Source organism: Hakea prostrata, chromosome 5 (assembly GCF_041222555.1).
Source record: "Hakea prostrata isolate BN-2017 chromosome 5, UWA_Hpros_2, whole genome shotgun sequence".
In the NCBI taxonomy this organism is placed as follows: domain Eukaryota; kingdom Viridiplantae; phylum Streptophyta; class Magnoliopsida; order Proteales; family Proteaceae; genus Hakea; species Hakea prostrata.
In genome coordinates this window covers 47,098,725-47,242,903 of record NC_142604.1, presented here as the reverse complement: position 1 = coordinate 47,242,903, position 144,179 = coordinate 47,098,725, and the positions used below count along the sequence as shown (strand labels likewise).

The window sequence follows — 144,179 nt, the reverse complement described above, 5'->3', positions numbered from 1 at the left end:
ACACTCCAACAATGGTTTAATCACATTGCATACATATCCTCCGTAGAATATCAACAGACTACTCCTGTTGTACACATTATTTAACTATGTAATTTCTACCCTAAGTAATATAAATTTTCTTCAACAGAAAAAAAAAAAAAAAAAAAAAAAAAAAAAAAAAAAAAAAAAAAAAGCATAGAACATCTTTAATTAGATATTGAGTGGTGATTGGGCTGATTTTATTTTTTATTTATTTTTATGTTTTATTTTCTTTTTATGTCAAGAGTTGGTGACTTGAATTGTTATTGGTCGATTGCATTATTATCGACCACATTCAATCCTGATTTCTAATGTGATATCATTAGCTCACACATGAAGTAATGCAAAGTGCTAAATATGTGCATTTGATGGTATACTATTCTCGCATGTATACTATATACTCGTTGTAATCTAATAGATAATACCTATTAATAAGGGATGTTTGGGCTAAAAACTAGAGTAGATTTGTGGAGGTTTATTGCCTGACCGCCTCTCTACAATAAACATCTAAAGCTTCCTTCATATTATTATTGCTTCAAGTTTTGACTCAGAAAATAGCAAAGTATCATTTGCAACTAATAGGTGGGAAATGACTAGCACCCAATTTCTCACACTTGTCCATTTGATTTGCTATAACTCAAAATTTGTTTTTCTCTCAAATGGTTTCATCATAAATATATATAAACACTCATTATCTCCAAAATAAATGCACAAAACTTATGATTTGATGCCAATTGAAGCAACCAAGACTTAATCCAAAGAATCAGATAATTTAACAAATCACTCAACAATAAGATAAACCAAGGATCTTGTGCAAATAAGTTGAAAACAATCACAAAGCAAATAATAACAAACACGAGAATGAAAGAGAAAGGAAGCAACACATGATTTTGACTTGGTTCACTAGCCGAAATGTTCGAGATTAGATACATCAATAGGAAGGGATTCTACTATCTCAATCTCCAAAATAATAGCATAATGTTACATCAAATGGGTCACACTACCTCTAAAACGTCTAAAAATAAACCTTTCTACTTTCAAGCTCTTGAAGAAAATCTTTCAATCCAACCTTAAGCTTCAATGAAACAACAATGGATAAAAGAACACAAGAGAGAAATCCCTTTTCTTGCAAATCTCAAGAACAAGAAGACCCAAAAACCTCAATCCCATTTTGTTCAAAATCTCTTTTGGAATTCATTAGAAACTCTATTTTTTTCTCACCCCTTTGACCTTTTCCAAGGCTCTCTTAATGGTACCAAACACCTAACCCATGTTTAATACTAAGTGGGATCCACCAAGTTTAGAAAAAGGAAAAAAGAGGAGACTATTTACATCACCAGCTCAACATGCATGAGCACTTATAAGTTAAGGAAATGAAAAAGTTTGCTCAACACTCATACTCCAAAGAGTCAAGTCTTTCTCTTCCTAGGATAGGGTGCTCCACACTTTCTGTGTCTGGGGTTGTGGGTTTTTTTTTTCATTTATCTCTTTTTCGCCGGCCCCGTTCCCCCCCTTCGGGTGGGGGGGGGGTATGTTTGCCCCGCGCCCTGACCCCGGGAGATTTTGCGGGCCCCCGGGAGGCCCGCGCAGGTGCTCCACACTTTCTAACTTCCTTAAAGCTTCCTAGCTCAAAATCGCATCAAGGAGATCCCAATGCCATCACCAACACTATGAACAAAATGATCCACCCTTTTAGAAGCCATAGAGCTAGGAATGGGAAAAATCATTGAATCAACTAGGGAGAGGTTAGGTTCCACCTAATGTCCCTACCAAAAATGAATCCATTCACCACTACGAAGCACGGAAATGTAGTTCTCCAAAACCTTCAAAGTAGCTCCACACAACCATTTCCACAACTTTGAATCCGCTCCACTTACCATTAAAAGCACACCTCTCTTAATGAAGATATATTTGAGCATAAGGACTTCAACTCACAAGATGTCTTGATGAAAAAAAATATTCCAAACTAGCTTCATGATGAAATCCTCATTCATGGGGGCCAACTTGTGCATACCCAACCCCCCATCATCTTTGCTAAGGCACAAGGTCTCCCAACTCTCACCAAATGGATCTTCTTTGAAGAAGAGGAATCCCCCAAATGAAAGATCAAGCAAACTTTTCTACTTCACTTAATATACCCCTTAGGATAATATTAATTTGCATTGTATAATATGTCATACTTATAAGGACTAACTTTGTGAGTGTAACCCTTTCTGCAAGAACGAGGGAGTTTGTCTTCCACCCAACAAGCTGATTTTTGATAGAAGCTACCACCTGATTAAACTTCCCTTTTTTAAATCTTCCACCCCAAATAGGAATTCTCAAATACTTGCCAAAATCATAGTTTCAACAAATCCATTGAGATCAAGAACCTCCCTTGCATGAGACAACTTGTTATATAATATATTATATCTTGTGATAACCAATGATTATTGTTTATTATAAATAACCTATTACCATAATTGATTGTTCAGAAATATGTCATAAATATAAATCTAGATTATACAAAAGAGAGCTTAAAATAAAGCTAAACAAGATACCATAGTAGTTGGTTTTGTAAACCTAGGTTGTATATTGGTTTTTTTTGTTAAGTAAAAGAACCAGTGGTTAGTTTAGTAAAATAAAACTCAAATGTGGCTAATTTTGTAGTTTTCCTTCCACCGGATCAGGTTGGAGACATTTCACCACCTTTATCTTTCATATCTTGCGCATTGTAGGCCTGCAAGTATGATCCAACTCAATTCATCATCCAAGAACAGATCAAAAGTAGATACAATATAAAGTTTAAACTGAGAGAAAAAATATATAGATGTTTTTACATTATAGATCCAAAAAAAAAAAAAAAAGAAGAAGGATATCACTTTTCCTGCAAACAAGGATTAGGTTAAAAAAAAGTTTAATGTTTGTACATTCTTTAAATTGATCGAACAAAAGAAATCCACGACTTCTTGTTGCAGGAAGTACAATAATCATTAGTTTCACAATCATGTTCATGAATCAAGTAGGGCAAAAGAAATTCAAAATCAATATCTAACGAATTGGATTCTAGAATTTAGATTTGCCAAACATTACCTTCAATTCCAACAATCAATTGAACAAAATTTGTATAGCCATTTTTGCTGATTATCTAACCAATCAAATACTAGAGAAGTAAAAAGAGAGTTTCTTGGATGGTGATCAAAAGGAAAACAAGAATTGATTGATAGGAAACTTGGGTTTCGAAGTATGAGAAATCAACAAGAGCTTTGTATTTTCAGAAGAGTTACAAAATAGATCAAATAGAGAAAGTAGAAACACGGATAGCAAGTTTATAATGAAATTGAATGTCTTTGTTCTCTTTTTCAAATCAGTGAATTGGTGGAGATGGAAGGGCTTCTTGAATCGAGTTTTATAGTCCATCTTGGGATATTATTATCTTTTTTTTATTATTTTTTTTATACAAAGGGGCTTATTAAGCCGGGGGATGGGGACATTAATATACCTTAGCAAGAGTCGAACCCACGACCTCTTCACTTGAATTGAGTTTTATTATCTTTTACAGGATAAAACTTGACGGGATGGCTCGAATGGTTACCACGAGTCTTTTTTAATTCTTTTTTGGAGGCAAAAAAAAAAGGCCTACAATGCTAGGACTAACCAATTATTTCATTAATCGTCCCAAACATGTCAATATTAGCACTAATGATGCATAAATGTAACTCGTTGTTCAAACAACCATTCAAAATTCCTAGAGCTCTTGGTAAGGCTGGTTGGAAAACTCATTGTGAGACTTGATTAATAGAACGTCTAATTGTGGATTTTGGAATTTGTTGAAATTGAGGAACGGATAATTTTTTGCACCAAGCCGGAATCTTGATTTTTGCACCAAGCGAGAATCTAGAGTTTCACCCCACTTAAAAGAGGTCTAAAAAAATCCTTATTTTGTTATAAAATAAAGAGAAAATATTGAATACAAAGAAAAAAGACAAGATGAATTCAACACTTCTATTAAGTTAGTCATTACATATTTATAATGGAACTGGCATATTCTCTGATATGGTAATATCAGAGTCTACAAAGAAATACAATATATGATTCTCATACACAATAAGATAATCTTGATATGGAAGGATATATTGCCACCCAAGATAGAAGGTGCATAGAATGGAAATATTGACTGCCAACATTGTGTAATGAGATGGTTGTGATCTTTACCAATATTACATCCTGAGGTACTTGAGATCTTCAATAGGAAGTACAATCTCTTTGAGGTAATAGACATCCATAAATAAATATTATTTATAACACTCCCCCTTGGATGTCCATTAATAGATAATGTACCTAGTTAAAACCTTACTAAAAAAAAACCCTGTGGGAAAAAAATCTTAGTGAAGGAAAAAGAGTATACATATCTAATACGTATTGGTAGCTGCCTCATTAAAAACCTTACCAAGAAAACCCAGTGGAGACAAAACCATGGTGAAGGGAAAAAGAGTGCAGCACGTGTTTTACTCCCCCTGATGAAAACATCATTGAGTATCTTTGAAGACACACACTTCAATATCATATACCAATTTCTCAAAATTTGAAGTAGGCAACGCCTCAGTAAATAAACCTGTCAAGTTATCACTTGAACGAATTCAATTAACATAGATTTCACCATTTCATTGAAAATCATGAATATAGAAGAATTTCGGTGAAATATGTTTCATTCTATCTTCTTTGATGTATCATCCCTTCAATTGCGCTTTGAATGCAGTATAATTTTTATATAATATTGTTGAAATTCCTTCTTCTAGTAGAAGACTACATGCTTCATGAATGTGTTGTATCATTGATCTTAACAAAATGTATTGTCAACTTACTTCATGAATCATTTGCATGATTTGAAGAAGTGACAGCTATAGTTTTTAATGTCATAAAATAACTAACATTCACTTATGAATAAATAGCATGTTTGAGATCAAGTTTTGTATAGATCAGATAAATATCCTGCATCTGCATAACAAGTAAGTTGATGTCCACATTCATAAAATAATATAATGTCAATAATTCCTTAAATGTACTAAATATATGTTTTATAACATTTCAGTGTCTTCATATTGGAGAAGAGATAAATTTTGCTAATACACTTATAGAAAATGCTACATCCGATTGTGTATTATCAGTAAGATACATTAATGCCCCAAAATGAATTTTTTTTTTTATTTTGAGCGATCTCACAACCATTGGGGTACTTAATGGATTTACTTTATTTATGAAAAATCGTTTCAAAATATTCTATATATAAGATGATTGATGAACGAATATTTCATTCGTCAAAAGCTCAATTTATAAGTCAAGACAAAACATTGTCTTTTCAAGATTTTCATTTCAACTTTCTTCAAATAATCTACTACTTTTGGAAATTCTTTAGGAATTCCAATGATATTTAAGTCATATTCATATACACTTATTAAAATCAGATCCATATCCTTTAATAAAAGCACAATAATAAATTGGATCATTTTTGTACTCTTCATTTAGTAAATATCCACTAAAGAGGTTATACCATATATGCTACGATCATCTCTGAAGCCTTATTGAACAAACTTCTTAGGAATTTTTTTTTATATGCTTCAGTCATTTTGAATTCTTCAGGGATTTTCATATAAATTTCATACTTGAGTTAACCATATAAATAAGCTGTAATAATATCCAATAGATGCATGTCAAAATTTTCATAAACGGCCAGATTAATAAGATATCTGAAGGTGATTGCATCCACCACAAGAGAACATATTTCCATGTAATCAATGCCAGACTTCTGCGAAAATTCTTGTAATTCATGATTTGTATATCACAATTTCATTCTTTTTTTCATTTCATTTTTCGCACGAAAACTCTTTTGTACCCCATTGGCTTTATACCTTCAGATGTTGGACTACAGATCCAAAAACTTTAATTTTTCAAGCGAATTCAATACTACTTGAATTGCGTCTTTACGTTTTGGCCAATCATTTTTTCATTTATATTCATCAACAAATTTGTGTTCAATATCTTCGTCTTATTGCATTATTTCAACAATAATATAATCTGCAAAAACGTTGTCGACAACTTTATATTTTCGGTTCCATCATTTTTCTGCAATGACATAACAAATCGAGATCTCTTTATTATTTTCAGGTACCTGAACTCTTCTGGGGTTTTATAATAAGTTATGTCTTCAGGATTTTCATAATCAATTGTATCTATATTATGACCATCTTGATCATTTGCTCATTTCCTTTTCTAGGATTTTATCCTTTGAACCAATTGATCTTCCACGTTTTAAACATGGTTTAATTTCATTTGCACTGATAGATTGTCCTGCTGGGACATTAATTCTAATTGGAGCATTTATAGCTGGAATATGAGATTTAGTAACTTTTAGCAAGTCAGCAAATCTGGCAGTTGATTCATAATATTTATTGCATTATCTTTTTAACTTCTAGTTCACAGTGCTCAGTGCAAGGATCTAATGAGATAATGATAATGCATACAATCAATCTTTTATTCCAACTGTTTATTCTCTCCCCTTCATGTTGGAAAAACTAATATATCAAAATAATACTCAGCAAGTAATGCTTTAAATAAATCTCCTATCATTGGCTAGATATTGAATTATATAAGGAGATTCATATCCAACATGTATTCCCAACTTTATTTGGGAACTCATCTTTATGCGTTGTGGTGGAGCTATTAGAACATAAGGCGCACTAAAAATTTTAAGATGAGAAATATTTTGCTTATGACCATAAGCCAATTGTAATAAGGAGGATTTATGACAACCTTTTGGCTTGATGCGTACAAATGATATTTTGTTCTCATAAACAATGGTTTAGCTCTTAATTGGAGACATTTAATAAATAATTTTACCAAACCATTTTGGTTTTAAACATGAGCAACAGGTTATTCAATTGTGATTTCAGTTGTTATACAATAATCATAAAGCCTGAGATGTAAATTCACCAGCATAATCAAGACAAACTGTCTCTATCTTATAATCCATAAATTGTGTTCTTAATCTAATTATTTGAGCAAACAATTTCGCAAATACCAAATGCGAGTTCATAATGAACATACATGTGACAATTTTATAGATACATCTACTAAAATCATATATTACCTGAATGGTCCACATGATGGGTGAATTGACCCATAGATTTCACCCTCTCTACGTTTAAAAAACGTAGAATGTTCAATCTCAACTTTAGTTGGTAAATATTTAATAATAAATTTTCCTTGAGAACAAACAATACAAGAAAATTCACTTAATTGAAGAATTTTCTGGTTCTTCAATAGATGACAAATGAATTTTCAATAAAAAAAAAATTTCCGCATCATACTTGATCCGGGATGGTCCAACCGATCATGCCAAATAATAAAACTATGGAATCAATGTTCACTTGATTTATCCAAGCATGTGTTTCAACCATGCGAATATTCATGTAATACTAATTATGAGAAAATATCTAACACTTCTGCAGTGATGTATAGATATTACTTTTACCATTATTTGTAGTCTCAATCTGATAATCGTTTTAGCAAATAGCTTCGAAACTTAATAAGTTTCTTTGAAACTTACTACGAAATAATGAATTATTTATAGCCAATTTCATCTCCCATATAATAATAGATTAGCTCTTCTGAAACTTCCAATCAATGTTGTACTATCGATTATTATATGAACCTTGGTTTCCGCATCATCAAATAAGGTATATATATATATATATATATATATATATTATCTAAGAATAAATCAAAAGATGTATAGAAAGTCAATAAAAAAATTAAAGAAGAAAAATATTAAATTTAAGATAAATTAACATATGAGATGAGATTTGAAGAGAAAAGAATTACAAATTAATATAATATTAATTTTATTTTTATTTGAACTCGACTAACATAATCAAATCTTCAACTATTATCTTCAAAGGAGTTTGCAACATCTAGATGTGTAGTATCTGTGAGGCCATCAAAATCATCCTTTTTATAGGCAAAAATTATTCAAGTATCATGATTTTGGAAAATCCAATTTATCTCCACATTATTTTTATTCTTTAATTAAGGCTTGACAAAGCTTAATTGAATATTGTGGAGTATGAAAGATACATGTCTAATGGCTTTTATATCACATCGATAACAAATATTATCTTCACTCCTTGAAGAGTTACATTGAGGATCCTTATTATTCTCTTATTTATTTCCATCATAATAATGATAATTATTCTGACTTTTGCCTCGTTGTTTTCCACAATCATGACCATAATTATAATTTTGCCTTCTTTCAAGCATATCATGAATTGCTACATTTACTTCAAAGAATGGAGCAGTACTAATAAGACGAGATTCATGACTTTTCATTAATAGTCCATTATTTTTTACTTAACCACAAATAAACATAATATTATTTAGAGTATTTCTTAAAACTTCTTTTACAATATTGCTATTGTAACAACAAATCTGAAGTTTGAAAAATTTGTTGGCATATTTTCATCAATAATATTTTCTCCACATAATTTCAATAGAAAAATTAATTTAATTAAAAAACTGCAAAACTATATTCATTTATAGTTTCAAATCTTGCAACTTCATGTGCATCTGCAGAACTGTATTCATTTACAGTTTCAAATCTTACAATTTCAAGTACATTTGCAGAACTATACTCATTTACAGTTTCAGATCTTGCAATTCCAAGTGTATCTGCAGAATTGTACTCATTTATAGTTTTAAATCTTGCAACTTCAAGTACATCTGCAAAATTGTATTCATTTACAGTTTCAAATCTTGCAACTTCAGGTGCATTTAACAATATTTGTAGTGCAAAGCTAGCAACCACTATATACAACAAATAAAACCAGTTGTTAATGACAAACTAACATCTTATTATTTGTTTGATTATTAAATTCAATAAAATACATACCTTTTTATCAAGATGCACTTACATTACGAGATGGACAATGTAAACTCCATTGTTTACAAAAACGAATGAGGAGATCATCATCCTTTTTACTTTGGAATAGAAAACATAATGATCCATAATCTACTATCTTTCTTCTCAAAATGCAATACTTTGAGCGGAGTCGTTTACAATTACTTCGAGCGGAATCATGCTGATAACGTGTTATAAAATAAAAAGAAAATATTGAATACAAAGAAGAAAGACAAGATGAATTCATCACTTCTATTGAGTTAGTCATTACATATTTATAATGGAACTAGCATCTTCTCTGATATGGTAATATCAAAGTCTACAGAAATACAATATATGATTCCATACACAATAAGATAATCTTGATATGGAAGGATAGATTGCCACCCAAGATAGAAGGTGCATAGAATGGAAATATTGACTGCCAACATTGTGTAATGAGATGGTTGTGATCTTCACCAATATTGCATCTTGAGGTAGTTGAGATCTTCAATAGAAAGTACAATCTCTTTGGGGTAATGCACATCTATAAATAAATATTATTTATAATTTATTTTATACTATCCAATCATGCTGATCTTAGAACATGGATTTGTAATTTAAGTCTTGAATTTTGAATTTGCGAATTATCCTTATCGTCAGTTTCCTAGTCTGTATTGTACTCAATGTCTTGGTATTTCTAATTTACGCCTCCTTATTCTCATCCCCTATATAAGCTCTTCTCAACCGTAAAATCAGAGATACATGGTAACTTCCGAATCGTCAAAAACCTCCAACCTGATTCAATCTCCATCGAAGAAAGATTAATCTTCCTGCAGGGTGTTGGCGGCCGGCTATCATATCCAAGTAGCGATCTTCGGCAAGAATTAAATACATATATGGAATTGGCAATGGCAGCAGTAGCAGCAGCCGGTTGCACCAAAAAGAGAAAAACGGCAGCAGCATCAGCTGGAAATTGGGCTGATCTTCGGGAAGAGTTGTTAGACGAGATTGCAAAGCGCCTCACCCTCTATGCCGATCGTATTCGGTTACGAGCCGTCTGCGTTTCATGGCGATCAGCATTACCAGAGACTCCCAACCAACTCCCTCGCCAGTTCCCTCTTTTAATGATGTTTCCTAGGGATCCAAAAGAAAGAGAAACAGCAACAACCTTTGAATTCTTCAGCATTGTAGAAAAGAAATCCTATTTCCTGGACTTCCCCTGGAAGATGGGTAATAAGAATTTTCTTCCTACATCCTGCTATGGTTGGCTGATTTTCCAAGAGAAGTCGTCCCTCGGCCTCTTCAATCCTTTCACCAAAGCCTGCATAGAACTTCCATCCTTGAATGAATATTATCCTAGAGGACGTAACGCTCGTGTTACTAAGGTAGTAGTATCAGCAAGCCCGTCTTCCTCTGATTTCATGACAATTGTCTGGCTCGATTTTCCTTGTCTTTTGTTAATCTCCAAATTTGGAGATAAGAGATGGACTTTAATTGGAGATGTAATTTCGTGGAAGGAGGTAATTTCGTGTGAGGAGATGCGCGATGTCATATTCTACAAGCAACAAATCATTACACTAAAATTTAGGGGAGAAGTTGTGATAAGAGAAATAGTACTAGTGGATGATGGTCATGGAAATCCTACCATTATTAAGACTAATATTAAGCAGATACTGCAGCCTGCACATCTTTGTTTCATTGAGATCAAGGTCTATTGTCAGGTTCTGGTTGAATATGACGATGACTTGTTTGTTATTACTCAGCAGTGCGACTATGTTACAAGAAGAACAGTGTGTTCAGTTTACAAGTTAGATTGGCAGGAGAACAGCAGAGGAAATATAGATCATGCGGAGTGGTCTGAAGTGAAGAGCTTAGGTGACCGTGTGTATTTTCCATATTTGAATCCACCTTCATGTTTCTCAGCCCGTGACTTCCCCGAATGTAAAGGTAACTGTATATATTTCCACGGTGTTCATACTGATATTGAAATTGGGGGTGTATTTAAAATTTCTGGTGACCACGCTCTTCCTCTGTTCGATTTGGCAGACGAGCTGTTTAAGCCATGGCCAGCCTATCCTCAAGGAGGACTCGCTCATAAGAAATGCATCTGGATTACACCAAGCCCAGTTTAATCTGTATATATCGACAGAAGGCTAGCTAGCTACAACTTTTTCTTCTTATATTCTATTCTATTCTATTAACACTGACATCTTGCTAGGTAGTGAACAAGATTTGTTTGATTTTTGTTGTCTTCGACCGATTACTTTTCAATGTCTTTGATTGTTTAAATTTATCTGTTTCATGGTTGTATAATCAGATTATTCAGGCTGGCCCATTTACTTAGGCTGTGTTTGGCATGATTTTCATAAATCAAACAAGCAAGAAGTTTGATGGTTCTTTGAATGAATTAGAGGTTCTAAATCTCTACCATTTTATTTGGTGAATTGAATCTGGATCGTCCAACATATCTCCTAATTTTTCTCCCATACTTATTTATTAGTTATTTTAACCTTCTATCATCGGTTGTCATTTAAAAGGCATTAAGTTCTAGAAAAAGTTAAAGGGAAACCTCCACTCAAGATTCTCAGTGGTTAGAGAAAGGGACTAACATCTCTTTGAAAACTGTATTTTTAACCTAGAGTTTTATGGGGCTTACCAACTACTGCTTTTCCATATCTGATGTTTTTTGTTGCTAATAGAGGCAATAGAAACTAATCCAATAGATACTCAAAAATGATATTGGGCTTGCTTTGTTTCTTCTTTTTTGTGCATTTGATTGTTAAACTGTTTACGAAGGGAGGAGGAACGCAATTGAGTATTTTTCTATTAAGAGTGTTGATTAGTGATAGAAGAGCAAGGTTCTACAAGAAGTAAGCATTATTGTCCTCTTTCAGTGCATTGCTGCTAATTACTATTGTTTTGAGTGAGAAAAAGTTTCTAATTTAGTTATTTTTCCATTCTTTCTAAGCATCTAGACGAATATCTCTCTGTATCAAAATTTAGTAGCTCATCTTCTCTTCATCCTTTGCATTTCATGTATAACAAAGGAATCAGTTCCAAGCTTTTCATTGGAGGTAAGGATTTTCCTTTATTACTTCTTTCGATTTCGTCGAGTTTCTTGCTACTATGATTCTTTGCTTCCGAATTTTCCTTTATGAATTCTGCTTTAAGTAAATTTTTCTATTTCTTTGCCTAGGGTTTTTGAGATTTATGAGAACAAGTACTCTGTATACCAAAAGGGAGCTGTTAGATAGATGGAGATATCATTATGTGATGTCAAAGAGAGGTTTTATTAATGGAATTACTGATCAGATAGTTGTTTTCCATTATTATTGTTAGTCTATGCTAGCCTGACTAACTGCACAAGGATCCTGAGGGAGAAAAAGGATTTTCTTACTCTTGTTCAAACATAAAGCTCAAAGAAGAGAGAAGAAACCATTGACTCCAGACATAAAACAGGAGAGTAACTTATAATGCTTGTACTCATTGATACTAATTACTAAGTAATGTTTAAAATGCTGTAGGTTTGAGTTGCAGTATTTTACCCAAAAAAAAAAAAAAAAAAAAATTTGGAACGTAGGACCAATCACCAAAGAATCAAAGTAGTGGTGCATGGGGTAAACTCTGTTCATAGTTTTAAGTGGAGAGTTTCCTTTAGTATTATGGAGTATAAAAATAAGGAGTAGGGTTACAAACCCATGACATGTGATATTCACCCCAAAATTCATGTCACATCCATCCAGCCGGTATCCATCCCCCAAATACCCAAAGGAGTGATCCACAGTCACAAGATTTAGGTCTCAAACAATCATAAATCATTCCACATAACAGACTAATCACAAGCAAGAATAAATCAAAGTCATATATATATCAAAGAGAAGTATCAAATAAACAAGGATTTGAGAAGAATCTCTAAACCAAATTAGAGTGCGGAAGTGATGCAAAGATAGGAAGTGATGCAAAGATAATCAAGTCAAACTCCTAAGTTTACATCAAGTAAGTTTCTTTAATTAAATAGTAAATATGAATGTCAAAAGTTTCAGAATTGCAAAAAGTATCAATCAACTCAAAGGTTGCGCTAATTCTGGTATGCACAGTCGTGACACATACACTTGTCATTGTGTATGTCGTAATCCCCATAATCCGACACATCGTACTGATCAATCACCAACATTCGTGATCCTGATACGTGGCATTAGAATTTGCAATAAGGTTTAAAGCAACAAATCCTCAAGGTGTGAGCTCAAAAGAACTTAACCAAAGTAGTTCACATGAATATAACCATAAATCACAACATAAAAAAAAATATCATTTAATGTAATATGGTATGAAATGTATTGCAGTGATGCTACTATAGTCTAACTGGTGCAAGTATCTATCTGGTAGACAAGCATTAAGATGTGACACCATTCTCCTCTGGGTAGGTCTTGTCACTCTGATCTCTCACTTTTTAAGATATTACAATATTTAAAAGCATTCTACAAGGTCTTGGCAATCGAGAAAACAATCATGAAAATGACGTGAATGAACAAAGATGAGTACTAACCCAGTCGATGCACAAAAAGTCTTTGGAAGATTCCACACTATGCTTCACCTTCGCAAAGCACTTTGACGCATATTGATGTCCACTAATGGCTATGGATCATAATGACACGCTTTAGAACAAAAACACATTAAATAGGGCCTCAAAAAAACCAAATTTCCAAATTTTCCCTTTTCTCTCAGAATCGGGTGGGTTGCCTAGGGCAACTAACCCAATTGAACCACCCCTGGAACTTAGTTCCAAAAGCAGATCCATGGCTTAGATAGCCCTTGGCTCTGCCTTAGCTCCTATTCCACACTCAAGAAGGGTCTTACCTGATCTTTGGAACCTTCCACACGTGTCATCAAGGAACACTTGATCCATCTGCCAAGTCCATCATGTCCGAGTTACAATCTCCTTCCAAATTCTGATAGAACTCCCAACTCAGCATCATCACCATCACCATCTACTTCTATTTGTTTAAACTCCAATCAAAGGGTCTCTACTTGGATAGCCCACAGTTGTCTCCCGCCCGCTTGTATTCTGGGATATCGGACCTACAATATGGGTTTTCGGGTTACGATTATGGGGGGATTTTGCAATCAAGGTAGTTCAAGACGTCTTCGGTAGGTTTCTTTTTGATTCTCTTCCAGTGTCTTGCCCCATTTCTTCCTCCTGTGTCTTGCCTCATTTCTTCCTCTCTGTTGTTCCATACCCCGTAAGCCATCTGTGGTTATTTATCACCACTTCCCAGCTCTGTGACATCGGGAGATTGGGAATCAATCTCTGTCGATCTCTTCCAACTCTCCTTTTTGATGTGTTCTCTGAAGTCCCCCATAAACATTTTGAATTATTGTCTGATACTCTCAACGTGGTGATACAATAAATCAAAAATTGAGTCTAAGGTAGAGATTTGCCCATGTAGTTGCTGAATATTTTTTCCACCTCTTTGGCTCTCCCCTTCTTTCTTGTGTTCATCATTGCCTTCAGATCGTACGTCTGATACCAATTTGATAAGCTTCCTTCCCACTCAACAATATAAAATTAGAGATGAAAGAAACAGACAGAAAGTGAAATCTCGATTACCTAGAGCCCAGGGCTCTCCACTAGATGTCTGCTACCAAATATCCCCAGTTCTTCCTTGCCTCTTCTTGCTCTATATCCTTTCCCATATATAAATTGCATAACCGAATTGAGTAGTTTTGCCCAATCATGTCAATGTGTCCTACCCTCACTTCCTTATTTATCATTGGAGATCTGCTCCTTATTTGTGAAAATATTTGTTGGGCGGTTATCCAGCAGCAGGACTGATCCCACAAGTGTAAACTCGTGAAATCAATGGCCTGACCTATCCCTAAAGGCTGATTTTTTTGCTTTTTAGGTTACTAGTGTGTATATCTATCAAGCTTGATATGTGGAGTATTACTTCACCTACTAACTCTTAATCGAGTCCAATGAATGTCATGCTACTTGGAATTCATAGTAAGCATGCCTTAATTCAACAAATATTATAAATTGATTCCAGGAGTTGAGCCTAGTATCTTTGTTATTTTCAATTTTTTTAAGTTATTGTCTTTTGAAAAATTGGCCAGAACAGAAGCAGTGAAAATTTATGGTGATCAAAGTTGTGAAAGATGTTTGTGGTTAGGTTATTCCCTATATGTTGCTTCTTTTTCATTTCTCATTTACTGCTATTTCTTTTGGATTCATCATCTTTTTGTTCCTTATATTTTGTTACCTTTTTGGATGCTTGATTCATTTCTTTTAATATATTAGGTGTTGTAACGTGAGATTTGGAGCTCTTTGGTTATATTTGTTATCCATTATAGTTCTAGGTGTCTATGTTTAACTATCTTGCCTTTTCTTATTAATAGAACATGGCTGCTTACTTTTGCAATTGCCCTTTGTTGGGAAATGTCATGTCAACATTGCCACATCAGCCTCCAGTAGTTTTTATGATAATAAACACGAATTGCTAATGTTTGTATTAAGTTGTGATTGTCTGCTCAATGTGAAAGCAAGTGGACCAAATCCAACTTGTTGGACCAAACTCATTGGATGGTCAAGGTCAAGTTAATTTAGACGAGGAACCTAAGTCAAGATGAGAATCAAGGTCAAAGTACAAGAAGATGGGAAAAATCAAGTCAAGTTCAAGACCTAAATAAATTCAGGACTTAGGACACCTCCACATGTACTTATATGTAATTACACTCAATTATACTCATTTTATGTCATTAGACTAACCTAAGACATATTAGGAGAGTATATAAGGCTTAGGGTTGATTAGAAATACAAAAAGCCCAATTAAGTTTTTGGGGAAAGATGTATGTTACACCCCTTGTTAGGTAATATCGTCAATTTCTTATAGTGTTGTTGTTCAATTCTAGTCTATATTGATTAGAATTAATAAAGGGTGCTCTTGCCCTAGTTAGAACAAAGATTGTAAATGTTGTTCTTGCCCTATTGAACATAAATTACCCGGTGATGTGAATTGAAAACCTCGAATAATAGGTTATGTTTATTAATTTTTTATTTTTTTATAAATAGAAAAGAAAAACAAAATATCGTAAAATTTGAGAAAAATCCATAATAGAAATTTCTATCATTGCATGTTTAATATGTTAGCAATGCCATTCATCAAATATGCAAAGATATAATGAATGTATAAATAATTTTGAAGTAAATAAATTAACAAGTAATTTCAATTAAAACTAAAAAATATTTTTTTATTAAAAGATAATTTAAATCAATTGGATAATAAAAATTAATCAAAGCAAGATTTTTTTTCTTAATTTAAAATATTAATGAATTTCGTTTCTATTATTTTAATCACTAATAGCAAAATCTTGTCGAGACATATAACATAAAACTAATGAACTTTTGCAGCTGCAAGAACTAGATGTTACTTTTAGTTATATTATTGTTGCAAGAATTTTTGGTACATAGGGGCTTTGTTTTTGTTTATATTAATATTGGGGATGGGGATATTAATATGCCTTAGCAAGAGTCGAATCCATGACCTCTTCACTAAGAGGTGTTGGTTCACCACTAGAACAGCTCTGTGTTGGCTATTTTTCTGAACAACTCAAGGCAAAACTACAGGAATATAAAACTAATTTTGTCAATATGAACTATTGTTCAGTAACTTTTAAAATATTTTTTAGATTGTCCTTCATTACACTTTATAAATGACTCAATGTAATTTAATTCCTCTCTTTAGTGCCCACTTGGGCCCTTAGACTTCCTCCTCTATTATGATGAAGCAAGGAACCATTTCAAAACCGTCTCACCAAAACCTAGATTAATTCACCCTAGTAGTTAATTTAAACAGGTTTCGAGTTGGTAAAGACTCATCGGGTTTTACTAACAAAGTAAGAAAAAAGATTCAATGAGCAGAGGCAAATCGTTGTGTAACCAACAATTGTAACTATTAATTATATTTATGAATAGATATTACAATTTTGGACATCATTTATTAGTGGCTTAAAGTTCTCATTAATTAAAATTAAGAGTATTTAAGGAAATCGAAATGTAGCCGTACCCTTTGAATTCATGCTTTTATAATAGTATATATATATATATATATATATAACCCTATAGTTCATAAATTAAGAAACAAATTCTTAAGATTAAAAAAAAAAAAAAAATCAATATTGTATTCATCAAAATAATGATCAATAAGCTCCATCAAACAATGTTATAAAGAATGAAAATGAACTCAAAAAGTTTTTTCTTTGACAAGAGATCAACTTTCACAACTGTGCTTAGAAAAAACTGAGTCAAAAAGTTAGTATGAATTGTTATGATTTCCACAGATCCACTCTGTATATCAACGGAAAAAGAAGGAAAAACTATATAAAAGATGATACAGATAATGGGAATGCACGTAGACGCTTGCATTTCCAATGCAAGAGGTTCCTTCCTTGTTTAATCCGTCCAGTAATCAAGATTTCCAGTCTGCCACTTGTTGAATATATGTGGCTTCATTGACCCTTATTTGGTTGCTCTCTAGATCTAGATGGTCTTAGTCGGTAGCCGTCAAGATTGTCACCTGCCTAAGCAAAGCAACGTGTACGCGTAAGCTAATAAAATAATTCATGGATTATTCGGTTTCAGTTTTATAAATTGCCCGAATACCCAGATGGACATCTTCATGAAATCACACCATTAGTCTTTCAAGAGCAAGTAGAGAAGAATTCCTTCCTTCTGATCCAGTCTCTTATAGAGTACCATATCGATTTCAATCATGGCAAGCAAGGAGGATGAGAGAGCTGGAGCTGAAATCGTTCGTGGAAAGGAAGCCTGTGATCGATTTTCAGAGGAACTGCTTAAGGAGTTGGGGCTCCCCAGTGGTGTTCTTCCCACTGGAGAGCTTGAAGAATGTGGGAGAGTGAGAGCCACTGGTTTCGTGTGGTGGAAATGCAAAGCTGCCTATGAGGATTTCAACAAGGCAACCAACACCAAGGCAAGTTATGCTGCTGAGACAACTGCGTATGTTGAGAAGGGAAGGATGAAGAAGATGACTGGCGTGAAGACCAGGCAGTTGATGATGTGGGTTCCCATAGTAGAGATGTGTTTGGATGGTGACAAGATCACCTTCAAGACGCCCATGGGAGTTGGTAAATCCTTCCCTCTCACCTCCTTTATGAACGAAGAAGAGAAGAAGCAGTATCTCCAGCAAAAGAGTGCAGCAAAGTAATATTAGTAAAAACTCTTATTGGATCAGATCAGATCAGACCTCTATAGTCAGCTTCTCTTATTTATGCAACTTACCCTTGTTCTTTTCTTTTTAATAATTTCATGAATCAATAATATCTGAAATTCATGATGTACTCTTACCAGTTCACTTTTGTTAGATTAATAGGGGATCATTTCATATACCGATTCTTCTCTGATTCAGCTTTAGCAGAAGCTTCGCAGGCTCATGGAATATCTTTTTGATTGTTCATAAGTATGACAAAATATGATCTGGGTAGTACTAAGGCATTGATTTTTCCAACAAATTCATTGCTGGTGAGAAAGAAAATAGCTGCAGTTACTATTATGCTAGGGAATAAGGAATTTTCATGACAAAGTATTCGAAAATGATGTTTTTTGTAGAAAGCTGAGTGGATACTTTGATTTGGACGTTTTGTTATCTTAGTCAAAGGATAAGAGAGCTTATTCCATTTGTTCATGATGATTGATACGGGCAAAATAGAATGAGCCTATTTGGTCCAAACCAATACTGGTCGAACCATGGATAAAGCTACAAACGATTTACATACGAATAAACCTCCTCGAAGTAAGGAACCAGAATTCTAACCAAATAGGGAAGCTCGGATTCACTCATGGTGTCCGAATCAAACTCAACAATGATAATGTGAGTAAAACACTCCCTCAACAAATGAGGATAGAGTTTCGGGTTCACCTATTGCATGGCTTAGGTAACTTCAACTATAAATGGCATTACCCACATCAGGATGAGGGTAAGTTTTTTCAGAAGAGAATCACTCTAGCTGAGTATTGGATTACTAAGATATGTTTTTCCCAACAATCCTACTCCCTAATAAGATAAATTCGGTAGAATAAGAAAGTGGTTAAACTTGCCTCCACTGGATCCAAAAATCAAAGCAAACTCACAAGATAATCTGCAGAAAAAGGTTTTCTTCCACCAATCATGTGCTCTCTGACTCTTCTCATTCCACAGAACTAGGTCATGGAAGGATTTAAATAGGATGTCGGAGGCAAAATAGGGTTTTTTGGCACAATTTTCCAATCAACTGCTAGGGTGGCTAGCTACCTGGTCAATCGACCGCCTTAAGCAACCACCCCTGGTACTTCTGGTTGGTCTCTAACTCAGTTACAATCTTAACCAACATGTGGAGGCTTTTACCTTGTTTACGGACATCTCCCAACTCAACCTTTCTCACGTTGGATATCCATTTTCCCAATTCGTCTAGGTTCCGACTGGATATTCTTTGGGTTCCCAGTAAGGTAGGTTCTTCATCAACAATATCTAGATCCTTGGGCTCTAGGGCCAAAACTTGGGCTTCAATTTGGATGACCCATAGTTTCTTCCGGCTAGAGTTTCTATTACATCCACCCAACCTATATCTATTCATCTGAATACCTGGGGGAGTGGTCCATAGTCCCACAGATCAAGTCTTATACAATCACCAACTATTCTACACAATAGTCCAATCATGAGCAAGAATAAATCAATGTCAAGTAACAAGGATCTTAGAAGGATCTCAAAAACAAAATCAAAGTACGGAAGTGATGACAAAACTAAAGCAAACAACTAGAAAGGATAAAGAAAAAATATAAATTTTCTAAGTGTTCTAATGTTTCACATTCTTCTCTAATCGTTTGTACACTTGCAACTTAGGATCAATTTCCAACTCGTAGTCTCACCAGAAATGACGAGTCTCCTATCATTGTTGATCAAAGCCATAATAGTGCTCCATACAAGTACGGCGATCGTACCATGAGCCACTGTCAATTCTTATTGCTTCCTCAATTGTTTAATAAATGAGAAATATCTCTAAATAGGAGGAGCTTGAGAACTTTTCTTCACCTGCATAGTCATCTAAAGCAACAATTTCCCCAAAGGGTAAGCTCAAAAGAACTCAACGAGAAGTTCACAAACAAATAATCAATATCACAGTCCAAATTAATACATCACATAGTGCATTATGATATGAGGAGGAATGCAACAATGCAACTATACTCTAATGGATGCTAGTCTTTAATGGTAGACACACATTAAGACAGAACACCAGCCTCCCTTAGGTAGGTCTCGTCACTCTGATCTCTCATGGGTTGGTTACTAGTCTTGAATCCCAGGTAAGGGTCATGGCATCCCTCTCAAATATCATCATGGCTAGGGTTTAGGTCACCACCTCTCACCACACCATTGGTATGAGTATTGGCACGTGTTAGGTTATACCTAGCCAATGCAAGTCAACTACTTGATCACATCAACCTAGGTTTGGATACCTCCTCTCATGTATCTCACTCTCTTGGTTTAATATCCTCCCCTATTAGAGTCCGCTTATCTTATGGCACCAACCAACTCAGACTATGCCTTCTTTTAACTCTATTGGTCTTCCACATATAATGGATGGGAAGCTCTCATATCCTCTCACATGTTGTCTACCAGTCTTGAGCACTCATGAGCCCAAGTCTATTATATGCAACACTATCAATGAATGACCACCACATTGTGGTTATATCCTCTCATGGGTTGGTTATCGGTCTTAAGCACCCACCACCCCACACTGTTGCCATGGGTCACTCGACATTAATACCCACGCCGATTGAGTGTGATATGACAGAGTACCTAACCAAACTTCACTATACTTCCTAGATATGACATTCAATAATCGTGAAAAGCACCGAGAGGCATAAGAGGATTGTGTCCCATACCACCTCCACTGATGTCCCAAAACAGAAACACCCAAATAGGTATTCCCCAATTCACAATCATAACACACATTCATGTAGCAAGAAGGTTCAATCACATTCCAAATTCATAAATCAATCTAAGTTCATAAAGTCATATGTTGATCCATATATGAAGAGCATCATTAATCACTTATATTATGTAATTTTAGAATCATACATCTCATTCCTAAACCTAAAACAACAACATGTAAAAATATAAGCAAGTTTCATAACAACCAAAAAAGTAACAATAGTTATGTGCAAATGAATGTCCTCACTTTGCTATTGATTTCCAACTTTGTAAATTAAGTCAAAGAGTAAGTTCACACTTCCCAAAAAGTTCTATTAACATGTTTGTTCAAAGTTAAAATTAACCCTAGAGGCCTGACATTGAAAAGAGAAACAAAATACCAACACTGTAGAGTGTGGTTGCTTGGGACAACTAGAACAATCAACCAGGGCAGGCAACTAGCCCAATCAACCAGCCTACGGGTATGGACTGACTCAGATCGTCAGAAGGCTTTCCGATTGGGTTCTAAACTATTCAAAAAAATACTTAAAAAATTATGAAATAATAATTGAACATGATCTATTGTAGTTTAGACATCAAACAAAGCAAAAAGAATGACAACCTAATGAATCCTATATTAAGTTCTCTCTGAAATCGATTCGAAAGATTCACAAATGAGCCAGAGTGAATGGAGATTCACTCTAGAATGAAGAGAGTAGAAGAAATAGGTTGGTACAATAACTAGAAGCCTTCAACTAGGTCCTAACAGTAGGAGGAATCAATCATAGAAGAGAACTAGAACGGAGAAGATGAATACTAACCTTTAAGAGAGCAAATTGCCGTTTGGAAACCTTGTCAAATGCTTTCCACACTGTCTTTTACCTTCAGGTAGTGTTCTCTAACGAACTCTGACATTATTTGATGGCTTCAGATCATAATGACATTTTTAGAATGAAAACACATTAAATAGGGCATCAAAAATCAAGTCAGGCTGGTCACCTAGGGCGATCAGGGCTTGGAACTTTTGTTCCAGGGGAAAAGCCAAGGCCTTAAAAGCCCAAGTTCTACCCTAGTTCCTATTTTATACTATAGAAGGGTCCTACTTGATTTTTGGAACCTTCTACACGTGTCATCACAATATACTTAATCCATTTACCCAATCCGTCAATGTCCTAGTTAGATCTCCTTCCAAACTACGATAGAATTCCCAACTCAGCATCATCTCCATCTAATTCTATTGGTTCGGAATTCAATCCAATGGTCTCTATCTAGATGGCCCATAGTTGCCTTCTTCTCATACTCCGGGTTTTTGGACTTACAATCAAGATTTATGGGTTAGGATTTTAGAGGAACACAACGCAGTTCAGGTTTTGGATTAGGAAATATGGGGATTATTACAACATCCTTCAAGTCACTCCATATACCGATGCTAACTAGGTTGGATGCCCACAGGATCACTGGTCCATAATGTATGAAAGGATCCTTGGCCAAGCATAGGGTGGTTTGAAAATCATTCTTTTGATGCAATGACGCGTTGATCTAGCTACCACCGGAGCCACAAAGGACTATTTAAATTGACTTGTTTATGTCAATAAGCTCCATGGGGTCCTCGATTGAATCTCAGTACAAAGGAGTTCCCAATTCTTCCACAAATTTGATATGGATTCCCTAGCTTTTGCAAGAATTAGGATTCAAAATCTCATCTTCTACAATCTACTTTGACATCATTGGTGCCACGTACCCAATCCCTTGTTCCATGCTCGCACCAAGTACATAGAAATTATCTATCACTCTATACAGGAACAACTAGTAGCGACCATGCTTCGAACTCAGTGTTCCCAGTCATGGCAATTGATTGACATCTTCACTATAGGCCTATCTTCTTCGCAGTTTTGGAAATCGCTTGACAAGCTCACTGTGTGCAACCAAATTGTTTTGCTTACAGGGAAGTTTAGCCGAATTAGGACCCAATTCATATTCCGGATAAGGTAACAAATCTTATCTGAATTGTACTCAATAAAGGGCAAAAAAAGGGCAAACCCAGTGCCGAAGCTCCCACACTGTGAGGTCTGAATCGTACTCAATCTCCAACAAAATAGGATAGGTCGTTGTACCCCTAAACTCTATCACCTACATGTTGGAAAAGTTTTTGTAATTCGTTCCACAAAAATTCTGAATGTGGTATTTGTTTGATCATTAGTAAAGAGATAAATAGAAAATCCGAACAAATCTCTTTAAGCTACATTGATTATTGAATGTTTATATGTGCACAAACGCTTCCATTGATTGAAACTTTTCACAAAAGAGATTTTAGCCTGAGTTATATCCACTCTGATGAGACGGACGATCAATGTATGTAAGGGCTTAAATTTTTATTAGTAACAGAAATGATGATAAAGGTACAGAAAGCCAAATAAATAATGAACTTGCTTGGAGTACTAGAGGATGAAAAGATCGATCAATATCCTCTGGGATTAACTATATATCTAGTACGGATTGATTACTTTGCTGCCCCCTTCTGCTGGAGATACTTCTTCTTCTCTTCTTCGTTCATGAAGGAAGTGATAGGGAACGACTTGCCAACTCCCATAGGTGTCTTGAAAGTGATCTTGTCACCATCCAAACACATCTCTACAATGGGAACCCACACCATCAACTGCCTGGTTTTCACGCCGGTCATCTTCTTCATCCTTCCCTTCTCAATATACGCGGTTGTCTCGGCAGCATAACTTGCCTTGGTGTTGGTTGCCTTGTTGAAATCCTCGTAGGCAGTCTTGCATTTCCACCACACGAAGCCAGTGGCTCTCACCCTCCCACATTCTTCAAGCTCTCCAGTGGGAAGGACACCACTAGGGAATTCTAACTCCTTGAGCAGTTCCTCTGAAAATCGATCACAGGCTTCCTTTCCACGGACAATTTCAGCTCCTGCTCTCTCATCTTCCTTGCTTGCCATGATTGAGATCGATCGATTGATAGACTCTTTAAGAGACTGCTAGATCAGAAGGAAGGAATTCTTCACTAATTGCTGTAGAAAGAGTATTGCTGTAATGAAGATCTACATCTGTGTATTCAGGCTATTTATAAAACTGAAACCCAATAGCCCTCGAATTATTTTATTTTCTTACACGTTACGCGTTGGTTGCTGAGGTAGGTGAAAGTCAGACGAGACAAGCTTGACGGCTACACTAGCAGATATTCTAGAGAGAGCAAGCAAAGGTCAATGAAGCTACGCTTGACGGATTAAACAAGGGTAAGAAATCTCTAGCATCGGTAATGCAGAAGCTTCCATACGTTCATATCCCTATGTGTCTTCCTTTTTATAATTTTGGCATTCAAACTACTAATAAACTTTAGTTTTTATACGAACTACTCATAAACACCTGGTATTGAAAGTCGAAACTATTAATTAAGTTGATGACAAATTAAGAATTAAGATTAAACAGAAAATTAGATTGATAAAAAAGAGACTATTTCTCAAAAGTGTTTAACAAGGATATCAATATTCAACTGCCATTAGAAGAAGTACATCTGCCATTAAAAGAAGTACAGAACGCATAGGGCTCCAATTAATCCTAAATAGAGTTAAAATGATCTTTTATCTAAAATGCAATAAAAAAAGTATGACAATGCCAGTAAAAATGTGAAATGCCCATCCCCCAATCGAAATGACCCCAAAATGCAATAGAGGGACATTGTCAATATTGTGAGCTGTCCCAATCTGAATTTGTGGCCCTAAGGTACCCTAAGCGCATCAAAACTCATTTTTATGGTATACAAACTACTAAATTGGTGTCTATTGAATGCAGGGTTCATTGTTAAGATAGTTCTTTCAAAATGGACAGCAATTGATCCAGTATACGAACTTTATGGTGCTTCCAATGAATCAGAATGTCATCTCTTTCTTTCTTGTGAATGGACAAAGAGGATCTGGCGGCGGGACAATTAGGACTTCGGAGGAGTTCATTTCCTATAAGTCCCTCATCCAACTTTGCAATTGCCTCTCTTAAACTCAAACTTTGATACACAATCCAAGATAATAGTTTTTTTTTTTTCTATTTTCATAATAACTTGCAAGGTCTGTAACAATAAGGAACCTAACCCTACTAGAGTGCTGAATAATGTAAACAAGTGGATAACTAACCTACATCTATACCATAAGTTTACTACATATAGCACACTCGAACCAAATCACATACATAGCACAAACTCTAAACCAAATTACATACATAGCACAAATCTATGCATATGTGATGTAAAATCATTTTGGTCACCAACTTTATTGTGTTTAGGGCTTTTTAATGAACTACTAAACAAGATAAAGTGGAGGGTGGGACTTTTTTGGAATAGAAAAAATACTTTTTGTAAGCATTGGGGAAATAAAGGCCGGACCAATGAAGGAAGCGATAGCGTGAAGCATCATAAGAGGATTGAGCAAGGCAAAGGAGCTGGGCATAAATGTCAAAGAGATCTGGTGTTACAAATAAGAATTCCAAGCCATGTTCAAAAACAACCATAGCATATGGCCTTTGAATTTGATCCCCCAATGGTCGAACTTTTTGAATCACAAAGAACATCTCAATATGTGATATCCGATCCCGCACCCTAGATAAGTGGTTGTTAGAACTAGTTCCATCTCATTTTGAAGAGAGTGAGATAGATCTCACGAATCTAAATTGTAACTGTAACAACTTCCCCCACTGAATGCATTTCTTTCTTTTTAAATATAATAATAATCAACTCTTATGATTAGACCTTGGAAAAAAAGCAAAATACCTGCATGAATCAAATCTTAAAATGAAATAACAGATCTAATTCTAAATGTTAAATTAAACCTACATATGCAGCAAAAATAAAGCACACTATAGAGTAAAAGTGTTTACTTGGTTCAGACTTTCGTCCTACATCTAAGAATGAATCTAGAGAATCGAAACACCATGCACTAACTAAACCACTGAAAAGAGGAGTCACAAAGTCACACACCATACTCACACACACTCTCAAGAACAAGAACACAAGAGAGCAACACGCAACATAGTCTTTACAACACTAAAAGACCTTGTAATGGAAAGATCTCACCAAGCTTGCATGAACATTCTAATCAACGCATCATCCACGGAAAAATCAAACACAAACCACCTCGAACAAAGAACAAAAAATGATTGAAGAACCCTAAACCCAGAGCAGCAGTAGAGCAACCACCGTAAACCCCAAAAGCCAAAGAGATAAATGAAATGATTGATCAACCCTAAACTTAAAACAAAAGGCTATCCATACAAACCACTGTAAAGACAGAAATACCCTTACTATAAATTGCATAGGTCATTTAAATACAAGACTGAACAATGACCGAACTGCCCATGTCTTGATCACCTAATACCCACAATAAGTATCAAATTTCAGAATTGGTTCATTTCTTGATTTGGCTCCAGACCACACCAACAATCTCTGGAACTAACCTAAATAACTGGTTTAAAACTAACTGGCACAGCGGAAGCTATGTTTTTATAGGAAATGTAGCTTAGGATAAACTGTATAGACTATTAATGGATCTCTGGAAACCCTTAGATGCATCGACCTGGAATTATATATCTAATTAATATATGAGGAACATTATATTTAGAAAATCTCATTCATTAAAATGATCCTGCATATGCTTTTACTCTTTAAAATAAGGTTCACATATCAGTCGGAAAACTGGTTGTCTACATTATTCTAGCATATAACTTTAATTAGAAGGAGAACCAGTGAACCTGATTCTCTAGTCTTTCATTGAAAGGCAAAGGGACACCAATTAAGTCTCTTCTGCTCTCAACCACAGCAGGAATTTATTGTTTCCTCCAGCTGCATCCATAGCCCAGGAAAAAGAATCAACGTTAGAACAAGAAAACTGGCAATTTCTCATCAATTTAACCTAAATAGATCGGTGATTTCATAACTACTACTTTCAGAAACCATTGAAATTAATTTTAAAAATGTTAAGATGTCAATTAATGTATTACCTGAATAATGGTGTGGAGTTTAGGTCGCAAGCGCTGATATTCATTTCTGATTTTGTCCAGAGCCCGGATACACCTGAAAGTGTTTTACACATGAAAAATGTATATTACTGAGAAGATGAGCAACAAAATATTTGAGAATTTACTGCAATGGAGTTTAAACTCATGAATGAAGTTGGCATGTGAGGACTTAATTGATCCACAATATTAATATTCCCATGGTGTTTGGATTTATTATATTCCTCCAGAAATGAGTTGCAAGGAAGGAAGCCTTCTGATCTGCAGCATTAGGCTATTAAACAGAAGGGCCATGAGTTTACTAAAATTATGATAAATTTATATAGAGAGAGAGAGAGAGCAAAGAAGATACTAAAAATTGTACTGAAATGATAGCAGCTTAGCAATGCATTATATGCACTTATAATGCTTGGAGAAATATTGACAACTAAGGGCCTTTTTTTATATTAATTCTCATTCTCATTTTCAGATTTATTTTTAATGTGTTTAGTATTCATTATAAATCTTATTTTTGTTTCAAAGAATTAAAATAAAATAAATAAAAAAAAAAAACCCAAATTCTATAGGACTTTTTGTTTATTATTATGAATTCTGGGTAAAAATCCATCCTATTAATTCTTTTTGCAAGCCATTTACAATCCCATTGTAAACTAAATTCTTTTTATGAAAGTCCTATCCTTTCTTTTTTTCCCCCTCTATTGTATTTTAATATTTAATATTATTTTTTATTATTTTTTCATTTTGATATATCAAACTTATTTTTCATTCCATAATTTATTCTAGACAAAAGTTACCAAATCATTTTTCATTTTTCATTTTTCACCAAAGCTGTTTTTTTTTTTTGTATTGTATTTATGTTTTTTTAAATATGAAAAATAGAAATGAGAGTTGATACCAAAAAGACCCCTTAAGTGATGAGAATAGGAACTTCTTACCCAGTCCCATAATTCGAATCACAAGCTCGAGAAAGTTCATCGCAGGCATCCCTTAGGCGTAGAGCCCCAATACTGTATCACCAAATACAAAATAAATGAATAAAATACAAATTGAGAAATTTTGAGATCAGAATGAGCCAAAGTAGAATGTCATAAATATGATAGAGAATGCTAAATATGCAATTACAAAATGCTCAATATCCTTACCCTAAAAAAATGCTCAATAGCCATGGATCACAAATTGGGGAGGGGATGATATGCAATAGCAATTCTTCAGAAGATATCAGAGGCTAATCAGTAAAATCTCCTTTTCTATTACATTTGTTATTGGCTCGATGGACTTGTGGTTTATTCCTTGGTTCATTTGACTTGAACCGGCACCATTGGTTAACCAGATTGAATCGGGGTATTTAATCTCATTTTAAGGCTTTTGTTTGAGGAATTAGGTTTCCTTTGGGCGGTGCGAGGGCGTGATAGGGTTTCTCTCCTCTCTTCTTCCCTGTGCATGGTGGTGAATTATCTTGATTCAGACGGTAATCTTGAGGGTTTTTCCTTAGCTTTGAAATCTCTAGCATGAGGTTGTGATTGTACGCAGGTTTGATTTGTTTCTTGTAAGATTTGAAATGTTCTATGGTGCATTTGAGCTCAATTGCTACTTGGCTCCGGAGACCCAGGCTTGATGAAACCGAACTCCGTAAACAAATTTTTGGTTTTCTCTCTTTCATGTGATTTCCATTCTAGAACTCACAAGGTGTCTGGTCCAACAAAATCTGATATGGAACTTCTGCTAAAAGGGTCATTTTATAAAGCGAAGAAGAAAAGAAGAAAAAAAAACGACAATTCGAACCTTAAGAGGAACTAACCTCGCTGACCTGCAACAACAGCTGCCCCCAATACACCTTTCCTCACTGGTTCCTACTCACTTTTAATAACTATTAACCATTAGAATTGGGCACTTACTGACATTCAATTTGGTTTAGTGACACACAAAATGTCTGGTTGATGAGTCATTAACAAAAGTTTAAGAGCCCTCCTCCCAAACGCATTACCAATGCCGCGAATATTCCAAAAGAAAAGCTTCATAGTAACAGTTATATAGCAACACTGTCCTCTCCCAATGAGAGGCTCTTATTTAAAAAATTGTTTTAAAAAAATTTGTTAGTCCGAGATATAAAACTTCTAGATATCAAATGTAAGGCAGGAAAAAGAAAAGTTCACACTTACATCTTGAAGAATTTCTCATGCACTTTCTTATTTATCGATCTCGACTAGTAAAAAAAGCCATTCATGATCAAATGCAGAATACTTGGTTTAAAAAAAAAAATTGCATATCACCTTAAGCAGCACCCTTTGAGCCGATGAACAAATGACTCCATCACCTCATGAAAGTTAATCGTCCGTGGAGTCCTTTCCAAAGGATGCAAAACAAACAAAACTAAATTAGTAAACCCATCAGTCAATTAATACAAACACCACTAAAAGATATAAAGAGAGGATTAATTGAAGTACGTACAGAGATGTGTGCAGATCTGAAATTATGTTTCCAACCTCCTCAATGAACAACTTGATCACATCAGATACAAAAGAAGGATTGCTTGCGTTCTGAAATGATTGAAGTTGAGCAAATTGAATGTCCAGTGTTCCCTGCATCACACAAGATGAGATAAGAAACCCAGTACGTAGCAAGGAAAAAACTTTCAAATTTGTAAACTACAAACCCTAAGAATCTCAAACAAAAATGAATGAGAAAGAGATAATTTCCTGACGAAGAGACCAGGTAGGTTTTGGTTGATTATACCTCGTCGTACATGGTCTGGATCAAACTCCTAAGCACTTGTCGGTAACGATCAGCCATGAAAAGAAGATTAAAGAGAAATTCACAGATACCTGATGGAAACAGTGAATGAAGAAATAGGTCCAAGGCTTTAGGACAACAACTGCAGAAACTCTCAAAGGAAAGTTCGTTTTCCGTTTTATCAGAGTATTTAAGAACTAGTAAATGTACAGATTCTGGGCAAGATTTTTAGGGCTTTGGACAGTTTGAACACTCATCACTTCCTCACCATCGAAGCCACAAGGCATCAACCATCCATCAGACCCTTAAAGAGAATCCGCTACTTAAATATTGACGAATCCAAGGGTGGAGTAATTTTTCTAAAATTAAACCAGTAATAAAAGAAAGTGCAATAACTCAGAGTATTAATACCATGTTTTTAGGGAACACACTTCACGGTTGTAGTAGTTGCAGAGAATGTGAATCTATGTGAATCCCTCACGGTCGCACCCTTTTCCAAATTGATATTCGTTGGAGCAGATTTTTAGGTCGAGCCATTTTAGTAAGTAATCCAGTTCGATCAGGAGTTTTATGACAAATTGATTGGAGATGGAAACTAGTAAGATTTGATTATCGTGTCCGTATCAGGTTGTATATATACCCAATTAGTTTTTGGACTGGCTGATCAAGTGGTTCTCCAACCCTGATTTTAATACGAATTCTCCTAAATTAATAAGAAGCTTGCGGATCAACTATGATCTTTCAACAACACCTTATCCTGAACCCCAAAAAAAAGCAACACCTTATCACCTCAAATTCCCTTTCTACTGAGTACTGACTTTTTCTCCCAAATTTCAATCTAAAAAAAACATTACAAAACTATTTACAGTTGTTCTATTACCAAACTTATTTTTCATTTTATAATTTATTTTTCATAAAAGTAATCAAATCATTTTTTATTGTTGACCAAAAATAGATTCTTGTATTCATTTATTATAAATAGACAAAATAGATAATGAAAACTGCTAGGATTAGAGTGATCAATTACACATAATCGAATAGAAAACAAGAAAGAAAGAGACACGGGTTTTACCCTAATTCACCTCAATGTGAGGCTACGTCTAGCATTAGGTTTTTTACTATATTTTTCTCAAACAACTATATCGTGTCTAAGAGAATAATAATATATAATATATAATATATATATATAAATATATAAATATAAAAAATATTATACAACTATATATATATGCGCTTAGAAACCCTAAGCCATTGCTATTCATGGGCCCAAGCCTAAATTGTAAAGAAACTCCGAGGCTTGAAAAACGTGGATCCACTACAGGCTTCGGGGAGCTGCCCCACATCCCAGCCGGGGCAGCCTCCCCGAACAGCGGGATCCTGTATCCATCAGCAACACCATGTGAAGTATGAGCCATAATCAACAAAAACCAATAAAAAAAGGCCCTTAATTCTGAGAGTATTATATATAAGATTGTCTTATAATACCCTGTTAAAAATTAAATTTAAAACCGTCACCTTGCTGTCTGATCATCCTTAATCCACCATGGTCGGCATAACTGAAACCCTATAGAATAATTGTCCTTATGATAGACCTTGGTATTAGTTGGGTTGAAAAGGAAGGTGATCTCTCCATTCCAGGATTCTCCGTTGGAGTGTCAAATATCAGTTTCTAATTAATTGTTTTCGTTTTTGAATGAATAAAATAAATTCATTGTAAAAGGAAAGAAAAGGGAAGGAAAAGAATAGCAAAGCTAATAGGGGCAAAGCAGACCAAAAGCAAGAAGCAAAAAGAAGCCTGATAAGTGTGGCACCCAACCTAACACTAAAGCACCATGTAAGAATGGATCAGAAACAAGGCCAAGCTAGGTTGAGCCAAAACTGAAAAACCACTCAATCTCTTCTTGTTCTTTTCTCTAGAAGATTTGAAATCAACAATAAAATCTTCACAAATTTTGTAATGCTCCTTAGCAAAGTAGTTACTTTTCCTACAACCATCCCAATCAAAGACATTAAAGACAACGAAATTTCGGTCTCAATAACCTCAAGGCCCTCCATGAATAGAAAACCAAAATCCTGTCAATCTTGGGAATTTCTTAAATGAAAAAGGAATGTTCTGTATCTCGGGACAAACCTTTCCATGGAAGGTCCAAATCGAAAAATCTCAAGTTCCTTCTAACCAAGATTAGTGGTCGATTTGCATCCTAGAAAGCATCCACACCCTCTTCCGCTGGGAGGGAAGTACTCATAAAATGAATGTTACAACCTCTCTCTCTCTCTCTCTCTCTCTCTCTCTATATATATATATATATATATATATATATCATATGCAATGCTTTCGATTCCCAAAAGCAATCTACAAACAAATTGACTCGCTCTATCAAAGATTTTGGCTAGGGAAACCCTACCAAAAAGAAGCGTTGAACACTAACCTCTTGGGATAAATGCCGTACACTGAAACACTTAGGGGGTCTGGGCTTTAAAAAAAATTGAGGATATTGACAAAGCCTTGTTACTCAAACAAGGATGGCAACTCCTTAATGAACCAACGTCTCTTTGGGATACCACTCTAAAGGCCAAATACTTCCCCAACTCGAGTTTGTTCAACCCCAAAGTCAAACTCAAAAGTGGTTATTGGCCCTGGCAAAGCCTATGTAGGCATCACCCCCGACTTAAAGAAAATGATTTCCAGACAAGTAGGAAATGGCACCGACACTTTCTTCTGGTATGATCTCTAGCTCCCTAATGCCAATAATGCAAGTGAAAAATACCCCAGAGTTCTGAAGGGTATTTAGAAGGTCGCTTAAACCGACTAACTCGCTTTCCAAATGTCTGGTGATAGGAATCTACTTACCAGGCCTCCAAATTGGGATGTGGATCTCTCAAACTTTAATCTTCCTCAATTCCCACTCTCTCATTGTAGTATCTCGAACCGTTCAACCTCGGGATACCGGGATATCCCATTTTAGTTATTAACACCACCAATGGTGAATTCTCTTCCAAACTAGCAGGAAAGGCATTGATGAAACAAAAATTTGAGATAATGCCCAATGAGTTCACCAATTGGTGGAAAATGTTTTGGAAGTTGCCACTATATCCCAAACTCAAAATCTTCTTTGGCGTCTACTGCATGCAGGATTACCAGTTAGAGCTACACTTTCTCAATGGATGGAAATGCACGATCTTTATGAATTGTCCGACGATAAGACAGAGACTTTTTGGCATGTCTTCATCTCATGTGAATGGACCAAGAGAATCTGGGCATGACCTCTTGGATTGTGAACGGAACATCTAGCCCAAAGATCCATTTTGCACTTATGCAATGATTTCCTAGTTGATTCCCAACTAGACATGCATAAAAAATAGTGATTTTTTTTTTTCTTCTGCCTTTGTGACTACATGTTACTTTTTATGGAAAGAAAGAAATAATGTAACAATGAAAAAAATCAAACCCAATCCCCACAAGATAATAAATAATGTAAATAAATGACTCCTAGAAATGAAAATATCACCTTTCAGGGACAAAACATAGATACCATCTTGCACAACCCACAAAATGAATGTATAATGTTAAATACTAACTCTACTATATTGCTTTGTGCAGGGGTATATAATGAATTTCTAAACATAGGAAGATGGAGTGTGGGACTTATGGAACATGGCAAAATTATGTTTGCAAAGGCAGGGTACCTAAAAAAGAGCAAGTCACTGGAAGCCTTAGTGAGGGCAATGAAGGAAGGTATACAATACACAGATCACATCCAGGAAGTGTGGTTAAATGAGGAGATGCAACTCCTCTCTTCTATGCCCCACCCAAATTGCACTAGCCCATCCATCTAATACCTGATCTGGTAGATATTAAGTCTACACTAGTTAAGCAATATTTTGTAATTATAAGCAAGGTTTAAAGTATCCATGATGCCATATGAAACTAGCCAATACGTATCTATATTTGACCCAACCGATACGATACATCTTGATACGTCTCTCAATTGAATTACATTAAAATACATTAGTCAGAGCAATACAATACTCGATACAGGACGACACGTCTCTTAAAATCACTTGATCGATACGATACTCAATACCGATACTTTAAACCTTGATTATAAGTCCCCAACACTCCTTAATTCCCTTAACAGTTTGGCTAGTAAGACTATTAGTACTCATGCCTCAAACAATAGAGGAAATCTGAGCCTCATACAAACTGAGGACCTATGTTTTATACTTAATCAATAATACAATTGTTTTCTTTCTTGGATAGATAGATAAAAATAAATAAATAAATAAATAAAAAGCCCTTAAGGCCCTCCAACTTGCACTCCAAAAGAGACCCGGGATGAGGGAGTTTGAGGGTTGATGGGCTGGATTAGGATAGCGGGCCAAGGTGAGAGGGCAAGAGAAGGAGGAAGAAGGATGAGTGGAGAGGGAGGGATGGGTTGGTTTGGTGGGCTGAATAGGGGAAGGGTTAAGGGTGGGCCGGGTAAGAGAGCTTCGGAGGGGAGAGGAAGTGAGCCCAATAATCAACTTGTTATTGATGTCTTCATAACTCCATATTTGGCTCATTCCGTTGGAGAGAATCTTATAATGAGTGCCCAAAGATTGATAAGATTCTATCACGTGTGATATTTTAATCTTATCACTCATTCAATACTCATTGTGGGAGTCCCTCTAAAGAGAGGATCCAAACCCATATTCTAGTACTCCTTGTATCTTGTTCTATACATATGAACAAGTAATCATAAAGATATCCCTATCCATAGAAATATGCTTCTCCTAAAGCAGAATCAGAGAAGATTAAGTATATGAAATGATCCATTGATATAGCAAAAGTAAAATCATGAATTTCAAATAATATCGCTGCATGGATTATTATTAAAAAAAAAAAAGAAAGAAAGAAAGAAAGAAGAATCAAGAAGGATAAGTTGCATAAATTCAATAAAGGAGGGATCTAAAGGGTTACTGGAGAAAAATAAATGTTTATTTTCATGGTTACTCCCTAATGATCTGTTGGGGGGATCTCTGCTCCCCCATCTTTGGAGGAATTGAAAAATGTGGTCTTCATGTTAGGTCCGCACAAAGCTTCTATCTTTGATGGCTTTATAGCTTGCTTCTACCAAAACCATTGGGACCTAATAAAAAATTATCTCTATGATTTTATTCTCTCTTTTTTCTTCACATGCACTTTACCCTTTGGAGTCAATCACAACCTTCTTTGTTCCATCCCCAAAAAGATCAACCCAAGGTTGTAACTGACTTTAGGCCTATTAGCCTATGCAATGTCAGCTACAAAATTTTGGCCAAACGCATGGCCTTCAGGCTAAAACCTTTCTTAAAGGATTTCATCTCTCCTTGCCAAGGGGCTATTGTGCCTAATAGACAAATTTCTGACAACATCTTCTTGGCACTAGAGATCTTCCATTTTATGAGAAAAACCAGGGGAAACTGGCTGCATAGCTCTTAAAATTGACATGTCTAAGGCTTTTGATAGGGTTGAATGGGGGGTCTTAATCAAATTATTCCATTTTCTAGGCTTCAACCAAAAGTGGTGTGATCTTATTAACTCCCTAATCTCAACTTCTTCTTTCTCTATTAAGCTCAATGGCAGTCTATACCTTTGTTTCTTTGGTTCTTGAGGTCTGCGACAAGGCTGCCCCCTCATCCCTTATCTTTTCATCCTGATAATGGAGATCCTTTCAAGACTGCTAAATGAGTACAGATCTCTCAACCTTTTTAAAGGGATTAAGGTTGCTAGAACTAGAAGAGCCCTTGAAATTTCCCATCTTTTTTTGTCGACGAAATTCTCCATTTTTATCGTGCAAAAAAGAGGATTCGTTGATCCAAAAGCAATATTAGACTTATTCTCAGATATAACTGGGTAGGAAATAAACTTTGTCAAAAGTGAAGCTTTCTTCAGAAGAACGGCTCACCTGCAAAGTAAACAATCAATCCTCTCTACTCTAGGCATCAAGGAGATAAACAAAGAAGCGACCTACCTAGGAACAAATCTCTTTCCTGGAAGAGCAAAATCTAAAACTTTACAATTCATCCTCCACAAAATGTGGAAGAAGATGGCTTCATGGGGAGTATTAATTCAATCAATTCTCCACTCATAATCCCTCTACTATATGCAATTTTTCAAATTCCCATTACTTTTTGTAGGAAAATTGATTCCTTGTGCCAAGATTTTTTTGGTTCGGGCATCCTGATAAAGAAAAATAGCTTACGCTCATATCATGGAACCAATCTTACCTCCCTAAAGAAGATGGTGAATTGGGATTTTAGAAAATGGAGGATGTCAATATTGCTCTTCTTCTGAAAGAAAGATGGAGAATCCTCACCAACCATGAAGCAATGTGGGCCCAAACTCTCAAGGCAAGATACTTTCTGGAATTACCCTATCCGATCCTAAGATATGGTCAAAAAATGGATCATGGACATGGAACAACATCTGCAACATCAACATCTTACCCATTCTAAAGAAAATGTTGGCAAGGAAAATCGGCAACGGAAGAGAAACATCCTTTTGGTTCAACCCATGGATACAACCTCAAAGCAATCAACAAACTTTCACACAAATCTAGGAACCACATAACTACGATGTCTGGGCGAGAAATGCTATGATTGCAAAAGTAGCAAACTCGAATCGGCTAAGGGAGTATCTTCTTATTCATAATCAACCTTATATTACTTCCCTTACAACTCTACATCTTTCCCCAAGTAATGACTCCTAGCAATCACTTCTTTCTAACAATGGAAGCTTTTCTGTTTGGTAGCAAAGGAGCTATCAAAACAAAGAATTCATGATCGAAATTCCTCTCTTTGTTAATGGTGAAAGTTTTTCTGGAAGTTGCCGCTATACCCTAAATTTAAAAGCTTCTTTTGGAGACTCATACAAGGACTTTCAACCAATTCTATTCTTGCTCAATGGACAACATCACATCCCAAATGTGTCCTCTACGAAAATGATGCAGAATCAACTTGGCACCTCTTCATCTCTTGTGAATGGACCAAATGAATTTGGGTTGTGTATGGACAATTTCACGCAACAACCCTTTTTTACAATTATGCATCACTTTCTTTTCAATCTCTACCCTTTATAAGAATTCAAAAAAGTGGTTAATCTCTGTGATTATAATCACATGGTATTATGTATGGCAAGAGAGAAACCAACAAATCTTTAACAATCATACACCCAACCCTCTAAAAATCATACACTGCATCTCTTTCTGAAGTGATACACTTCACCAAATGTCAAAAAGAACCATAGAATCACCCATTAATAATGTTGGCACAATTGATGTAATAACCACACTCACTTGTTTTTGTCGCAATATGTGTGTCACTAATGAATTTCACTCTCCCATTTATCATGTGCAAGGGTACTTAACCCACAACTAAGCACTGTAGGATGGAGTGTAGGTTTATTTCGGGAAGGACAACTGAGATATATTAGCATGGGAAGTCTAGACTGCGATGACATCATTGAAGCTACTATCATTGGACTTCATACAGGAGTAGATCAAGCCCACTCTTCTCTAGTCAAGCTAGCAAACATCTGGTGCAACTTGCAAGAAATAGTGGACCTTTTTCGACAACCGAAGACGCACAATCAGTGGCTGATTGCTCATGTCCCTATTTTGGCCCATTTAGCTTCTAGTATAAACTAGTAGGGACATGAGCAATCGGCCACTAATAGATGTATCACCTTAGACAACGCACATTAGTGTTTTTTAGAACCCCAACCTTCAATTGTGGTGACTCTAGTGAGAAGGATACCGGAAATGATCACGAGAGGCAATGAATGGAAGTATCTAATTCTAAGTTGATATAACTAAGTAGAAGATTTGCATTGAGATAAATTTAACATTGACATGTGCTAATATTCAGACCAATGGTGATGTGAGAGCTCCGGGTATTCTAGATAGGATGCCGGCTAGAGGGATGTGACAAAAGGTGTAATGAGATTCAATGTTAAATGAAAACTTAGTCCTCATTATATTGGACCTTATGAAATTCTTGAGAAGGGGATCTTCCTTGGCTTCGAAGAGGAGGTTCTAAGCTTCTTCCCACGTTCTCCAAGGCTTATGAACATAATGGGTCTAAAAATCCACTATAGATCCTCAATAGCTCTAAAGAATGATTGGACTCTAATAAATGTATCTCAACTATGTAATTGTCCTTATGAGTAATATAGTCTTTATTTCTATAAAAAAATTGCATAAATTAAAGAAAAGGTCAATAATGGATCAGGACCCTCGAGGACTACTGATTATAAAGGTCTGATCAAACAAGAGTTTTTATAATTACTGATCACTTTGCTGCACCCTTTTGCTGGAGATACTGTTTCTTCTCTTCTTCGTTCATAAAGGAGGTGAGAGGAAAGGATTTGCCAACTCCCATGGGTGTCTTGAAAGGTGATCTTGTCACCATCCAAACACATCTCTACTATGGGAACCCACACCATCAACTGCCTGGTCTTCACGCCGGTCATCTTCTTCATCCTTCCCTTCTCAACATACGCAGTTGTCTCAGCAGCATAACTTGCCTTGGTGTTGGTTGCCTTGTTGAAATCCTCATATGCAGCTTTGCATTTCCACCACACAAAACCAGTGGCTCTCACTCTCCCACATTCTTCAAGTTCTCCAGTGGGAAGAACACCACTAGGGAACCCCAACTCCTTAAGCAGTTCCTCTGAAAATCGATCACAGGCTTCCTTTCCACGAACGATTTCAGCTCCGGCTCTCTCATCTTCCTTGCTTGCCATGATTGAAATCAATAAGGTATTTTTTAAGAGACTGGATCAGAAGGAAGGAATCCTTTTCACTAGCTACTTGCTCTTGAAAGACTAATGCTTTGATGAGGATGTGCATCTGTGTATTCAGGCTATTTATAAAACTGAAACCAAATAGCCCTTGAATTATTTTATTTTCCTACACCTTGCACGTTGGCTGCTGAGGTAGGTGAAAGTCAGAGGAGACAATCTTGACGACTACTAGCTAGTTATGATGTTCTTGAGAGGGAAGCTAGCAAAGGTCAATGAAGCTGCACTGTACGGATTAAACAAAGGCCAAAGGGGAAATAACCTCTTGCCTTGGATGCAGAAGTTTCCATACGTTCACATCCCTATGTGTCATCTTTTTTATCATTTTTTAGACACAACACCCGGCTTTGATGGTGGATCGATCTACTCACAATCTCAGAAATAGGGTTCGAAAAGAAGAAGAAGAAGAAGCATAGCACACAAAATAATAATGGAGTTCGGCTTAATCAATCCTGCGAGTTTAATACGGAGCCCAAATACACTATGACAGATATCAAATAAAATAAGAAACAACAACCAAACCTGTATACAAGGAGATCAAGCCATCAAGACCTAAAGCCTCATGAAAAAACCCATGGAAACACCCAAGATTACAGCACTGAAAATAAGTGCTCCAGTTCTAGCCTGGTTAATACTTGGGGCCAGTTCAAATCAAGTCAACTAAAAATGAAGTATCAAACCAATCGGGTCAGCACTCATAATGAATGAAAATTTACTAATCAACCTTTCACATTTGAAACTACTAAAAAACGGTGTTTTTTTTTTCCTTCTTTCCTTTTTTTTTTTTTTTTGGTTTTTGGTTTTTTATGGTATACAAACTACAAATAAACTAGATTCACCTTCTCATATTAAAATATATGGACATAATTTGGAAAGGAAGAAAGAAGAGTAACAGAACCAAGCAAACAACAACCAAATCTTCAAATTAAATAACGATCCAATTGTATTATCAGTGTCAAAATTTCAGAATTGGTTTGTTTCTTGATTTGATTCCAGATCATACCAGCATTGTTAGTTAGAGAAATCAATCACACACAATCTATGTTTTTATAGGAAATGTAGCTTAGGATAAACGGCATAAAATATTAACGGATCTCCGAAAAACCTTATTAGATGCATCGACCTGAAATTATCTAATATACGAGCAACATTGTATTGAGAAAATCTCATTCAGTAAAATGATCCTGAATATGCTTACTCTTTAAAATAAGGTCCAGTACTGAAACCATTTTGGTTCCTTTGCCACTTACTTTGGAGAACTTATTAGTTGGAAACTGGTCGTTTACATTATACTAGCATATAACTTTAGAAAGAGAACCTGTAACCTGATTCTCTAGTATTTCACTGAAAACACAAGGATTGTAGGCAAAGGACACCAATTCAGTCTCTTCTGCTCTCAACCACAGCATGAATTTATCGTTTCCTCCAGCTGCATCCATAGTTCAGAGGAAAAAAATGATGTTAGAACAAGCAAACTGTCAATTTCTGGTTAATTTAATCTAGGGTAATTTTATTCTGACTGTTCAAATATAGTTCAAGTCATTTTCAGTCCAAAATGAAATTATATTTTACATTTGCCTTTCTATGTATCCAAAGATATAAATTGATGACATATTTTCATTTTTATGTTCGAAGTGCCCTTACATACTTTCCACTTGCACCACATCATCGCTATTCTACTCTGAAAGTGAAAATAAAAGATTTAGATATATATTTAAATACAAATATTTATATTTATATTGAAAAGTTTAATATTTTATAAATTTACAAAATAAAGTCCTGATTCACAAACCACTTTTTTTTTTTTATTGAAGATTAATTTGAATGAATATTAAAAAAAAAAATTTAAAAATAAATAAATAAATGGAAGAAAAGACACTCTTTTGCAAGCAAAGAAATAATAAATGTAATAGATTGCAAATCTATGGAATCTATATATAATTTGCCCTTTTCTTAAACTAAAAGAACAATTGCACTAAGCATGGAAACATGAAAAAAAATAAAAAGCATCAACAAAAATTACATTTGTAGAGCATTGATCCTTGTCTTATATCTCACAACCCTAATAAAAATATCTTCATAAAAAATTTTAAGATAGAAAAAGAGTCAGTAATCTACGATTGATTGTTCATTTTATTGTTATTCTCAACCAAGAGTGATAAAAAAGAAATTTAAATTCACAATCTCTAATTCCAATCAATTTAAAATTATTAAAATATCAGTTAATGTATTACCTGAATAATGGTGTAGAGTTTAGGTAGCAGACGTTGGTATTCATTTCTGATTTTGTCCAGAGCCCGAATACACCTAAAAAGTGTTTACACATGAAAAATGGATACGACTGAGAAGATGAGAAACACAATATTTGAGAATTTTGATCACCACTGCAAGGGAGTTTAAACTCATGAATGAAGTGCGCTTGTGAGGAAGAAACTTTATATTAATGGATCCACAGCATTAATATTTCCATGGTGCTTGGATTTATTAGATTCATCAAAAAATGAGTTGCAAGGAAGAAAGTCTTCTGATCTGCAGATATATATATCATAGTTGGAGTGAACTCATGTCCCTGGTGTGTAATAGCCTAATGCTGCAGATCAGAAGACTTTCTTCCTTGCAACTCATTTTTTATGAATCTAATAAATCCAAGCACTAAGAAAATAATATTCGGCAACAGAAGTTTTCACGAACTGGTTGAGTATTCATTCTCTTGATATACTATTACTAGAGAAAAGGATCCAATAATCACTTAAATATACAGAAAAAATACAAATCTTTTATATTTTTGAAATTATACATAACATGTATAAAGAACAAGAAGATACAAAAATTGTACTGAAATTGAGGGTATAACCCTATTGCTTCTTTTCTCTTTTTCACTTCCAAACTCTTACAATTTATTCTCAGTTTTTATTATTATTATTTTCTTTTCTTATTTTAGAACTGAACTTATTTTCATTTTATAATCTATTATAGATCAAAATTACCAAACTAATTTTCATTTTTTACCAAAGATGGTTTTTTTGTATTTATTTATTTTAAACAACCAAAATAGATAATGAAAATTGATACAAAAAAGGCCCTAAGTTATGAGAGTGGGAACTTCTTACCCAGTTCTATAGTTCGAATTACATGATCCAGAAAGTTCACTGCAGGCGTTCCTTAGGCGCAAAGCCCCAATACTGTATCATCAAATACAGAACAAAAGAATAAAATACCAATCGAGAAACTTTGAGGCCAGAATGAACCAAACAAAGTGTTTTCAGGCATTTGATCAAGAAGATTCTTTTAATTTGATTCAACTATTGCAAAAGGTTCAAAGGATTATTCTTTGAAGGAACTTCTATAAATTGATAGGTATCATAAATATGCTAGAAGCTGCTAAATATGCAATTCCAAAATGGTCAATGACCATGGGTTACAAATTGGGGGGAGGGGATGATATGTCAAGAATTTCTTCATTTCTTCTTTATTTATGTTTATTTTTATTTTATTAGTAACTCAGATAGAAAGCAGGGGTTACACAAGGCATCCTGATTACAAATATCAAAAAGCCAAGATTCAGATAATTGCCAAATTGTCCGGCCTGTTGAGGACAGGGCATTCTGTGTAGTAGGGAGTTCGCAACCTTGTTTGTGTCCCTACTAATATGGGTGAAACTCATAAATAGAATGTCCCTAGATATGAACTGGATATCATCAATGATATCCTGAATTTCCAGAGGAGGAATAAGATTCTGATCATTAAGTAGATTCACCAGCTGTAGACAGTCCACTTCCACTTCGCAATGAAGAAATCCTTGTTGGGCTGCAAATATGATTCCTTTCTTAATTGCTAATGCTTCTCCCATTAGTGTAGATGTGAAGTCACCATGTTGAGAGATGGCAAAAATGGGGATGCCATGATGATCTCTTAAGATCTATCCCAGGCCTCCATTTTGTGAGTTGAGGGGAAAGGCCGCATCTGTGTTGAGTTTGGTATGGGATGCCTTCGGTGGGATCCAGTATTTGGTTAGTTGAATCAAATTGGAATTTGCCCGATGTCTTTAGAGATAGGTTGGACCCGAACCAGACAGAGCAAGAATTCAGACAGTCAAAGAGCAGGTGATCTATGGTTTCATCCGGATGTCCACACCTCTTGCAGCTGGGATCAATGGGGATATTCTTCTTCTTTAAATTTGCCCCCTATGGCGATACCTTGAGCACAACACTTTCAGAGGAAATTGTTGATTTTTGACAGATATTTGATGTTCCAAACCACATGGGATATCAACTCTTTATAACATATCAGCTCTGTGAAGGGGCTAATTAGTTAAATCCGTGTTTATTTTATTTGTTATTGGCTTGATGGACTTGTGGTTCATTCCTTGATTCATCTTGACTTGAACCGGCGCCACTGGTTAACTAGATTGAACCGGGGTATTTAACCTCATTTTAGGACTTTTGCTTGAGGAATTAGGTTTCCTCTAGGCGGCGCGATAGGTTTTCTCTCTCCTCTTCTTCTCCGTGCACGGTGGTGAATTCTCTTGAGTTAGACTGTAATTTTGAGGGTTTTTTATTTGCTTTGGAATCTCTAGCATGAGGTTATTGTGATCATACACATGTTTGATTTGTTTCTTGTAAGATTTGAGATGTCCTATAGTACATTTGAGCTTGGCCATACTGAGTTCCGGAGATGTAGGCTTGATGAAACTGAACTCTTATCAACAATTTTTTTTTATTTTCTCTCTTTATTTGCTATTTTTCTTTGTTGTCATTCCCATTCTAGAACTCGCAAGGTATCTGGTCCTACGAACCCTGATATAGAAATTCTGGTTGTCAAATGCAAGGCATGAAAAAAAAAATCACTACCACACTTGCATCTTTGAAGAATTTCTCACGCATTTTCTTATTTATCGATTTGGACATGTAAAAGAAGCCATTATGCTCAAATGCAGAAAACTTGGTAGATCAAACGAACTGCATATTACCTTGTACAGCATCCTTTAAGCTGGTGAACATATGAATCCATCACCTCATCGAAGTTGATCTCTTCTGGAGTCCTTTCCAATGGATTGAACACAAGCAAAACTAAATTAGTAAACCCATCAGTTAATTAAACCAGACACCACTAAAAGATACGAGGAGAGGAATTGAAGTACGTACAGAGATGTTTGCAGATCTGAAATGATGTTTCCAACCTCCTCGATGAATAACTTGATCACATCAGAAACAAAAGAAGGATTGCTTGCGGTCTGGAATGATTGAAGCTCAGCAAATTGAATGTCCAATGTTCCCTGCAACACACAATATGAGCTAAAGAAACCAAGTACGTAACAAGGAAAAAACTACAAATTGGAAAACTATAGACCCTAAGAACTTCAAACAAAAATGAAGAGAAAGATAATTTTAAACAAGGAGAAGGTTTAGATTGATTATACCTCATCGTACATTGTCTGGATCAAATTCCTAAGCACTTGTCGGTAACGATCAGCCATGAAAACAAGATGAAAGAGAAATTCACAGAAACCTGTAGGAGACCGTGAAACCGGTCCAAAAGTTAACGGAAGTCTGTTTCCGTTTCAGAGTATTTAAGAAATGGCAAATGTATAGATTTTGGGTAGGATTTTTTGGGCTTTGCACACTATGGATCTTCCACTTCCACCCACATTTGAAGGAGGATTTCCAACCAAAGTGGCTGGATTCATGATAAGTGTCAGAATCTAAAATATAAAATTGTTTTATGGGGAGAAAGAAGATTTGAATTCTTATATTTTTAAAACATTTAAAAACAAAAAGAGAATTTATTTTTTCTAACCTTGTAGGCTTGTAGATTGGATCTGGACTTGCTTCGAACAATAACGAAAAAATCAGTCAAAACTTTTAAACAATACTGCAAAAATTATTTTGAAAATTTTTAATGCCACCCCTAAGTTACTTTCTTAATGCCACTCTTAAAATTTTCAATTGATCACTGTAGGGTGAAAATGTCTCAAAGACACCCGTTGCAGCTAGAAAACTATGGTTAAATGCTAATGTAGGCTAGTTAAATATTTCAAAACTATATAAATAATCTTGTGTTAATCGTAGTGTGTGGATCCCACTACAATTTGAGTCGAGGTGACGCCAAAAACTGTTACGTAGTCCAGGATGACTACTCCTCTATGTAGTTGAGTCTAAACAAGACTACACTGCTTTCCCTCACCTAGTTGAGTCTAAGTAAAACTCTAATTAAGGAATTAGGGTTGAAGAAAAATATTATAAATAAAGAGAGAGACTACCAAATAGATGACTGAAAAAAATACTTTCCTTTGCTTTGTGAATTCTCTTTGGATAGAAGATAATTCTAAACCTCCATCACTGTGGTTTGTTGACTTGAAATCATGGAAATTACCTACAGAGTAAGCCAGACAAACTAAGGGAAAGGAAACGCAAAGAAGCTTCTCCTGTGTCTAATTTCCACTGCAATCAAGATCACTAAGGTATATGATCTTCAACCCATCTGCGTACTAATTTTAATTAACTTTGGTATCTAAGCCAGGTTGTGGTTAGGGTCACCGATTTTTGAATGTTGGTTGATTTAGGATGAAAATCATGGGTTTTATTTTTATGTTTTTCCACTAACATGATCGAGTGTCAGATTTTATCCACGACCAATTGCATTACCTCATCCCGATCTATTATACGCAAATTTAATTGTTAATCAATGTGTTGTAATGTTTTTTTTAGGAAGTGAAGTTTTTTTTTTTTTAATCACCCCCTTGAGGATTTGGAGAGCCCTTTGGGAAGAATTCTTTACACCCCCTTGAGGAGTTAGAGAGCCCTTCTCAGGGAGTTGCAAAGCCCTTCGGGAAGAATCCCTTACAACCTCTCGGGGAGTTGGAGAGCCTTTCGGGAAAAATCCCTTGCACCCCTCGGGGAGTTGGAGAGCCCCTCGTGAAGAGCCACACACCCCCTTAGGGCAACCCAAGAGCCCCTCATGAAGAATCTCTTACACCCCCTTGAGGAGTTGTAGAGCCCCTCGTGAAGAGCCACACACACCCATCAGGGAGTTGGAGAGCCCTTCGGGAAGAATCCCTTACACCCTCTCGGAGAATTGGAGAGCCCTTCAGGAAGAATCACTTAAACCCCCATCAGGGTAATGAAGAGCCCTTCAGGAAGAATCCTGTACACTCCCCTCGGGGAGTTGGAGCGAGGTCAGCTGATCGAGAAGGCTCACCTTGGGAAGAATCTCTTATACCCCTCAAGGAGTTGAAGAGCCCCTTGTGAAGAACCCCCTTGGGTAGTTGGAGAACCCTTTGGGATGGATTCCTTACACTCCCTCGGGGAGTTGGAGAACCCCTCCCCTAAAGGATCCCAAGATTCATTCTGAATAGGCTCGGGCAACGAGAGAACGCCCAATGCTAAGTCCGAAGAGGAAAGTTGAAGACGACTAGTCAAAAGGGTCAATTAGAGAACCACCCATCAGTCCCACTTCGAAACATGGGGAAGTGGATGATAGAGTAACGACTCTGTTAGTCCCACTAAGAAAATGAACATGCTTTCTAGGGTAACTCGCCCCACCCATCAGTCCCACCCCAAAACATGGGGAAGTGGATGATGGAGTAACAGCTCCGTTAGTCCCACTAAGAAAATGAACATGCTTCCTAGGGTAACTCACCCCACTCTTCAATCAATGGGCAAAATTGACTGAGGGGCTGCCACTTGTTAACCACTATAAAACCTCCATCCTAAGATGGGCAAGTTACGAGATTTTACTCACTATCATTCTCTACGCTTTGAGAACCCTCTTAGAGCCTTCTATTGTTGCCTAGACTAAATTGGGCGTCGAAAGCAGTCTCCCGACCAACACAAGGTCGTCGTTTAACTACCCGACTATGAAGAAGGTCTAGACGCAACACAACCCAACTAGGATAAGATTATGAATGTTACCCTTTTTTCTCTAAGTTCATATTAAAATAAATAAATAAATAAAATAAGATAAACATTATAAACCGCTGGAAGGAGGGCTCAAACCTCCAACCACATGGTTAATTGCCACAAGCTCTAACCAAATTAGATTTTGAATTAAAAAAATAGAAATAAATTCTGTCCTGGCACTGTGATTTAATTTTTGGTTGTGGGCTTTGGGCAAGTCATTTGTAGTTTCTGGCCCAGGTAACCAGGAATGTTTATATTGTGGCATGGGCTGGAGATGGCTTCAAGAGTTGGAGCCGGTGCATTTTGCATCCCAATCCGAAAAGGACTAAAAAAACAATGATTAAAGAAAATTGATTTTCTTCTTTGTTTTTCTTGACATCAGATCTTGGGAATATCTTGTTGGTTGACTCAGTAACCATTTTTATGAGTTAGGATTTGAAAGTCATTAAAAGGTTCAAAAAATAATAATAAATAAATAAATTGAAACTTGGTTATGGTTGAATCTATTTAGGGCCTGTTTGGTTACATGAATCCAGAGATTTGAAATCTCTGGATTCATGAATCTGAGAATTATATCCGTTTGGTTGTAAAATTTTCTAAATTCATGAAATCTAGAGATTCACCTTTTTACACTAAAAACGTGAATCTGTAGATTTATGGGTAAGGGGTGAAATTCAGAGATTTCAAAAAAGCTATACATTTGCACATTCACAAAAATCATGTCGATCAAATAGTTTTTTAGGATGAATCCACAAATTTCATTCCACAACCAAACATCAAATTTTATAAATTATAACTCCATAGATTTGAAATCTATAAATTTGAAATCTCTAGATATTTGAAATCTCTAGACTCATGTAACCAAACAGACCCTTTATGTCATTCCATAAAATTTGTTTTTGTGCATTTCTTTATTTTATTTAAATTAACTGTCATGTTTTTTATTATTGTTTTAAAATTCTTTGCTACTATGACTATGCAAAAATTTTAATTAGCAAAGGTGGTATGTTAAAGCGGTTAAAGACCCAACTTCCCTAGGGGAGGTCTTGGGTTCGCACCCACTCGGCGGCATTAATATAAAAGCTCACCCCCTGAGGAAGTAAATCGTGGTGCGCACAAGCTGGCCTGGATGAACCTCAGTTCCAAAAAATAATAATAATAATAATAATAATAAAATTAATTAGCAATTGTAGCCACCTATGGCGGTTTAGACATTTGATTTGCTCCATTTAATGAATGCAGAATCAATCTCTTCCAAATAGACCATAGAAGTTTATCTATTTATTTTTGGAAGAGAATCATGTTTGCTGCTACCATGATGACACATTTTATATATGTATGCTAGAGTTAGTATTTGAGAGTGAAGCAAAGTGTTGTACACCTTAATAGTGTTGTAATATAATTTTATGTGATGTAATTAAAAGGGTTTCAATTTTAATTTTTTTTGAAGCCATGTAAAGGGTTGCCACCACACTATGCATCACAATTTTATACCGACTCGATATGTCATTTCAAGTATCAAAGTTTGGGCTCCTTTAGTAGGATCCATGCGCATCCGTATATATGATGCAATCATGTGGAAGTGGAATCTTAAATTTCTCCTTTTGTTCGAAACTAGTTGAAATTATATGTTTTCAATTCACTCATGTGAGATTTGATTATGAGTTTAGTGAGTTGTTGGTCTCACTATGTGGGTGTGAAAACTATTAATTTTAACAAAATCTAAATGTCCTATTGCGCATTGTTGAATATAGTGATGGCCAACCTATATGAAGCAGCTGACTATGAAAGATGTTGTAAGTTGGATGAGACCCCTATGACATATGACATAGTATGATTCTATATGTGCTCAATGAACAAGATTACCTAGACTTCCTGACCTTTGAAATGAAGAAACCCGACGAGGGTAATACGCCCCGACATTGTCAACAGAATGATACCTATGAAACCTAGTTTAGAAATGATCATTGGATACACTATTTCATGCTTAGTAGTATGCATGAAGACTTGATTAGTGTATATGAGAAATACTCTACTATCAAGTCTATGTGAGACCAAGCAAAACTAGAGTATAGAGGTACGTCAACTACTAGGTTAAGGGCCATGACCTTGAAGTTAGATATGTACCGCAAGGACCCCGAGCATACCATAAGCAACTAAGTGTTATGAAAAACATTATTATGAAATTTGATGATGTTGGGAACACCCTTACAGATGAGCAAGAAGTACAAACAGTCATTAAGACACTACTTAATTCTTGGGCCCAAAAAAAATGTTTCTCACATAAAACGATAACATCATAACTTTCAATGATGCCGTCGCTTATGTGGAACTAGAGGCAAAGCGCCAAGAGGCGACCATAAAACCAGTCATTGTCACCAAAAAGGGGCAGCACACTCAGTCTAAGTGCAAGAGATAAGGCAGAGCAGGAAATTAGGTTAAGGATTATAACCTAGTACCAAGTAGAGGCAAATCTACCAAGCAGCAAAGAGGCAAGCATGGTAGAAATAGAAATCCTTGCAAAGTCAAATGCTATAATTGCCAAAAGATGGGACACTTCGCTCATGATTGTACTAAGCCAAAGAAGATACCATTCTAATCAAGAATCATATGACATTTTTTCTTCTTCTTTTGTGACATGTCCATTTTAGTTGGAGTTACGCCATAGCATGCAAGATTGGTTGCATGTGCTGTAGTCGACCGAAGATGAGAGTGACAAAATGGATCCGTGCTTCGTCATTATGTGAGCCTTCAATATCACATTCAAATGATCCTACTTGTACCCTTCACCTTAGACTATGCCAAACGAACCTTATAACATGAAATAGAGCCACCATTGTTTCATTTGATTCTGTAAACCCATTTATTTCCAACCAAATTCATGTGGGGCTGATGAAGGACTAGTTCCAAGTACCATTACGTAAGAGAGCATCAAATCCGTCGCTCATAGCAAGCCTATATTTGGGATCTTTACTGGCAATGGTAGACGAGGTGGATTCGATTTCAAGATTATCCGCAAGAGAGGTGGCTAGGAGGTTTAGTTCAGAGATGGGTTTGAGATGACTTGTTTTGGATCGGGTTTGCACTTGGTAAGGTTGAGGTTGAGTTGGTTGGGATGGTGGAGGTGGGTTATGGGCTAGGGTTTCGGGTGTGGTGAGAGGTTGAGATGGAGTTTGAGAAATTCCAAATTTTGATTTGAATTTGAATTTTGAATGGGAAAAGAGAGTTCAAATTTTGAAGTTGTATTAGAAGTTTGGGTGGGCTGGGAAAATTCAAAATTTGAATTTGAATTGGAATTTTGGGTGAGATGGGAGATTTCAAATTTTGAATTTGAATTCGAAAATAGATTATCAACTGTAACTATGGTGGTATTGGAGTGAGAGAGGGAAGGGTGGTTGGGAGGTTGAGTTACAAAGGGGAACTTGGTTTTATCAAAAACTACATGTCTAGAGATGTAGGATTAGCCAAGAGTTGGATCATAACATACATACCCCTTGTGTGGGTTGTTGTATCCAAGAAAAATACATTGCTTGGAGCAATAATGGGGCTTGTTTTTGTTAAAAAGCCATAACCAAGGAAAACATGTACATTCAAAAATTCTAAGAAATGAAAAGTCTGGATCTTTTTGATATAACACATGAAATGAAGATTTATTCCCAAGCATTGGTGTAGGCATTCTGTTAATTAAGAAGACGGTTGTTCTAAGGTGACTAGCCAAAAAATAAAGGGGACTGAAACACGAGCCATAAGAGTGAGGCCTATTTCTACGATATGTCTATGCTTCAGTTCCACTCTCCCATTTTGTTTAGAAGTGTGTGGGCATGAGTACTAATGAGATATATCAATCTCTTTAAAAAAAAAAAAAATCAAAATATTCATATTCCTTGGCACCATCAGATTAAAACACTTGAATCTTGGAATTAAAGACATTGGCTACAAAATAATAGAATTGGTTGAATACTAAAATTGAATCAGAAGACGTATAAGTGGAAAAATTCATGAAAATCTGTTGTAATCATCCAAGAAAGAAATATAATAACTATGACCCTATGTAGATGGTGACGGAGAGGGCCCCCAAATATTAGAGTCCATTAACTGGAATGGAGATACAACCCTAGATTTATTCAACTTGAAATGTACGAAAGAGATAGTCCAAAGTTCTCTTCGACAGATGCCCTAATCAGTCATGCTACACTTGAGACACATTTGCTGAGATGAACAAAGGGAGATGTGGATGGTGAATGGAAGTGATAGAGGCCAGCTTAATTCAATTAATTCTTGAAGTAGAACAATCCCTGCTTTGAGATCCTTCACAAAGCAAGAACTTGGATGAAATTCCACATAAACATCATTATCACATGTAAATTTACTCAGAGAGAGCAATTTTTAGTAACAGAAGGAACATATAGCAATTTAGATAAAGTAAGAATGTTTGAAGGGGTTGCTAGGAAAGCACTTCCAATATTTTTTATATGCAAACCTAAGACATTACCAATGATCAGTAACATGGTAAGACATTGGTGTATTCATGTGGGTTACATTGGCGTAACATGATGAGTGGCACCTGAGTCAAGGTACCAAAGAGGAATAAATGAAGCTGTGGGAGCTACCAAGAAAGCTTCTGGGGGGAAGAATTCAGCTTGGAGGCATTGACACTTGTTGCATAGCGAAAATAACATTGCATTGATATATAATTAGTTTTGTTGCAAATTTTGACAAACAATCATAGGGGTAGGGAGGAGAGGGGGAAGATGCATTGTATGTCAACCAAGATGGGAGTAACCTCGAGCTCGTCCTCTGCCATAGTTGTGAGAGGGGCCATGATTTCGGTTAGTAGGTGGGGGGGGGGGGTGATCTGGTGAATAGATTTAACCTTTAATGAAGGCAAGTCAAGTTGTTGTCTTGTTTGATCTTTGAAGATTTCTTGATTCAATAAAAGGCCTATGAAATCATCAAGGGGAAGAGGGTCAAAACGAGAGGTAATAGAGATGGCAAATGATTCATATTCATGGTCTAAACCACGAAGCATTGTGTGGACAATATTAGCATCAGAAACTAAGCGAGCAGCCTTGTTATTCCATCTTCTTATTATTAATTTGTTTGTATAATTGATCGATGCCTCTGTAATTCCGTATTTGGCCACATTTCTTGGAAAGAAACTTACCATCAGTACCCAATGGATTATAGATTCTATCACGTGTAATATTCTAATCCAACAATACTCATTGGATTTATATTAATTTTTAGATTAGAATTTTACACACAATTGAATCCTATCATGTACCCTCCTCAGGATAGAATCCAAATCCACCCTTACATTCCCCATATTTCTTTTCTACATGTGAACAATTATATATCAAAAATATTTTCTATGAGCATCCAGCGAAGTTACATATCCATGGAAATGCTTCTCTAAAGCTGAACCAGAGAACAATAGGTATATGAAATGATCCATTGATATAACAAAAGTCAGCTGGTAGGTTATACATCATGAACTTCAAATATTATTGTTTTATGAAATTATAAAAGGAAAAAAATATAGAAGCAGAAGAAGGAGAAGAAGGATAACTTGCATAAATTAAAGCAGAGGATCAATAATTGATCAGACCCTTGAGGACTGACTATAGAGGTCTGATATATATATGATCTAACAAGAGTTTTACTTTGCTGCACCCTTTTCCTGGAGATACTGCTTCTTCTCTGCTTCGTTCATGAAAGAGGTGATGGGGAAAGACTTGCCAACTCCCATGGGCGTCTTGAAGGTGATCTTGTCACCATCCAAGCACATCTCTACTATGGGAACCCACACCATCAATTGCCTGGTCTTCACACCAGTCATCTTCTTCATCCTTCCCTTCTCAACATATGCAGTTGTCTCAGCAGCATAACTTGCTTTGGTGTTGGTTGCCTTGTTGAAATCCTCATAGGCAGCTTTGCATTTCCACCACACAAAACCAGTGGCTCTCACTCTCCCACATTCTTCAAGTTCTCCAGTGGGAAGAACACCACTGGGGAACCCCAACTCCTTAAGCAATTCCTCTGAAAATCGATCACAGGCTTCCTTTCCACGAACGATTTCAGCTCCAGCTCTCTCATCTTCCTTGCTTGCCATGATTGAAATCGATATTGTACTCTTTAAGAGACTGGATCAGAAGGAAGGAATTCTTCTCTACTTGCTCTTGAAAGGGTAATGTTGTGATGATCCTGAGTCTCTGTATATGCAGGCTATTTATAAGAGTAAAGCGATGAACCTTACCACCCTTTAATTGCTTTGCAAGAAGCCTTCCATGTTCAAGTAATAGAAAATTATAGGAGACAATGTTGACGATTACAACTTAGACAGAAGACCTTCTAGAGCTACAGTTGATGAAGCCACCGTTTTCAACAGCGGTTGGCTTAAAAGTCTTCGTTCGAGTAATTCACACGAGACGGCATTTATAAGGGGATCGATGACGTTGACCCTTGTAAACCATATATCTAATGTAAACAAAACTATATACTTTTTGGGAAAACAAACAAAAATATATTTCATATAAGACAGTGTTATGTGCCAAAATATTCTTGGCTACGTTTGAAAGCTAAGAAAAGTATTCTATAACATGCATGGTGGTCCGCGGAAACTGGATCCATATCAATTTACATGAATTATTTATCATGTAAATTAGAATTTCACTGAATATTTCAATAATTAAAGGAAATTGTACCTAAAAATCCCTAAATAGCATTTATTTTATCCTAAACAATGGATTGATGATAATCCACCCAAGAGCATATTCTTGTAGACCTTGACATTTAATGTCATCAACTCGATGTATTTCGAATTTTCTCAATATCTAGACACTGAAATACTAAGCTTATATGTCAAGTTTTTGTTAGACTATTAGAATTCACTAATTGACACTATGACCTTAAAAACCTTAGTCTAGTCTTAATCTTGACCTTCCTTCTACAAGATTAGTATGTGGATTGAGGTGTTACATAATATACCATCAGGCATAATTGAACCCATGACCTCTTCATTAAGATATATTGATTTTACCAGCTGAGCAACTTGTGATGTTAATATGCGCCTTAAGTAGATCTATTAAAATGAAATCATTTAGATTTTTTGCATGTAAGTCTCCTTAATGGACTATAAACTAATATTGGGTCCCCTAAATACAATTTATTACTTGTAGTCCTAACTAGACTAACACCATTTACAACAACAACAACAATAAGCCTTGTCCCAACTAAATAGGGTCGGCTACATGGATTCTTGCCCTCCAATCAGTTCGGTTCGAGGCCATGCTAGATACAAGGCCTAAGCTATACATATCCTTTCTCACCACTTCTCCTAAGGTTATCTTGGTCTACCCCTAGCTCTTCTGTTCCTTCAATATGGATTATATCACTTCTCCGTCGGGAGCATTTATAGGTCTCCATTGAGCGTGGCCGCCACCTCAAGCGACTTTCTCTAAGCTTATCACTTTGGGAGCAACTCCCGCCCAACTCTAATATGATCGTTTCTTATCTTATCCATCCTAGTTTTGCCACTCATCCATCTTAGCATCCTCATTTCTCCTTCAGTTTATCTATATGATTCTTTTACCCTAACCTCGCACCGCTCATAGCTGGTCGAACACGGTCCTATAATTTTCCTTTGCTTTAATGGAATCGCCGATCACATAAGCCCCGGCGCCCTCTCCACTTCATCCATCCTATTTTAATTCTTTGGGAAACCTCATCTTCCAAATCACCTCTTTTACTTATGATTGAACCTAGGTACCTAAAACAATCACTCTGAGAAATCTCTTTATCGTCAAGTATCACCACCTCATCATCTGGCTGATCATGACTAAAGTTACAAACTAAATATTCTGTCTTCGATCTACTAAGTTTAAAGCCTTTTGATTCCAAAGCTAATCTCCATGATTCTAATTTGGTATTAATCCCCACTTGGGTCTCATCAATCGACACAATATCATCCGCAAAAAGCAGACTAACACCGTTTAGCCACAGTTAAATGTTTTCAAATTTTCGAACCTTGAGGGACTACAAGACCCCTCAAGTTATTTAACACAATGTATTATGACTAAATCAGCCTTTAATATATATATATATATATATATATATATATATATATATATAACACAATGTATTATGACCCCTCAAGGTTAGATGTTGTTGGTTGGTCTTCAATGGCATCGCCATTTGCTATCTCATCTAGCCTTCTCCATCTTCCCTCCTTGGCTCCTTCAGCACCAAAGTCCTACATCTTCCAACTTAGTGGGCAGTAGATCATTCTCCTTCAGGATCTTGTTCCACATGTCCCTTATCCAACCATCTTCATATTCAGAACGGCAATCCATCTTGAATTGTTCTGCAAGAACTTTCCAGAGATGTTTCCAATTGAAGACATCGTCTCAATCAAGCTGCTTGATCAATCTTTCGTATGTGATCTTCGTCGATTTTCTTTCCTGTCTCGTCCAGGCCCGTTTTGATCTTCTTTCGCTCCACGAAAATTCTGATTTATTGGCAAAGAGACAAAGAAATAGATTCATTATTCCATTCCAATCTAATCAAGAACGGGAGAATGAACTCTTGTCCGGACAGCCACCTGTCCAGAAGCAAGAAACTTCAGTCCCTCTTGCCCGGGGGGGTTCTCCCGTCTTGAGCACGCTGGCTGGATTCTCTGCCCCGGGCCTTCCTGCTGGCTTTCCCTGGGCTTGTTCTCTTGATGGGTCCTGGTCACTGCTAGTTAGCTCTCGTTAATGTAATTGAAAGCTTCACTACTCTTTTCATAAGAAGCTACTGATTCCAAAATGTGATGCTCAGTGATCATATCCACATTGGAAGCCTTAGCATAATTGTACCAAGCAGCTCGAGAGGGAATCTTAGGGGATTACCTTCGTGTTTGCAAATTGCGGCATAGATGCAAAGAGGGCCCGTGATGTTCATCAAATTGAAAGGTGAGAAGCCAAAGAAGTATGATTCCGTTTTAAGTTTAATTTTAATTATACTAATTTCATTTCATCCATTTCATTCAACAGTTGCAATTAAACTAGTCCACGTGTTGTCCATCTGATTGACGGTCATACAGGGAAGGCACATCAAGATGGACAGAATCTGAATTCCCTCCATCCTAACCCTCCTGCCCACCACTAGCATATATTTTTTTCTTCTTTAACTTTGCATCTGAATCAGTCAAAAAGATATTCTATGAGCATGCAGGAAGGCTCCCTCTCCATGGAGATGCTTATGCCAAAGCTGAATTAGGGGAGAATAGGTATATAAGAGATGACCCCTTCATATATACGAAAGTGAACCGGTAATAATAAATCATGAAATTTAAATATTATCGCTTCATGAAATTATTAAAAAATTAATTAATAAAAAAATCAATAAAAAAGAGGACAACCTGCATAACTCAAAGGAGATGTGATCAATAATGACCCCCGAGGACTGACTGTAGAGGTCTGATCTGAAATCTGATCCAAGCAAGTGTTTTATATACTGAAATTTTATGCAACAAGAGTTTTAACTGATTACTTTGCTGCACCTTTTTTTTGCTGGAGATAGTGCTTCTTCTCTTCTTCATTCATGAAAGAGGTATAGGAAAGGATTTGCTAACTCCCATGGATGTCTTGGGGGGGTTTTTTTGTCCCCCCCCCCCCCCCCCCCCCCCCCCCCCCCCCCCCCTTTTTTGGGGTGGGGGGTGGGTGTTTCCCAACCCCCCCCCGCCCCCCGCGTCTGAAGGTGATCTTGTCACCATCCAAACACATCTCTACTATGGGAACCCACACCATCAACTGCTTGGTCTTCACACCCGTCATCTTCATCATCTTTCCCTTCTCAACATACGCAGTTGTCTCAGCAGCATAACTTGCCTTGGTGTTGGTTGCCTTGTTGAAATCCTCGTAGGCAGCCTTGCATTTCCACCACACGAAACCAGTGGCTCTCACCCTCCCACATTCTTCAAGTTCTTCGGTGGGAAGGACCCCACTGGGGAGTCCCAATTCCTTAAGTAGTTCGTCCAAAAATCGATCACAGGCTTCCTTTCCACGGACGATTTCAGCTCCTGCTCTCTTGTCTTCCTTTCTGCCATGCTTAAGAACAATATACTTGAAAGGTAATGGATCAAAAGGATCAAAGGACCTCTTCACTACTTGCTCTTCAAAGAATAATTGTGTGATGATCCTAAATCTCTATATACAGGTTATTTATAAGAGTATAAAGTGGCCAACTTGATCACCGTTGAATTTTTTTTTTTTTTAGGGAGAATTACATCATTACATGATTAACTACTTTCAAATTTTCTTGACGAAATTAGTCACTCAATATTTTCATTCAAAAAACTAACCGAAACTGACCTTGGGTCTTTAAAATTAATCAAAATGCTGACATCCTTTATTTTCCCTTTTTTTTTTTTAATTTTTTTTTCCCCCTCTTCTTCCCCCCCCTCTTTTGGTTTTTTTTTATCATTCCTTTTAAACATTTTTGCAAATGGCTAATTTTAGGGGTAAAGATGTCTAATGTCTATTTTAATTAATTTCTTAAACTTAAAATTAGTTTTGACTAGTTTTATAAACTGAAATACTGAGTGGCTACTTTTATAAAAGAAAACCTAAAAATAGTTAATCGTGTAGTTATCTTATAAGAAAACTTCTGCTTCAAAGGAGAACATGTTGACGATCACAACTTAAATGGAAGACCTTATAGAGCTACAATCAACAATGGAAGACCTACTGGAGCTACAGTCAACAAGCCACCGTTTTCAACCGTGGCAGGCTTAAAGGTCTTCGTTCGACATCATGTGTAATGTGTTTAAATTTTCTTGGCCTTGTTTGGTAGCCAAGAAAAAGAAAAGAAATGAATTCTAGTACATATATACTTGTACATGGAAACTGAATCCATATGTATTTACTTCACCAAAAAAAAATCCACATCTAGTTACACGAATTATTTATCACGTAATTTAGAATCACTGAATATTTCAATATTTTTGGGAATATGTACCTAGAAATGTCTAAATTGCATTTATTTTATTCTAAAGAATGAATAAATGATGATGTAGTATATATTCATATAGACCCTGACATCTTTTATGTCACAAGTTGGATGAAAATCCAAATTTTGTGATCAATGTTGACATTGAGATACCTTGTTTACATGTGGTACGTACACCTATATGTGCTTCTAACAGTGGTGACAACCTCATATTTAGTGGCAATAAGTTCAAGGAGGTCCATATGTTTTAACAAAAAAAATCTAAAGAGGTCTTGGGTTTGAACCTTCCTACAAAACCCTAATCCTTGTGATGCTTACATGTCAAGTCTTAGTTAAGTAATTCGAGTTACAGCTAGAATCAATATTGTTGTAAACACTATTGGATTGGGCAGGCTTCTTACAATCTAACTATGATCCTAAATATTTTAGTCCAGCACCTTAATCTTGACCTTGATGTTGACTGACTAAAAATACAGGAAAAAGCATATTCTACTAAAAAAATTAAAAATAAAAGTATTATTGTATATTGTTATCCTATATCAACAAAAAGTAACCTACAAGGTCGTAAGGCCGGGCCCGGGCCCGCCTCATGAAGTGTTTTATGTTCTACGACAAAGGTCAATATCAGAATTGAGTGTTTGAATTACTTTTTTCCTATTTTCTACCAAAAAAAAAAAAATACTTTTTTCCTATTTTAATTGGTAGGATTAGAAGAGATAATAGGGGGGAAATTGTAGGAGAAGATAATGTTGCCTTAATATTATTGGGTTTCAATTATAATCGTTGGATAATTAGATATCACGTGTTACAATCCTAGACGCTAATTGCAAGGAATGCCAAGGAAGCAAATTGTAGAGGATGGTTAAATCCTAACTAATTAAGGTGTTAAAAAAAAAGACCATTAAAATTTGACACTAACCATTTAGGAGTAGGGGTGTAAACGGACTGAATTTGGATCGGATAGTGGTAATACTATATCTGCATCCTATTATATTCGGATGGATTTGAATAATATTTTATTGGTTTTCTAACGGATTCAGTCGGATTCGGATGATAATCGGATAATTATTTTCTTAAGTAGATTGTTTTAAATGGGCATGAATACAAATTGAATACATGATTTTGACTATCTGTTTACATCTTGACCCTTTTATTTGTGAGGACTAGGTTTGAAATTTAAGAATTCAACAACTTTGGTAGCTATTTTGATAAAAAAATATAAAAATCTATCAAAAAATTTATAAAAATAAGAATAATAAATCTAAATAACTAACCTAATCGAATAATTTTATAGGACGGATAATAATCGGTAAGAAAATGGTATACCCTATCCACATCCTTTTAGTAATTGGACAAATTCAGATACCCCTAAACGAATGCGAATGCGAATTCAGAAGCGAATTTTGGTTTTCCATTTACACCCTTACTTAGGAGTTGACAGGAAACCAATTGAAGCAAAATGAAGGGATTTAACCATCTTCTAAGGTAGACTATCTAAATTGTGAAATTTCTGGTTAGCACATTCGATTAGCGCCGACATACAAAATTATTGTATATGAAGTAATCCTTTATTATTATCATTTAAAACACTAATAATACATGATTAATTTCATTATTGATATTATCCAGGAAATAAAAGAAGAGCAAAAACTCAGTTATTATAAGAAGGTGACTATAGAAAAGAGTTGCAGATTATTTTGCAGCACCCTTTTGTTGGAGATATTGCTTCTTCTCTTCTTCGTTCATGAAGGAAGTGATAGGGAAGGACTTGCCAACTCCCATAGGCGTCTTGAAGGTGATCTTGTCACCATCCAAACACATCTCTACTATGGGAACCCACATCATCAACTGTCTGGTCTTCACGCCAGTCATCTTCTTCATCCTTCCCTTCTCGACATACGCAGTTGTCTCAGCAGCATAACTTGCCTTGGTGTTGGTTGCCTTGTTGAAATCCTCATAAGCAGCTTTGCATTTCCACCACACAAAACCAGTGGCTCTCACCCTCCCACATTCTTCAAGTTCTCCAGTGGGAAGGACACCACTGGGGAATCCCAACTCCTTAAGCAGTTCTTCTGAAAATCGATCACAGGCTTCCTTTCCACGAACGATTTCAGCTCCTGCTCTCTCATCTTCCTTACTTGCCATGGTTGGGTGAGATAGGTAAACCCAAAAAGAGAATGGATCAAAAGGGAGGAATTCTTCACCACTTGTTCTATATGAAGTGATGTGTTGTGATGAATTCCTGAGCATCAACGACAGCCCATTTATAAGCTTTTCTGTTCACACCTTATTTTACCCAAGTCTTCGGTATGAGGTGGCTTTCCATGATGGTTGCTCAAATTGGACGGCCAGAGCTCGTAGACAATTTTGACGCTCATCAAGACTTTTAGAACAAAGGAGCCACTGCTTTCATGGGCGACGAATTCGAAGTATGTTTGAAGTGACTTTCTGAGTGATCAATACGTTAAAAGCACTGAGAATTTGGAAATTTTAGTTAGGCAATTTCCTAGCAATTATATATTTACACCTAGAGATAGAAAATCGATTTCGTGTGTCCAGTGTTTTTCTTAATCAGAGGAGACACTGGGTAGCTCTAGTTAGGCAAGAATTGTCGAGCCAGAATTGTTTATTTTGAATTCATGGTTATCATGTTAATAAAACCAGTCTTACATGTGTCAAAGTAATGGGGATGCGGCCCTTAATGGTGAAGGCAGTGGTCTGGGCATCGTTTGTAGAGACTCTATGGGTAGGGCCCATAAAAGGAGTTATGATCCCGGCCCAATTTGAATCAGCTCTTGAAGGTGAAATTCTGGCGTTAAGAGAGGACATCTTAATTGCTGTTGAGGAGGGGTTTTGCAATGTCCTGATGGAATCAGATTCGCTTGAAGCCATTAAGTTCGTGATTATGAAGGACTTGATTCCAGTGGACATCCAAAACCTAGTCTGGGATATTGTGTCTTTAGCTTCTCGACTTCAAAATGTGTCTTTTCATCATGTTAAAAGGGAGTGTAATGCAGTAGCTGACTTCCTTGCTAGTAAGGCTGTGTCCGTAGCGTGCCGGACTCTTTGGCCTATTGTTGATCCTTGGTTTCTCGATTTTTGTAATCTTGATGCCTTGCGTGGGTCACGCGTTAATATATAGACCCTTTTCTACCCAAAAAAAAAAAAATAACACTTAAATGCCCATCGCTGGGGTTCTGGATGGCTAAGAAAATGATATATTAATGTGATGGGAGCAGAATGGATCATTGGTAAGAGATCAAATTGATTATTGATTAATGGTTACCAATAGGTGATCTTTACTGGGGGAATCTGCTGGTGGTCGACATACCATTACAGGGTTTTTTCAGTTGATAATGACTAATATCTCTTAGTGAAGAGGTCATAGATTCGACTTTTCTTGATCATATATGTTATAGTCCCCACCCCATTTCCCTCTTTTGTTAGGCAGCACACATGACACAACTGACTGCCTTTTTTTCCTTGCAAGTGTACTTAACTGACCTTTAAAACCATCTTTAATGGGTCAATGTCATCAACCTCATTCTCAATCTATTTCGGTCTTCCCTCAACTAATTGATGGTGGAATTATCAGGCTTCTAGAAACTAAAAATGTGATTTTGCTTGGGTGTTACATAATTAATACGCAGCACCTACAGCGTAAGGTCGAGATTTTGCTCGTAATCATAGCATGCACGAGGTGCTGGACAATTATTGCACAGCAGCACTGAAGCACAACCCAAAAGGGGGGGGGGAGGGTCAGGCTTCCAGAATCCATCTTTTAGGGGCTAAGCAGACGATTCCAAACGATTCCAATCTTCAACACCTATGGACGACTTAAGGTCGTTTGCGTGGTAGCCTTCATGAACCGGGTCATTAGTTTAGTTCATCCAATACTTCTAGATGGAGATATAAATGGGGAATCACATTGTTCACTAAAAAGAATTCTGATCTGATTCCACTTCCATAAGAATTTCTATAACCACAACCTGCAAGAAATACTCAGAACCCAGGATAGACCCTGAGTTGATTAAACATGATAACTCCATAAAACTCACGGATTTCTTGTTAACAATAAAGGTCAACCATGGATATAACTTAAGGATGATTAACTAATATAAATTTGGAACAAGAGCCTGAGAAATACCTGCTGGTCAAGTGATACCAGGATAAGATGCCCCACTCTAAATTGAATGATCACCTGACCCAGTACTGATTTGAGAATCATTGCTGGAAACAAGAAGATATGGAACCTATTCATGCATACAGAGAAATCATTTTTCAAGGACAATGTTAAAGATCCCATTGAACACAAGAGAAACTATTGAAAACAGTTGATTACATTCTAAATGGAATAAAGCAGCTGCTTATTCAACCAAACAACACCCCCCCCCCCCACCCCAAAAAAAAAAGTTACACAGAGAACATGAATGATACTGTGAGCAATATGTGTACATTCAATGGATACTTCATACAAATGGGACAACTGGAATCATACTCATTGGGTTTATGGCAATGAACACTGGGGCTGTAAATATTGCACATAGACGTGGATGTTCGATGCAACCTTCACAATTTATTGATGCTAAGCCAGACACATGCAGTCAGGAGCAGGATAAGTATATATGGATTGTTTCTCTTTCTTCAATCTAATCTGCCCTTGTCTATTTTGGTGACCTTCTAGAACTGCCCCTTCAAACTCTGTCCATCCCATACTCTTGTTCAGGAACAGCTGACCCAACAAAGCCATATTAGGCCGTATTGTCTTCAAATTCTCATATGTTCTGTGACCAACCTGTTCATCAAGCAAAAGCTTTCATTAAGCACCTAGAGAAGCATAGGGTGGCAAAACTGCCTAAAAGTTCAAAAAGTCACGCAATTCACACATGAAAACATACTGCCCACAAGAAAATCAATTTTTTAAAAAAAAAAAAATCTCCCTATAATGCCAGACTGGTGGCCTATTTTATATCAATAAATGGGACATCATGCATATGCATCCACAGTAAAGTCAAGGTTCTCCATGGATGCTATGCTCCCAACCAATCCAGTGCCATCTGCTGGGATAATTGTAGCCATTAAACAAGTATGAGGCTTCCTTTGAGTCAGATCAGTGTCTTAATAGTTAAAACAAGGAAGGGTTCAAGAAATCTGAGTGCTGGATGTGCTTTAAAACAGGATTGAACGGTTGCATCATCCTTGATCCATGAATTAGGTGACTAACCCACATAATTCAGATCCGTATCAGATATGTTTTGTACCTGGGAAAGCTACAAACGGTTAACTTGGACTGATACACTCACAGTTCAGGTTTTCAATTGGGTGGTACTCATTTGACTTACAAATCAAGTAGCAATAATGAAACCAAGGGGTCTCACCATCTGTGCTGATTCTAAAAAACAATACTTCAGAACTATGACAAAACGCAGTTTAAAAGAAAGACAGATGCTAGTAGAAGAAAAGAACATTTACCAAGGCATTGTGCATGTTGCCAGGAGATGCAGAGATAAAAATATCACTTTGCATGCTCACATAGTGATCCAATGCAGCTAATAAAGAAGCTTTCCCTTCAATCTTGGCACGTTCCTCTGCAGAAGCAAGACTCTTCTTATCTTCCATCAACGGAAACAACATACGCAACGTTGCAATCCTAGCTTCCCCACCATACACCTAGAAATATCAAATGTCATTCAGGGTGCAAGCTTTGGACAACAACAAAGAATTTAGCCATTCACAGGCAAGATAAATGACAAACCTTATGGGAGGCAAGGTAGAGGCGTGTATTGTTGTCAAACCCCAAAGCTGCTAGCAGCAATCCAATCTCTTCTGGGGTCAGCGGGCAACGGCCCTGACTTCTCAACTCTTCATCAGTAAACTGAGAGTTTAAGACTCTTCCCTGCCATATCACTTGTCTGTACTTTGCCAGAGCAAGTTTTTCTGCTTTGCCTCCACCAAAATCACAGGCTGAATGAGCAGCCATATCCTGGGAAAGGAATAAGTTAGTGAACAGCACATAGACTATGGCTGCCTAAGATCCTCCCAACTCTAAAAAAGTGCAACAACAAAATTCTCTACAAAATTAAAATGAATCTGAAGTCATTAATGAAATAATTAATCAGAGATGGCCAAAACATTTAGGTGGAAGGCTTAACTGAGCTGGAGGGACAAAGGTTATCCATCAACATTTTTTTGGGCTACCAATTGAATATTGGCTGGTGCAAGTTGGGACATGGTAGCCCAATAATCAAAAAGAATGTGGATCGGATCACCTGAACATCATTTGAAAATGATTCTGAGCAAACTTAGTCATCTACTGATACAGGACCACTAAAACTTCCAGGATTAATATTTGCATTATACGTTTCAGGTGAACCATCGAACAGTATCCCTCTGCTCTAGCATATGTACAATGAATACTAAACACATACAGCAGTCTGTCATTGTCCCATAATTGAACACATTGGTAGCTCAAATTTATTGATACTAGTTAAGGAAATGTAGTCACACGTCCAAGAATAGTGACAGTTTCAAAGTTCTGTAAGTTCTTAAATCTTGTGTTGAACATTATTAGTTGAGGCTCAACAATAAAGCCTGAAAATTTAGTCTAAGGATGTGTAAAGGATTTTCAACTTTTCCTAGTAGCATTAAGATTTTAGCATTTCAATGTTCCCAATTCCCATCCACCATAGGAGTTCAATCATGCTGTTTTTAGTCTATTATTGGCAAAATATGTAGTGGTTTAGATTATAGATAATTAACCAAGTTATTAAATTAGGACACGGATTTTAAGACTTCTAGTGAGCATACACACCCATCTTTGCTCATATAAATTGACTTGAGTAAGTTCCAGTTTTCCTAAAGTGGTGAGGCCACTGTTAATGAACTTTCAGAGCTACCTAAATGTATCTCTCTGATCTTTCTTCTATCGATTATTCCTTGTATCCTTCTGTGGATTCTGGCATTCTTACACTCTCCTCCAACCTCTCACATTATATTTCTCCATCTCTTTCTTCTCTCATTAATGACTAATACAAGTACTACACAGTCCCAGAACAGTTTCTTCTTGCCTCCGCATTCTCCTCCTACAAACCTGTTTAGGTCAACCTTATACCTGACCAACTTGTCATTGACACCAAAGAATATTACCGATACAGTAGCAACAGTAATGATTAGTTGCACAGGATAGCTCAACCATATTCCAATGATTCCAAAATTTCGAAGTCCTGAACATCCACTAATGCAACAGGGATCTGGAACCATACGGATCGCTTATGAATGGCATGGATGAGGAAAAATTATACCTTATCAAACCGAAGATGTAACACCACAAATTTCCCAGCTCCCTGTCTATCTTCACCCCCTGTTATCTGCTGCAGGTATTCGCTTCCAGGTCTTGCAGTTTTAGCGTGTGGATACCGAAGGCGACTGATGATCGCCTCTCCCAAGGCTCTGATGTGTGGAACGAAAACCAGTGCTTGAAAATTGACTTTACAACGTAGTCGCTGAATGTCTGTAGGCAAGTTGTCAAACGCCAAACGATGGGAAAATGGGGCAATGGCAGCAATTCCATAGCTGGTCAACCAGAACAGCAGCCTATTACTCATTGTAATCTGGAAATAAATTTACTGACATTGGAAGCTAAGTATAATATGGCTTATTTCACATAGTAGACGTTCCAAACTAACACCATGCAGGAACAGTATATATAGCGATATACAATATCATTGAAATCAATCAGACAATAGAAACTAAACCAACTCCTGCAGCAAAAACATTTCCAGTTCAGAAACACGGCTGTAACTTCAGTTCCAACTTTTTACTCTAATGACTGTTAACTGGCTCTTTAAATGGGGGGAAAATCTCACAATGTAGCACTTAAATATTTCCTTAGGTTTTAATGCAACCTTCGTTCTTAGATGACACCTGAGGTTTAAACTCCAGTCAGCCATTATATTAGGTTCCCCAGATAAAGAACGTTTTGTAAGTGCATGCAATGTAAAACTTTTTCCAAAGATACGAAGACCCCAGAAGCACTACAGAAATTAAGGAAATTTGCAGTGACATTTCAGATATGATATGTCATGAAATTCAGTAGAATGAAGATTACTCACAGGATAGGAGAAGTCTGTCCACTGAAGGAGGAGAGGTGGCTTGAATAAAAATTTAAAAATCCGATGAAAAGGTCTCTCTCATAAGGACCACAGATAATTTTCTCCTGTTTCCTTTTGCTAATATGACCCAAAATTACTGGAAATGAAGAAAAAAATCAGGGAGAACTAAATGCTTCTCAGAACAAGAGAAGGATCCTATGACTGCATTCAGTCCATGTCAACATGGAAAAGATTGATCAGCATATTGGGCATACTTCAAGTAATTTGTGTATTATCTCAGAGAACAAATACATGCTTAAGATATTCTGTTTTCTTTTATTTGGGGGTGGTTGTAGAGTGTTTATTTATAGCACAAAATTCTCGGGTAACTTTTTTCTTCAAGGTTTACAGGGGATTTTGGGAAGGACAGAGATAGTAATAATCTGGACATTGAATGGGACCAACCTCTGTAATACAGGCAAGACATTCTCCAGATACCAATTAGCTGTAGCACGAACAGGTGCTGTTTTGATTCTAGTAGCTCGAATGGCTGTTGCATAATACTCTCTCGTGCTCCATGAGTATTCTTCAGGTAGCTCCTTAACTATAGAAACCTCATCCTTCAGGACTTCAATAAAGTGATCCACATCAAATATCTCTGTGAATGTACTGCAGAGTAAAAGCAGTATCACAAAGCTTCCATCTTCAACAAATTAAAGACAATGCAATTGGACTAGAAACTAGTACTCAGAAATTGAAGAAACATACCTCGAATCCTTCCAAACAGGATTTACTTCAAGGTGTGGAATCACAAGGGTTGCATTCAAAATTTTGGCAACAGCAACTGCATCACAAATCTAGCGAAGGAAAATGATAAGATAAAAAGATCTAGAAATACTCACATATTCAAAAATAACCTCTTAAAAGATCCACAAGTACATATACTTACCCCCATTCTCTGCTGGTTCAGCCCTCCATCCAGAAATATTTGTATATATCCCTGAGATTTTGTGGGTAAAGCTACCCAAAAAAAAAAAAAAAAAAATAGGAGTTTATCAAGGAACAATATCATTGATTAACCTTATTGCTGAAACTTTTGCCAAATCATTCAACCTTACTACCTTATGCTGCCTACAAATAATAATTTTCTTTGAAAATATTGACAATGTAAATTAGAGTAATTAATAGTGTCTTCCACTCACAAGGGGGCTTTATAGACTCAATGCAAGGTTTCCAGCCTTGATCAGCCAAGGGAGACCAGATATCCGACTGCTGCATATTTGACTGCAAATAAACGGCAACTTTTTTAGCCCAGGGAGTTATATGCAGACGAATTCTTGAATGGAATCCAGCATAATATTCCTAGAGAGACAACTAACCAACAAAAAAGCTATTTACTCACAGTTTTTCGTTGCAAAGCACCTCTTAGAAGTGGCAAGTGCCTAGGCTTAGGAGTATTCCATTCCTACAAAATGGGCAAACAGCACAGAAATCAATTCTTTGCAAAATGGCTTAATCCCATGTCAGTAGATAATGGGAAAATCCCTCTTATCTCAAAAATCTTCAGCAGCAACAAATCCTAGAAAAGCAACCCTTCAAACCATAGTGAACAAGACATTTAAGCTATCCTAGCACTCTACCCATATCCAGAAGCATCAATTTCTAAGCTAACGAAACACCCCCCCCCCCCCCAACAACACCACCCCCAAAAAAAAGCATCAAGAACTACTGGGTCCAGCAAAATTGGATTTTGGTTGATTCCCACAAAATTGAAACCAAAACACACCAATAAAAGCAACCACTTTGCTTCAGCATTAAACAAAAACCTAAGACTTGGGAAGTGTTAGAGAATTACATACCGAAAAAACAGAAGGATAGGCATGACCCAATGGAGTAAAGAGAGAAGGTAAGAAAACCGGGAGAAGTAGCACCAAGAGACCAGCAAAAGCGCTTCTCTGAAACTGAAAGCTGTAATGAGACTTCATCATCACCGAACCCTCCACTGAAAACAACTTAGCTCTGCTAGATGAAGAGCTCATTCAGAAGCAGAATCAGGGAAAGATCAGTTAAGGGATCGACCACATTGATTGCCGACAATAACGGATATCTTTTTAGGTAAACCCACCATTCGATCAACAAACGCTGTCACGCCGTCCAAGTTATAATGCAGTGAAGACCCATATGTCACCAGTTAAACAGGGTTGAGAAATGGGAAAAAGGAGAAAGACAGATTACTGTAGTGCTTTTTCAAGCCTTTGCCATCCAAAGCTTTCTCGTGGCTCCACGAAGTCACCGACACCTCAAAACTCATGGATCCGTGAAATCACATTGTTATTCTACTTGGGCTGCTTTGTAAGGAATCAGATTACCGTTATCAATCATGATATCATATTATCATGTATAAAAATGATCAAAACACGGGAATCTCGGAGTTCTTGAAGTTTGCATTTTTAACCCCGATGGTGAAGGGAGAATCTCTTGACCCTTTTGCTCAAAAAATTGAATAAATTTTCATGATAGGAAAGCATTTCTTTAATTATTCATTATGGAATTTTGGGTTGCTACTTGCCACCCAAAAAATATTAGGATTCTTGGACATCCCATGAATTATGAATAGAATAATTTGGCTAAATTGCTTCAAGTGTTAACAATTAATTTGGAATATAGAAAATGATAGAATCTTTCTATTTCTAGTATGTTCAATTTTTTTAAGTGAGTATTGTAGAGATACTACATTGATAGTAATATATTGTATTATTTGGCAAATCATTTTGATTTTACTTCACTAAGTAATTAAAGTAGATTAAGTAACATTGCATCTATATAGAGATATATAAATCACACTCTTATTGTAAAGAGAATTCACACATTTAAACACAAACCTATGTTATTTACTTTATGATTAACATACCAAAAGTGGGAATGAAAGGATCGTAACAGAATCTAACCAACCACAAGGTGGATGTAGGTCAAACTGTTGATTGGTGATCTAATAAGGCTCTCCTAGCTAAAACATTAGCGAAGTCATAACTCATCTACGAACAAAAGTGAACTATGACACATAGAGAGAATAAATTTGTTAGAGCTTGCATGTTGGAAATAAGGCCTTCATACCATACTACACCTAGACATGCAATGATGCAAATAGTTTCAGTTATGAGTTCCATTATCCCTAATGTTTAGAAATGTCATCATCAAAATAGTCACTAGGACTATTAACCACAAGGTCGAAGGTTCAAGCCCTTCTTCTAGCGCATTTCACCCATATTTTGAGTGCCTTAGCTTGGTGTATATGAAATACTAGGAATACTGCACTTTTTAGAGGGATTGATGCCTCCATAATTCATACAATGACTACTTTCTCTTATCTATGTGCAGATATACAATCTCACATTATGGATCTTCAAAGGGCTCATGGGGATCCTCATCCAAGACTTAGTCATCTCGTTTCTAAAGAACTTGCTCTCTTTCAAATTTTCGTTGATGGATCATGGGATAGTTCTTCACATAAAGGAGGTAGAGGGTGCATCATGTGGGACTATAATGGTGGTTTTGTAGCAGCTCAAAGCAGATGTGGTCATAGTGCTTTAGCAACTTTAGTTGAACTTGAAGCAATTAGAGATGGCATTATTCTGAGTTCCTCTTTAGGAGCGGTTGATTTGCATATTCATTCAGATTGTTTACCTGTTGTTAGTGCTCTCTAGGGTCTTCCCTCATCTTTAGATTGGATGTGTCTCAATTTAGTAGTAGATATTTTGAAGCGTTGTTCTTTCTTTCATAGGGTTTCTTTTAATTATATTCTTAGAATTGGCAATGGTTTTGCTGATTTCCTTGCTAAGGGTGCTTGCAGGTTATCTCTAGACAAATCTTGGTGGGGTATACCACATTTGTTTATTGTGGATTCCTCTCGTTTGTATAGGTCTTTTGACCTAAACTCTTTCATTTAATATATTTGTTGCTTTATTGTTTTGACAAAAAAAAAAAAAAAAAAAAAAAGATAGTGAGAGGAGTATTAAACTCATTAGTCTTATTGCCTCTATATAAAAGGTTATCACCCATATATTGAAAGCATGTGAACATAGAGATGGTATATTTGGAATATTAAAAATAAGAATAAATAATGTTGGCCCCTTCTATTATAACTTAATTACTAAAATGATTTTATTTTTATGAAATTACTATTGCCCCCCCCCCCCTCAATTGTAACAGTGTTAAGAGACTGTTACATTTGAATGTTTAATGTCTATTTTGTCCTTCTAGAATTAAGAAGTCAAAAAACAATACTATTCATTCAAGAAAAAACCATATCAAGTATCAATTTTGCTTTTGTATTTTTATCATTTTGAATTTAAAAAAAGACTATCTAAATAATTATTTTTTCGGTTAAGAAATAGAACTTAAATTTGTTAACGTAAAATTAGATAATAAATAAACAAAAACGTAATAAAGGTAGGAATTTCTTAAAATTGATCACATCAAATTGGAAAGTAAGTAACAAAAACTAAAAAATAATACCAAATTGAAAAGTAAATATAACAAAAACTAAAAAACAAGGAACTACCAAATTAGGATTAATTTTTTTCTTGACTATTAAGATAATAATGTAATTTAATATAAAGTATAAATAAGTAAAATAAAACGTTAGGGTTATTTTGAAATTTTTAAATAAATAAAAACGGTCACATCATCATGTAACTAACAGTTTAACGATAGAGAGACAATAATAATTATAGGTTAAATTTAAGGTTAAATTAATAATTTTAAAAAATATATGAGATAAAATAATAATTAAGCTAAAAGCAAAGGAGCAAGAGCAATCATCCCTTAAAAATAGCTTTGTTTTCAATCTCTCACCCTACATAATATCAAGCATATCTTATCTTCATATATCAGGGGATGAAAGCATATTGGTATCTCCAAGGCCCCAGGGCCAGCATGTCTTGCCCTCAGCACCGCTACTTGGAAACCTCTACTTATCTTATCTTCTGCTAACTCTAGAGGCGCTTCTTGTGTTCTCAACCATTCATAGTGGGTTGAGGTGCCAACCTGGTGTTGGGATTACAGGTTCTTCAATGAGGTCGCTGTCTCGTGAACCTGTGAATCCATCATGTGAGACCCTACCTCTTAAAAGAACAAAGCTAATTTTAGATTTTCAACACCTTCAGCTGGAATAGATACAAATGTGATAAGGTCAGATTTTTTGTAATACAACTGGTCTCAGATAAAACAAAGATGCCATACCATTCAAGTGTTCAGCTTCTCTCCATCCCCCTCCTAAGTTCTGACCAGACATGAGCAGGGGTAGACCCCACCCAAGCAGATTATTTTGACCTTGCTTGGTTCTGATTGGAAGGAGTCGAAACAGTCAACCAGTCAAAGAGGATTCAAATCCCAGAACTCCTTGTGGCTTTGGCTTGTCCACCCTAGATTTTCGTTCAGCAGAGAGATGAAATCTTGCTGATGGATCCTTAAGCCTTGTACTGTCAATCTTCCTCAGTACAAGTTTATGACTTCACCTACATCACTCTATCCGATAGTCTAAGGCAACCATTGGTAAATATACCTTAAAAATAGTATTGAAATTTTATCGTTCTATTTCCATCCAATTCTTTATAGATACTTGACATATGTCTACTACCCAATTGTTTAGCATTGTATTAATTTCAACTATAAGATCTTTAAGTGGATATGTGTGATGCATCCACCAAGAACTGATGGAAATAGATGATACAAAAAATGTACACGAGTTATCAACTAAGTCAAGGCCAACAAACAGAGGAAGGGTGTTACTAGGGAAGATAACAAAGGAAGTATCAACTACATTACTAACCCCCCCCCCCCCTCTCTGCAACAGGGCTGAAATCAATTAACTGAAAGGCAGATAATAAATCCCATGAATCTGGTCCACAACTGAAAGGCTAGATGAACTCATGCTATTGGTCCACAAATTTGATTACCACACCAGAAACTTTTGCTGTAGTCCATGTCATCTAAGTAGATCTGGGTCTTAAGTGTTCACACTTGTGATTCAACCCCCTATCTCTCACTGTTAAATGACTGAAATCCTTGATCTCATTTGAGATCACAATCTTATATTTATAGAATATGACAGCAGTACAATATATGAAAAACAGTACACATGTGCTACACTCTAACCATACACATGTGCTACACTCTAACACCCTCCCGCAAAGTCAAGGGTCCCTCAAGACCTTGAGTTTGGGCGTGTCCAAAATAGCGGAGGGCTTTAGTGAGTTCGCAGTTGATCATTTGTGGTAGCACAAAATCTGTTTAGCACCTTATCCGACAGTGAATCACCTCTGTCTTCGTTGGCTGATGGTTTGCGTCATAGAGTGCACCATATTATCACATAGACCGGAGGGGCTTGGGTCCTCTTCCCGAGGGCGGTCCGTGCTGGTGTGGGGGCTGCCGATTTCCTCTGGTGCTGGCGCAGTGTTTTCTTGGTTGCCGTGTTGGGCCAGTTAAGATAACCACTTGCGTTTTGATCCGGCCCCAATCGGCTCGGTGGCCTCTGGTAGAATGCTGAGATGACCAACAACAAGTACCCTTCAAGTCAATCTTTTGGCTACAATGAACCTCTTGAGGGGGCCAATTGGGCTTATTCACCGAATATATGTCGGGTCGAGTAGTTATATTGAAGACCACCAACCAAACTCGATATGTGTGGGATCAGCCATTGGGCTAGTGACATGCGGTAGGAGACATAGGAGTGGAATGGCTTCGCATCAATAGCCGCTCGGTTCAAAAGTGTAGTATATATTTTTGTTGAGATAAGAGAATCCCATTTTTGAGAGGAATGGTTCAACACCCAAAAATACCGCGGGACCTAAGTCTTTGGAGCAACTCGGATGCCGTGGTGGGCATCATAGTATGTGAAGGGCCCTGTGGTATATCATCACGTAACAGAACATCAAGTTGTTGTAGGGTGTGCCGATGATTGAATCGGTTTTAGACCATCAAATCCATGTTGGAGAGTACTAGGCGTTGAAACCTGCCCTTGGTGCTTGTTTGGGCCATGGGATTTTGCGTTTGCAAACATAGAAGGATTGAGGTCCACATACCTGGCGGTTGGTGCATTTTTCTTCGGTTAGATTACCATTGAGCATTGTTCATCAGGTGGAATGGCCATTTGGAGCGGCCAAGGCAGTAATGCGAATGGTAGTAGGTTTTACCACGGTTAAAGTCTCGTCATAATCCAACCGTATTCTTGTGTATATCCTTTAGCTACTAGGCGAGCCTTGTGGCGTTCTATGGTCCCATTAGCCTTCGTTTACCGATGCCACTTACATCCTGTTTCGCGATCAATGGTGGAGGGTGCCAGTATGATTGGACAAGGCATTAAACTCGGTATCCATGGCGTGCGGATAAGTGATTTAGAGGCTTGACTATAACAAGTTGGTTCATCCTCGGATGAGAGTGAGTGGCAGAGGAATAGGATATCGAGCATAGTAACTTTTAGGTACTTTGGGATGCGGGTCCCATCCATGAGCGAGTTACCATAGGATGTTTTGATATCACGGTGGGATGTGAATTGGCGCCTTATTAATGCGGTCTCGATAATGTTTATCAACGGTCCTGTTTTAGTTACATCAATATGATCAAGAAGGCCCATTAACAAAACTAGTAGGATTCCAGCCCAACATGTAAAACTTCATTAGTAGGCCCATATGTGGAGTGTTGTTGCAGATGTATTCAGTGAGATGGGCAGCGGCAATCGACCACCATTCAAAAGTATTAGATCCATTTGAGAAACTAAGGATCACATGTAGAACAACAACTGCAGAATTTTCAGCCAAATGACCCAATCAGCTGCGAGTGGTAGCGCGGTGTCTGAAATCCTTCGTAGAACAACAACTTCATAATTTTCGGGAGAAAATCCAAAGTAACATCATAATTTTCCCGGTGCTGAGTTCATTCATCGGTGAGCGAATTGAGAGTCTTCGCGATGGCTAGAAGCATGAGCACAACCTTGGAGACTTCACCCAAGAATGTGAGTCAATAGCTGCTGATTTGTCTTGCATAGGTGGGGCGGGCGGTCTTAATGTCTTGCGGTTTGTGGTGTATTATGAGGTTCCCATGTGAAGAGCGGCGCGATGAGCAAGGATGAGCTGGTTTAACCATATTTGCGGGTAGAGACAAGAAACATATGAAGGAGTTGTGATAAAGAAAGTGGAAGCGGAAGAATGCTCTAATGAATGGAAGGATTCATCAAAGATAACATGACAATACAATCTTTCCGGTGATAAGACAAACATTTATACCCATGATGTTTAGGGCGTAGCCTAGAGCGATCGAAGACCTAAAATCAAGTTTGTGTTTATGAAAAGGCCTTAAGGGAAAGCAACGACATCCAAACACTTTAAGGGTATTCGGGATGTCGATTAAAAGTTTATGAGTGTCAAAACTTAAGCGGTTGTGGCGGCGATTATATGAGGTGGCGGTGAAAGCCTCGGACCGATTTCAATGGCAGCGAATGAGCAAGCAAGCCCATTTCAACAATATGACGATGTTTCGTTCGCACGGCCATTTTGTTCGGATGTGTGAGGACATGACAACGATGTATTGCCACAAGCTGTAGAAAGTAGTGAGCTCCTAAATTCCCCACCCGTCGTTGAAAACTTTTAAGAGGCAGAAATTGGTTTTCAGCAAGAGCTTTAAAGATTTGAAAAACTCAGAGCATCGACTTTTTAGCAATGGTGTAAAGCCATGTGAATCGGTAAAATCATCCACAAATGAAATATAATAACGTGACCTTCGTGAGAGAACAGAGGAAGGCCCCCACAAGTCGAGTAAACTAATTGTAGAGGAGCGGTAGTAGTAGTGGAGCAAGAATGAAAAGGTAAGCGGTGTGATTTACCTAGTTGACAAGCGAGCAAACGAGAAGAAGTCGAGAACCGGAAGATGGTAGATGAAATTGATTTATTAAACGAGTCACGGTGGGAAAACTAGCATGGCCTAGGCGAAAGTGCCAAACATCGGAGAAACACGAGACTAGAAAGAGCGAATGAAATTAGCATGCAACATCACTGGGAGTTTATAAATGCCATTATCAGCGGGACCTCGAGAAGGGCCGGGCCCGAGCACCGATCCTTAACAACAAAACCATATGCACCAAATTCAATCACAACATCATTATCACAAGCAAACCGATGTACGGACAACAAGTTATGAGCAGCGGTAGGCACATGAAGAACATTATCAAGGTGAAAACTATGATCATTAACGAGAGAATGATGAAGAACCGGTATGAGAGATGGAAAGACCTGAATCATCACCAAGGCGAACGAATCGGGACCAAGATATTCCGGAGACCCGAGAGCACCCAACTCGAAGTGATGTGATGAGAAGCACCCGAATCGGGTATCCAATTCATAACACCATGATTTGCGGTAGCAAGATTAGCTTGAGGAGAGTTCCAAGATGAAGTAGAACCCAAAGCGGATCTCGAAGCATAGCGTTGAAGATGAAAGCAAGATTTTGCATTATGGCCGGGACGATCGCGAGATCGACAAAGCGAGGAAGAACCGACGACCGCCATGCGCCCTCCGGAGGACACAAACGACCACCAAACGGCCATTAGAAAATCGAGAGTTGAAGGACGTGAAGCAAAACCACCGCGAGATAGACGAGAAGCGGGGTGGTCGCCACTTGAGCGGTAACATTTGTAAGATCTTGCAAACGAGGACAAGCGCATCTCTTCACAATATAGAAGACCATACGGATCGGACATCTTGATCGGAGTGTCACGAGTAGTGACAGTGACGCGCGATACTCGAGCTCAAACCACCAAGAATGAACAACACCGGATCGACTCCGAAACCGGCTGTGATGCGAGAGCAAGAGCATCGAAATCTTCTTGAGTTTTAGCAAATAGTCGCCATGGAATCGAACCCTTTTAACATGATGTAGTTGCATCGTAGCTGCATAACTCTCGCCTGAGAAGACGAAGCAACGCGCGACAACGCAGCCCGACCTCGCCGCGGTGTTAAGACCGACGACTTGCGGTGAACAGGTTCCGTGAGGCTCGGCGGAATCCAACTAAGAAGAAGTTGATCTTGGTACGCCAAGTGAGGAAGTCGGGATTTTCGTTGGTGAAGCCGAATCAAGATTCAAAATCGGTGAAGGTTTAGGTTTAGTACCATCAATCAAACCCATCATACCGAACATCGAAGCGGAGGGAGAAATTGACTCCGCCATACGAGATAGTTCTCGGGAGTTAACCGAATTGAAAGAAAATGGTGAACATTGGGAAAACTCGTTGATGGAGAAGACAAACCAGATGGAAACGCCATGGATGGAGCAGCCAAGGATGGAGCAGAAGAAAGACCAAAGAATCGAGTCAAGAATCAAGAAGATAAGAGAGAGAGAAAGAGCGCAGGATAGCAGAGATTTAAAGACCGCAGGAACGACCTCTGTGATGATACCATGTTAAATGACTGAAATCCTTGATCTCATTTGAGATCACAATCTTATATTTATAGAATATGACAGCAGTACAATATATGAAAAACAGTACACATGTGCTACACTCTAACCATACACATGTGCTACACTCTAACACTCACTAACATTTAAAGATCATCAATAGCATTCCAAGCATATTTTTTGATACATGCAACCCAGTGGCTTCATTTCAAGCGCATTCTGTAAGAGTGGTTAGATAGTTATAATAATGCAGGGCAGCCACAACATGATCTAAGCGGCAGCCATTATTCGGTACGCTGGCTAAGGAAATTCTCTTCTACTTTGTTACTTAAAAATTGATGACCAATATGAACACGTAGAAGTAGAAAGCAAGGTCAGCCCTGAAACAAGATCAGGAATACCTGTTGAGACAGCCTGATATATTTACACAACCATCCAGGAGCAGCAACTGTGATTCATTTACAAGAAATTATACCAGAAATGGACCTGATGAATTCATCCAGCTATTCTTTCTATCTACTTATCCCTTATAATCAACATGACAAATCCCTAACACTCATTGTAGAGATTAAACAAATATTCACAGACTAACAGTTTAATAGTGTATCATAAGGTGCAAAATTCCCAATGGTTAGCCAGGGAATACAATGTAGTCCCCCTATGAGCTTTCTGTCAAGATGTAAGCCTTGGGCGCTTTTTAAATGGCTCCCTGAACGATTCTGACAAAGAATCCCCACTAAGTTCCACATCATTACCTTCAATATCCACGTCCCTTGTCACGTCAACCTCCCGATGAGATGAGGTGCTATTTTCTGGTAAAGAGCAAAGAGGACCATCAGGCTCGTTGCTATTAGCCAGTCTATTCATCTCTGGTGAATCTTCAACAATATGGCTTTCTGAATTCTCATCATCTACCTCTAGAGAATCTTCAACAATGTGTCTTTCAAGATTTACTTTGTCAGGTGAATCAGGGCATTCTGTGATACACCCAACATTTTGTGGTGATGCTTGACTCAGCTTCTGGGGATATTGACAATTCGGAGATGCCACATCCTTCATTAAATCATGCTCATCAGGCCCTCCTGGTGAACTAGGTGATCCACAATCTGAAGGACTGTGGTAAGTCTCCCCATCGCAGCGTTCCTCAAGATCCATAGATACTTTTGGGTCCAAAAGCATCTCAAATCTTTCACACTCTTCAGAGGAATGTGAAGAAGTTTCACAATCTTCTTTTGTCAATGCTGCCAGTGGTTGACGATCTGCTGATGGAGAGAACTCAAATTGCTCACAAGATTCTGAATCTTCCTGTTGCCAAACCATAATCAGGGAACAAGCAAGGAATTTAGATATCACATGGATTTCCATGAGTTCCATCAAAATATTGTTAAGAATCTTCTAGGCTAAAATGGCATTCTAGTGAAAGACAAGGCTAAAGGAATTTTATAAATGGCCCAGTACTTCAATTTAAAAAGGGAACAAAAACATAAGAGCCTTGAAAAGAGAACATGACAAGTCATATGGTTGATCTGAGACACTTGAATTGGTAAAATTCGAAAGAGAAAGAGTCTTTAACATTCCTACAGCAGTCTTAAGACTCGTATGGTTTTCTGCAAGTTTCATTAAAATATTGTTAGGGATCTGCTTGGCTACGTGATCCATATATTCACAAAATTAAGCATCACTTTCAGTAAGCAGCAACTGCATAACATACTCGCAACTTTTTTCCCACTCAATACTCGTGCTTTTTCTATTTACAGCACGTCTTATTAATTAGCTTAATACAAGATACAAACTTCATTGGTAAATCCCCCGTCGCTGACGATATGCTGATGGAGCATACCCAAACTGCTCACCAGTTTCTGAATCTTCCTGCTACCAAACCATAATCAGAGAAGAACAAGCAAGGAATTTAGACACCAGATGGTATTCCAAGAGTCCCATCAAAATACTGTTTAGGATATTCCGGGAGAATATCCCCTCTTACAAGGCTAGAGGTATTTTATAAATGGCCCAGTACTTCAGTTTTAACATAAAAATAGAAACGCCAGAACCTTGAACAAAAAATATGACAAGTTATACAGGTGATCTGAAACTCTTAATTGAATCATAAAATTATAAAGACAGCAACCATGATATTCTGTCAGTTATCCTTATTGCAGGCAGTTTTAAACTGTCTCCTTCCCTGGCCGTCGTTCCAATTCTGAATCTATTAACCCGAGTCAGCCAAGTATTTAAAAAAACATGCATCTCTTCCCAAGCAGCAAATGCATGACATTCATCCGTAACATGTATCCCTGGGTATCTTCTCATTCTATGTTTTGCCCACTAAACAATATTTAAGTACTTATGTTTCTATAATATTGGCATCAGTTTTTCCATTGAGGAATTTAAATACTTCATATACCTTTTATGCAGACCTCGTAGAGCTGTCTTTTCCAATCTTTTTCTCTATTTTGTGAGGGGTTTTTTTTCCAAGGGAAGGGGTGGGGGGATTGGTTGCAACACAACATTTGGCAATGGGGAAAGAACCATGAAGGTACAGATCATTTGGTTGTGAACATAAATGTGCTTGCTTTATCAATCCCATATAGCAACTTTGCCAAGCCTAGTCAAAACTTAAGATTTCTTTTTATTTTTTGTATAAACAAGTGCAATGAATAGCTTTCTTTGGGTGTGGACAAGAGTATCCCCATTATGAGCATAGAAGAATGTGTAGTACTTTACTATGATGAACAGGCAAGAGTTATGATTTTATGGGAGAATGCTGTTGAACCTCTTCTCTTGCAGCTTAAATGACTTCCCAGTAAGCTTTCAATCAACTACAGCAGAAAAGTTCAACATCCACCTCCCCACAGAAGAAAAAGAAAAAGAAAGGAGGAAAAGAAAAAGTACAGCAGAGAGGTTGTCCACTGATGGGTTCAATACTGTTGAATAGGTGGAGCAAAGACTTCGAAACCGTACTATAAAGTTAGTAAAGTACAATGGATCAACCACCCCAAGAAAGAAGCATCATGGGGGAAGGAAAAGGAAATGAAGGTATTATCTCCTCAATTATTCAAGCAATTAGGGTAGTTATTTATTATTATTATTTATTTATTTTTTTTGGGGGGGGGGGGGAGGAGCGGAGAAGCTATAATACCCCAATTCCCAATAATACAGACTAATTTGAATTTTAATAGGTGAAGATCTCTCTAGAGCCCCAGATCACTTTAGGGGCAAGTTGAAAAGAAGATAAGGTTAGTGGAATCTTAGTTATATACTTCTATTTTATTAGAATTTGTGGGACTTAATAATATTATTTTGGGGTTTTTACACTTAGACCCTTGGTGTCAGAAACCCTTGGATTGGGCTACCTTAGATGGTTTTGGGCCCAATTGGACTTTAGTGGGTTATTAAGTGAACAAAATAATATTAGAAAAGAATAAATAACAAGGGTAAAAATGACCAAAATGCCCTTGGTGGCCACTATTACCATTTTGCCCATGGCAGACCTAGGTGCAATTAGGACAATAATAACCTAGCACGTGGGGTATTAGCCCTTAAACATTGTTTAAGCCTCTAATTAAACCCCTATGACTAATCAAGATCATGAGATTTAAGAGAAAAAATGTCATTTTGGGTTTATAGTGGAGATGGAACCCATAGGACCCTATACAAGTAGGGCCCAGTCCCCAAAAATGGCTCATTTTGACCTAACATGTTCATGAATTTGCAGAAGAGACCCCAAAATTGGATTTTTATTGGATATATTTGTCAAATTTATCACTGAAAACCTTTCAAACACTGTTTATTATGGGGAGATTTTTTAAACAAACAGTAATTTAACTGTTTTCAGTGATAAATTTGACAAATATATCCAATAAAAATCCAATTTTGGGGTCTCTGTGCTTTTTAAACATAAAGTGGGGTGTCAGCGTTTTAAGGCCTCCATTTTGGGGTGCTAGTGCAATTTGCTCTTTAACTTTTGATACAGCCATAGCCTCTATAAAATCCATGTAGTGTACCACACTTAGTTGGATAAGGCTATGGCAGTGCTTGTAAAGGCTCTTACAAATAGAAAGCCTCATCAAGCTAAAGTTAATGAGTGTGATGTAGCCCCAGATTGATAAATGACCAGAGCCAGTTCATCCAAGATCTCGATTAGGACCAACTTATTGAACAAAATCAGTGGGTTCTAATAAGTTTGTTAGGCTCAATGGGAGCCAGGGAGGTACATCCTACCATTCTGTATACAACATAGGAAAGAATTGCCGAGGATATATGCTTTCGGAACACTTTCTCCTATTGCATTGGCTCCGGTGCTCACTATTCTTTTTGGAAGGGCACTTTCAAGCACTCTATCAAGACTTCTGGGCCTCTAATGGGTAAAGCAGAGGCACTGTTAAGTCATAAAGGGCTTCCCATTGAATAAAAAAATTTCTTTGACTAGCGCCTGTGAAGCGTAGCGCTAGGTCTTCATTTCAGTGGTTTTCATCCCCTTGTCATGGAAACAAGAGAACACGAAGACTGAAAGCATCGGAGACAAGCCTTTGAACTGTTCCACTGCCATTTCTCTAAAACTGCTGCTATTTCATGGGCAAAAGAGGAATTATCCACAGATGCTAGCCGCTATTTCAAGCCTTCAATTTAAAAGTTTTAATTGAAAAAAATAAAAGGTGCTAGCTGCTAGATGCTCTGATAAGGGAGCCTTAGGTGAAACTGTGGATGTGCTGGAGTGAAAGCATAGGCTGAATCCTCAACTAAAAGAAGGATCTTGACTTGTCTTAAGCACCCGGGAGAAGACTCTTAAAAACCTGTTACACTTAGCCCTCCTACTAGACTTATGGCTTGACCACTTAAATTGGTATAACCAAATAAAAAGATCATTCTGCTCTTCTAGCATAAGTTGGGCAGGAAATACATAAAAGAACAAAATTATACTAATTAATTAAACTATTTTCAGTTTTAGCCTAACTACTAAATTTTAGGCCAATAAATAGGCTCATGACCAAATAAACCTATAGTCTAGAACCCCGACACTCACATGATCAGCCCTAGGTCAATTTTAAAAGGAAAAGTTTGATATCACTGTTGGATCTGCTTACTCTCCCCCAACTTGAATAAATTCATCTCGGATTTGGTTTTTTTCCTTTTCTTTTTTTTTTTTTTTTTTTGGGGGGGGGGGGGGAGGGGGAGTGTGTGGCAGCCTTGACAATCCTCCTCAAAACTCTAAATAGTGTAGTAAAAGTAGGAATGAACTACGAGGGCACAACAAAGTCTATGCGCTCATGCTCAAAATCAGGCAGCCATGTGCATGAAGTCTTTCCTTAACTATGACTGCAGCAGTTCTGCTGTTATCATTAGGACTTCATGAACCTTTATGGTAAAATCTTCCACATTGCTAGCCTTCTCATTGAGGACTTAAATCACCTTCTCCATCTCCTAACAGTAAATTGAATTTCATACACTACTACTGAAGAGTTTACCTCCTTGTCTCCCACAGTTCCAGTCTTGATCTTCTTAATGATCTCTTCCGAAATTACTTTGAGGGACATGGGCAGCAGCTCTTCCATGGCCTATGTAGGATTGCTTTGCTGTTGAGGAACGTTGTGGCTTCTATATTTGTTTCCTAGGAAAGATGTTTGGGCAGCCCTATGCTGGGTCGCAGGTGTTGCAGCAGTTTGTTATGCAGCATCTTCAGCCTGTGTAATTATTGGTTAATTACAGCCATTACTATGGTGTCTTCAGTTTCAAAGGAGCTTTAGGGGTATTGGCATTGAAAGTAATCTATTGATTTTTTGGTCGAAATCTAAATTCCCATGGAAAAATATTTTTATTAAGTTAGTTGCTGTAATATTCCATATATCTTTTTGTAGTGCTCCACTGTTCACGAGTATAATTCAGCAACCAAGTATGTGCAAATCTCATCTTGCTGCTCTCAGGCTAATCATACCAAATCAAAAAAGTAGTTCAAATCAGATAACAATATAAAACGTACTTGGAGATGGTTCATGCCATCATATTCCTCAACTCATACACAGGTAAAGCCTATGATGTTCCCTTAATCCTCTGTGTCTGCAATGATGTAATTGGGATATCCCAGATTGGGATCCAAGGAAAAAGGGGATGCCCTCTTCTACAGCAGTCTACTTCCCATAGTTGGGGTTCTTAGGAGTCTGCCTTTCGCTGTACCTCCCTTTCTATATCTAATATGAAAACCACTTTATCAGTAAAACAATGGAGTTTCTTTCCTATTTCTATTATGAGTTGTAGGGCTGAGAGCACCATTCTAAGAGCAGCGAAGCTGAAAAGTATCATACAAGAATCAGTGAGTACTTTATTTTTCTTTCTAGGAGTTAAAAGTAGATGGCTAATCAGCTATACATTTCATAACATACAGGAAACAAACAACAAAAAGATATAGAACTCAAACATATTATCCTAGGACTCCTATTAGACTGACAATTCGGGACACTTAAAAAGTGAAATAAATCATAAAAAAACAATGTTGCACACTTGGAACTTAAGTTGGACAGAATTTATATCTTTCACCAAAAAAGAAAAAAAAATCGGGTGGATTCAGATTCAGAATTGGGAAAATACACTGAAGCTTTCGAATTTATGAACTCGCGAGGGAAATGTTGTCTCACCAGTGAGAAGACGAAACCCGCAGGACGGCCCATGGGCGGAGTTTACATCATTAGACCAAATAATACCAACTAATTAAAAGAATTTGTACTCATCCTAGGCACTCAGCTTTTAGGCCCATGACCAGATAAATCTATGGTACAAAGGCCCAAAATCGATATCTATCAACTGTAAGTTTATTTCAAAGCAAAATAGTTCAATTTGAGCTGGATCTGAATCAAAGCAAGCGACAATTTTGCTACATATTTAACAGTACCAAATAAAAAATATATATATATCCTTCTAGACCCAAGCAAATCTGCATCTGGTTCTTGGCCTGAATTTTGTATCAGATTCATCCTAGTACTCGAAGGTGATACTGCATCACTGACTCAAACTAAAACCTTGAACTTTTTTTGCACTACCACAGCAATAAATAACTCTGTTTACATTCCAAATATTATATTGTGTTTCACTGTTACATGTGAAATAGCTACTTGTTACTGAAAATATGAAGGAAAGATAAATTACCTCTATTGGTGACATTCCAAACTTCAATTTGCGATAAGATGTCATTGTATCAAAAGTTCTGCAGTGTCCATCAGGGGACAATGCTGCAGTGGCTCCTGGAGTGAAAAACTCTCTACAAATCAATCCTGTATCTCTGCTGCCTTCCAGAATTTCTGTAGAAGATCTAGGCAAAAGTTTGATTTCTATTCCTTGATCAGCAGTGGAAGAAGAGTTATTCTGACACATCTTTCTAAGATTGAGCTCCTCAGACAGAATTTCAACTCCAGTTTCATTTTCATAATTATCTTCTCGATGCTCAGAGGAACTTTGCTTGTCACCAGAAGCAGGTTGAGGAACTTTTGGAGAATATTCTTCAAGAATTTCATAAATTAATTTCTTGATAAGTTTACGCTTGCATGATGGCTCAGAAGGTGGAAACCAATTCATGTTTAACTGAATAGATAGAATACCATGTCTATTAATAATATTACAAAAAACAGAAACTGAAAATGAGCATTGTCAATGCACTTAAGATGCAGCCAACTAAAAATGCAAACATTGAAGAGTAACCTGTACCAAGCATTAAATTTGACATGGGAATTTCCTGATTATTTTTTCATCTATATCAGCACAGATCAAACATGTGAACAGTTCTTCTAGGAGAGAGTCACTTTTGCCTTTTTATGGTAAGTAAAAAATAAAAAATCATCAACACGCAACTATGACTGAAACCAAAGGCAAAGGAAATACAAAAGGTCAATTGACAGGAAATTGCACACACATACATGAGGAAATAAACCTTCTATCCATCATCAGTTTTTATGATCACAAACACATACAAATACACTAACATTCAATGTGATAGCTATATACAAAGATTTGATATGCTTGGACGTATTAGAAAAGCCAACACAAGGACTGTTTTCATATATAAAATCGATCGTGAGAGAAAATGAAGAAGCTTAAAACAAAGATAGAAAGATACCACCCAAAATTTCTTTGCACAAGTCATAAACATTCAATCTTGAAAACTGCATATGTAAAGAAAATAGAATTGAAGATTCTACATAGGAAAGACAGTACTTTGCACCTTGTCCAAGAGATTTGGCATGAAGTAAATTTGTACAATTGCACTTTCATATTTTAATGATTTCAAAGTTCATGGATGGGCTACTGCTACTAATGCCTAAGACCCTAGACAACTGCCTCCTTGGACAAATTGGTCAGGAATTGACTTAAACAGATACCTGTTGTATTGTAGAGTCATAACTCATAAGCATACAGTTGTGACCAATACAACCAAATGTCTGATAGCCTAATGGTCAACGTACCGGTCAACCATCAAGCAACCGGTTGGCCAAGTAAATCTACAATAGTTATTTTCCTATACAGTTAGCTGTACATGTACAGATCGACTAACATACCAAAAATATAACCATTTTCAACCGGTGGGTGATATAACCAGCCCAGAACACTCCAGAAGGCTCAAACAAGAGCCTGGGGCAGCAGCCCTTCTTGTGGCATCATCCAGGGGAGCCGAATTATACCAAGGGCAATTTGGTCAGTTCCTCCCCTCAATTCGAGCCCTACTTTCCTAGTCAGTTTTGTTAAGTAAAGAATATTTTGAGAGTCCGTATTTGTATTTGCATTGACAATTGAAGTCCTATTTGTCAAGTTATAATGGAGTTCTACTCCAACTAAAAGTCCCTTAGTTGTTAGTTCGGGACTCTTAAGTTGTCAAGTCTAAGTGGAAGTCCTTTAGTTGTTAGTTTGGGACTCTTTAAGTTTATTGAGTCCAATAAGAATTCCCTTGTGATAGGCTGTAAATTCAGGTCTAGGCATGTAAGACAATTCATTGATTGATAAATAAAATTTGAGATAAGAGAGTTGCAGCCAAAGTGTGATGGAATGTTTCATGGTTTCCAAGCTTGTGTAACCCTGTGGCACCTAATGTGGATGAAATTCCTCAACAAATTTCAATCTCCAGCAATAGTTCTTCAAGTAAGCATAGCCCCTAACCCCTCCCAACTTCTATTACCCTCTTCTATCTCTCACATTCTCCCCTTGAAGCTTGTGGCAGCTGGATTTTTCTCCAAAACCCCAAAACCTGTAATTTCCCATTCCCCCAACCAAAGCCTCTCCCGTTCTAGGAATACCATCGCACCACTTCCCTAGCCTTTGACTTTAATTAGAGACCCAACCCAAAGACTGAAACCCTAGATAAATTTTCTCTTCAATTTGCGAACCCTAAACCCTAGAATTCAATTATGTAACCCCAAACAGAAAAAACAGAATTCGAATTAGTTCAATTACAGCTTCAGTTGAACCTAATAGTCCATCCCACCAGCCCTAGATCAGCCCCCAAGCCCTTGCAATTCACTTAGGTAGCTGTTGCCTGCAATTCATCCAAAAACCCTAACTGCATAATTCCATGAACCCTAAATTACTGCTGAAACATAATAAGCAGATCCTGAAGACTGGTCCCTTGTTCTGGGTTTACATCCCTGGGATTTCACATTAATCCCACATTTTGGCTATAAAATAGAGGTCTTGATGACCCCTAAAATCACAATTAAGAATACAGTGATTAGCCTCTCTTTCATGCTCATCTCTCCCGAGCTGTCTCCTTAAGATGTTCAAATTTCCTCTTGAGTTCAATAACTGAAGAAGCCTGTTGTGATGAACTCAGATCATTGTTCTTTATATCATCAAAGCATCATCAAGAGGAAAGCATTATTCTTGGAGACCTTTGATGCACTGGATCTTCATTCATATCATTGTGCATCATCAATCACTCGAAGGATATTGCCTCACACCCTTCGAAAGGTAATTTTCTATCACAGTTACTTTCAAATTACTTGATTGTGTACTTATTGGTCTTGGAGTAAGTAAAGGATTCTTTCATATCCTTAAGAGATTGGGAACTCTTGTCTGAAAGCAAGACCTATAAGGTTATCTTGTCCTCTAGCAAGATTTTCATGGTTTATTCCCCACTATCATACTGAAAGGAATCATAAATGGAATTCTTTCTAAGGTCAGCAAGGGACGGACGTAGACTCTATTGAGTTGAACCACTATGAATCCTTAAGCTGAAAATGACTATTTGTTTGCTTATTACTTTTTTAGTTATTTTTAAAAAAATATCTAAAAGGAGACAACTATCCACTAGTTCAACCCATTCACCCCCCCTCTAGGTTGATTAGTTCAACCTATTCACCCCCCCCCTCTGGTTTGATTAATGATATGGACCATAGTTGTCATAACGTTGCCAAGCAGTCGCTAAGAACCGAATCACTATGGTGGTTCTAGGAGTCTAGATGTCACCATGTCACTTAGGTGTCTGGTTTGGTGTTGCCTTGATTTTCTTACTTCCCTTGGATGCCTTGTTACCCAAATGCCATGACAACGATGATATAGAACATATAAAGAAGTACAGTGGACAATTCCGTTTACCTTTGGAAAGAACTTTACATCCTAGTTTAGTGCGATTTTGAAATTCAACATAACACTACTTTCTAATGTAGATGCAATCCGTGCTTCAAATCATCTGGCTTCTATTTATGGTTAGTATAGGTTCACATCTTCTATGTCAGGGGTAGGATAAACTGTGTGATTTTCCCATTTTTAAGATAAAGTTTTAAGGACAACTTTGGTTGTTCTTTTTTAACCATATATAGGGAATCTATATATTTTAAACATCATTCTTGATTAGTTGTGTCCATAGTTGCCACGCCATTACCTGTACGGCTCAGATGTCCTTTGCTGGATGATGGCATTGGGCACCTAACCATTGCCTACTTGGTTGCCTTGCCATCTAGGTGCAACACCTTGAGCATAGTTGTCAAGGAGACTAGGCAACACAATCTTCTCTCTCTTTTATTCGACATCAATCGCATCTTCTCAATAAAATATTTTCTTCAAAACCTTGGATCTTCAATACTCATCAATGGATTTCTATCCCTTCTTTCTTCCTCCCATTGAACAAGGGTTCCATACTCAAAATCTTGGGATCTAACTTCGCTCCCACCTCTCTACAACTTCCATTGATCTCCTATACATTATTAGTATTGGAAATACTATTCTTAAGAATCTATTACTACCTTCCATCGATTATGATGGCCAAAATTGAGTGGAGATTCAAGTAATATCATCCCTTGAAATAGAATCTTAGAAATTGACCCATCACCTGCAAGCGCATCTACATCCACCTACATCACTTTCAAGCCATAGACATGGAGTACTAATACATGATGAAAGACTAGTTTCTCTAACCAATCATACACATTTCTGTTTTGAAGGTCCACAATAGCAGGAAAGAGTAAGGCACAATCCAATTTACACCAACCCCACCAAGAAGACTGGTCCAATCTTCAGACAGACCAGTAGTTCCGCGAAACAAATTCAGCAGCAGCGAAGCAACAAATGCAAACATTCAAAAGACAGAAACCTTTAGATATCAATTGACTGATAGTACGCATGCAATACTCAGCAACAATTTAACCCATCATACAAAATTCAGTCGAAACTATCGAAATTTTGACCAATATTTCACATTTTTTAAACCTTGAAACGAAACTTTGGGGGACCGGAAAAAAGTCCCAAGTTTCGATCAAAACTGCCGAAACCTCGAAATTTCGAGGTTGGGTGAAAACTGGGTCGAAACTTGACCCAAACCCGCTGAACCAGCGTTTATGAGATAAAATTCGAGGGAAACTTGGAAAATTTCGTGGAAACCTGTGAACTTTTCCTGCAATTTCGTGGTTTCCCCAAATTTTCGATTTTTTTTCCTTTCATGTTTCCTCAAATACCAAGACCAATTCCCCTTCCATTAGGATTTCACTATCCAAATTGTGTATTCCCTCAAACTAGTTATCTTAGGCATGTTGATGACCAGACTTATAAAGCTGCAATTGTCAATTACCTTGACAACCATAGGCATAACATGTCATAGAATGTCTATGTTCATTAGTCGAAGGAGAGGATGTTACAGGGACAGTACTACTTAGCTCACAGGATGGATCCATTGAGGAACTCCTCTTGGCACTAAGTTGTACATCCCTTACTTAGCTCACACGATGGATCCACGAGGAACTCCTCTTGGCACTAAGTTGTACATCCCTTTTATTGTCAGTTATTTTGTAGTTGATGTTTTGAACTTAGAAGTTATATATTAAATGTTATGTACTTAAGTAGTTAAGTTTATAGTGTACTTCTCGAACAACTCTACATTGATGTTAGTACATTCAATGACATATCTACATTGACTTTTTTACCAAAATGCATGTGCCAATGTGTTTTTTATACTCTAATTAGCTTAAATGTAGAGTCTCACCCAAAGTACTCCCTAAAACCCATCAAAATTGCACGAAAAAGTCCCAAATTTCTCAGGTTTCCACCTAAGTTTCCCATTTTCACCTAGTCGAAACTTGAGTTTCTCTCGAATTTCATTTCTATGATTTAACCACAATATTTTTTCAATAATTATTCCATGCATTGATTAAAATTCATTCAAGAGTAACTCAAACAACATCTTCTGGTATAATGTCGAAACAATTCTAGTAAGACCCCCAACTATCCCGTGACTTCAATTCTCTAGTTTATATTCAAAGAATTGGCACTGAAACACAGGATGTATTATTCATTGAATTGGATAGCCTGACATTGATAAGACCAGAAGTTCAGCCAATAATGTTCCTCATCATCACCCATAAAACCTTGCCAACCTACCTTTCCTAAAGAACCTACATAAAATGTGCCTTATAGGCCCAAGTTTCAGAAGATGGATTAAATCAGGTGCTGCAGACCAATGACAAATCACATTTTTGCCAAAATCATTTGACATCGAAATTTAGCTTGTATAATGATAAAAGGGATGTATTTAGAGTTAGAGATGCATTTAAAGTTAACCATATACTACAGGAAAGACCCTAACTTGAAACAAAATGAAATCAAAATCTCAATGAAAACCGGTTGATGCCCCCACACAACAAAAATTTCAGCACATAATTGCTACCTCCCATATAGTGATGATAATAAAAGAAAATAAACTAAAAAACATACAGGAAACTCGTGTGCAAAGTACAACAGGAGAAGATCACTTACAAAGTGGGAGAATTTTGTGATCTTGAAGGGGCTGAAGTCAACAGGAGCTTCTTCCAAAAACAATTCGACATAGTGCAGCAAGAACAAGCCACAATCAAATGAATTTTCCTGCTGTGGAAGCTGAAAGATAATTTTTATTAAAAAAAAAAAAAAGTGAGACAGATAACGAAGCAGTAAACTTCATTAAAATAATAAATGTTCAATACAACGAGTGGTAGTTCTTATCAAATAATTGATGTTGTGCACAGTAAAGTAGAATGTAAAAGGCTTTGTAGTAATAGTGGCAAACCAATTCATTTGATGGAGTAGTGCAGGGACCAAGCAGATTGAACCAAACAATGGTGCAAACAAATATTTTTCAATGAAAAAGAGGCCCAGTTGAAACAACATAGTGGGTTACTTGACCTATATCTCAGCCTCTACCTTACTAGGCTCTCACTATCCACTTCTCACATGGAAAAAAACACATCAACATAGATAAGATAAATTGACATTTCACATCATCTGCACATAAATTGTGCTCTTACTGCTGGTAGAGAGCCGAACCCAAACACCTACATGGTTCCAGTGTGCACTAACCAAGGTTTAAAGTATCTCACCGTATCGTATCGTATCGGCCGATACGTATCGGTATCGCAGCCTTGCGATACGATACAGGATGATACGTTTCCAAAGTTTTGTTTTGTCATATCGTCTCTCTTGTCTCTCATTGTATCGGCCGATACGCGACGATACGATACGATACATAGAAACATTTCTTATATATATATTTGAATTTAAAATAAGCGATACATATCGTACGATACACAACGATACTAACCGATACATATCGATACACTCGATACATATTCAATTAATTTCATAAATGTTTGCTCTTCCCGAGTTTTCTCAAAGTTCCAAAGCATTGAGGTTGGAACTTGGAAGCAGCAGCGGATAAACTTGAAATGTCAATCCTACTGCAGGAGTTCCAGGTTACTCTCTCATTTATGCTCTTGAGAAAGGGTTTTGTGAGTCTAACGAAAGGGTTTTCTGAGTTTGAAGAGTTGCAGGAAAACAGGGAAGAAAGGGTGAAAGGGTTTTGTGAGTCCGACGAGTTGCAGGGCTTTGAAATAAGGTTATTGGGTTTTCTTGTTCGAGTCCGTGGTGACTTTCGTCTTCATTGCGTGCTGATTTTCAATCGACTTGTGCAGTGAGTCCAGCGATTAGGTATGTCATGCTAATTTTGGTGTTTTCTCTTTGCCATTAGACGATTAGAGTTACTCTTATCTCAGTTTGCATCATCATCATCTCAATTACAGTTAGTTTGTCAATACGAAGCCTTGTATTTGGTAAATATTTTGTACAATATATCATCGCTGATCAGATTATCATCCTAAATCCATCTATATTGGCAATCAATGTATGTTTTAACTCTTAATTTTGCACCGATTTTTCTTCAATAACCTAACTCAATGCCTTAATAGTGTAACCATTGTTTCAACTTTCAAGAATTGCGCCGAGTCACAACTGGACTCCAAAAGTTTTAGAGTTATTATTTCTTTTAGATCTCTAGTTGAAGTATGCCTATAGAAACCAGTGGGGGTTTAGGGCTTGTCTACAACCCAACACAACCTTCGAGTTGCTTTGTTGGGCTAGGCTTGAAAAATCAAAAGTTGCTTCACCAATGATTAAAGCACTCAGTTCTACTCCTGAGGCTCAGCTGTGCATAATTTTGGTGTTCTCTCTTTGCCCCTCTAATCTTTCGTTATCAATTCGGTGTTATGGAATATGAGTTGTTCCTTGGTTTGAATCCTGTTGTTGCATGTATCCATTTGGTTGGAAGTGGGTTATGTGGTCCAGATCTTACTGTGCTGTGATCAATTTGCACATTTTCTGTTACTTTGTCGACAGTAAACATGATTGTCAACAGCAGTCCAGTTGTTTCATATAAGCCCATTTTACACTGAACCTATCCAGGTGATTAGTTATTCACCCCATGTTCCCCTTTATCCTTGTTGGTTTCTTTGGTTTGTCGAATGTTTTTGTTTTGTTAACATTGGTTACTTCCTACTCTTCACCATTTGGATCATGCAAAATGAAGTAATTTTAGATTGAACAATTTTGAGCTAATTTTTATTGATGCATTTAATGCCCACTATGCAATATCAAGTTACTAATGTATTTTAAATAGAGATATAGTTTCTTATCTTATCCAGCAGTCTACTTAAGATTCCATAGTCTTGTTTTGTGCTTGGCTACATTTATTTTATCTAACTAATAATATATGAGAATGAGATTGTTGTTGGGCTTCATTCAAAAACTATATTGTTTTCCCTTTTTCTTTTGGCATGTTAAATTGTATTAGTCTTGAATACTCACTTATGAGAACAAACAATCACTTGCTTTGTTGTTTAGGAAGATGCCACGTTCCACAGATATTGGATGGGAATATTGCACCAAGATAAACAACAACAGATTGCATAAGATGTGTAATTTTTGTGAAGCACAACATTTCGGAGGTGGGGTGACCAGACAAAAGCAACATATGGCAGGAGGATACAGGAATGTTGCCAAATGTCCCAAGTGCCCCGTAGAGTTAAGTAGGGCAATGCAAAAACACCTCACTGAAAGTAAAAGAAAGGCCACTCAGATACAAGAAGATGAGGATGCCTTGGTAACCAATTTGATGGAGGATCTTGATGAGTACGAAGGATCCGATATGGAAGCTGAAGATGAGCCAGAATTGGCATGGGCAATAAGGGAGTCTAGGAATGAAGCAAGAGAAAGAGAGTGGAGAGATGAGCAGTTGAGAAGAACACAATCAGTTAGGCCACAACGGCAAGGTCGAGAAGAAGTTGGTGGCTCATCTTGTCGTCCACATAAGGGGAAGGAACATGCTAACCTTAGCAAATCAAGTAGTGTTAAATCTATACTTGATCGCTTCGGTAAGAGTGGCAAAGGAAAGAGCAAGGTCCCAGATATCAAGGACATGGAACCTAATTTATATCAAAGGAAGGATGAAAGTCAACAAAGGATTGAAGAGAGTTTGCAATCATGCATTTTTATCATATATTATGTGCAAATTATGTGTGTTACGATGCTGTATAGCTGCAATAATAATGCTGACTTCAGAAATTCTATTATTTACAGGTATGCTTTTATGATTGTACAGCATCAAGATGCGACCCCCCCCCCCCAACCCTCTCTTCTTTGTGCTTTATGCTTGTTGCTTGTTGAAACAGAGATAATTTAGAATATTTGGTTGTGAAGAATTCTAGTTATTTGGTTCTTTCTCTTGGTGCAGGGCTACTTCCAGTCCTTGTTCACTTGCATTGAAAGGCTTTGCTCACAACAGCTGATGAGGCTGAATCAATTTGGACAAGAAAGTTTGATTTCACAGAGATGGCTCCAAATGAGGTTAGTTGGAAGTTTTGTGTTTTCAACACAAGCAACTAATTCTGTTATGGAGAATAATATATCTACTGTGATGGTGCAGCTGAGCAAGCTGAGGAGAGAGTGCTAGATGATGACTTTCCAAGGAACTTTGAAGATGCGTAGTGCTGGAGTTGATCCTTGATTTTTCCATAGCGTTTTTCCGCTTGAAAGAATCCAGCTCAGCCCATTGTGAAAACTGTTTGCTTTTACAAGATTCTGTTGCATGGGATTAGCAAATTTTTGAGATTAAGTGTTGATGCTCCAACTTTAAATGCATAACAAGTTGCATGGGATTAGTAGGATATTTAGAATTTTTTGGAAGTCCCTTTGTACACACAGGGGTTGTCTTTGGCGAAAAAAATATAGTATTCTTTGCGAAGTTTGGTTGTTGGCCGTACAAGTCTTTAAAAAGATTTTAAGTTTGCTTTGAGTGAGATACTAGTGTTATTGTAGTATTGCAAGGCAATTCAGTTCTTCAACAGACTATTAAAAGTCCAATTCCTTTTTATTGTCAAAGAATTTGGAGAATATAGAAATTGAGTTACAAGACAAACATTATATCAGAAATTGAAATTTCGAAAACCCAACAGAAACGCATACTTGCGGGAGTCTTCCCAACCAAAACCAAACGTATGACATGTAGATTGAAATAACATTATAGAAGCCTGCCCATTGCTTGAATTATGTATTTTGGTCATTTCTATTTAATTCTGTACCTATCGATACGTACCTGCGAAACGATACGATACGAAACGTCTCTTAAAATCACCCAACCGATACACTACCGATACGCGATACTTTAAACCTTGGCACCAACCATGGCTAAATCCATTTATGATGTCGAACCTACTGATTAATTAATTAATTCAACTAAACTTTATTTCAACCATTAGGATTATAGCTAACCTGCTCCATTTGATACCACAAGTCCACAGCCACTGTTAAAGGTAATTCGTCCCTTTATCACCGCTTCAAAATTTGGTAACACATGGCTCTCCGCTTGTACTTTTATCAGCCCTACCTTGAATGATATTGTTACTCACAAGATTCAATATCTCTTTATCCCACATGTTTTTTAAACCATCTCAATCAGTTATTTTTCACCCATTTATAAAATTTGAGGATCACTCTAATTATTTGTTCAGACTTCTAGACTTGGCAAAATCATACATGTGAAAATCCTCATCTCACCCCTTACTCGTTTCATGTTCAAGCTGTTTCCTATAGCATTTAGCAACACATGACATTGCTGGTTCCATGGCCATGAGAAAAAAATAATTACCTTCTACTTTCAAACGCGACCAATCATCACACTATATAAGCTTTTTCTATAACTATATCCACCCCAATCTAGTAATCTCAGAATTATCTTCTTCAAGGTTGTCAAAGCGTTGCCTCGGCGTGCCTTGGCGGCCGCCTTGTTGCCTGAGCCCATTTTGGGTCACAATTTAACTGAAATCTAGTTCAAGTTTTACAACTCCTATAGACACATGAGAATGCTAAGATGGATGAGTGGCAAAACTAGGATGGATAAGATAAAAAACGATCATATTAGAGTTGGTCTGGGAGTTGCTCCCATAAGTGATAAGCTTAGAGAAAGTCGTTTGCGGTGGCACGGCCACGTTCAACGGAGACCTATAAATGCTCCTGTACGGAGAAGTGATATAATCCATATTGAAGGAACTAGAAGAGCTAGGGGTAGACCTAAGATAACCTTAGGAGAAGTGGTGAGAAAGGATATGTATAGCTTAGGCCTTGTATCTAGCATGGCCTCGAACAGAACTGATTGGAGGGCAAGAATCCATGTAGCCGACCCCATTTAGTTGGGACAAGGCTTGTTGATCTGCTCTTGATTTTTCAAAAAGTCAAGATATCTCGTTCTCGAACCATGTTACAAGCTTCCCCTTTCTCCTAACCTGCCCTCCACCAATTTAGTATCATCATAGCAAAGAAAGCCATTCCCTCCTTAACCGTCCCCCTGGGTTGTTGTGCCACAGTCAGGTTGCTATTCATATTACATCAAATCCTATGTTTTATGAGCATACGAACTGTTTTGTTCATGAGAAGCTGAAACTTATTTACGCTAATCATATTCGTACAGAAAAACAGCTAGCAAACCTGTTTACGGAACCTTTGGGAACAGTGTTTGATTATATTTGTAACAAGCTGGTCATGGTTAGAATCTGTGCTCCAGCTTGAGTGGGTGTCTCAGAATTAAGTGCAAAGGGCAAAAGGGGAAGGACAACATGAAGGTTTAAGTAAGGGCCTAAGGTTTAAGGGCCTCTGTTTCATTTTTCTATATTCACTTCCTGGTTACCCTAGTATTTTATATAAAATGACATTGTAGCAGACTTTCACAGTAACATGAAGCCTACATTTGACCACAGCTTTCTTCTCCCAATCATTTTTTCCCTCTATTTTAAGTCTTTAATTCCCGAAAATGATACTTGTATAAACGCGTAATAAGATATACATGAAATAACTGATGTTTCTTATTAAACATTAAATAAGATGAAACTTACCATGTAATGGAACATTAACTTTCACTGCAATACCAAAAATAGAAATGGGCAGTAGGTGGGAGGCAATAAGTTGGCATTATCAATGAAGAAAAAAAGCTAAAGAGGGGAGGGGGAGAAGGAGGAGGTTAATGGGAGGGAGCATATCTTGATTATCGGTACTGAACACATGATTGTCTCCACAGAAAAGCCAAAAGAAAGTAAACTAGAGGGACTATAACAAAGTAAATTAGATACCTCTAGGGGCACAAACCGCAAATTAGAGAATTTCACTGAAATATCTTCTGATGACTCTTTTTTCTTTTCTTTCCATTCTTCCCAAAGATAGCTGTCCTCCAACATAAAGAAGTGACAAGTAATGAGTGGATAAAAATCGAACATCTAATAAACAGATAACCCTAATAACTTCTTGTTTAGCAAGGAAACATGAAGATTCAATGATGTTGACAGATTTGTCGGTGCCCAACATCTGCATACATCCCAAAAATGAAAATAGGCCTATTATTTTCTGCCTATAATTAAAATCATATGATTAAAATAATGGCAATAAGTTGGGTCATAAAAAACTTCTGATGAATCTTTTTTCTTTTCTTTCCATTCTTCCCAAAGATAGCTGCCCTCCAACATAAAGAAGTGACAAGTAATGAGTGGATAAAAATCAAACATCTAATAAACAGTTATCCATAACCCTGAAAACTTCTTGTTTGGCACGAAAACATGAGGATTCAATGATGTTGACAGATTTGTCAGTCCTGGACATCCGTGTACATCCCAAAAATAAAAATGGGCCTATTATTTTCAGTCTATAATTTAAAAAAAAAAAAGAAAAAAAAAAGAGGCTGTTGAAGCATACATAAATAGGAATTTTACTGTTCACGTTACTGTTCACGTGAACAGTGGTTTTACTGTTCGCCTGAACAGTAAAAACAGCTTTTACTGTTCACGTGAACAGTATTTTGCTGTTGTTTTGATTATATTTTCTATTTCTAATGTGGGAATCTTGCTACATAAATTTTGGGAGTTTTTTAGAAAGCATAGTTTCTATTTTCAGAACTTTCTATTTAGGAGTTAGGAAGTTACTAAAGCTGTAATATTTTGTTTCCTTCTTCTAGAGGACAATTACTTGTCTCTCAAGTTGTATTAGATTCATTAGAAGCTATAAATAAAAGTGCTCTGTGATTCTAGACTCTTTAGCTAAGAATCACAGGTCTTTTCTACTGGTTCTTCATCTCTCTTCTCTTCTTCTTCTTCTCTCTTTTCTCTGTTCAAGTTCAACTGCTATTTTAATTGTTTAAAGCTTGTTTTCTAACATGGCATCAGAGCTTTTTTGAATCAAAATAGTGTTGTTCTCAATATTCTCTTCTGAAATTCTTTTTTTTTTTCTGTTTCCTTGGTGTGCAGCCACCTAATGCTGTATATTATGGACTGTTAGATCAGATATTCATGTGAACTGATCTTCTCTACCTATTACCTTACTCTTACAGGTTCCAGAACTTGGATACCTTTGTTACCTCTCTCTTTTTTTTTTCTCCTATTCTGTCCTAAGGTTGCAGAAATTTTTTTTTTCTGCTCATTCTACTTCAAGTTTTGGAAAACTGATTTGAGAGCTATCTACCTCAGTTTAATGTCTTCACTTACACGTGACTCAATCATGAGTACGGCTGAACCAAAAGGATCTCAAGGAGATCATGTAAACGTTCAAATTACATCTATCAAGCTCAAAGGTAGTTTTAATTACTTGTTGTGGTCACAAGCGGTTCGGGTGTACATACTTGCAAAAGGTAAGCTTAAGTTCATTGAGGATGAACCTCCTGCTGAGACTGACAAATCCAATTTTAGTTGGATCCAAGATGATGCAATCATCAAAATTTGGATGTGGAATAGTATGGCACCTGATATTGCAGCGAATGTTATGTTCCATATGACTGCAAAGGGAATATGGGATGATTTGCAAGAGACTTATTCCCAAGCTAAAAATATGACTCGGATTTTTAGTATTTATGAAAAGCTATTTCAATTTCAGCAAACTGACGAGTCTCTGCAGGATTATTACAACTCCTTTAAAGGCATGATGGAGGAGTTGAATGTCTTTCAACCTCTCACCACTGATATAGAGAAGCTAAAGGCCCAACGGAATGAATTTTTTGTGTCTAAGTTTCTTGCAGGATTGAACCCTGAACTGAAATCTGTCAAAGGACATCTTCTTGCTGGTGAGCATGTCCCTAATCTTAGTGAAGCATATTCTAGACTTCAACGTATTGCCTTGCCTGAAGGGAGTTCTCCAAACAAAAGTTCTAAAGGAGAAAATTCAGCCTTCACTACCTCTTATGGAAGGGGACGTGGTCGTGGTTCAGGGGGAGTTAGTAGGTCTTTTGGAGGTCGTGGTGTTCAACTGTCTGATAAGACATCTCGACTTTGTACTCATTGCGGTAAAACAGGGCACTTAGTGGAAGCTTGTTGGGCCAAACATGGAAAACCAGAGTGGGCCAAGCACCTTGCCAATCATGCCGTCTCTGATGGTGGTATTGATACTGTAGCAAACAACGATAGTGGTTCTAGATCTTCTTCAGGGGACTTGTCTAAGACTCGAAGAGATGATGTAAGCCAAATCCTTCGCCGATTGCAAAATATTGAAACTGGCGCTTCCACATCCACTAGTACTTCTGCTGCCACACTTTCTCATGCAGGTAACACAGCACTTCTCACTTCTACTGCCACCCCTTGGATCATTGATTCAGGGGCCTCTTCCCATATGACTGGTAAGTCATCACTTTTTAGCTCTTTTTCTAAATCTACCACTAAAAATTTTGTTGTCATAGCCATGGTGGGAGATCTCGCGAGATCTCGGCGAGATCTCGCGAGATATCTCGTTTTTTCACATTGGCGAGACGAGATGGAGGTCGAGATCTGCGAGTTGGGATATCTCGCTCGAGATCTCGCCATATCTCACTATATCTCGCCATATCTCGCCATATCTCGCCATATCTCGCCCTGGATCTCGCTGGAACTCTTAATTTTTGCATTTTTTTGTGGATTTTGGCTGAATTTTCACTTGCAACTACTCTTAGCACATCTACAACAAGGAAGATCAATCATTCTCTACTTGTCTTATGAATTTATGATTTAATGACTTATATAGAACTTCTAATGGTTGTATAATTATTTTATTCTTGAAAATTGAGATTGTGATACTCATATGGATGGAATTTTGATAACATTTAAGTTAGTTGATGCATTTGATATACATGCTTTTCATTTATATGCTTTAAAGGTTCTATATTACATGTTGTATAACATTACATTCCCTAATCCTACTACATTTCGGTTTCACACTATGGGTAGACTTAGAAATCATACATAGGGCTGTTTCTGACAAATCCAAGGCCACCAACGTGTTCAAAAGGCCTTAAATAAGCTAAATACCAAGTTTCAACCCAATTGAGACCCTAAAACCCACCGAGATGGGCCACCGAGTTGACGCCAAAAAATTGTATATCTCGACCGAGATCTCACCGAGATGGTCGAGATCTCTCTTTTTCAAGGTGGCGAGATCTCTCTCGAGAGCGAGATCTTCTACCATGGTCATAGCTAATGGGACTTCCACACCTATTCTAGGCTCTGGAAGTGTTTCTCCTACACCTTCTCTTACTTTATCATCCGTACTTCATGTTGCTAACTTTCCTTTTAACTTATTATTATCTGTTAGTCAATTAACTAAAGCACTAAACTGCTCTGTGACTTTTACTCCCACTTATTGTGTTTTCCAGGACCTTCACACGAGGAAGACGATTGGTGGAGGGTGTGAAAGGAACGGACTCTACTATCTGTACTATGCTACCCCTATTGCGGCTCTTTCTGATGATTGTGTAGATGCTCTCCAGTGGCACTGTCGTTTAGGCCATCTGTCTTTACCTAGATTAAAAATTTTATTTCCTTCTTTTAAATCAGTGTCTAGATTAAATTGTGAAGCGTGTGAGTTAGGGAAGCATCATCGTGCCACCTATCCTCCACGCTCTATCACTCGTAGTGAGTCCTTATTTTCTCTTGTTCATTCCGATATTTGGGGCCCTTGTAGAATTAGTAATATGCATGGTTTTCGATATTTTGTTACTTTTGTGGACGATTTCTCCCGTCTTACATGGTTGTTTCTTTTAAAGGATCGGACAGAGTTCTTAACTACATTTAAAAGTTTTATTCATGAAATTCGGACTCAATTTTCTCTTCCTATTAAAATTTTTCGATCTGATAATGCTTTAGAATATGTGCAACATGATATATCTAGCTTGTGTGATTCTCTTGGAATGATTCATCAAACCAGTTGTTCATTCACTCCCCAACAAAATGGAGTGGCTGAATGCAAAAATCGTCACCTCTTGAAGGTTGCACGCGCTATTTTGATTCAGATGAATGTTCCAAAGAATTATTGGTGTGATGCAATTTTGACTGCTGGTCATTTAATTAACCGCATGCCTATGCCTTTGCTTTCTGAAAAATCTCCTTTTTCAATTGTTTTTCCCAATAGAGAACCGTTTTCAGTTCCACCCAAAATTTTTGGTTGTGTGTGTTTTGTTCACATACCACATCCTTTGGATAAACTTTCCCCCCGTTCTATTAAGTGTATTTTTCTTGGGTACTCACGCACTCAAAAAGGCTTTTGTTGTTATGATCCGGTTCTTCGCAAACAATTTACAAGTGCGGATGTGACCTTTTTTGAAGACACTCCTTATTATCTAAGTCAATCTGTGTCTGTTGAAAATGTTTTGGATGATACTCCTCCTATTCCCTCTTTAGTTCCTTCCACAAGCAATGTTCCTCTACAGGTTTATCAGCAAAGACATAAGTTGCCAGACCATATTGTGGATAGTAGAGTTCCTCCTAACAATATTAGCGGCTCTCCTTTAGTGGAGCCTGAAGCTGGCCCTACGGATGTTCCTTCTTCATCCTCTCCACCGGCGGATTCTTCTAGTGGAGATCCCACTCTGCCTTCAGATGACTTACCAATTGCTTTAAGGAAAGGTACTCGTACTTGCACTTTACACTCTAACATTGTTTATCCTGTTTCCAATTTTGTTTCTACCTCTCATCTCCCTCCTAGCTTTCGTTGCCTTGCTTTGTCTATGTCTGCCGTTTATATTCCAACCCATCATACCGAAGCTCTTAAAATTCCTGGCTGGAAAGCCGCTATGGATGTGGAAATGGATGCTTTACATTCTCGTCATACATGGTCTTTAGTCAACTTACCTCCCGGGAAAGATGTGGTCCGCCGTCGGTGGGTGTATACAATTAAGTACCATTCTGATGGTACGGTTGAAAGGCTTAAGGCCCGCTTGGTGGCTAAGGGCTATACACAAACATATGGTGTAGATTATTTTGAGACTTTTTCTCCTGTGGCAAGACTTAATTCTGTCCGTGTCTTGATATCTTTGGCTGTGAATTATGATTGGACTCTTTTTCAGCTTGACATAAAAAAATGCATTCTTATATGGTGATCTTCATGAAGAAGTTTACATGGAGCAACCTCCAAGGTATGTTGCTCAAGGGGAGGACAGTGTTCGTGTTTGCAGGCTTCATAAAGCGATTTATGGACTCAAACAGTCTCCACGGGCTTGGTTTGAGAAATTTAGCAAGACTGTGGAGTCTTTTGGTTTTGTACAGTGTTATTCTAATCACTCTATGTTTGTTAAACGGCAGGGTGATTGTGTTGTCATTATGGCAGTTTATGTTGATGATATTGTCCTTTCAAGCAATGATGTTGATGCAATCCATACAGTTAAGGCACACTTACAAAAATCTTTCCAAACCAAAGATTTAGGTGATCTACAATATTTCTTGGGGATTGAAGTGATCCACCGTAAAAAAGGAGTAAGTTTGTCACAAAGAAAGTATGTGCTAGATCTTTTGACTGAGACTGGCATGCTTGCTTCTAAACCTAGCGACATTCCCATGGATCCTCAGTTGAAGTTAGGACGTGATGATGGTGACTTGTTAGATGATGTCCATCGTTACAGGAGTCTTACTGGGAAACTTATTTATCTTACTGTTACTCGTCCTGATATTTCTTATTATGTTGGTGTGTTGAGTCAGTTTATGCAGTCTCCTAGGAAGGCTCATTGGGATGCAGCGATGAGAGTGCTTCGGTACCTCAAGAGTGCGCCCGGAAAAGGGCTCATCTATCGACCAAATCGGAGTATGGACTTGGTTGCCTTTTCTGATGCAGATTGGGCTGGATCCGTCATTGATCGCCGATCAACCACAGGTTATTGTACTTTTCTTGGTGGAAATCTTGTGACTTGGAAGAGTAAGAAACAATCCACCATTGCTCGATCTAGTGCTGAAGCTGAGTATAGGACTATGGCCCACACCACTGCTGAATTGATGTGGCTTCGTTCATTGTTAGAGGAAATAGGATTTCCAGTTTCTGCCCCTATGAAAATGTTTTGTGATAATCAAGCAGCCACTTACATTGCTAGTAATCCAATGTTCAATGAGAGAACGAAGCATATAGAGGTAGATTGTCACTTTGTGCGTGATGCAGTGAAGAAGAAGCTTATAACAACTCCTTTTGTGAGCTCTACTGACCAACTAGCTGATTTGTTCACCAAAGCTCTGTTCAGACCAAGTTTTTAGTCTATCTGTTGCAAGCTGGGCATGGGAGATTTGTATGCTCCACCTTGTGGGGGAGTGTTGAAGTATACATAAATAGGAATTTTACTGTTCACGTGAACAGTATTTTGCTGTTGTTTTAATTATATTTTCTATTTCTAATGTGGGAATCTTGCTACATAAGTTTTGGGAGTTTTTTAGAAAGCATAGTTTCTATTTTGGTGGTAGTTTCTATTTTCAGAACTTTCTATTTAGGAGTTAGGAAGTTACTAAAGCTGTAATATTTTGTTTCCTTCTTTTAGAGGACAATTACTTGTTTCTCAAGTTGTATTAGATTCATTAGAAGCTATAAATAAAAGTGCTCTGTGATTTTAGACTCTTTAGCTAAGAATCACAGGTCTTTTCTACTGGTTCTTCATCTCTCTTCTCTTCTTCTTCTTCTCTTTTTTCTCTGTTCAAGTTCAACTGCTATTTTGATTGTTTAAAGCTTGTTTTCTAACAGAGGCAATAAGTTAGGTCATAAAAAAAACTACAAATTTTGAATCAAACCATAAAAAAAACTACAAATTTTGAACCAAACCATGCATCCTGTTTTTTTTTCCTGTTTTTTTTTTTTCTCCCTTTTCACCTTTTTTTTTTACGTGGGGATTGTAATGCTGGTACAAGAGTAAGATTACCGTTTGGGTTTCTTTAGTGTTTGTTCTAGGGTACCATTGTACTTGTACGTCGTCTTCTTTTATTACAAATAGAGATTCACTAGTATCTCATTAACACATCACAATTCCCCAAGAATCAACCAGAATGTCAATTGAGCCAACTCGAATGGGCCATCCTTTTTTTTTTCCTTTTTTTTTTTTCCTCCCTTTTCACCTTTTTTTTTTTAGGTGGGGATTGTAATGCTGGTACAAGAGTAAGATTACCGTTTGGGTTTCTTTAGTGTTTGTTCTAGGGGTACCATTGTACTTGTACGTCGTCTTCTTTTATTACAAATAGAGATTCACTAGTATCTCACTAACACATCACAATTCCCCAAGAATCAACCAGAATGTCAATTGAGCCAACTCGAATGGGCCAAACTGAGTGTGCGATGTCACTAGGATCCCCCCCCCCAATAAGTGGGCCCCAAAATCAGACCCAAAAAGCCATCTTAAAGTTGGCCAAATACCCCACAGGATATTTTGGTCATTTCCCTACCCTTTTAGGGCTCAATAGTGGTCTGGTTCCCCTAAATCTGAAGATCATGGATCTACCTTTATTTTTTATTTGAATTGGATTATTCTTTTGTGAGTTGTGATGGAGTCCCAGTCTAGTCAAGAGTCCAAGTTGCAATCCAATTTAAAAAGATTCGTTGGAAAATTACCTATTTAACTTTGCAAGATTATTAGGAGATTCCTTTTGATTGGTGTTGAGTTGGAATGGGAATTTTAATCTTAAGTGGGTTCCCTAGCTAGAGTCCAAGTTTGTTAACTACAGTCCAAGTTGAGTCTAAATAAGCTTTAGGTTGTAAGGCTATAAATATCCCTCTTATTATTGACTGAAGCATGTTGGGAGTATTGAATAAATCAGAGGCTTGGGCAAGGAGGAAAACCTTGAGGCCAGGGCTGAGTGTGTTCCTAGAGCAAGTTCAGCAAATTCCAGCAAGCTTCTTCATCTTCTCTTCCCTGCAGCGGCCTCCATTAAAGGTCTTCTGCAAATTCCAGCATTGATTCTGACCTTGATGGTCATCTTCTTCAACTCCAGTACATAGAGCCACAACCCCAGATGCTCCCCTCCCCATCCCCCAACCTGGGAACCATCATGAACCCTCTTCTTCCATCCGCAAGTCTTCCCAGACCCCCCCCCCAGGGAGATCAATCGCAGCCTTTTCTTGGATTGCAGAATTTTCTGCAATTCCACCACTTGTTGGATTTTGCGGCAACCCCTCCCCCCCCCCCCTTTTCTGTTCCTTTTAGAATTTCTGTTCTCTTTTTATTTTCTTGATTCTTGCAGCAGAATTACAAGAAAGAAAAACAGAAAGGGGGGGGGGGGGGGAGAAAAAAAAGAAGAAGAAGAAGAAAGAAAAAGAAAACGATAAGAAATGAAAGAAGAAAAGAAGAGGAGAAGGAAGAAATATCAACATCCTTGAAGTTCCAAGAACCCACCCCATACCTAACTGCAAGCTTCCTGTTCCTTTTTCCTTAACCATAGACTTCCCAAACCTTTCCCACCCTTTTCCTGAATGGATGAAACCCCAATCCACGTTACCTAGGGATTTCCCTGTTCTCAAATTATCCATCACTTTCTCCAAATCAACCCTAAGCCATACCCATTTAATCCTAATACATATTACATCCATCCCTTTCCTATCAATCCTAGAGCATCCCATGCCTTCTCCTACAAACCCACATTTAACCAAATATCCCCATAGGTTAACCAATAATTTTCAAGTCATCCCATAGGGCCTTGGGATATTCTACAACCCAAATTACATAAATAATAGTCCTTTCCCCCCACCCAAGCCATCCCATAGGATTTCTCATAATTTTCAACTATCCCATAGCATACCCAAATTTTTCCATTGGGTATCCATAGGCTCCCAGGATCTCAAAAACATCTCTTCGTCAACCCAAAGACCATATCCTAGTCTTTTGACCATTATTTTCTGGTACTTACCTGGAACTCTGGAAGATCTAACCCGGACCCTGGTTTACACCAGTTGGAGCCCAGCTGAGGGTAGGGTCGGTAGTTATGTCAAGTTGAAGTAGGATAGGATGTCTGTTGAAAGTTAGTGCCAAACCAGCTTGTTAAGGCTGGAGTTATGGAGGATTCCTAGAAGAAATATGACCCTGGATGTTCAAAGGGTAACTTTAGGCAATTGGTTAGGTGGCCTAAGCTAGCATTTCCAAGAACAAAAATAGAAAGGGGCAAGCTAGGATCTGGGGTTAGAAGGTTAAGAAAATGCATTCCAGAATTCCTAATTATACTCACTGTACTTGCAGTCCTTTAATGGCAGCAGCTTGTGAATCGAATTACACCTTTGATGATAGAAAGGAATCTTCAACCTAGTCAAAGGAGAAGCTTTGATTAGAACTTCCTCGGCTTGACATCATCAAGGGGTCGACTGGTCCAACTAATCCCACTAACAAACCTCCCAAGCACTGTCCCACCGCAAAGAGTCAACTGGTATTACATTTTCACTCACCCATCTTTAGATACCACTCAATAAATTGGAATTCACACAAAAAAGGATGAGCCAGCAGAAGCTTGCAATAGCAATTTCATTAGACAGATTCTCTTTTGAATATGTACCACATTTCAAGTTTGTAGAAGGCTGAAAAATAGGCCTACAAAATAACTTGAGCTTTATATTTCTGTATCCCTCAAAAACAGATTTTTTTTTGGTGGAAGTTGTAGATCATAAACAGATTTATGATTATCTCTTTCAAGGGACACTAAATTTGCCACACTAGAAGCCCGACTAGGCTTGCATTGACTAAGGCCATCTCAGCCCATTGTTGACCAGTCTGTGCCTGGTACAAGCCTAAGTTTTATCTAATGCAGCTTCTCTACCGGAAGTGTAAGAAGATACCAAGGTAATATTATTGCCAAATGCAACATGGGTTTGCCAATTACGGCTTCTTTAAAGTTGCCTTTTTTATGTTGAATGAAATTAGAGTTTCCAAAAAGGGAAAGACAGAGAAAACAAAAGGATGAAATGCACATGTGCACTGGGGCAGGGGGGTTAGGTTAAGGAGCCGCAACCAACAGAGAGGACTGCAACATAGTAGCACTAGGACCCTATGTAACAACGGTTAACCTATTCGTTGGGGTTTCTAAAACATGGGGGTAGGGGAGAGACTAAACCCTGGAGGTAACCATCAAACTGGATGGCTTTCAAAAATCAAGTCAAAGACCTAGAGTGGAAGATCCATCTATTAAAGTTAGACTTCGTCCAAATTGGAGTCAGCACACCCCAAACACTAATTTGCCTATTGTGTCACATATAGAGTTGCCAGCAGGTTCTAAGGGTCCAAACCCTTTTGCAGCCAAAGCTTCAAATGATTCTAAAGTGAGGCCAAATGAAGAAGAGGCATTTCTACCAAATTGAGCAGACGAAGGGGCATGAGAAAAATAAGTGCTCATTGTCTTCGGTACCATTACAACAAAGAATATAGTGACAAGAAAAAGGGACATGGCAATGAAGGAGGAAAGTTTGGGTACGAAAGCAAAAGTTAATGGCTCTCCACACAGTGAAAGCATGGCAAGGGATACAGCCTTTTGAACCAAACTAGGCAATGCCAAGGAACAATGGGGCTAGGATTACAAATAAGGTTCCAAGAAGAGGACGTACTAAAGGGAGGCAAGCCAAACAAGAGTACCCTAGAGGGGGTGGGAGGGAGAGGGCAGAGGGAGGTCCAATCATGGTAAGGCCTATGAGGGAAGGGGAAGGGGGGTACTAAAAGCCTCGAGTGGTGGAGAAGATGGTGGTGAACTTGCGATCTTTGAGTCATAAACAGCTGGTAGGAGGATAGACGACTACCAGCAAAAGAAAGGAATTAGCCATTCCAGAGTTTGAGCTATTAAGAGATGACAAAACTACGCTACGTAAGGTTTTGATAATCACAAAGTTATAGAAACATAAACAAGATCTAACATTCTAATTGTGTGATTAAGATACATTAGATATTACACAAGATGAAACACCCAAGTAGAGAGCATATGTTGCATGAAAGTAGTACAAGTGTCATACAAAGTCCAAACTACGGACTCAAGACATGAAGGACCAAAGCATGGACCTAGCCACATGCAAGTACAAGTCAAAGACTCAAGAATGAAGAAACCTTGCTTGTAAACTGTGCCTATAGACTAGGAAAGTGGATAATGTAACCACTAACCACAGACCTAGGGTTCAGGGTAATGAGGCAATTTTTCCTAGATTTTGGGTTGCCCAGGAAATTGCAGCAAATAAAGATGAAGAATATTGGGTTTCAGAGGGTGTTTTCTAACTCTCAAGTTCAGTCACACTGTGAAAAGGGTTCAGGGTGTTTGCACTTTGCAGGTTCAGGTTTTAGGGCTTTAGAAGGTTCGGCTAGGGCTAGGTTAGGCTATTCCTTGCTGTTTCTGCTGCTGAGAACTAACTTCTGTTGCTGTCCTTTCAACTAGATTGAGTTCCAATTGATCAGACGTCAACAAAATCAGTTTTCTGGAAATTTAAATTTTCTGCAGAATTCTAAGGTTGAAGATGAAAAGCAGGTTTTTATAAAGTTAGGGTTGAAGGGTTGAATTGAAGAAAATGGCAGTGGGGTGTTGTTCATATGGGTCCTGAGATCCTAATAGAGATTAAAGGGGGTGGAAAGGGGCTGGAAATGTGGATTTCCTGTTGGAAGTGGGAAGTGGCTGCCATGGGAAAGAAGGGAAGGGAGGGAGGCTTGCAAGTGCTAGGGTAAGTGGGGGAGGGGACTGGGGACGTTGTGGGGATTAGAGGAAGGGTCTAAGGGAGTCATGGGACCTAGGGGATGCTGCTGAATTGAGGCAGCAGCAGGGCACAGGTTTGGGGAAGGTCACGCAAGGCAGGGGAGGTGGAGGATGGACTTGCGTGGGGGGAAGGGAAATGGGGAATGGGCTGTGACTTACTTGCTTTGCAGGAAACTTAAAGAAAATGTGTCGGACTCGATGATTTAATCTTCAGAACTTGATTGTGGGCTGCTTGAATGCTAGAAAATCAACTAAAGAACTCTCCCAAAGACAACTGCAGGTTCCTCCTCAAAGGAGCCCCGTCACTTAGACGAACCCTGTCACTCAAATCCGAAAATAATAATGCTCGATGAGACTATTTATAGCCTAAAATAACAGATTTTGAGTCCAATTGGATCGCCTTATTGATACGATCCCATCACAAATTGGACTGGACTCTTATCCAAGACTCCTACAAGATAAGGAACCTTATCTTATCACAACTAACTTAAGACTCTTTCAAAAACAACTACAACCCACAATAAAATAATCCAAACAGATCCAAAACTGACTCAACCTGACTCAACTAAATTCTGAAAAAATTCCTAAATTAATTTCAAGGGTAAATTAAGGGCCAAAATGCCCAAAATACCCCTCATCAAGGGCTCAACCATCTCATGGAGGTTTCTTGGAGCCATACTCGAGGACCCACTTAGGGTTTCAACAAGGGGGTCCTTGTGTTCACATCAGTGGAACATGTAATTGCATGCATTTTTCAAGTTAAGGGTTTCATAAAACTAATTATATGGGCATAGAGGACCATTCAGTCAGTCCCTAGGGCTATAAACAGGATTTTAAAATTATTCTTACGAAACCCTGAAGAAGCCCATGAACTATTTGATGGTTGACAGTGAGATAAAATAGCCTGATTGACAAACAGCATTCCAGAAGGCTCCCAGTACGTACCATGAGAACCTCCAGGTCAACCGTCAGCCCATGATTGAAACCAGTCATAGATCGATAGAGAAGACATCTGGCACTCCAATGGATAGATCTTACTGGCTAGAATGAGCTAATCGACCGTGAGATCGTCCATGTCGACCGTGCGTTCAAAAATACGACCATTTTCTATCCACTGCGATCCAGCTTGACTCAACCTTTTAGCTATAAATAGGGGTTATTAACTCATTATAACTCCCCAAGGCACAAATTCCAAGGTGTTAAAAGCTCCCATTATTATGCCTAAACTCAGCCACCTAGTCTCCCTAGTATCCAAATACCTTTATAGATAATTTCTCTTCTTGAAGGAGGTAGAAGTGTTGATCTCAAGGTAAAGCTTGGAGGTTGGAGGCTGATCAAGCATTGCATTCATTTTCATGTAAGGGAAGTGCCACCCCTGAGGTATTTGTAAGTGTAAGCATTTCATTTCATTTTTTTGTTCATTATTGGGTGCTTTGCTAGGAAACAATGGTTGTGTAAAGGTGCTTTTGCTTTGACTTAGAGATTTGTAAGAGGATTTGTGTCCCCACCCACTATACCGAAAAGGACACATTAGTGGAAACCTTCTAGAGGTCAATAAGGAATTGGACATAGATCATTTTCACCATAAACCCTATGTCTTCTCTCAATTGCTTCCTTTTAGTTGCATTAAGTTCTTAGTTATTAGTGAATTGTAAAGACAAGGCTATACGACAAGGCTATACCACTAGTGTCAACCTATTCACCCTCCCCTCTAAGATGATTTTCATGAGACTTATGTGAATATGGTCGACTGCAAGAGTACAATGGTTGCTAGTCGGCCGCCAGGAAATGATAGGTAGATTACAAAGAGTGAGGCAAGGGTGAACCCCATGAAGTGAAGAAGGGTGGCCTTAACAAGATTAAAGACCCCATCAAGGAAGAGATGGAATATCTAAAGGTTAACGCAAAGACCATAGAATGACTTAAAATGGTAGAGAGAGAAGAGAATAGCTAAGATGGAGGATGGGGAGACTAGAGAGAAAATGGGTCCTATGTCACTTTGGGCCTTGGGGTTCCTTTGCAATTTGGGCATCAATTAAGCAGTTCAAAACTAGGCAGTTGAAAAACCGCCTTGCCGCCTACGCAAACGCTTTCCAACCATGTCGTGGGGCCTGATTAACCCAGCCAGGCCCAAATGGTTCACTTAACACCCCTTGTCAGTTGAATAGACGACCTACAGAACTTTCCTTTAAACTTTGAAGGGGTATAACGACTAGAGTCCTCTGATATCACGGTTATCACCTATTCACTTCAACCATGCAATGCAGTTTGCCATGAAATGTCATCATAGATTTCACCTCCCTTGAATGATATTTGACCCATAAATCTATAATAGTCAAAAGGGGGTTATCTCGATCTTCACTATTTGTTAGTCATCATTATCCAAAATCACTAGAAACACAAAGAAGGGGCAACACAAGGTCTCTTGCTACTCAAAGAAGATCATAAGGAGCAAACGAACTTTTGTTATTCCCTAGCAACAGGCTGCGGAGTTGATGCCCGCAAAAGCAAGCTTGATTCTCAAAGTAGTTGAACAATATCATCTTCCTCATCCAACCCATAGAACAAAATTACATCTGCGAAATTCCACTGAGATTTTCCATTTTGGAAACCTCGAAACGAAAAACTAGGGGACCAAAAAAATCCCAAGTTTCGATCGAAACCATCGAAATTTTGTCGAAACCTGTCGAAACCTAAAAACGTGTCGAAACTTGTCAAAACCTGGTTCTACCCAGCTAAATCGGCTGGTTCATGAGGAAAAAAAATTCCCAAATTTCGTGGGAAACATGGGAAATTTTGTGGAGACTTGGGAAATTTCATGGAAACCTATGACTTGTTCTTGCAATTTTGTGGCTTTCCCATATTTTCAATTTTTGAGTTTTACTTTCCTTGTATTGTCAATTACTTTGTATTTGATGTTTTGAAGTTATAAATTATATATTAAATGTTATATACTTAAGTAGTTAAGTTTATAATGTACTTCTCAGACAACTTACATTGATGCTATGTACATTAAATGACATATTTACATTGATTTTTTTAGCAAAATACAACCAATGTGTTCTTTATACTCTAATTAGCTTAAATGCAAAGTCCCACCCTAAAATACTCCCTAAAACTTGTTGAAACTCCATGTTGATACTTGCACAAAAAAGTCCTAAGTTTCCTTAAAATTTCTCAATTTCCCACCAGTTTCCCATTTTCACCTAGTCGAAACTTGAGTTTCCCTCGAATTTTTTTTCTATGCTCTAACCACAACTATAACAGCAAAGGCAGGAGAGAGAAGCCACTTTTGGTTGTCAAAGCTCTTTATCCAAACCTCCAGACCGCAGGAAACCCTTCTAACAAAACATCGACACATCATAAAAAGATTGAGGCATCATTGCATTAAGTTGCAAGCTCACTAAAAATAGAGAGTACTTTTTAAAATACAAGACCAACTTCACCAACAAAAAGACAGGGCTGAATGGAAAAGCATTAATCACCCTTATAAAAGTAACAGAAAAAGGGAAAGTAAACTCCATCTTTCACAGCCCAGGAAAGATGGATGGTGAAATTAATTATCTCTACCATTAAATCCAAACAAAGAAACACATTACCTTTGGATAAGATTCTTAAGGCCTTTATGACTTCCTTTAATAGAATCCATGTGCAATATGCATGGTATTTTAGGGGACTTCTCAATAACTTCATCTGGAGGGAGAAAGCAAGAAATTGGAATAACGTCAAGGAGAAACTAATAGCAGTTTCACAAACCAGAACGCAATTTCAAGACAACTAACCTTTAAAATTAACCACTTCACCTGGATGACAGATGACAATCAAGCTCCAGTGTAAACTGGGAAATTAACAATACAATAGTACATTAAATCAGACAATAGGAATGGGAAGGATACATCACAAGTAATATTGCAGTAATAACTTACTTGAAGTTAATAGGAATGAAGATGTAATCCTTTTCAAATAGATCCACCCTTCTTGTCCATTTACGAACACGAAGAAAAGCTGCTCTGCCTTCGGAAGCACTAGATGGATCTTTATCTAGGTCGGCCAGCTTGCGAAAGAAAAAACTATTAAAAAAGTGAAACCGATGCTTGTCCTCTGGTTTAATTTTATTCTTCAAATATCTGCAAATTAGTTACCATATCTTTGGATGAGATTTCGCTCATGGATATAATTGAAGCTGAAATAGGTCTACCAGATTATTAATGGAATATTATTTCATAGATATGATAAACCATGTTGTCAATATGCCATAACAAAAGATGGTCACAATACAGAGAATGATGGAAAAAAATTTATTTGCAAAGAACATGTAAAATTAACTGGAGTCCTTTCAATTTGTAATAAATGCAACTGTTTCAATCAGCAGTAATCACATAATCACCAGACTTGCAGATGGTGACCTTGACTGCCATCCTCTCCCATAATATTATACTAATTTTGTTTCATTAACTTTTCAGTTTAATATTTCTTGACCAAGCTAAATCTCTTTAAGCAAGCAAAGTAGTCTAGTACGCTACCCTCTATTTATGATATATTACACTATTACTCATTTCATTCAACAGATTAAATATTGTAAGACACATCAAATGAAAGATCATATACGTAAAAAGAATTTACATAATAAGTAAATTTCTACTCATTGACACCTACAAAGACATTATTGTACTACTATATGAGGCACTGGCAATGTACAAAATGATTCATTCTGCACAAAGAAGGATATGCAATTGCAACATTACAGGTTGGGACAGGCTACAGAAGAAAGGAACAAAATAAATAACCTATTTCATGCCACCAAATATTTAGCAGAGAGCCCACAATGGGGACTAAACCAACCTACACTTGAGCAACTAAACCTTCTATGCTTCTTTTCAATTCACCACCAAACCTACCCAAGGTACAAAATTTTGCCGAAACTCCACCAAGACCCCAAAATTTTGCCGAAATTTGGGAATGTTTTGGTGGAATTTTGCCTCCTAGTTTCAGGTGGTATTTGGGATCATTTGGGCTAGTTTTTTGTGTCTAGCCTAATTTCAGGCCAATAAACACACTGGGAGTGTAATTTTGCCTAAAACCTAACCTAAAGTGGTGTCCTTGATCGGCACATGCCCAGCTGTATGCGGGCAAAACTCAGAGTCTAGAACTTGAATTTTGACCACCGAAAATACGAATATTATGCAATGCAACACTAAAATTGTCATTCAAATGCAACAACACATACAACAAATAGAATTTAATACAAATAAAATTCAATATACAAGTATGTGTCAGGTTGGATCCATCCACTAGGTCATGGAGTACTTTAAATACTGGACATAAGCATGCCATGACATGATACGGATAAAGTTATCCATGTAATTGGAACAACTAGTTGTGCTGGTCCTAATGGATATCTAAAGATGAAGTCACAAATGAACTTGATGCATGGTTATCAAAGCGTCCGCCTAGGCACGCCTAAGCGGCAAAGCGGTTTTTGAACCGCTTAAATTGTTGCCGCTTAACTAACAGGCTGATTTCTTGCCGCTTTTTTGCTTAGGCCCTACCGCTTTGCCACCTTTTGCGCCATATTGCCGCCTAGATGCTAAAGTAACCGTTTTTATACATTTTGTAATTTGTGCATATTATTTATTTATTTTTAATCATAATTTATTCTACAATGCTGTATATAAATTTAAATATGTGAGCCATTTCAGAATCGAGGCCAATTTGCAAATGAACTCCTAGGCCCAAATTGCTTGTCGACAACAGAATGTGAAGCATGAGCCATATTCAACATTGATAATCAATGAATCATTAAAAATAATGACTTGGAAATCGGAAATTAGATCTATTAATTTATCATGTCGGCACTGTTTGGTTAAAAAAAGGAAAAAATTGATACATCAATTCTAATTACTAATCTATGCTCAAGAGTATAAGACACTTATTTGGCGTCACACTATCATAGAGGTAAGTAACAATGTAAAATTACTACTTTCATTTTCATTTTTCACATTGATTACTGATATAGTACATACTACATAATTATTGTTATGAATCTTATGATGCTTGATGAGATGAAGTTATGTTTTTAATCTTTTTTTGGACAATTTTTCATAATTGTGATTCTTGAATGTTTTTTTTTTTTTAATTTTTATGAATGTGATTGTTGAATGTTTGTTTAGTACTTTAGTTTATTAAAAAAAATATTTGTATTAAAAAGTAATTATATTAAAAATATTGACTAAACCGCTTTGGTCGCTTTATTGCCGCCTAAGCGCCGCTTAGTCGCCTAAACGCCAAGACGGAGCCGCAATCGCTTTGGTCGCTTTGCCTCTTTAATAAACTTGACTTGATGCATCTCCATACTCATGCAGACATGCTACTACAATCAGCAAATGAACCACCATAAGCTCCATCATATCCATATCTAGAGCCATAAGCCCTGTATGGTACAACCCCTTGGAATGTTCGAAATTTAAATGGAATTTTTGAGATTTCAGCAAAATTTCGGCAATTACCGAAATCTGCGACTTTTCGTTTTTGACCCATGTTTCATGTCGCTAGGTAGTGGCAAAAAAATTTTCGCCTAGTTTCAGCAATATTTCACCAATATTTCCTGCCAAACCTACCTATGACCACGGAAAAAAAATTTCAACAAAATATCACCGAAACTCATATCGCCATGTCACTTGGAGGTGAAACGAAACAAGGGAGAGGATTGGGCGATTTATCAATACATCACCCATAATTCAATAAATCGCCATATACATATGAAATCTCGTTCATTTATTGGCAAAATTTTGTTTGATTTTTCAGTGTTTTCCATAGCTTCTTTCTCTTGTTTCTTGCATTATTGCCTTATTTTGCTTCGATCTTCGACAACTACAAGTAAGAAGAGAATATTCTTGGGGACCACTAGCATTAATTAAGGGTTTACCATGGATGTCACCTTCCATTTATGTCTCTATTCTCTAACTCCACATTATCATCTCTTCTTTCCATTCTAACCCTTCCTCCAATCTACATAAGAGTTTCCTTGTAATGGTCACATACTAGAATCTCAGCGGGCTCCTTGAATGTGAGACTGATTAGAATTATGCATGACTCAATGCATAGGAATATTGTTAGAATTATGCATGTTACATTGTAAACTCTCGCCATCTATACCTTCCAAATATCCTTTCGCCAATGGGGAGAATCTGCATCCACCATTAGTTCCATCAATAACTCCTAGCACCAAAGAAGGAAAATTCAGATTGTCGCTGATTGGTCTCCTCCACTTGGGCAACATTTGACCAAAACACCCCCCCCCAAATTTTGGCAAAATTTCACCTACATTTCGGGGTTTCGCTGGCTTCGCCGGTTTCGCCAGCCAGTGAAACCCCGAAACAGGCAAAATTTCAGACCTTGCCTATGACTTGTTTAGTTAGCAGGAGTTCAGGGGCAAACAAAGAGAATGAAAGCCGCATGTATGCTGTATACATGCAAGTTGGAGCAGATCTCCAACAAAATCATCTGTATTTCTTGCAATCCACACAAATTCGCTTCAGTTTGCAACAGGTGAACCAAAACAGAAAAGGCATAGAATAACTTCAGAGATACCTGGATTTTAGGAAATCCAGAATAGTTCTACTGTTTGTGTAACGCAAGGTCCAGTGTGACAAACATAAATGGGACAGAAGGACACTTGTGTGGAGAAGAGAGAACCATCACTTGGCCTATATAACAGATAAATCAGAGGCCAAAACTGTTTATTGATGAGCCCACAACTCTAAACTACATGATTGACACCCCCCCCCCCCAAACAAAAAAAAAATTGGTACATAAGGACATGTGACCATCATGCAGTGTAATCATACCATTTGTCCACAATAATAATCTAAATAGATCAGATGGATTGGACTATCCTGATCGGATAGGACTGGATTGGCTGCACGACATAGACCCATTGTTAGTGAGGAACTGAGGAGAGAGATCTGCCCCATCTGCCACCACTGACCCAATTATAATCTTATCACTAACAGAGGAGAGAGATCTGCCCCATCTGCCTCCACTAACCCAATTATAATCTTATAAACAATGGTTAGGCATAGATAGCTCAATATGTTTGCTAGAATTAAGCAAGTAAAGCCATTACGAGCTTATGCCCAATCCCACCACCCAAAGGAAAGGATCAAAGTCTACTTGGGCAAAGCATGCTCATCCACAGCCATAAGAAAGACACAATACAGTTCAATGAGTACACAAGTATGGATGATCTTCCCAAAGATGATACTAGTGAACTATCGGAGAAGAAATTATTTGCACCAATGATTTCACCTTGATTTTAATTAAAGGGACATAACCCAATATGAGTCCCAATTATGCAATGTCCCAGAGAGTAGCAAGGAGTGGGTGCTAATCTTTGACATTTGTTCACAAAGTCCATACCCTAAGACCTAAGTCACAGCTTCATGCTGGAAACCTGAATCCGTGCCATCACACCATTGATATCCCTTCTATTTTACTTGTATAAAAATATATTATCTACCAAAGAAAGAAAATGAAGAAGATATTTTTGTATAATTTCATTTGTTTCATCAAATTGCTACCAAACTAGATACTAGATGGAAACTGTCACCCATCTGATTGAAACAAAATAAGCCTGGCCAAAGTATGAATATAATACCAGCATTAATGAAGAGGGGAGGGGGGATGAGAAACAAGTTGAAGGAAATTATCTGGTAAATGGTGATTACGTCCAAGAATGCAAGAACAAAAGGACCAGAAAACTAAGAACTGGAATGATTTAGTATACTGAAATGTCTGCAGGAAACTTACTTGATATAGAAGTCAATTATCGTATCGTTGATAAATGTCTCCGGTTGTAATAGCTCAACATCTCTCTTACTAATAGAAACAGCATCTGGATCTCCTTTTGGATAGATAACATCTTCAAAAGCCCCACTAGAACAGAAATAGTTCACACTTATTCAGTATTAGTTTAAAGAAAAGAGATTAAAAAATGAATACAGAAGTTATGGGAAAGAACAGCTTAGCCATTGCACGTAAATAGGACATCAACTGTATTTCTCAATTTAGAAAGACGCCACAATATTTACACAGAAGCATCAATTAGTATTCAAATATGTTAAAAGAAATGCACTTCAACTTTGAACTGACCAACCAGAAGCTTATTAATTACTGCAGATTAAGGTATTTTAGAGAAAACCATTAGCAAGATCATCAATGAAAAGTTTCATATTATCGATACAATTAGTTGACCATCAAGCAGAGAATGCTTCAGGCTGAAGATATCAAAGCCCAAAGCATACAAAATAATGATTAGGTAAACAATGCCAATAGACAACTATTTGACCATCAACCCACAAAATGCTAGAGGCTGAGAGCACCAAAGCCTGCAAAATAACAAAAGCATACAGAATGCCAACAATATCAAGTATCCCAGTGAACAGCATTTCGCAAAGGTACCCTTGCAAGCCTTTACATCCTGTGGACTCTAATGTTCAAACATGCAGCAAAACACACCCTAACTATCAAATATTACTACATAGATGGCATCAAACTAAACCAACCACTAATGACGGAAACTACCAGCCTTCTGAAACAAGAGAAAGTAAAAGAATGATATAAAGCTAAAAAGGAGAAATAAGGGACCCCACATGGCCATCCATCAATGTCTCCATGAGTCCACGGGTAATTATTTTGGGAATCTACATACGGATAATCAATTGGGACTCTGCATCCTGAGTCTATACATTGCTCAAGCTTTTCACTTTAAATAAAGCTAGTTTCTGATTACCACAGGTGAGTGCGGAAAATTCACTGACATAGCCGTCTTGGTACAGCATTCTAGGAAAAAAGAATACTGTTGAATTGGCAACTAATAAAGGAAATGGAAGATTTTCACTTACATAGTATTTTGTCCCCAACAGTCAGCTTCTTCGGTACTGTTGGAAAGGAAAGGAAAAAAGAAAAAGCACTTAGAAATTAGAGTTAAAGCAGACAAACAGCACAAATTGCAATATCCTCACCTTACATGATACACAAAATACTGTACTTGCTAAGCAAAAATTACCCATAAGCACTTTAGACTCAAAAAGAGATAGGTGAAGCCTATATAAGAATTCATCAAATTCATTAAAAGCTTCAATGTTGGAGACTGAAAAATAATTTACCATATGCAGTTGTGTAAATCAGAAATCATCAACTGCTACTGACAGTAGAAGGCCATGTGCACTCCTAATACACCCATCAAACCACGCATGAAACAATTGTCCAGAGCATGTCATCATTCATTTATCAGTTAAAAGGTTTATGGTCTCACTCAGATTTGATAGAATGGGTTCTGCAGAATCCTATCCAATGTCTTGCACAAAAGTTAAGAAATGACGTCTCAAGTCTTTTGCTTTTTTATGAATGCATGCATCCCTTGCTTTTGTCGGCCATTAAGAAACTTAATGCTCTTATGGTGGGGGAGGGTGGGTGGGGGGACACCATTGACTATTCCAGGCCTCGCCTGGATGAGAAAATTAAGTAGTAACACTTCATGGTTACTGCATTTTAAATTTAATAGACTATAGAACAAAAGCAGAAACATGATCTCAATGCTGTGAGATGGCTTGATCATTCAATTTGGATCTTACAGCTAAGTTTTATTACATTAAGTAATATAATTACAGATACTCAAAATCACATGATGATATAATCTCAACAATTTGAGAAGGCTCTCTCTCTCTCACACCGACACAACATTCCTCTTATCACACCTTATTTTCCACCCCCTTTTCACTCTCATGCCCCGCTAAGCAAAGCAAAGCACGTCTTTTGATTTTTTACAGTATCAAAATGCTATAAAGTTCACCCACTTAGAGGGATTTCAAGTATTTAAATAAGTTTTTGACATCAAATAAACTAGACCATCAAATTTGATATCAAATTTGGCCCACACATCTACCATCCATCAAGTACAGATGGAGAGGCCCTCATGTCCATCATCTGCAATCAGTACAATCCAGTTTTCTTGCCTCAGGCAATTTTGAGCTTTGTGTCCAACTTGGGATTTCTTCAAGGATGGTGACCACCACATCATCCAGAAAACTGGAACCATGATACTCATTCTCCTTCCATGAATGCAGATCAGCACCAAATTGGCCTATTTTCATCTGAAATCAACCTACAGTTGATAGATCTGTGGTTAGCCTTTGTTTCATAAATTTGTGTGATCATAGGCCTGTTCGGTGGACCCAACAGTTTAGTGTATGGGCCAAGTAAAAAAATAGGTGAATTAATTAGTTTAATTGATCTAATTATGTAAATTCTGCACCAACTTAAGGTATAAAGGTAGAATAGTCTTTTATTCATGCTTTATTTTGATGATTCTTTAAATCAGTAATTAAGTCATTAAAGGACCCCACGATTTGCCAATGTAGAGGTTATAATAACCTAGATGAGTTTTCCTAGTCTAGGTCGTTTGGTTTCCAATCTGAGTTAGAATTCAGTTAGGAGTTGAAACAAGAAAAGAACTCCAAATTATTATATATAAACAGCCCCTAAACTTGATGGGAATGGAACCATTGAGATTATTAATAAAATTATTCTCAGTTTTGAGTCCCATTGTGGGTTTTTGCTACATTAACACTATTTTGTTCAATTTGGTAGGTCCAGGATTGAAGAACTTCTCGGTGAAGTCAAACCATAACCTTGCAATGGCTAAATAGATAGCCTTCAAGAAGCCAACATTCCAAAGCTCCACAGGGATCTCCAACCAGATATCTGGCAGCCTACGTTCCTTCTCTATCCATATCACCTAATTTTTATTTTCTTGAATTTTTGAACTTTCCAAGCCACCCAAAATTGGAGGTCAGATCTACAACAATCTAACCATAAAAGCTGTCCCACACTATAGGTATTAGGTACATTACAGCCCTAGCCATACTGACCTTAGATCCCAATTCGACTGTATATTAACAATAATTCCACGGTAAAAATATTTTATTGGATTTTCCTACCTCCCTAAACCCCAAAAACAAAAATATTCATATCTTCTAACTTAACCAACCAGACTTGGAAGATCATATCCCTGTATTATTACCCATATTCCCACCATGTTCTAACACTTGTAGACCCTAATTCCTCATATCTAAAATATTCACCCCATTATCTCAATTCTCAAAGATCAAAAAAATCCTTTCTTGGTCCCATTTTAGTTGATTTTCTTAAGTCCTGATTCAATTGAGGCTACATCATCCTGACTTTCCATTCCTAAGGTACCTTTTTATTTTTTGGCTTCTTCCACATCTCATTGCAATGTGTCTTTCACTCCTAGGTAGGGCATGCATACTAAAGTTCAATAGCTTGATATTGGGAAGATCATCGTTATAATCGATCTCCCCATACAGAGTATATGATACGCTGTTTCTCAGAATCTTCCATTTTAGATAGGTTTTTTATACTGTTTGACAAGCAGCCGGAGTGGTAATTTTTTTGCCCCGATAAGTTGCTTTTGTATTAGAATAGAGAAAACAAAAAGGTAGCAGCTTCCTAAAATCATCATAAAACCTGAGGCATTGAAAGACTCTAGAACCCACCAAACCCAATTATATATTTTTTTTCCTATAATAAACAACTAAACCTGCATCCTTCTTGATAAGGACTGGTAGCTTCTTAGGGCCCAAATCAGCCGCTAATTATCCACATGAACCCCTGCCATATAGTCGGCTGCTGGTTTTGCTCCCTCCAGACATGCTTAAACTCCTCATGCAGTATTGCAGCCTCTTCTAGTATTTTTCCTCTTAAACTCTTCACTATCCAAGGACCCTAAACACCCACTTTGAGGATATTTATTGCTACCTTTCAATCTGATCTGACAGATACATTCGCTAACCCTTTTCGCCAGCACTGCAGTAGCCCTTTTAGGATTGCCTGCATTTTGGTAGCTAGAACTGATATATGCCCACCTTTCCTGGCACAGGCCAGCATAGGTTTCCCATCTGCATTTCTAATCAGAACAAAACTAGCCACTAAATAAGAAAGTACTCCATCATAATGCAAGGTTGCCATGTAATGTGCAGATTTAATCCAAAAGCAGGCTTTAAGTGCTCTACTCGTACTGAATAGGAACATTCAGCTTCGCAGCAATGTAATCTGGTTTTGCACTGTGTTTAGCTGGCATCAAGATTGCCCCGCGCTTGGTTGTCACATCATCTACTATGGCTCTTACTAGCTAATCCTCTGTCTTGCCTTATTCCAGAAAATTCTGCAGCTCCTCTCAGTCCCTATATGCTGAATTGTTGCACAAAACGCTCGTCTGTCAATGATTCCTATCTTTTCATTTTCTCCCTGTGGTATTTAACCACAAAGCAGCATTATAAAACCAAACCATTACTCCTCTTTCATCAGATAGTATTCCATATATGAGATTTCCAAGCTGAAGAACTGAAGCTACATTGGAAAAGAAAAAAAAAGAGGTACTGATTTTTTAGGGGACAATAATCCAAAGTAGAGCTACGAGAAAATTGTTTGAGGTGGCACATCCATGTTCAACAAAGGCCTTTAAAGAGCTAGGGACAGACATAAGACGACCTTAGAAGAAATGATGAGAAAAAATATACATGGCTTTGGCCTTGTATCCAGTATGGCTTCGAAAAGATCTGATTGGAAGCTAAGGATCTATGTAGACAACCCCATTCCGTTGGGACAAGGCTTGTGTTGTTGTTTCTGTAGTAAGAAGCCAGAGCAGTACCTTAAGTGGTGAGAAAAGGTATGCCTGGCTTAAGCCTTGAATCCAGAATGGCATCGAATTGATCCAGTTGGAAGGTAAGGATTTATGTAGCCAACCCCAATTAGCTGGGATAAGGCCTGTGATGTTGTCATCGTTGTAATTCAAGCAGCAACTTGATTGGATTCATAGTTTGGAGACACTGCGAGCAGGAATGTATTATTTGCAGAAGCTAAAATAAAAGGCACAGCTCGAGTCTAGTGGATTGAGCAAGACCAACAAAACAAACCAAAGGCATTGGCTTAATACTACTTGGCCTAATTACGAATAGATGGTTCCTGCCTACTGACTGATGTGAAAAATGGCCCACCCCAACCGAAACCCTGCTGTGTGCCCCATGGCCACTCCAAAGTGGCGCAACTAGGGCTAGCCGAACCCTAACATTTTGGTCATTTTTCTAGCCCTAATATGCTGCCAATTCTAATTTCAGAATTTTAGTTTTAATTTTGGGTCCTGTCATGTTTTAAAGTCTTAGTGTGAGTTGGTATTGAGTTCTTGAGTCCTAAGGAGTCTTTCTTTTAAGTAGGACTCTTTTTAGACAATTAGGTCGTTTATTTCAAGAAGAGTTGTTTTATTTTATGTGGTTGTTATTAAGTGTAAAGGGTATCCTAACTTACTGAACAAAATCCTAGTTAACTTGGCTTCTAAGTCCCAGTTGAGTCCAAATAGAGTCTCTCAATTAGAGTTAAGACTTCACCGATGTAAGGCTATAAATAAGTCATTCTATCATGTAAAAATCAGTTTGCATTGAATAAAGACTGAAGAATAGATTTTGGAAGAAAATCTCATCTATCTGCTTTACTTTGGAAGATTCAACAACAACAACAACAACACTAAGCCTTGTCCCAACTAAATGGGGTCGGCTACATGGATTCTTGCCCTCCAATCAGTTCTGTTCGAGGCCATGCTAGATACAAGGCCTAAGCTATACATATCCTTTCTCACCACTTCTCCTAAGGTTATCTTAGGTCTACCCCTAGCTCTTATAGTTCCTTCAATATGGATTATATCACTTCTCCGTACAGGAGCATTTATAGGTCTCCGTTGAACGTGGCCGTGCCACCTCAAACGACTTTCTCTAAGCTTATCACTTATGGGAGCAACTCCCAGCCCAACTCTAATATGATTGTTTCTTATCTTATCCATCCTAATTTTGCCACTCATCCATCTTAGCATCCTCATTTCTGCTATACTGAGTTTATCTATATGATTCTTTTTAACAACCCAACACTCTGCACCGTACATCATAGCTGGTCGAACAACGGTCCTATAAAATCTTCCTTTAAGCTTTAATGGAATACGCCGATCACATAAGACCCCGGACGCACCTCTCCACTTCATCCACCCTATTTTAATTCTTTGGGAAACCTCATCTTCCAAATCACCTCTTTTTACTTATGATTGAACCTAGGTACCTAAAACAATCACTCTGAGAAATCTCTTTATCGTCAAGTATCACCACCTCATCATCTGGCCGATCATGACTAAAGTTACAAACTAAATATTCTGTCTTCGATCTACTAAGTTTAAAGCCTTTTGATTCCAAAGCTAATCTCCATGATTCTAATTTGGTATTAATCCCCACTTGGGTTTCATCAATCAACACAATACTGATGGTATTGCAATAGATGCACTGTTCTGTCTTTTTGAGTAGTTGTTCCTGAGAGCTCAAAAATACAAGTGAAGAACATGTGAGAAGATAAGAGAAACACCACTCCAGTGCATATTGATGGCTCATGAGCAATGGGAATAATCAACAAGAAGTTTGTGGAGATGGATTCACATGTTTGATTGCACATTATTGGACATCGGCCGGTATCTCTAAGGAGCTAAACAAGTTTACAAATTCTTGTTGTTCTAGGCTATCATTTTATTATTGAACATATTCAAAAAAGCCTCGAGTTGATCGGGTTAGGTTAGTACTCAATTATCCTTTTGATTGTTGGGAAGGCCAAGGCCTATTGTAATTGGGGATTAAAGTCCTAGCCTCACCTAAGGTGTAGGTTGAAACAGGGAAATGGATATATTGGCCACAGGGTGGCATTTTTTGTTGAGGAATGCATTGAGCATATATGAAAATTCAAGGGGTTTTCCATTACGGCGTAGCTTTCACACATTGTGAGGTGAACCACATACACCGTTTGCCACTATCATTTTTTTTTATTTTATTTTGTGAAAGTCTAATCCTTGATTTTTCAAAGTGGGTTTGCAAAACCAACCACATGTTTAGATTACAAACGATTTGGTTGTCTGCTTTACACCATAGGAAGTAAGAAACTGACTCCCCCCCCCCCCAAGTTTGATCACATACAACCCAAGAAAAGCCCTTCAACAAACCACAGCTCTGTTCAACCATTGTTCCCTCATGGCCTAATCAACCATATTCTACACCTTGGCGTGGCTTCAAAAACCCTTCTCCCATTAGTGCTTCATATGCAGACAATATGGGTATAAGAGTGCTCAGTGCCCTAATTTATTGGTATCTAAATAAAAAAGGAGAGCATACCTTTAGAATAAAAGAAGCAACCACCAACAAGAACAGTCAATCTGGTGGCAAAAAGCATGCTAGAACCTTATGAGGTTAATGATGGGAGTGACGTTGAGCAATGATACTGCTATCCTAGTTGGGACCCATAAGTATACATAAAGTTCTTGATAAGGAAGATAAAAGATTGGTGTCGAAATAATATTTTCCAAACCAGACCGCAGTACAATAGCACACCTTGTGATGTGGTGATTGACTCATGCAGTTGCACTAATGTTGTCACCAAGAGATGTTTGCGGCTTGAAGACAAAACATTCCTCCGATTCCTACTAGGTTGTTTGGAATTTGGATGAACAACAAGCCTTAAAATGAATGAAAGGTGTTTGCTTGTATATCCTAGTGGTGAACTAATTGACCAGTTACAGCGTAATGTTCTTCCTTTAAAATTCTGCTACATCTTCTTAGGACGCCCATGTCTGTATGATAAGAAAGCAAAGCATTATTACAAGAACGCATATTCCTTTCAGCACAGTGGACTGAAGATGAAATTCCTCCTAGTGAATGATCTACCATCCATAGAACATTCCCTCGAAACTTGCAAAATTTCCCATTTTGGGAACCTCGAAACTAAAAACTAGGGGACCGGAAAAAATCCCAAGTTTCGATCGAAACCGTTGAAATTTGGTCGAAACTTATCGAAACCTGGTTCAACCCAGCTAGACCAGCTGGATCATGAGAAAAAAGAAATTCCCAAATTTCGTGGGAAACATGGGAAATTTTGTGGAAACATGGGAAATTTCATGGAAACCTAGGAAATTTCGTGGAAACTTGAGAATTTTTCCTACAAGTTTTGTAGGTTTTCCATATTTTCAACTTTTTTGTTTCTTTCATGTTTACCCAAGTACCCCCCCTCCATCAAGACTTCCCTATCCAAATTGCGTATTCCCTCAAACTGGTTATCTTAGGCATGTTGATGACCAAACTTATAAAATTACAGTTGTCGATTACCTTGACAACCATAGACATAAAATGTTATGGGATGTCTATGTTCGTCGGTTGGAGGAGAGGATGTTACAGACATAGTACTACTCGGCTCACAGGATGGATCCATCGAGGCACTCCTCTTGGCATTGAGTTGTACTTTTTTTTTATTGTTAGTTACTTTGTATTTGATGTTTTAAAGTTAGAAATTATATATTGAATGCTATGTACTTAAGTAGATAAGTTTATAGTGTACTCTACATTGATGTTATGTAAATTAAATGACATATCTACATTGATTTTTTTAGCAAAATATAGTCAATGTGTTCTTTATACTCTAATTAGCTTAAATGCAAAGTCTCACCCTAAAATGCTCCCTGAAACCTGTCAAAACTTGCACAAAAAAATCCTAAGTTTCCTCGAAATTTCCCAGTTTCCCACCTAGGTTTCCCATTTTCACCTAGTTGAAACTTGAGTTTCCCTTGATTTTTTTTTCTATGCTTCCATCTATCAAGCTCAAGAAGACCATTGACACATACCTTATATGACGTGTTTACTTGGACAGCATCTTTGGACCTCATCCAAACGCATTGGAGTTGAGTACTTTCACATCAAAGTTGATGCGGTATTAATAGATTGGTTGGACCTGCAAGCTAGACTATGGAATCTCGAACCTAACAAGAACTGATCCACGAGTTTTTGGTACAACAAGGGTTGGAATTAGTTAATTTAGTGTTTTGTTTTCAGTCTTTCATATTATCCAACCCGATCTAGTTGGAGATAAGGCATTTTTTTATTTTTTGGATGAATTGTTGTTTTTGTTCTTGTATTTTCAGTCTTTCATATGTTTTAGATTTAGATTTAGATTTGCAAAGTAGGATTAAGAGTTAGACTATGAGTTACACTTTTTGTTTTGAATATCACATTTCAATTAGGATATTTGTTTTTCCCCCTCTTTAAATACACGCTTGTAACCTAGCCATTATTAGAGTGAATTGGAATAGAAGTCTTAAGTGTTATTTGAGAATTAGATTGTGCAGTTAATTCTTCTTGCCATGAGTATTCCCCTCCCTCTTCTTATTCTTCTAGTTCTTTTTCTGTGAAAGCCCACCATAGCAGCCCTTTCTAAGGTCTGCATTACCTGGCCTTAGATCTTGATTGGCCAGTATTTTAGCTGGATGCCAAAAATGTATATGTCTATACTATCTTCAACTTATATGGAGTATCTTTCGCCGTGTGATGCTCAAGGAGATAACATGCCATAGATATGTCGACCTCGCAAGGATATATATGTGGGGCCAAAATAGTCCCACATGCCTAAATAGATAAGCTTAGATCAAATCATACTTTTCTTTGATCAGTATGAGTTTGTAAATTATCTCTTGCCAAGGGGACAAGAATGCAATCCAAGTTGGATACGTTGAAGATATCATAGTTTCAGGTAATGACTCTCATAGGATTGAAGAAGTCAAGGCAAATCCCCATCGGCCTTTCTAGATGGACTTATAGAATACACGAGTATTGTCAAGGTACTACACACTAGTTAGAGATGATGCAACACAATAAAGAAGTCATCCTACCATGGTTTCTTTTATTGTTTATGTCCTTAAGAGTTAGTGCCCTGGTCTAAATTTCCTGGTAGGCTGTAGGCTTTGTTGGCAAGAGTTATATTCCACTGTAGTTTTATCTTGATTTAGTATAAATATATGTATTAGCTGTGACGGTGGAACAAGCATTCTATTGCACAAACTATTTGATCTCACTTTCTTCTTTTCTCTTCCCTTTACCAGGTAGTGGATATAGGATTTGAGACTGTTTACATAGTACCAGAGTTGTAACCAGTACTTAAGTCTCTATGTGATTTTGCTGTTGTGATTGCTGTTTTTAGGTTTACTTATTTGAAGGAAACCCTAGTTCAATTATGAAGACTAGGATTTCCTATGAGTTCTGATAAAGATCTGTATGAAAATTTGTGCCTGATCAACTGCTAATTTGCTGCTATGCCTCCTTCGTGGAAGTTGACCTCTGGTTTGCTAATATGTGATATCTTGGACACAGTTTTTCCCTGTTTTCAGCTTCTGCTGATCCTGACCCATTGATCCTCCGGTTTCTTTTCATTGATCAAGTGCTGATCCATGAGGTAACATGAGGGAGAAGATGTTAGTGGTTCCACATCTGATATGGTTTATAGTTGATTGAAACTAATTTGCAGCTAGTTGCTTTGATTGGTTATTAGTCTTCTCTAGAACTTCTATTGTTAGGAGAAGTATGATTGAGATCAATTCACAGTTTTGCTCCATAAGGTAACATGAGGGAGAAGATGTTAGTGGTTCCACATCTGATATGGTCTTTACCCTCCTCCTTTCCTGGCTTTTCGGTCGAAGGGTTAAAGATGCAAACTTCTTTATTTCCTTTCTGGTGTCCGCTTATTCCTTCTGATTCTCAGAAGCATAAGCTGAAGATAACCGAGTTTTTATTTTTCTGGTTGCATCACTTCCAAGGAGACTTTCTCCGGGATAATGAAACAGAGAGGTGGAAGGACAAATAGAAATTACAGCCCGGGCATAAAGCAGCTTGTATTTCCCACTTGATGTTTGCAAAGGACAGAAATCAGCAGTCATATGAGCTGAGTTTCACAACTGAGTTAATTATATTCCAATTGAGAATATTTAGCCCTAATTTCCACCCAAAAATCATAAAGATCATAACCCCTAGATCAAATCATATTCCAGCATAACTTGAATGATTGCTTTAATTGTGTAGAATCATGGAATAATAACCAAACTTTATCTTTAAGCCCATTCACAAGATCAAGTAGTAAGAAAAGCTTCCTCTGATGAATACATCATAATCCTAACTATCTTGCAAATCGATATCAGCTGAGGAAGACACATTAAAGTCTCAGTTCACCATTCATCTAAAATCAAAAGCCTCCGATGACCAAACAAAAACAGTGTACAGGAATAGCATTCAACAGAATCACCATCATGTTTACATACTTCTGTTGGCACCCCCATCACAATTTTACCTTGCAACCCTCCACACCACCCCCCCCCCCACCCCCCTTTTATTTTTGATAAGTATGGATCCCTTATTATTCATACAGAACAAACAATATGTTGGTCAACAGTGCCAAATAGGCAGGAAACAATTCAACAAATAGTTTCTTTAATTCAATAACCTGAACCTTGTCAAGAGTAGAACTTCAAGGGAATAAAAATTACATTTTGCCAAGGAAACTTTTACATGAGTTTGGATAAGTTTGGATCCCTTAATATTCATACAGAACAAACAATATGTTGGTCACCAGTGCCAAATAGACAGGAAACAATTCAACAAATAGTTGCTTTAATTCAATAACCTGAACCTTGTCAAGAGTAGAACTTCAAGGGGATAAAATTTACATTTTGCCAAGGAAACTTCTACATGAGGGACTCCACTAGTATGCTACAAGGTAACACTTTTACAGACAACCATGGCAAATGAACCTTCATTACTATGTAAAATGCAACAATCAACTTGATAGAACTACATAAGGAACTCACCCATGAACAAGATTCCATATAGCCAAGTATCTTGCATGCAATTGTTGGATCAATTGCTGTTTCTCAGACCACTGAGAATCAGAGATTCCAAAAGTCAATTCGACCACACCTGGACACAGTATATGGAGTCAATGCTACTATTGGACAAGAAGCAACTAAAAAGGGTATTATTTGCAAAACAGCAAAAGAGCAAAAAAAAAAAAATTGCACAAGCCTCAGGTTCAATATTTATTAGAGCATTCAGCCAAAATTTGTCTTTTACATAATCGTAGTCTGTTACATTAAGTCTTAGTAATTGGTCGCCATCAAGTGATGCAAGGAAACAAATCAGAAATAGCGCTAGCGCCAATCTCAAGAGGGATTCCTGGTTCCTCTCCTTTCCTTCTTCTACTTGGAGCAGCAACTCCTATTTCTTTTCTTCTTTTTTTCATCTTGTTTTTTCCTCCTTTTTTTTTTTTTTCCCCTTTTTCTTTTTCCTCTTACCTTCTCAGATTTATCCCTTTCCTTCCCAGATTTGTATTTCCTCCAAATTGTAAACTACAGATACACCACCGGGGGCTGTGAATAAACTACTGCATTCTGAGAATTCTCTTATGAAACAACATGGTATCAAAGCAAACTCTTCTGACCCAAACCTTACCATCACAGCCCTCATACACTTACCCCAACAAAGCCTCTAATTACCTCTTCCATCACAGTCTTCTCTTTGTTTTATTTTCTTTTTGAACAATAAGCACATCTCTAAGGGAAAATCAATGAATTTGTTGCTGGCCTTTACCTCCCCATTAATGACACAACAAATTGAAGACATAAAAACCAGAATCTGTCCCATTACTTATTCTGCCAAATACCTGAAGAAACGACTCAACAGTGAAGGGGTCGATGTTCCCCTTTGGAGCTTCAAACCTGGGCAGCACTCAGAGTATACTGTTGTGACGGAACGATAAGTGTTTTTCAGATGGTTGCATTTGGACTCTCAACCTGGTTCTGATCTTAAGATCAACCTCTGGACTGCATATTTGATCCAGGTATTGCTGTGTATTTTTTTTTTTTTGGATGAATAAATAATATATTAAAAGAACAATCGCACATACATCAAGCAAGAAAGATTGCAAAGCTAAATAGCAAGTGCATAGCAAGGGGGGCAAAACAGGAGCCCCGAGAAACTAATGTACAGAATTTTTCTTTTTCTTCATCTTTCTCTTGGCGGACTTGAGCCCAACCAGGAAGTCGTCACCGAACGGGTTGTGCTCTTTAGCAGGGCGATTGCTCCTTCTACATTCAACACGATCGAGGTCAAGCTAGGGAGCAGAGTGCGGAGAGACCAGAACGGGCTGAGTATAGGACAAGTCACAAGGCAAAGGTCTGGTAACGAGGGAGTCGGCAGAATAAGCTATGGTCTGGGTTTCAAAGTTGAAGGAGGATGACATGAGAGATGGGCTAGGGGGGGATGGGCCAATAATGATGGGATTGAGGTGAGAACAAGGAAAGGGACCCAAAATAGAGAGAGGGCCATGAGAAATGGGCTTGGGCAGAGCTGTATTATGGGCCGCTAATGAGGGAGAGAGAGAGGAACCGTGGGTTGGAAAACAAGGGGGGTGGGAGAGAGAGGCATTATTGTTGGGAGGAGAGAGAGGGACAGAGCAGTTTGGCAGAGCCGAGGTAGAGCGACCCACGTTGTTCGATTCTCGAGAAAAGCGTAGCAGCTCGTCAGAGAGGGAACTTGGTGGAGATCGATCAGAAGCCAGAATTTCGTCAGAGGATGGGCTCGGTGGAGATTGATCAGAGGGAACCAGATCGTCGGAACTTGAGTAAGGCAGGTCATCAGAGCTATGGGAGGCAGTGGGACACATAACCGGGGGCACGGGGACGACAGGGAACCAGGGAATCATGGCGGGGGTGTTCGGTACTTTGGGAGAAGAGTCGCTCTGCACCGGCACCGACGTCAGCGAGTTGCACTGCCGTCGACGACGATTGTAAGTGTTGGTGATCGCCGGTGGGGAAGCAGTCGCCGGAGAAGAGACAATCACCAGAGAAGAAACAGCAGACCTTGTAGCAACCAAATCAGGATCTTCGACAGTGATTTTCCCCAAGGCTTCGATCATGGCCTGAGGAGAACCGACAAAACGACCTTCAGAGAGGCCGCGATCTGCGGGAAATCCACCATCGGCAGTCTTGCGGGGATCTTCAGGAGGAGGCGCAACATTGGAAGGCAGTGAGTCAAGCAGAGATAGAGGGCTAGGTTGATTCTTAAGCGAGACAGAGCAGTCTGTAAGAGGCTCTAAAGGGCAAGAGGCATCATCGTGACCGAAGATAGAGCATAGTTCGCATCTATGAGTAATCCAATCGTATACGATGGTCTGATCGTACTTCAAGCCATTGTCATCGGCGATGGAGACAGAAGCCGGCAGGGGCTTGGCCATAGGGAAAATCACGCAAAGTCGGGCATATGAGAGCCTCTCCAACTTGAGAGTTTTGGCATCAGAGCGCAAAGGAGTTCCAAGAGCAGAGCCGATTCTACTTAGGCAATCGGAATTCCAGAACTCCAGAGGCAGACTTGGCAAGTTAATCCACAGGGGAAGGGAGCTGAGGTCGACCCTGCGGAGAGGAGAGGAAGGAGACCATGGTTTGAGGAATATTTGTGATTTTCCAACAGACCAGGGAGATCCCTCCAAGGCACGGGCATGACAATCCACAGAAGAGAAGTTAAAGAGAAAAATTCCGGAATCAATCAAATGCATATCCATAAGACCAAGGGCCTTCCATTGTTTGGCAAGGGAGGATTTGATGGTGTTTAAGGGGGGGACAGGGCCAAGGGATTGACCAATAATGGCAAGTTTCCAGCGGAGAATGCCGGGGGCTGTGGAGGTGGAGGGGCAGTGAGCGTGGGTGGGAGTTGCTGCCAGGGATGGGAGGAACGAAAGAGAGGTTAAGATCAATGGCAGAGGCATTAGGAGTGAGAAGAGAGAGTTCCAAGGCTTGGCCGGGGGAGGGGTGACAGCGGGGGGAGGAGAGGATGGGGGACAGGGTGAGGAGGGGGCGGCGGGAGCAAAGGAAGGCAGGGGGGTCGGAGCCGGAGAAGACATCGTCCATCTTCCAATCAGCTGTGTATTTTTTAGTTCTATATATATGGTTTGAGACAACAACTGCATCAGAAACTACAATAGGCTCTTCACCTGCTATATCTGATCAATCTGAGGGAAGGAGGGACGGTACCCCACTTACAATCTTAGATGGAACCAATCACCTAATGTGGTCTAGATCAGCCTATAATAACATCACTGACCGTGACTTCTAGCCATATTACCGGCAACACTATGAAGCCAAAAAGTCAAAAACCCCTGGTCCACTTCAGGATTGATGGCTTGCACATGACTCTCTAGTGATGGCCCCCTTGACTCAGTTTATGGAACTTGATTTACATCAAACATCTATTTTGTTGGACACTGCTGCCAAAAAGACCTATTGTAAGGTTGGAAACAAGGTCAAATTTATGAACTTGGCAAGCAGGTCGGTGACACCAAATAAGGAAGATCTCAATCTCCCAAAAAATACAACACTTTCAGTGCATTATGGCATAAGATTGACCACTACAACACCTCAGCCAACGAATGCTGATGATATTGTGGCCTATCGAGAACACCTAGAAAAAACTCAGGGGTGTGAATTTTTTGGCTGGTCAAAATGTGGAATATGATGCCATACTAAGGACTCCTACTCCACTAAGAAGTAAGGACACTTAACTCTTCCTAGGATGATTCAAATTACGTAACATGAGTACAACTTGGACTACAACTACAAGAGCCCTTCTCTAAGTAGGACTCCTAACCTGACTAGGACTCTTTCATAACTTGACAAAGACAAACTCAAATATCAAATAAGAGTAAAAATTGTAGTTCTACCTAGTCAAGTTTGATTGGAACAACAGCACCCAAAATGAACAAAACTCTCCAATGCTGGTGGAAATCTTCTGGGCTCCTGGCAGGGCCACAGGGTACTAGCAACCCCCTGGACCTTCTGTAAGGTGGTCCTGGATCAGATTCACATCAACTCTCCCCTTTCTATAAAAAATTTGACCTCAAATTTTGTAGTGATACGGTGGGAGTAACATGTATACAGAAACTTGTACCATTCCTAGGCAAAACTCAGGTAAGGTAGGAATGAAGTCTTTGAGTCCAGGAGATTCTTGTCAAAGAAACTGGGTGTCGAACAAAGTCAAGCTTGCCAGAAATCAACCATCATGCTCCTAGAATCTTCTTTATCCCTAGCTTCCCAAGATACAATCATCTTCTTCATCATGTTGCTGCAAAAATCTCTAGTACCATCTCTACCTTGTGGTCCTTCATGTCGGAAGCTTGCGGTGCACACTCTATCTTCAAGAACAACATCTTGAACTTCAAAGGCTTCTAGGGGAGTACCCTCAATTACTCTCCTTGCTTCCTGTGTTAGCCATGTTTGCTTTGATCTTGTCACTTTGATTCCTTTAAGAAGCTATTCAAGACCAAGTGCATGATGAGTGTCTCATGGAGGGCTAGATAAAGAAATAATGTTTGTTCAATAATCAAAGCGTGTCCCGCTTACAAGTGTCTTTTTTTTCTTTTTCTCTTTTTTTTTTTTTTCTTTTTTTTTTGAGGGGAGTTTGAGGGACTATATTTCTAGCCTTCCGTTGAAGGATTCTTAATAGCACTCAAATTGGGAAACAAAAAAAAGTAAGATTCCTACTTTACTTAGGACTCTCATTTATCTCAACCTAGAATGATTCAAATTACATAAAAAGAGTAGGACAAGTCTCCAATAGCGTTTGGGCTACAACTAAAGGGATCCTTTCCTAAGTAGGACTCCTAACTAGACTAGGATTCTTTCACAACTTGAGCAAAACTAAATAAATTACCAAAATAAAACCAGAGTTGCACTCCTAACATGTAGAATCCAACTAACCCTAATTAGGCTTGTTTAGTACTGCCCAAATTACCAAAATACCCCTTGGTGCAATTTTCCTTCAAGGTCGTAGGTTGCTGCCCAGCAACCCTACGCCCTATTTCGACCCTTGGCCTTCCATTCGGATGGCCCTGGGTAGTCCACATTAAAAACCACAAACCACATGGCACGAATCAACCTTTACCATTGCACCTAGCCCAGCAACCTTGGGCCCTATTTCAGCCCTTGGCCTTCTATTGAGATGGCCCTGGGTAGTTACATTATAAACCACAAACTACATGATCACAGCGGATCAACCTTTACCATTGCACCTATACCTACCATCTTGATATCATACTTGTGTAACCTTAATTAGCTTCATAATTAAATCAAGGGTAATTTTCATTTGGACCCCCTAATGTTTGATGCAAGTCATTTTTAATCCCCCCCCCCCAAAAAAAAAGTCTTACAATTACCTCCCTTGTAGTATGAAAAAAGACTAATTAAGGACACATCATTATTTTTATGACTAAAATACCCTCAATTTGACCCCACTGTTGATGCTCAAATCATTTAAGTAAATGATTAAACCTGCTACATTGAAACAAAAATTACATGCAGAGACCGAATCAAAAAAAAACCAAACCCTTTTCTCCATTTTCATCCTGGGCACCTTCTCGCTAGGCTTATGGTCTTCCTCCAAGCCTCCGGCAGCGAGGGCAGGGCACCTGGGAAGCTGTATCTGGTGTAAAAATCAGGCAGGGAAAGAGAAAAGCATTGGTATGGATTGCTTCCTGATCCACAACTATTGTTTCGATTTGATCTAATACAGGAGAAATACACAGAGATGTTACAGTTGCAGATCAATTTTGGCTATGCACAGTGGAAGTCCAAAACCACTCTGATCGAAATCTTTTTTTTTTTTTTTAACAGAAGAGGATACTGAACTTGACAGAAAAGAGGGCCTGAGTGGGGAACATCAAAGATAATTTTTAAAGGAAAGATCAAAGATAATGACACAGATCCCTCTGCTGTATTAATTTCCTCTTCAATGTCAATGAGAAGTGCGGCTTATGCTATGACCATTAAGGCCACCAAAGTAACACCTATGAATCTGTGATGCAACCAACCTATTCTTCTTCTTAATTTTCTGCTACCTGGCTATTTTCTGAATTATATCAATAACTCTGATCACCGGGTGAAGATTTTCTCTAATTTACAACAAACTCCTTGTCTAATATCTTTATCAATCCCAAGCTGGGACTCATTAGTCTTCTTGGGTTCCACAAACTCTCAATCTCAATCTGCCAACTGTGAATCTACTGGAGGCCTTGCAGCTGTGCAGAGATTATTTACCTGATTTATTTGAGTTAAATTGGTAAGGTGGAAGCCTCCTAAAAAGGATTTCCAGAAATCGGTGATCAAAAGATCAAATCACTATGCCTGTATTGGTGGTCGTTACTTTTGGTGTTCTTTCTTTTTGGCTGACTCCTCTTCTTACGATGGATTTGATGAGTAAGATGTCACTAGAGGAGATGCAGAATATGTTTGGAGTTGCTGCTTCGTTAAGAGGGACAAGTTCTGTTTCAACAGCAAAAGCAGTCCAAATTCTCCAAGGCTTCTGGAATTTCCACTACTAAAAGGAATTCTGATGTAGGTGGAACCACGGAAGTACTTTTAGTCAGTTCTCTTCAAAGCCTAAAATGAGGTCATCTCTGTCACCAAATTTTCCAAACTCAACTGCTGATTTGCAAGAACAGACAAAAACCAAATGAATGATCCAGTGATGCATCAGATGTTTAAATCAATGATCAAGAATATGAGTCCAGAGACGATGGCAAGCATGAACGAACAATTTGGAGTAAAGCTTTCACGGGAGGATGCAGAAAGGGCTCAACAAGCAATGTCTTCTTTATCACCAGAAAAACTTGGATAGAATGATGCAGTGGGCAGATAGGATACAGAGAGGGGTTGAAGGTGCTAAAAAGACTAAAAACTGGCTTCTGGGAAGATGAGGAATGATTCTTGCAATATGCATGCTCATCTTTGCAATTGTCCTTCATCAGTTGGGCTTCATTGGAACTTGAGACTGACTCCTCTTCCTGTTATATTGATCAGAAACATCTGATTTCCAAAAACTACAAGATCAGAATCCTTACCAAATTGCCAACTGGTAGTTCCAGATTGTAATCTTGGAAGGGTAGAACGAAGAAGATCACAGAAACCCGAGTTTGATCACAAACTTTTTGATGCATTTGAATTGTCTATGGGTGATCTGGTTGAACTGAAATAATGTAATTCATGCAAGAAAGTTGAGCACTCCTTGGGGCATTGTTCAACAGGCTTTTCAACTTACTCACAACTATCAAGTGAAGAAAAATGAGGAAGGTTTTGCCAGAGATAAGAGAGAAGTCAAGTGGTCAGCTCCTCCTGAAGGATGGCTAAAAATTAATATTGATGGATCTGCCACAAGGAAACATGATCACTCTATACAAGCAGGTTTTGGCAGAGTTATCAGGGATTGCAAGGGTAGAATGCTTCTTTGTTTTTATCAAGGATGTGGCAACAAATCAGCAATTGAAGCAGAGGCAGATGCTCTTAGGGCCTGTTTGGTTACATGAGCCTGGAGATTTCAAATATCTAGAAATTTCAAAATCTATAGAGTCATAATTCATAAAATTAACTGTTTGGTTAATTGAACATGTTGAATGAAATCTGTGGATTCATCTGTAATTTTTGTGAATACAATAATATTTAGCGTTTTTATAGAAGGGATGAAATCTCTGGATTTCACCTCATACCCATAAATTTACAGATTCACGTTTTTAGTGTAAAAAGATAAATCTCTAGATTTCATGAATCCAGAGATTTTCACAACCAAACGGGTATAAATCTCCCATTCATAAATCCAGATTTGAAATCTCTGGATTCATGAAACCAAACAGGCCCTTAGGAAAGCTTTATGTTGGGCAAAAGATCTCGGTCTATCAAACTTGATCATAGAGGGGGACAACCTGGAAGTAATCAAACTCATTCAGCAACAGAGTAGAGAACCTGCATAGAGAATCAGATCTGTCATTCTTGACAGCAGAAACCTAGCAGCCTCCTTTGATTCGATTGATTTCATACTCTAAGAGAAGGTAACTTTGTAGCAGTCTGCTTGGCTTCTAAAGGTGCGGAGACTCGGCAAAATTTTTGGAGCGATTCCTCTCCTCCCTCTTTTCTAGTGTGGCCTTTACTTTTTGATAGCTTAAATTTCTGTTATTAGGGGTTCCTCTTTTAAATAAATTACCGTTTCACCAAAAAAAATAGAGAATGAAGGATTTAATGAGTTTGATCTGTTAAACCACATATAAACCCGATTGGTTCCGGGTTAAATTGGTTCAGATCCAATCTTGAACTACCTTAAAGAAAGTATTAAAAAAAATGTATAAGGGTATTTTGGTCATAAAAAATTAGTGTGTCCTTAATTGGTTTTTTGGGATACCACAGTGGAGGCAAATGCGAAGTGCCATTCTTTTGGAACTAAGAATGACTTGGGTCAAACCTCAAGGGATCCAAATGAAAACTACCCTTAAATCAAAGTATTTACATTTCCAAAGCTTCAAGGGGGGCCAAGGCTTGGAGAAATTAGCTAACTCATCAACCTCAAAAACAAGGTAGTATTCATTTGCAAATACAAGGTCACCACTCATTTGAATCCAACAACAATCTTCAATGGTTTATGCATTACAGTTTGAAAGCCTACTCAACACCTGGTAGCTAACCAGCCAAGTGGAGAATATTTTGTAGACTGAAAGTCTATCATCCCTCCACATCACAAAACACACAAACGTTAACAGGAAAAGATCGCGTAATAAAAGTCTACTAGAAAAAAGCGAACATAATTATAAGAGAGTTCAAAGGGGAGGGGAAAGAATGAGTCCATTAAAAGATCCAATGGAAAGGTTACCGAAACCCACAAAATTAATCAAGTCAATTGAGAGATCCAAACTACAATAGTCAGTTGTTTTAAAAGCCTGACCTGAAATGTAACCTGCATTTTCAGCTCTGGGTCCATCTGCTTCCTTTAATAACAGTTTAACTAGCGCTGTTCCACTCTGAAACACCAGCCAACAAAGAATGGGAATGAATATTTAGTGGGAACATGCATTGTAGCAAGGCAATGGATTATAAATCAAAATTGTGCGCTCTAACAGCCCAATAGACTTCACAATCCAGACTGACCATCAGAACCCACCATTTCACACCACCGTGATTCAATTTTAATGACATCATCAATTGCCCACTCAAACGAACAAGATTCCTTGTTTCCGCATGTGGTTAAACAGTCAAGCTTGATGTAACTGCAGGAAAAAACTACGAAGGCTTCTGTAGAATATCCATCCCCATATCTAACAAAATCAGGGGAAACAGCAACTTCCATGCTGGTGTTATCCTGTGTTCCACAGCCAAAAGGATGAGGAGTAGATAAGAAACATTCCAAGCCTTTCACCCAAAAAAGAAAAAGAAGATTTCAAATTCATAAAATTAGAGTCCATTCCAAAGAAAATCATATTACCCATGAAAAAGCAAACAACTCTAAGTTCATAGTGATCATTTTTGCAGAAAACAGAAATTGGAAGAGGGGAACAAGCTAAGGCCCTAGGAAACTCATTTCAGTAAATTCTCATTCTAACTGTCTTTTGAGAAAAGACAACACCCCACAACATCATTAAAGCAATCTAAAAACTAAATTTGATAAGTGCAAGAAAGATAATCAGGGTGAGATAGTTGACATCCATACATATTCAAGCCAATACAATGGATGATAAAAAGTCAGAATGAACAGCTAGACTAGCTACCAAAGGAGTTATAGGTATAATGCATGCAGTTAATGAGAGAAAATGATAGAGAACAAAATCCTAAAAAGGACATAATAATGAATCATGGAGACAATGTTGGATCATAAAGACTAACTAGAACTGGTTGTATGAAAGGGATCAAGATTTCTATTTGAAATTATCTATTTCAGTCTTTGTAATAGTAATGATTACCATTGTCATTTATCCATCTTATTTTATTTTTAACAATTACATAATTCTTCAAATGAAAAAAACATGAAAAAAATCTCACCATTACCCAATTGCTTTGACAATAACCTGATGCTGGTTCCCCTGAAAAAATGAAATAGAACAGTATCTGCCACAGTTAGAGCAATCCTCATAATAGAAATGTTGGATTCTATGTAATGTCACCCCAAATTTGAAATTTTAGTCTGGCGAATCCCAAACAAGAAGATGTCTCATTCTAGAAGATTGACCTAAACAACTACCAAAACAAACTTTTAGCCAACAATCTAATAAAACAAGTTGATACAATATTAACCTTCATTTTCCCTCAGATCAGAAGAAGTTGATGGAGAACTCCCTCTCGTGCTCTCATTATCATCTGAAATCAATCCAACATCACTCTGCAAAATGAAGAAAAAAAACGAGAATTATCAAAACCTACATTCGATCTAATATCACAGCTAAGTAAGAAACAGTTGTCAGTCAAATACATCAGATGACGGGTCCAGAAAACTGCAACTTAATTCCTTGTTCTCAGCTGGATGCATGCTTGGAATTAAAGCTCTCGTTGCTGGGGAATTTCGTTCAGAAAATAGACTCCCAGATTCGAACAGAGTCGTGCTCATATTAACATTTGGTTCATGACACACAGACTTAGATATTAGAACAGCATCCAAACCCAAAATTCTTTCTTTGGTGGCAGATTCTCCTTCAGACAGACTCAAATCACAGAACCCAGAACTGTTGCGATTGTACTTGCTATCACTTGAATCTAGATCTACATATGATGTGGATTTAGTTTCTTTATCTCCCCGAGCAACTACACCAAATTACAAAAATTTAGGACAAGAAAAGAAGAAAAGAACATTAAGTTAAAAGCAAAAATAAATAAATAAAACAAAAAGAAAGAGAGGGGGGGGAAACTTCAAAAGAAGAATATAGATTCAAACCCACATATGACATGTGAAGCTAGAATCCCTTCAAAGATGGTTACATCGACTGAATTGCATGGATGGCAAAATTATGGATTATTTGAATTTTGAACACTAAAATAGATATTTTATCAAAAATGAGTGCTTTAAATAACTGGTACCTTTTTTATATAGGTATCATTTGAAATTTCATGAAATTGAGGGAAAGCATGTTAAGGACTTTTTCCAGACCCTGAAAAATGTTGGAGCCTTATGCAGGTATGACCATTATTTTCTAAAACACTTAACATTTTATTATGCAATTTCTAAATATGCATCTACTTTATACAACAACTTGAGTTGTTTTTACCTAATCTAGTGACATAATAGGACATTAAATAAAAATTATAAAATAATAAAACCAGAGACTTAACCAAAACCAGAACAAAAAGAGATCTGAAACTGTACCTCTTTTTGCCCAAATCTGTTTTAATCTTTAGTTTGAGCACCATAAATCCCCAAGGGTTGTTGAAACGGTCAACACTAAGGTCATCTTTTTGTGTTAGATAATTTCCCCAAGGTGGATTCCCCCACCAAAAAAAGAACAACTACACTCAGTTTCATACCTCACCGATAGATTCTTTTTTGTAGGTTTAAGGAGGCATATGTAGTGCATCTTACATGTATCCACCCATATTGGACCGTACTGGTGCCATATCAAACCATGTAAATAGAGGGTAGACACAAATTTTATTTTAAAAGACAAGTAGCATATCAATAAGTATCATATTGTTAATCACCAATATTAATACATTTCACTAATGCCATACATATGCACTGATAACATGGGTCTACAGAAATTAAATTACATCTGAAACTTAAAAAGGATGTGAGGAGATCCATTGGTGTATATCCAATTGAAGTAGAGTTAAATTTAATACAGCTGATCCATGAGGTATACAACAACTTCAACACTCAGATAGCCAAGACCAACTGTCCACACAGCTCACAATGGTTGCCAATTCTGTGAAACATATCATGACAGACTGTCTAAATGAATTCCTCAATTGAATATATCATAAACCTAAAAGTAATAACAGACTACGAGCCAGAGGAGTGACCACCACAATAGATGTTGCAGACAGCAAACATAATTAAGAGTCAAAAAGAAACGGAATGTGATGGCTACAATGGGCCGTAAGAACTGCAAAAGCTTAATTGAATAGCCTCTGGTTTAACTAAACCGTAACTAGAACCATTTAACAGCCTCAGAATATAGATGATGCCAAAGCATGAATCCTAAGTCGAATCTCTATGAACCCTTGCTATATCTCCATGATACCCATATCCTATACTCAAAATTCCCATGATCAACTGATTCTACTCTCTGATAACCGCAAGCAAAAAGTTATTCCCACTGTAAAATTGTGTCTGGAAGAAGTATGCAAACTTCAAACAAGGAGGTGCCATTGACTTCCTAGAGGCCCAAAATCCTCAGCTAATATCCTGTTTTTTTCCAAGCAGAAGTGAACGGCATTCACACAACTGATGAGTTGATAAGATTACACGTACACAGTTCAATCCGAATTCAAGCTCGGAATCACTTGGTCCCACGATAAGTGAAGTTCATCACATGCATCCCACAACTAAAAACTAAACGCTCATAGTACAACTGTAGTATACGTGAGCGAATTGAACCCTAACAGTAGCTCTGGACCGTTGGTTGAAAGCGGGAAGGGCAACCAAAACTCTCCAAGCACAATACAAAAGGAGGCTTCAGATTTGGTACTCCCATGATTCGAGAAATTCGTACAGCATTCAACAAATCGGAAGTTATGAACCACATTAAAATAGACCCATCAGAAAATTAAAATATGCATAGGGTTTCGGTATTTGGAACTTACAAGCTCGGATAAAATCATACTTCATCGAATCAGAAGAATTATCCTGAGAGTTTCCAGCTTTCCCAAAAAATCGACGAGATTCCGATTCAACACGTTCATCATCCTCATTGAAGTCAAAAACAGAAAATTTATCGCGAGAAGAGTTTCCCATCATTCGAGATGCTAGCAAAGATGTTATACACTAAATTCCACGGGACAAGAGTAACAAAGATGCAGGGTTAAAGCTTAAATCATCATAAAACCCTAATCTCCCATGTTAGACCACTTTAATTGGATGAATTCTCTCACCAGGAGGCAGAAGGGGAGAAAATTGGGTCGATTCAGATTCGGAATTGAGCAAATACACTGGAAATTTCGAATTTACGAACTCGCGAGGGAAATGTCGTCTCGCTGATCAGGAACCCGCAGGACGGTCCACACGTTGTTTGGTGTGCTCTCATTTTTATAAAGGTAGTCAGTAATCGGGACCCAGGGGCAGTAATCCTGGGAGCGAAGAACTTTCAATTCCAAATTTCCGGTAACCCATGACGACATAATTCATCAATATATCATAAATGGTATATGATTATGGTATTTCCAATAAAATAAAAAATTTAATTGTTTTAACAAAAACGTCCACAAATGGTTCTTTTAAGATTTGAAATTACTTTTCTAGCCTTACCCTAACCTTTACGGTTATACGGCCTTACCCTAATCTACCCCAACCCAACCCTTCATCATTGCGTTGACTCAAACCCCTTCCACCTCCATCACCAAAAGCCAACCCCCCACCCCTGCTGATATTCAAGGTGGGGTGGTTGCATGAGTGGTCTCATAAGCATGTTGTGGAGCATTGTGTGTGGGGTGGTGGTTGCGTCAGTGCAAGACAGTCTGCGAGTGTGTGTGTGTATCTGTGGGTGTGCTAGAGGATGTCTGTGTACATGAGTGCAAGGAAGTGAATGCTGAGTGAAGACAAAAGCAAAGAACTAGAAAGAATATATCTCTTTTGCTCTCATGCAAATGCATTTAGGTGTTATACGGTGTTTCTTGCAGGAGAAGGTAGTCGCCAATGATTGTTTTTGATAGTGTATGGGGGTGCCATAAGTTAGTAGAATTGGTGACAATGCTTGGATGCCGAGTGAGAGATAGAATCAGGGGAGTGAGACCATGAGGGTTGGGTATGGGGTTCTAGGGGTTCCACAAAGAAAATAGGATGACTAATTTGGAGTATTTTGGACATTTTATCAGTTTATGAAATTTCAGTATTTTTACAAAAAGTTGGAAGTTTTATTAAACGGTATTTAATGGTGCCGAATGTTCTGAACCTCTTTTGTCAAGTTTTTTTTTTTTTTTTTGGTTGCGGGGGAAAGAGGGAGGATAAATTACTAAATTAATACAAATGCATGTACAAAATTCTTTTTCTTTTCTGATGGAGAATATTATTTTTTTCATTATAGAAAATTTAAGGAAATAGTTAGCAGTAAATTTTTCTCTTTTGGTACCAAACAAATGCATTGATCGAAAAAGTGCGGTCATTGCATGAAACCTTTTTTCAGTAGCAGGCAAAATTTTCATTATTGATTAAAAAAGTTGATACAACCACTAACATCTGCATTATAACTTTCTTAGGTACCAAAAAAAATTGATTGATTTAAAAGTTAGTACAGCACTGCTATTTGCATTACACAATTGTAGTGATTGAAGGTTCGTCAAAAACCAAACAACTGGAAGTTCCATTGAGGGGGTTGACTTGGACAAAGAAAATGTAATTATTAGCAGACCTTGAAGTAAAATTAACACTGCATATCTCAAATGACTGTTCAACCTGAAAATGTCCACTAAAATACAATTTTGAGCAAAGAAATGATTGATATGTTTGAGAAGGGCTATGCAATCAAATTCCAATTCAATCCATTATGTCTTTACTGGTAGCCAAATGGAGACCCATCTCCTTAGCCAATGCTTCCACAACCAAGGCTGAATTAAAAGTATTTCCACAAAAGTAGTCTGCCACAAGGTTGAATCCTTGTTAATCACGGCTCCTTCCCTACCTCTGTTAGAAGCTTCATCATAATCATGTTGAGAAAATCACTAGCCAAAAGGCTCTATGAGGCACCCACTTCAGATCATTCCTCAATTGGTTGTTTAAAGAAAAAGAAATCTCTTAGGGGTAAAAAGAAAAGCAGTAGTGAATTCTTCAAAAGCTTTAATGGCAAATATGGTGACTTAATCTAGAGTCCAAGAGACACTGTTGAAGACAATCCGTTTGTTTCTCTCCCTAATATATGTCACATAATGAAAAATGCTAAGTAGAACCTGTTATTGCATGCCTAGCTTCTTTAATTGTTCTTGATCCAATGAACACACTTGGGGGGAAGAGAAGTCACTGAGAAAGTATTTTTGCTCCACATCTTCAAGGATTTGGTCTTTGGATTTTTTGATGTAACTAAAATGCATCAGATCACTGTCGTGGGGCTTTCCAACCCTGAGATATTTGGTTTTGCAGGTCTGTGTGAGCTTCCCACTTAGTTTCATAAGAGAACCTAACAGATCTCCTCTTCTTATGTAGGTTGACCTCCAGGGCAAAGTTATCCAATCAAATCATTGGCAATTTCTGTGCATGGAGGCCAGAAAAATAAGCATCTGGCCATTGCAAAAGGCCTTGTCAAGATCCTCCTTGATTTGTGCTCTGCCCTTTCATTTGTTTGACCATGAGTATGTGGGTCCTGAACATTTCAAAAGCCATAGATCACAAGAGTTAATCATATTCCTAAATAAATTAGTAAGAGAAACTTGCAGCTTCTTGGCAATGACAACTATGTAGAAGGTGCCATGAAGTTTCCTTTTCTTTTCCATTGAAGAGGCATAAAGGGTGAGAGTGGGACTATCTGTTGGGTATCACCTTGACTGCATGCCCATCATGTATGTATCTGAGAAAGACTTCTGAATTTCCAGACAAAGATGCCACCATTGCTTAGAATTATCATACAGAGCAAGAGATTGAGTTAATTGCCAAGCAAGATATTTTTTGGAGAATTTTCCATATGTTGTTAGATTGCAATGCCATGTATGAGTATGATTATTATAAGGAATAGAGGAAAGGGTTGCCGCTAAATGGCTAGGGATATAAGTTGCAAGGAGATCACCATTCCTAGAGTGCTGATGACAGAAGTCGAACACCATTTGGGGGTATGAACAAGTTGTGAAAAGAAAGGGGAAGCCCTCTAGACTTGGGAACCCAATCCAAGGACCATGCCAAAAAGAAATCGTATTTCAAGCTCCAATAGAGGCTATGACCATAGATTTGAGAGCCTGACACATTGATATTAGTGCATTCTAGGTCTGGGACCCTCGTTGGCGGATTTTTATTTGCGGCTGCCTGCTGCCGCCGACGGCCCTTATGTTGCCACGTCATCAAAATTGAAATTGACGGTTAGGATTTAAATAATGAAAATTGAAATATAAATAATAGTTTTTGTTTCACACTTTAAGGTTTTAATTTTATTAATTCACATAAGCAAGTCCCTCGTTCAGCCGATATCAAAACCCT

The 144,179-nt window shown here is 37.6% G+C and overlaps 11 protein-coding genes across 12 annotated transcripts; 2 read left to right on the top strand and 9 right to left on the bottom strand.

Annotated features, from left to right (window-relative positions):
* Nucleotides 1-9,840: 9,840 nt before the first annotated feature.
* On the top strand, nucleotides 9,841-11,064 carry LOC149016198 (putative F-box protein At1g44080). The gene has a single exon (XM_089156703.1). The coding sequence runs from the start codon at nucleotides 9,841-9,843 to the stop codon at nucleotides 11,062-11,064; it is 1,224 nt and encodes a 407-aa protein (XP_089012829.1).
* Nucleotides 11,065-17,609: 6,545 nt separating this feature from the next.
* LOC149016197 (uncharacterized) lies at nucleotides 17,610-18,499 on the top strand. The gene has a single exon (XM_089157077.1). The coding sequence runs from the start codon at nucleotides 17,701-17,703 to the stop codon at nucleotides 18,151-18,153; it is 453 nt and encodes a 150-aa protein (XP_089013203.1). The 5' UTR covers nucleotides 17,610-17,700; the 3' UTR covers nucleotides 18,154-18,499.
* Nucleotides 18,500-23,100: 4,601 nt separating this feature from the next.
* LOC149016196 (uncharacterized) lies at nucleotides 23,101-23,923 on the bottom strand. The gene has a single exon (XM_089157071.1). The coding sequence runs from the start codon at nucleotides 23,843-23,845 to the stop codon at nucleotides 23,393-23,395; it is 453 nt and encodes a 150-aa protein (XP_089013197.1). The 5' UTR covers nucleotides 23,846-23,923; the 3' UTR covers nucleotides 23,101-23,392.
* A 2,777-nt stretch (nucleotides 23,924-26,700) lies between these two features.
* Nucleotides 26,701-29,696, bottom strand: LOC149016195 (histidine-containing phosphotransfer protein 1-like). Its single transcript, XM_089156702.1, has 6 exons — nucleotides 29,640-29,696; nucleotides 29,355-29,485; nucleotides 29,177-29,248; nucleotides 27,842-27,913; nucleotides 26,892-26,964; nucleotides 26,701-26,733 (listed from the first exon to the last, which is right to left on the bottom strand). The coding sequence occupies exons 1-6, from the start codon at nucleotides 29,694-29,696 to the stop codon at nucleotides 26,701-26,703; spliced, it is 438 nt and encodes a 145-aa protein (XP_089012828.1).
* An 8,209-nt stretch (nucleotides 29,697-37,905) lies between these two features.
* Nucleotides 37,906-38,400, bottom strand: LOC149016194 (uncharacterized). The gene has a single exon (XM_089156701.1). The coding sequence runs from the start codon at nucleotides 38,398-38,400 to the stop codon at nucleotides 37,906-37,908; it is 495 nt and encodes a 164-aa protein (XP_089012827.1).
* Nucleotides 38,401-40,634: 2,234 nt separating this feature from the next.
* Nucleotides 40,635-43,933, bottom strand: LOC149016193 (histidine-containing phosphotransfer protein 1-like). The gene is made up of 6 exons (XM_089156699.1): nucleotides 43,877-43,933; nucleotides 43,602-43,732; nucleotides 43,427-43,498; nucleotides 41,568-41,639; nucleotides 40,692-40,764; nucleotides 40,635-40,643 (listed from the first exon to the last, which is right to left on the bottom strand). The coding sequence occupies exons 1-6, from the start codon at nucleotides 43,931-43,933 to the stop codon at nucleotides 40,635-40,637; spliced, it is 414 nt and encodes a 137-aa protein (XP_089012825.1).
* Nucleotides 43,934-51,660: 7,727 nt separating this feature from the next.
* On the bottom strand, nucleotides 51,661-52,605 carry LOC149016192 (uncharacterized). Its single transcript, XM_089156907.1, has one exon. It carries the CDS (start codon nucleotides 52,465-52,467, stop codon nucleotides 52,015-52,017), a length of 453 nt encoding a protein of 150 aa, XP_089013033.1. The 5' UTR covers nucleotides 52,468-52,605; the 3' UTR covers nucleotides 51,661-52,014.
* A 1,987-nt stretch (nucleotides 52,606-54,592) lies between these two features.
* On the bottom strand, nucleotides 54,593-57,555 carry LOC149016191 (uncharacterized). The gene is made up of 3 exons (XM_089156698.1): nucleotides 57,498-57,555; nucleotides 56,107-56,508; nucleotides 54,593-54,717 (listed from the first exon to the last, which is right to left on the bottom strand). Exons 1-3 carry the CDS (start codon nucleotides 57,553-57,555, stop codon nucleotides 54,593-54,595), a joined length of 585 nt encoding a protein of 194 aa, XP_089012824.1.
* A 1,481-nt stretch (nucleotides 57,556-59,036) lies between these two features.
* LOC149016190 (uncharacterized) lies at nucleotides 59,037-59,489 on the bottom strand. Its single transcript, XM_089156697.1, has one exon. It carries the CDS (start codon nucleotides 59,487-59,489, stop codon nucleotides 59,037-59,039), a length of 453 nt encoding a protein of 150 aa, XP_089012823.1.
* A 2,018-nt stretch (nucleotides 59,490-61,507) lies between these two features.
* Nucleotides 61,508-67,779, bottom strand: LOC149016189 (O-fucosyltransferase 31-like). Of its 2 annotated transcripts, none has more exons than XM_089157317.1 (10): nucleotides 67,294-67,779; nucleotides 66,837-66,899; nucleotides 66,637-66,706; nucleotides 66,384-66,454; nucleotides 66,203-66,291; nucleotides 65,900-66,103; nucleotides 64,646-64,916; nucleotides 63,100-63,327; nucleotides 62,817-63,014; nucleotides 61,508-62,139 (listed from the first exon to the last, which is right to left on the bottom strand). In XM_089157317.1, the coding sequence occupies exons 1-10, from the start codon at nucleotides 67,471-67,473 to the stop codon at nucleotides 61,930-61,932; spliced, it is 1,584 nt and encodes a 527-aa protein (XP_089013443.1). In that variant the 5' UTR covers nucleotides 67,474-67,779; the 3' UTR covers nucleotides 61,508-61,929. The 2 variants fall into 2 exon arrangements, with proteins under 2 accessions (XP_089013443.1, XP_089013442.1); XM_089157316.1 differs by having other exon boundaries at nucleotides 61,509-62,139; nucleotides 66,637-66,718; nucleotides 67,294-67,777.
* An 8,238-nt stretch (nucleotides 67,780-76,017) lies between these two features.
* On the bottom strand, nucleotides 76,018-141,149 carry LOC149016188 (putative ubiquitin-like-specific protease 2B). The gene is made up of 16 exons (XM_089157315.1): nucleotides 140,651-141,149; nucleotides 138,327-138,655; nucleotides 138,152-138,236; nucleotides 137,900-137,940; nucleotides 137,025-137,222; nucleotides 136,809-136,884; nucleotides 127,868-127,976; nucleotides 116,991-117,026; nucleotides 115,897-116,022; nucleotides 111,015-111,215; nucleotides 110,871-110,926; nucleotides 110,688-110,781; nucleotides 95,269-95,359; nucleotides 89,099-89,218; nucleotides 83,018-83,449; nucleotides 76,018-77,185 (listed from the first exon to the last, which is right to left on the bottom strand). The coding sequence occupies exons 1-16, from the start codon at nucleotides 140,802-140,804 to the stop codon at nucleotides 76,553-76,555; spliced, it is 2,781 nt and encodes a 926-aa protein (XP_089013441.1). The 5' UTR covers nucleotides 140,805-141,149; the 3' UTR covers nucleotides 76,018-76,552.
* Nucleotides 141,150-144,179: the final 3,030 nt, after the last annotated feature.

Excerpts from the sequence above, each read along its gene's own strand:
- LOC149016188 (XM_089157315.1), bottom strand. The coding sequence starts at position 140,804 with ATGATGGGAAACTCTTCTCGCGATAAATTTTCTGTTTTTGACTTCAAT. Across the intron at positions 137,223-137,899 it reads GTCAAAGCAATTGGGTAATG|GATAACACCAGCATGGAAGT; the intron begins GTGAGATTTTTT and ends TGTGGAACACAG. Across the intron at positions 127,977-136,808 it reads AAATGCAGGTTACATTTCAG|GTGTGGTCGAATTGACTTTT; the intron begins GTCAGGCTTTTA and ends TACTGTGTCCAG.
- LOC149016194 (XM_089156701.1), bottom strand. The coding sequence starts at position 38,400 with ATGGCAAGCAAGGAAGATGAGAGAGCCGGAGCTGAAATCGTTCGTGGA.
- LOC149016190 (XM_089156697.1), bottom strand. The coding sequence starts at position 59,489 with ATGGCAAGTAAGGAAGATGAGAGAGCAGGAGCTGAAATCGTTCGTGGA.
- LOC149016195 (XM_089156702.1), bottom strand. The coding sequence starts at position 29,696 with ATGGCTGATCGTTACCGACAAGTGCTTAGGAGTTTGATCCAGACCATG. Across the intron at positions 29,486-29,639 it reads TCCAGACCATGTACGACGAG|GGAACACTGGACATTCAATT; the intron begins GTATAATCAACC and ends TGTGTGATGCAG. Across the intron at positions 29,249-29,354 it reads TCAGATCTGCACACATCTCT|GACTCCACGGACGATTAACT; the intron begins GTACGTACTTCA and ends TCCTTTGGAAAG.
- LOC149016192 (XM_089156907.1), bottom strand. The coding sequence starts at position 52,467 with ATGGCAAGCAAGGAAGATGAGAGAGCTGGAGCTGAAATCGTTCGTGGA.
- LOC149016191 (XM_089156698.1), bottom strand. The coding sequence starts at position 57,555 with ATGAGGTTGTCACCACTGTTAGAAGCACATATAGGTGTACGTACCACA. Across the intron at positions 56,509-57,497 it reads ACGTACCACATGTAAACAAG|AGCAAGTAGTGAAGAGGTCC; the intron begins GTATCTCAATGT and ends TATTCTTTGAAG. Across the intron at positions 54,718-56,106 it reads AGTAGAGATGTGTTTGGATG|AACAATTCAAGATGGATTGC; the intron begins GTGACAAGATCA and ends AAGTTCTTGCAG.
- LOC149016197 (XM_089157077.1), top strand. The coding sequence starts at position 17,701 with ATGGCAAGCAAGGAGGATGAGAGAGCTGGAGCTGAAATCGTTCGTGGA.
- LOC149016189 (XM_089157316.1), bottom strand. The coding sequence starts at position 67,473 with ATGAGCTCTTCATCTAGCAGAGCTAAGTTGTTTTCAGTGGAGGGTTCG. Across the intron at positions 66,455-66,636 it reads TGAGTCTATAAAGCCCCCTT|CTTTACCCACAAAATCTCAG; the intron begins GTGAGTGGAAGA and ends TTTTTTGGGTAG. Across the intron at positions 66,104-66,202 it reads CCTGTTTGGAAGGATTCGAG|TACATTCACAGAGATATTTG; the intron begins GTATGTTTCTTC and ends TTTACTCTGCAG.
- LOC149016196 (XM_089157071.1), bottom strand. The coding sequence starts at position 23,845 with ATGGCAAGCAAGGAAGATGAGAGAGCAGGAGCTGAAATTGTCCGTGGA.
- LOC149016198 (XM_089156703.1), top strand. The coding sequence starts at position 9,841 with ATGGCAGCAGTAGCAGCAGCCGGTTGCACCAAAAAGAGAAAAACGGCA.
- LOC149016193 (XM_089156699.1), bottom strand. The coding sequence starts at position 43,933 with ATGGCTGATCGTTACCGACAAGTGCTTAGGAATTTGATCCAGACAATG. Across the intron at positions 43,733-43,876 it reads TCCAGACAATGTACGATGAG|GGAACATTGGACATTCAATT; the intron begins GTATAATCAATC and ends TGTGTGTTGCAG. Across the intron at positions 41,640-43,426 it reads CTTAAAGGATGCTGTACAAG|TATTGGGGCTTTGCGCCTAA; the intron begins GTAATATGCAGT and ends TTGATGATACAG.